Below are 132,335 nucleotides of genomic sequence, written 5' to 3' on the forward strand. Positions count from 1 at the left end.
ACCCTTTTAGCAATTTTCAACAATACATTGTTAGCAACTATAGTCCATGTTATACAATAAAACTCTTAAAATTATTCCTCCAATCAAATGAAATGTATCTTTTGAAATGTATCCTAAATGAAATGAAGTGGATGTATCCTTTGACCAACATCTCCCCAACCCAATGCAAACAGCTTGATTCCATTCATTAAAAAGGGTAATGAGAGAAGACAGCCTGACTGAGAGAAGACACTGAGTTCAGTGTGGGACTATTGCACTTAGAATATCTAAAAGTTATCTAAGGAAAAATAATATGTAAACATTTGTGTATGATGGGTGGTCTCAAGAGAGGAGTTTAAGCCAGAGAACTGAGAGTCATCAGGCATAGTTGCAGGTTAGATGAGCTTTTCCAGGAAGAGTGCCAAAAATCAGAAATGCAGGGATCTCAGGGTATGATGAGAGAACATGATAATTAAGAGGTGATTTCAAAGGAGGATTCCATAAATAGGAGAAAAATAAGGACAGAGTAGCTCATTAGAAAGAAGTGGATTACAGTGCAAATATTATCAGTAACTCCAGTCAGAGGCACTGAGAAGAACCCACTGGATTTGACCTTCTGCAGAGGTTCCTGATGGCCATGATGAGAGGATCCTCAGGGGTGTACTGGAGACAAAAGTCAGAAGCTTAGCTCCAAGTGTGAGGACACAGAGAAAGTGTCTCTAGGGTAGGATGCAGACTGAAGGCAAGGTTGTTTTTTTTATTAGTTGGTTCATGGTTATGCTGGTTTATTCCCCCGTAGGTTATAGTGGTACAGGTGGTATTTGGTTACATGAGTGAGTTCTTTAGTGATGATTTGTGAGATTTTGGTGCACTTATCACCTGAGCAGTATCCCTCGCCCCCTCCCACCTTTCCCCTCAGGTCCCCAAAGTCCATCGTATCATTCTTATGCCTTTTCATCCTCTTAGCTTAGCTCCCACATATCAGTGAGAACATATGTTTAGTTTTCCATTCCTGAGTTAGTTCACTTAGAATAATAGTCTCCAATCTCATCCAGGTTGCTGCAGATGCCATTAACTCATTCCTTTTTATGGCTGAGTAGTATTCCATCATATATATATTACAGTTTCTTTACCCACTCGTTGATTGATGAGCATTTGGGTTGGCTCCATGATTTGTGATTATGAATTGTGCTGCTATAAACACGTATGTGCAAATATCTTTTTCATATAATGACTTCTTTTCCTCTGGGTAGATACCTAGTAGTGGGATTGTTGGATCAAATTATAGTTCCACTTTTAGTTCTTCAAGGAATCTCCTCACTGTTTTCCACAGTGTCTGTACTAGTTTACATTCCCACCAGCAGGGTAGAAGCGTTCCGTGATCACCACATCCACACCAATATCTACGGTTTTTTTGTTTTTTTATTATGGCCATTCTTGCAGGAGTGAGGTGGCATCACATTGTGGTTTTGATTTGCATTTCCCTGATCATTAGTGATGTTGAGCATTTTCTTATATTTCTTGGCCATTTGTATATCTTCTTTTGAGAATTGTCTATGCATGTCCTTAGCCCACTTTTTGATGGGGTTGTTTGTTTTTTCTGACTGATTTGCTTGTGTTCGTTGTAGATTCTGGATATTAGTCCTTTGTCAGATGTATAGATTGTGACTACTCTGTGGGTTGTCTGTTTATTCTGCTGATGGTTCCTTTTGCCGTGCAAAAGCTCTTTAGTTTAATTAAGTCTCAACTATTTATCTTTGTTTTCATTGAATTTGCTTTTGGGTTCTTGGTCATGAAATCCCCGCCTAAACCAATGTCTAGAAGGGTGTTTCCGATGTTATCTTCTAGAGCTATATAGTCTCAGGTCTCAGGTTTAAGTCCTTAATCCATCTTGAGTTGATTTTTGTATAAGGTGAGAGATGACGACCCGGTTTCATTCTCCTACATGTGGATAGCCAAGTATCCCAGCACTATTTGTTGAAAAGAGTGTCCTTTCCCCACCATATGTTTTTGTTCGCTTTGTCGAAGATCAGTTGGCTGTAAGTATTTGGGTTTAGCCCTGGGTTCTCTATTCTGCTCCCTTTGTCTATGTGCCTATTTTTATACCAGTACCATGCTGTCTTGGTGACTATGGCAGGGAACGTGAGCTTTTTCCCCGCAATCCTATACTGGCTCCTTCTACTGCATAATTATTTTCTTCTCTTGAATTCTACATGCTAGTCTTCTATTTACATTTTAACATTTATATAAACAAATGATGCCACTTTTACATTTTCTTTATTAGATTAGGAGGTCATACAAGATCACATTTATTGGTCTTTAAATTAAGGAGTAATATTCTTTGAAAGTTTATGAAACTATTCAGTATAAACACCACAGAATCAGATGTTCTGGAAAATGTAGGGTCTTTTATGACATTTTTTCATTTCTTCCTCATTCACTGTATAATTTATAGTCTCATTTTTCCAAAGCTATTACAGATCTGTTGATCTAATTTGACCTTAAAAGCCCTGCTATAAAGGCAGGTCATATCATCCCCATATTGAAGACAAAGAACTGAAGTCCAAGAGAGGCAGTGTCCTTAAAGCTGCATACTTCCATGGTAGTGTAGGTGGTGTGTCCATGCTCCCGGGTGTAAGGCCCCTAGATTGAGCCCTGCTGACCCTGATGACAGTCCTATGGAAGGAGCCAGTATCCCCCGCACATCTCAGGACTCACAGACATGTGGGAGGAAGAAAATATGAATGTGCACTAATCTGAAGCACGGCCTTGAACAAAGGCAAAACAGTCTCCAGGCCTCATTTTCAGTTCTGGGATGGGTACTCTAACCTCTCTAAATCATGCCACTGAATGACCTTTTACACACTGAGATAGCATTTCTTCCACACCAGGCCATGTCCTGTGGGTGTGTGAGGTGTGGCAGAATTGGGGAAATGATAATCCCTGTAGATGGGCCAGCAGAATATCTGAGATCACCTTCAGAGCAAAGAAAACACATCATCTCCCCAAAACTCATGACTCTGACTGGTTAAAATGAGTGTCAGTGTTCTCCATCTGTCAGCTTAACAGCATCACTGGCTCTATACTGTCAGATCTTTAATACTAACTTTCTGCCCAGTGAGCAATGACTCATACAAAGCTCAGTGCCTATTGGTTCTTTTCTCAGAGTCTGTCCAATCCCAGGGTCACAGAAGACTACTTGGGTTCATGGTCTCTAATATTTCAGACAGGAGCTCCCTTTAATGAGTCCTTGTTTTCCTGACTGCAGCTCTCTTCATTCTGCCATCCTTTTCCAGCTCCTTGATGATCCTGCAGGTTTCAGGGGGTCCCTGGACAGTGGCTCTGACAGCACTACTGATAGTGCTGCTCATATCTGTGGTCCAGGGCAGGGCCACTCCAGGTAAGAGCAGAGCTGCTATTCCTGGAGGGTCTGGTTCAGGGAACAATTCCTACGGGACTTTCTCTTTATGGAACCAGACTCTGAGACAGCATGGGGCTCCTGCCACAGCCTAGTGTCCTTCTATCACAGCTGGAGAATCAAACTCACCTCCTATAGGATAGGTTGCTATCCACCAGGTCTATTCTCTCTCCAGGAACATGCGCACAGTAAATAAAGGGAGGTGCTCAGGGGTAGGGTTGCTTGTCTATGGGGAAATGGGGCCAAGAGGTTCAGGATAATCTTGGACAGACAAGGTTTCAGAGAGAGAGGTTGGCATGTGCAGACTCCTGGGTGTGCTCACATCTGCATCCAACCTGGAGGGGACTCAGGCAGAGAGCCCTCAGCTGGTGTGTCCAGACTACAAGGATCACTGAGGATTCAGTGCTCATGGAGAATGCCTCTCATTCTCCAGGGTGGAGCAGGAACCCATGCCCCTTGGACAATGAAGGCAAGATGGGAGGGAGGGGGACAGGTTCGAGCCCCTAAAGGCACTCTTGTTGAAGGTATTTCTCCCAGCCTCCCCAGAACTTGGTTAGAGTATTAGGGTGGGTTGAAACTTGTCAGAAGAATGAGATGAGGATGTGTGAGTACGTGAAAGAGATTGACTGTAAGTTATCAGACAGCCAAGGAAGCAGTAACCAAGGGAAAAACCTCTGTCTCCTGCTGTCTCCCTGTGGCTGGTGTAATATTATGGCTTCTATGACCCATTGTTTTTCTCTCAGAATGTTCTTACCTTTCTGGTCCAAATTTACATCAACACCCTGAGAGGAAGGACTGCAAAGTAGGTGCCTTACTTTTCCACTGACTTCCACCTTTCTGCATAGACCTTTCCTTTCAGACCCTTCCACATCCACCTAGGACACACCTAGAAAGTACTGTCCTCATGTCACCTCCTCATTTTCCAGGGTAACAGTATTCAAATCTCCTGAGGACAGCCCCTCAAACCTCAAAGCCCCTCACCTATTACCTCAGGTTCATTGTCTGGGAAGGGGAGGAGAACTTGCACTTGTAGTCACCGAGGGGTGCTGAGAACTAATCAGCAGGACAGCTCAGCCCTGGGAACTGCAGGGGAGTGAGGCTGGGGAGAGAAGAGGCTGGAGCAGCACTGGTGATACTGAACAGTGTCCAGCAGGAGGTCCATAGCAACAGTGTCCATAGGCAGAGTTGTTTGTAGGATGAGGGGTGCTGTTGGGAAACGCCATGGAAACCTCAAGGTGCGGGGTAGCAGAAAGCACAGGAGGGAGTCTGATGATGGTGGGCAGTGAACACGTGGAGGGGTAAAGACTGGGTTGAGGTTGGTAGGGGAAATGAGATGAGGCAGTGGAGCCATGTGACAAGGACAGAGGGTGGGTTACCAGAGCTCCCTGTGTAGAATGAATGTCCAATCAAAACCTGCTGGAGGGAGAGCTGGAGCCATAGGAGAGTGGGTAGAGTGGGCAGGGCCGATTCCACAATTCCCTGCATGCTCTTCCAACTCCACACACATCCCCAACCTCAAACAGAGCACAAGAGGAAAGGCACAAGGAGCCAGGCTGTGGCTGAAAGTGAGGGAGGGGAATGTGGAGAAAAGCTTGGCTGAGACAACACCTAGGCAGCAGGAGATGACACAGCAGGTGAAAAAAACAGACTCCTGGAGGCAACACCCTTTTGTCTCTGACAGGCTTTAAAATGGGCTTTTTACAGCTGAGTTTCTTACCTCACCCCACCCACTACCCCAAGCATTAGGGCCACACTCCCGAGTCCTCCTGTCACACCAGCTGGGCATTTGCAGAAGCTCATTGTGTATTTGAGTCTTTGGGTACTTACTCTTCCGTTAATCTAACTCCTCAAATAAAATCACTAGCACAAAAGAGAGGTGGGAAGATCCAGTCAGCAAACAGCCAACAAACACTTTTCAACCATTAAGATCTGGTGCCCATGGAATGTCTTCTTGAGGTTTTCCAGTAGCTCATAAGCTGATCCAGTTCTTCTTTCATATGCATTTATTTAGAATTTTGCTCCTATTCAGACAGGTCACACAGTGAAAAGAGGAAGGGAACTAACATAGATTGAGCAGTGACAGATACAATACTATGTATTTTACATATGTGAGCTCATTTGGTTCTCACAGCAGTTTTGCAAGGTAAATAGTATTATTACTATTTTGCCTTTCAAGAAATGGAGAGTTAGAAGGTTGTTTCTTGCCCAAGATAACCTAGTAATGAGTCGTAGTGCAAGAACTGGAATCCCTACCTGTGACATGTTCCTTTTCTTACCCATATGGCCTCCATTATCTTTCTGCAATTATATTTTAATATACCCTATTCTGAGTGAGAGATGAATTCACTCATATCATTGGTTTTCAAATTGTGCTGAGTAACTCAATTGTCAAAGATTCCACAAACAGGATAAAGTCTCCCATATACAAAAAAAAATGAAGGTTTCAAATTCCACCATATACTCATCACTTATGTCTGCTTTGAAGGTAAAATTCCACTTAAAAATTTAAATGTTGCAAAAGAAAATTTTGAAATTCTTACTCTTGACTAAAACATGTTCTCTTATTGGTGAATGAGGAAGAGAAACAAAGACTAACAAACTAAAATGAGAGGATACGCACTCAGAATGGGGCAGTTGAATATGGAGGGGCAGACTAAAGGGGCTGGGGGCGATGGGCCTGGGTATTTAGGGGGCTGGAGCCCAAGGCACCAGGAGAAGAGGCAGGTTAGAATATCTGAAGTCCTGGGATCTTGCCTTAGAGATGACACTGGAAACTACAGGCTAAGTCTATGGTGCCCCTGAGCCCAGCCCCACCCCTTCTCCACTGTCCTCTGCCACCAGCTGTGCATCTTCTGTGAGGGGTGAGGTTAATAAACATGAGTTCTTAATTTGTAGAACATGAAACAGGTGTCCAAAACAAACCTTAATTTGCTGTGTGCAAATCACAGCACCTTAATTTCCCCACTGTGACCAGGAACAGGTCAGGTCTGAAAAGGCTCAGACAGAAGCAAGCAGACATGTGCTGGGTCATTGCTACTTCTGTATACACATGCACCTGCCAGACACTGCCCGTGGTGCTCCCTAGGAAGAGCCGCAGGTGGAAAAGGCTGCCACACTTCTTTATGTAAAAATGACACCATCAATGTCTCTAAACCTAAAGGAGTCCAGTCACTTAGTTTTCTGGTTGTTGTGGTGATTTTCATTGATTAAGATATTTTCCAGGTGTTTTGAGATCAAGTCTTTCTACAACCATGTTTGAAAAGTGAAAATTAACTTTCAGGCTATATTGTCTTTCTTATGGCAAACTTGAAGAAGTTTTAAGAAATGCATTTTTGGCTAAGTGCGGTGGCTCACGCCTGTAATCTCAGCACTTTGCGCGGCCGAGGAAGGCAGATCTTGAGGTCAGGAGTTCGACACCAGCCTGGCCAACATGGTGAAACCCCGTCTCTACTAAAGATACAAAAATTATCCGAGTGTGGTGGCACATGCCTGTAATCCCAGCTACTCAGGAGGCTGAGGCAGGAAAACTGCTTGAACCCGGGAGGTGGAGGTTGTAGTGAGCTGAGATTGCACCACTGGACTCCAGCCTGGGAGAGAGAGTGATACTCTGTAGAAAGAAACGAAGAAAGGAAGAAAGGAAGAAAGGAAGGAAGGGAGGTAAGGAAGGATACTCCATAGAAAGAAGAAAGGAAGGAAGGAAGGAAGGAAGGAAGGAGGGAGGGAAGGAAGGAAGGAAGGAAGGGAGAAATGCATGGAGAAATGCATTTCTGCATTTCCAGCATGCAGACATTTCCAGCATGCAGAACAGCAAGAGCAACTTGAGGTATTCTTAAGAAACTGCAGAGAAGAGAGAGCACCTAGCTGTAGAAAGGGAAAGAAGGAAGGGAGGGCTTCCTGGAGTAGGTGGCATTTGAGCCAGGACTGACATCAGGATGGAAATGTCAGGCAGGGAGTTGGGTAGGGGGAGCAGCTCTGCCCTCCAGATCCCCAACTCCTCCCATCCCTACTGTTTCTCTGCCTGAAAGACCCTCCCCCTGATGAGATTCTGCTCCTCCCTGAGACTCCACGTGAAATGTTTCCCCCTCCTCCTCCAGCCGCCAGCAGAAGGGGCTGCTTTCCCTTCAGCGTGCGCCGCTCCCTAATGATCACTCAGCCACCCTGAGCAGTGAGTCTCATTCTTTTCAGTAAATCCTCTCGCTGCAGTGGTGAGAAAACTGAGGCCTGGAGAGGGTCTGTGACCTGCCCAGGACCACAGAACTCAGTAGTAGGAAAAGTCGTATTTTTAAATCCAGCCGTGAGTGGGAAGATTTGAGGAAATAGCTAATATTGAGGAGGGGGGTGTTGTTGGGGGTGCCACCACCCCTGTCTCTCCCCCCTCCTCACAGAGAATTACGCGTACCAGGAACCGCAGGAATGCTATGCGTTCAATGGGACTCAGAGCCTTGTGGACGGGCTCATCTACAACCGGGAGGAATACGTGCATTTTGACAGCGCAGTGGGGGAGTTCCTGACAGTGATGGAGCTGGGGCGGCCCATGGCCGAGTGCTTGAACAGCCAGAAGGACTTTATGGAACGGAAGCGAGCCGAGGTGGACACCGTGTGCAGACACAAGTACGAGCTGATGGAGCCACTCATCCGGCAGCGCCGAGGTGAGGGCTGTGGAGCAGGGCTCCTGGGGCAGCCGTGGGGGCCGGGCCCAGGGAGTAGGGGCAGCCGGGCTGGCCTAAAGGACCTTAGTGCCAGGAGGGAAGGGGGCTTTGGGCTGGGGATTGATGGGAGGGGCCCAACTGGAGCTTGTCAGGAGGGTGAGCACGGGGACTGGGCTGAGCATGGAGTGAGGAGGATGGAGGGAGAGGGACCCCTGGACTTCATCAGGCCTGGCAGCTGACTGCATGTGGGGTGAGGGGAAAGGAGGCCACAGGACAGCGTGCAGGGTTGCCGTGTGGAGATGGAGGTGGAGATGGCATAGCAGGCCACGCAGAGAAGAAGCCTGCAGGGAGATGGCTCGATTTGAGGTGCTTGAGGGGCCAGATGGATGGTCTGATGGGCAGGTGAGAGAAGAGTTTGCAGCCGGGGAGGGGCCTGGGCTACATGAGACCACCCAGGGAGACGGGACCCAGCGGGAGGAGCGTAGGGCTGGATCCTGGGAACTGGACATTGTGATTTTGAAATGGCTCCATTGTCTGAGGTATATACCCTGGTTCTTTGTCATGGCCGAGAAAATTCACGACAGACACACATGAGGAGTGGGTTTGGGAGTGGAACGTTTAACAGAAGAGAGGGAGAAAATCCTTCCTCATGCTGAGAAAGTGGGTTGCCCAAAAGAGGGTCTGCGGTCTGTGGTGGGACGCAATCGGCTTTGTACAGAGGCTTGAGGAGGCAGCGATTGATTTACACAGGGCTCAGGGGGTTGGTTTGACGAGTTGTGTCATTTACACAGCCCACGAAAAGACTGACTCTCCCACCCTAGTCTTTTATTATTCAAGTGCAGCCTCCAACTGGTGGTGGACAGGATACCTGTACATGTGGTTTTACCTGGAGGCTGCCATGACACCTGTAAACCTGGTGACAAGGAAAAGAGAGTGGGAACCGCCATATTGGATGTACCTGATTTCCAGGTACAGCTGCATTTACATGTAAAAGCTTCCAGTTTGCGTATCTATGCCTGAGTTTTCAGGCTGCTTTCTGTTAGAGAAGAAATGGTTTGGGGCTGCTTTTTATTAAAGGAAAATTCTACTGAGAACTTTTACCCTTTCTAGCTGCCTAAAAACAATTTCTTAATAACTCCTGTATTATTTCCTCCCTCAGGAGACGTAACCATAACTGCTGTTAGGGGGTGTTGGACGACGATTCTTTCTGGCTACTTCCTGCTGAAAAGGGGCGTCGTGTTGGGGGGCTGCAGTTGGGGCTCCTCCTGAGGTTGATCTAAGGTTTCTTGGAAGAACGGCATGTCCGTAAGTGGCTTTGTTTGCAGCACCATTTGAAGTTTGATTGCTTCTAGAAGAAAACAGGTAAATTTTACAAGAAGGTTTAAAATATAGGGTTACCATATGAGTATTAAGATTACCACCTGCAGACCATAATTATGACAGTAGAGTTTGATACCTGTTAGTTACACCAATGGATTGTAATACTGGCTTGTCTCCACTAGATGTCGCTGTACATCACCAGAAACGTTACTATAAAAGCAACATTTCCTTTGAGAAAAACATCTATTTCCCCCTTGACTTGCTATTAGGGCATAATTTTAGGTTTAGGCCATTCTTTATAACTTATGATATGATTGAGAGAAAAACGTTATTGGGTGGCTAAAATAACTTTGGTGTTAATCTTGGCAATTCCTTTTTAAACAACCAGTTTTTAAACAACCAGTCATTTCCTTTTAGGACAAGAATTTACTATACAAGATCCTTTCTTATATAAAATCTCTTTCTTTGTAACCTTCTTTCCATAGCTTAGAGTGCACCATATTACCAATCTTCAATAAAAGGTCCTATCAAACTTAGTGATAGTGAAATCACGCTTACTTCTTGTCTGTAACTATTACTCCTGCTATAAGCAAAACAAACTTGACCAAATCCTCCCTGCAATTATTAATTCTGTCATAAAGATAATTAGGCAAAATATTACAGCAATTAGAATTTTACAACCAGAATTCCACATTGTGGGTGCCACAGTATACAGTTCTATTGCAAATAATAGCATGACTATAACAATTCCCACAAAAGTGACGTAGTAAATAATTTCCGTTTAAAACTTTACTTGCCAAGATATAATGTTTCCCTTTGGAGATTTACAAAGTAAAAAATGCAGTCCCATGTATAATTAAAATCTCTCTGCAAATATGCATTAAAAATAATTTCTAATACTGAGCAGTGAATTTTGAGAGGGAAGGTATAAATGATAAAGAGTACCTGGTGAGGTAGGAATGGCACTAAGGTGAGTAGCCCTCACTCATTTACTTATCTTTTATGATTTTCAGCTTAAGATCTTCTATTTCTCCACATTGATATTCAGGATGTTCCTCTGGGCTGTCAAAGGTTGCTCCCTCAGCTTTTCACGCTTTGACTTGAGTGTGATATATTCAGAAGTTGATACCTGTAACTTTTACTGCTGAGGCGGTTGAAAGAAGAACTGTGTAGGGCTCTTCCCAGCTTGGCTTAGGGAAAGAGAAAGAGATGAGTTTTCACCAATACCAAATTTTCTGGCTAAGTAAAGGTGGTCCAGTTTCCTGGGGTTGGCCTTTTGCTAGTAGTGGCAATTCGTGTTGGAAGTGAGCTAGAGAGGTTACATTTTTAAACAACTTAGAGGTTTTCTGCCTGAAAACAATCTCTGAGCACATTCATAAGTTTTATCTTTTTCTATGTGAAAAAGCTTGGTGAAGGATTTTAAGGACTTTCCACTGACTGGAGGCCAGTAAATGGATTTTGTCATCCTCAGGGCTGGAATACCCTTGAGAAGTGGCTTATTTTATTTCTGCAAGGGAATACTGGGGTTTAATTTCTTTTATGGAGGCTTCCGAGATTAAAAGGGCTTGAAGTTTGTTAATGCCTTGAGGCTTCCCTGCCTCCTGCTTAGCTCCCTGGCCAGCTAACCTATTTCCTTTGGCTACTTCATCTGTTCCCTTTTGATGTTCCCTGTAATGCATTGCTGCTATTTTTCGTAAAAGGAAAACTGAGGGTAATAACCTGTTAATTTCCTGGTGATATTTTATAGGAGATGCTTTAGTCATAAGAGAATGTCTTCCCTTTTAAATAGCAGCATGAGCATGGAGAACTAAGAAAGCATACTTGGAGTCAGTGGAAATGTTAGCCCTATCTTTCCCCTGCTTAATTTAAGTGCTCTTTCGAGAACTATTAGTTCAGCTAATTGAGTGCTTGTGTCTGGGGAGAGACATTAGAGTGACTACTGCTTATCCTGCCTTATGTATTTCTTGCTTTACCTGCTGTTTGTTAGCTAAAGGCTCTCCTAGAGGACAGTAATCCTGCTACATTATATGGGGTGTAAACAGTTAAATTATTTCCTAGGGTTAATTTGGAGGCTTTTTTTGACTAGTAGAGCCATAGTGGCAATGGCTTGGAAGCGTGTGTAAACAATAGGTCCTCCTAACTGCAATTAGGAGGTGGAGAAAAATACTGGAATAGTTTTTCCTGAGACACCCCTTACGATCATGCTATGGGAAGAAGAGAGGCCTGGATTAAAGAGGAGAAAAGAGAGAGAGATTGGCTTTAGTGTTTAGAAGGAGGTCTACTTTCCTTCCTTCAATTTCCAGAATCACCTGGCGGCTCCTGTGCTGTAATGGCAGTTTGAGCCACTGGAGCTGGGGTTTGAGCCCCGGGACCCATCAGTCCTGCTGGACCATCCGTGAGACTGGTTCTGACCCCAGTGACCTCCGTCTCCGGGGGCAGTTTGATCTCCAGTGTCTCCACCACAGGCTGGACAGGGTTGAGGTGGCTTTCTCTTGCTGTTTGGGCACTCCTTTTTCAAATGCCCTGGCTTGCCACACCGATAGCAACTAGCGGATGCACTCGGGGATCCTGGACTTTGCAAGCCTGCAAAGCTGTTATTAGAGCTTCTTTCTCCTGAGATTTCTCTCTTTTTTCTGGGTCTCCTCCTGGTCCCTATTATAAGTGGCTACCCTCAGGAGGTTCTCCAAGGTGCTATCTGGTCCTATAGCTTGCTTCTACAGTTTCCTTCTAATATCAAGAACTGCCCGTGCAATAAACTTGTCCTTTAGAATGCGCCGTTCCTTGACTGAATTAGGGGCTCTATTAGTGCCTCTCTCAGCCCTTCCATAAAAGCTGCAGGATTCCCATCTGGCTTTTGGTCTATTATAGACAGTTGAGAGGAATTAAGAAGTCAGGCCTTAGTTCTTCATAGACCCTCTAATATGCATATTAAAAAATGCTTCCATTTCTATTCATTTGCAGAGCTATTGGGGTCCCAATTGGGGTTGTCGAGAGGAACTGTTTCCCTTCCTATTGGGAATGGTGTTTCTGCTATTTTTTTCACTTTCCCTATCTCTTTTCTTCCCTTTTGGTGTATTATAGGAGATATGTTGCTCATCTCCAAAATTATCTGCTGCCTGCACAGCTGCCTGCTTTTCAACTGCAGTTAGAGTTTGGTTTGGGAGCAGCATAACATCCTTCCAAGTGAGGTGAAACACCCAAGTTAAATTCTGGAAAGCTTCTACATACCTATTGGGGTTGTCAGAAAATTCGCATAAGTCTTTCTTTGTTTGCCTAAGGTCCTGTAATGAAAAGGGAGCTTGAGGTTGAAGGGGGCCAGCCCCTCCACACCTGTGGCTATTTCTTGTCAAGTGGGATAAGAGACTGAGAAAAAAAAATAAGACACAGAGACAAAGTATAGAGAAAGAACAGTGGCCCAGGGGACCGGCGCTTGGCATACGGAGGACCCGCAGCAGCTCTGGTCTCTGAGTTCCCTCAGTATTTATTGATCACTATCTCTACCATCTCGGTGAGGGGGATGTGGCAGGACTATAGGGTAATGGGTGGTGAGAGGGTCAGCAGGTGAGCAAAGGACTCTGTGTCATAAATAAGTTTAAGGAAAGGTGCTGGGCCTGGATGTGCACATAGGCCAGATTTATGTTTGACTTCACACAAGCATCTCAGTGCAGTAAAGAGCGGTATTGCCGCCAGCATGTCTCACCTCCAGCCATAAGGCGGTTTTCTCCTATCTCAGTAAATAGAATGTACGATCGAGTTTTACACCGAAACATTCCATTCCCAGGGACGAGCAGGAGACAGGCGCCTTCCTCTTACCTCAACTGCAAAGAGGCCTTCCTCTTTCACTAATCCTCCTCAGCACAGACCCTTTACAGGTGTCTGGCTGGGGGACGGTCAGGTCTTTCCCACCCCATGAGGCCATATCTCAGGCTGTCTCAGTGGGAGGAACCCTTGGACAATACCCAGGCTTTCCTGAGCAGAGGTCCTTGCAGCCTTCTGCAGTGCATTGTGTCCCTGGGTACACAAGACTGGAGAACGGAGATGACTTTACCAAGCATACTGCCTGCAAACACAGTTTTAACAAAGCACATCCTGCACTGCCCTAAATCCATTAAACCTTGAGTCAATACAGCACATGTTTCTGGCAGCACAGGACTGGGGCTAGGGTTACAGATTAGCAGCATCTCAGGCAGAAGAATTTTGCTTAGTACAGATCAAAATGGAGTTTCTTATGTCTTCTTTTTTCTACATAGACACAGCAACAGTCTGATTTCTCTTTATTTTTCCCACATTGGTGACCCCAAATAAAGGGAGTTCTCAGATGGTTCCCTTGGACATGGCCTTTCTAATTCTGGGGGATTATTTTCTATAGGCCTACCTGATATGCCTATTTAAAAAGCTGGGCTGATCTTACAATGCTTGCAAAGGTTTAGTAAAAATGCCATGCCCTTGTGCAAAAGAAAATGAGTCACTGTTCTCTTCAAATTCCTGAGGTTAAAGGAGTTCCAGTGTTTCAGAGTGCACTCCAGAGGGGTGCAAGCTGAAGCTGGTCTGTCACCCATCTAGAAAATAAGTGAGAATAAAAGTATCTTTTCAGTCCCCATTCTTTCATTGTGACCCAGGGTGGAGGAGAAGGCAGTGAAAGTGTCCTCCCTACTGTTTTCTCTCCTTGGTTCCTGGGTCCTGGCAACGTGTTAAATGTGCCACCCATGGTTGTAGGTGTGGTCCTCCAAGCCATGGAACTGGAAAAACTAAGTGATGGGATTAACCATGCTTTACCCACACAACCTTAGCTTATCCACCTTATGTAATCCCCTTTGACATCCTAAATTTGTGTGATCTGCCTGGCTCCCAGAAAAATGGATCTCGAGAGACTATGTCGTCTTCAGGTAGGCTCCTTTAATAGAGGCAATGTGCCAGATTACCTGCCATTATGGCCCATGCTAAAACATTTACCCTTAGCAAAATGGCTCTGGTTAACTTCCGAACCTAAAATCCCCTTGCTAATTAAGTACTGTCCTAATTGGAGACAGAAATGAACGTAGGAACCTAATGGCAGTTGTCCTGCTGATGGGACAGTATCAGAACTAAAATTTCACTACAGATGACATTTTACTCCTGTTGAAGACAGAGCTTTCCCGTTCACAGAAGAGGCTTTTCTAGTGGCACGAAAAGAAAGAATTTGGAAGCTGCAGTGTTACGGTAAAAAACCGACAGGGTGCCTGATGAAGAGGATTTCTATTTCCAGTAGGTGGTGCTGTTGGGCTAGAAATACCTTGGGCTCGCCAGAGACGGGATGGAGAGGAAGAGCCTGTAGCATTTGCCCATCTTCCCTAACAGGGCTGTTTCCCTGAACTGTAAAACTTCCCGCAAATTGCACACACAAAGAGGACAAGAGACATAGTGACCACGGATAGAAAGGAAAGGAAAATTTTGCACCAGGATAGCTGGAGATCCATTACCAACATCTGGACAGACTGTTGGAGGCTAGGTTCAGTCCAGAAGCCTTTGAATAACACCAGGGTGTGCCCTGGCCAGAAATTTTCAGTTGCCCCAAGACTTTTCCCAGCCTTATGCGAGATGGTGAAGTTCTACGTGAAAGGAAACTGGTATGAAGACAGCCTTGAGATTAAAGAACAGATTTGAGGTTTGCTCTATATTCATCACTCAGATGTTCCTATCTTCCATTCTGATTCAGATCCTGGATTAGCTCCCAAAATGAAACAGCTCCATTGTCTGAGATATATACCCTGGTTCTTTGCCATGGCTGAAAAAAAATTCACAGCACAGACACGCACAAGGAGTGGGTTTAGGAGCAGAAAGTTTAATAGACAGAAAAGAATAGTGACAGAAAAAGCTTCCTAATGCTGAGAAAGCAGGTTGCCCAAGAGAGGGTCTCCTGTTTGTGGTGGAACGCAACTGGTTTTGTACAGAGGCTTGAGGAGGCAGTGATTGATTTACATAGGGCTCAGGGGATTGGTTTGACCAGGTGTGCCATTTACATAACCTGCAAAAAGACTGGCCCTCCCACCCTAGTCTTTTATTATACGAACACGGCCTCCCCCTGGTGGCAGCCATGATACCTGTACACGTGCTTTAACCTGGAGGCTGCCATGACACCTGTAAAGGTAGAAGGAAAAGAGGGTGAGAACCACCATATTGAATTACCTGGCTTCCAGGTACAGCTGCAGGCATTTACATATAAAAGCTTCTAGTCTGCATATCTATGCCTGAGTTTTCAGGCTGCTTTCTGTTAGAGAAAAAGTGATTTGGGGCTGCTCTTTACTAAAGGAAAATTCCACCAAGAACTTTTACCCTTTCTAGCTGCCTAAAAATAATCTCTTAATTCCTGTATTTGGCCAAGAGAGAAATCCTGTGAAGGAGACCAAAAAGCACTAGTGATCCTTGCACTAAACAAGGACCTTTGTCCTAGAGAGAGAGGAAAGAATGAAGGGGGAGGAGGAGGAGGCTCAGGAGGTCACACCACTGATCCCTCTGTTCCCGGGAAAATGGAAGGAAGGTCATCCGATAAGAGGGAGAAGATGGACACATTGAGTAAGGATGAGGAGAGTGACACGGGTTTAGGAAAGTTGCTGAGGTAATTGGTTGAGAGAGGTGTCCAAATAAAAGTAATACAGTTTGCAAAAACTGTCACTAAGACTTCATAGAGGCCCAAATCAGCAACATGGCAGCATTTTCTCTCATAGTAATCAGCTGCCAGATTGCAGAGACCCCTGATGCCAGACTAAGGAGTGTGGGTTTCTCCTCTAGGCCAGCAGGTCCCCAACCTCACTGCTCAGAATACTCCTTGAGATCCTCTGTGAAGCAAAGATTCCCCCAGACTCACTGCCTAGAGATTCAGATTCCCTGGGTGGGGAGGTCTGGAGATCTCTGTTTTTAATCAGCTCCTAAGTGATTCCCATTAACCAGATAAGTGTCAGAACACTGAAGATTTTTGAAAATCTTCAGAAATCTTAAAATGACAAGGCTGGAAATCTGTTTTTGGAAGACTGTGAAGTCAGTTGGAGAGAGCAGGAACCAGAGGCAGGGAGATGAGATAAGAAACTGCTATTACTGTCCAGGGAAATCATAATAAGGGCATGAATTAGAATAGAGAAAAACACAGGGGTAGGGGAGACGGAGGAAGGAGGAGGATAGAAGTTCTGGATGCCCACCCAAATCTAGAAGTAACTGAGCAAAGGCAACTAGAACAAACAGGAATCCTTGCCTTGGTGAAATATATTTGAACTGGGTCAGAAATGAGGCCATTGGGTATCAAGCCTTAGCTGCAGCGCCCCCTGGAGGTCTCTGATGTGCTCCAGGCTGACCAACTCCTGTCAAAGAAGATGGAGCAAAGTGTTTCTCATGGAATGTTCTGGGACCTTAAAACAGACACCCGTATATCCCATGACTTTCATGCTTCCCAGGACATCTATGGGGAAGAAGTTCCACTTAATCCACAGTTGGGATTCAGACATGGGTTGACCAGTCTGATGGATGTTGAGTTTATGGAGGTGGTTGAAGTAGAAGGAGAGCCAAGTGCCTCTGAAATAAAATCACATCGAGGGAAGAGGCTGTGAATGTGGATAATTCTGCACACAAGGCAAAAATAGCATAAGAAGTAAGGGTTGTGGGTTAGTTCAAGACTGTTCATTTCCCTAGCCCAGGCCCATGTCAGGGTATTTGTGTTCTCAAGAACAGAGTAAATAAGGACCTAGAAGCTCTGATTTGGAATATTGCTGTAATTGGGCTGTTCTCTAGGGGCAGTTGGCCCTTTTCTGCTTTCTGTGGAGGAAAAGGATACTGGTGGCTGATGTCCAAAGGAAAAGCTGCAGGTGGTAGTGTGGAAATTGATCTGTAAGCAGCAGAAAAAGAGGGGGCAAAAATAGAGAGGTGCCAAGGCACAGCCAACACCTGGTTATCTGTGAGAACCTCAATGGATGTGATAACACAGTGCAGAGGAGGAACGTAGGGAAAAGGATGGGATTTCTATTATTTAAGCATGTGGGGGCTCAGGATATTATGTAAATAGGAGGATTTTGAGTGTTTGTAGGCGAGGCCAAAAAATCCATAGCTTACTTGCAGAATAAGTCATGCCAAGCTCACTTTATTTTCTTGATATATTTATGAAATATAGTTATTGGATTAATAGACCATGAGAATGTCATTGTTTGTATGTATATTAATTTCAAGAAATTATTTGAGCAAATTTTTCATCTTTTGCATCAGGATAGAGCACTCAAAAGATAAGGTCGTGTCACTGCTGATTAAATATTCTTTGTCCAAAGGCTGTTAATCAGTGGCTGATAGATTTCTTTTAAATGTGCTACAAACTGGTAAGTTTGTGTGCCTCCTATTCTTCTCAATACTATTTCTATAGTTTCAGTACTCCCCTTATCTGCTGACCTAATCACATCATTCCTACTTCTTTTTTTTTTTTTTTTTTCGAGAAAGAATTTCACTCTTGTTGTCCAGGCTGGAGTGCAATGGTGCGATCTTAGCTCACCGCAACCTCTGCCTCCGGGGTTCAAGCGATTCTCCCGCCTCAGCGTCCTGAGTAGCTGGGATTACAGGCATGCACCACCACACCCAGCTTATTTTGTATTTTTAGTAGAGATGGGGTTTCTCCATGTTAGTCAGGCTGGTCTCGAACTCCTGGCCTCAGGTGATCCACCTGCCTCGGCCTCCCAAAGTGCTGGGATTACAGGTGTGAGCCACTGTGCCTGGCCATCATTCCTATTTTCAACATCTAGAAATCAATTCCATAATGAGCATGTCTAAGAAATAATAATCTCGCATGCTATTCTGCTTTTCCACTTCCCCACTCCTAGTCCAGCCTAGGGTGAACATCCCCCCTCCAAGAAGGGGCCCCTGCAGCACCACGACCTGCATGTCTGCCACATGACAGATTTCTACCCAGGCAGCATTCAAGTCCAATGGTTCCTGAGTGGACAGGAGGAAACAGCTGGGGTCGTGTCCACCAACCTGATCTGTAATGGAGACTGGACCTTCCAGATCCTGGAGATGCTGGAAATGACCCCCAAGCAGGGAAACATCTACACCTGCCAAGTGGAGCACCCCAGCCTGGACAGTCCTGTCATGGTGGAGTGGAGTGAGGGTCTGATGACCCTCTAGACTCCACCTCTGAAGAGCAGGGGACTCTCTGGCTCTGGGGTCCACTCATCTAGTTTTACGTGTTTATACCCTGGGGCCATGTCCGACCCCATTTTTCTTCTATACAAGACCTTGAGTGTAGTTTTAATCTAGGGACAATGGGGACTTGCCTGCCCCCAGCCTAGGAGGTCCTAAGGATTCATAGCTCCTCTCCTTGTCCAAGAATCTAGGGATGCAGACACCTTCCTGAACTGATCTTACTCATGGGAACTATTGTCTTCCTTCAGCCTTTTAGCTTATTGTAAGTTATTTTGAGAGGGAACTAATTGAATCTGCATTTGTCTGTTGTTGAGGTCACACCCTCTGTTCCAGAACTGAGAGAGTGACTGTTTCTCAATTTCCTGTTATGCAAGGTGTATCCCCCTCGCTGTCCTCGTGCTGATATTCTGCATCAGGCTGCAGGATCTCAGACAGGACATGAGCAGGGGTGGAGCTGCTGGAGGTGACACTGAACCTGAGCCTGTTCTTCCTAGAGGCACAGTCTGATTCTGTGCAGAGCAAGGCGCTGTCAGGAGCCGGGGGCTTCGTGCTGGGGCTCATCATCTGTGGAGTGAGCATCTTCATGCACAGAAGGAGCAAGAAAGGTGAGAAAGCCTGTGAGCGATACCCGCCTTTCTCCTGACTTGCTCACCCTTCTTCCACGATGAGGGGCTGAGACAGAAAAGCAATGCCAGAGAGCTTGCTGAAATCACATAGTCAGGAAACAAAGACAGCTTCTAAGGAGAGAGGAATCCCAGCCTGGCATCTTAATGCAGCCAGATGCATGAGGTCCCAGTAACTCAGGCTCCTGCAGAGCGTCCATTGAGTGATGGGCAATGGAAGTGTGATGGAAACGTTTCTCTAATTGTCTGAGGTGGTTTCAATAGCTGAATTCATTCTCTTTCCTCCTTTCCTTTCAGTTCAACAAGGATCTGCATAAACAGGCAATATTCCTGCTTTGATTTCCTTGTTGGGGGAGTTACAGGAGGACATAAGTCCTTTCTGTGCATTGTGACACTGAGGCTCCTCTAGGAAGAGTCTCAGGCCTGAATCCCTGTTTCAACCTCAGCCCTGGGGAGAGTGGGGAAACAGCATTGCATGGCTCCATTGCTAAAGGAAGCTCGGATCAACTCTATTCTTTATCAGCCTGAGATTCAGCCTCTCACCATTATTTTTCTCTCCTGGGACTTAAAGGAAGGGGGCCAACAACCTGGGATTACTGTTTTTTTACCTCCACAGGGTTCCTGACCTTGCCTAAAAGATTAATGTGCCTTGGAACAAGTATTTTTTGTTTCTTTAGTATCCGCTTCGAGGACAGACCCCCAGCCTCCCAAGAGGATGCTGCTGCTGAGTAGTTGCACTGAAGCCAGTTTCTGTCATTCTGTTCGTGGATTCAATGCATGGTTTCTCTCATGGGGCCTCCAACCAAGTTCCTTTCTCCTTAGGGCCATAAATAATCAAAACCCAACTTGATTGTTTTCTGTTAAGAATAGACACCAAGTCATGTCTCATCACTTTTTTTTCTTGAGGGTTTTGGCAAACAGTAAGAGTTAATAAAGAAGTTCATTGTGGTTTACACATAGGAAAGAAGACAACCACGAAAAGAGGGCTATCCAAACTATTGTATAAGGTAACCCATTGGACATAGACCTCTCTTGGATTTACTATATTTCAGTGAGCTGCCCCATCATCATGTTTGGTGGCTTCATCCATTTAGGTCTGAAACCACTATTCTTAGCTATTCAATGGTGAGCAGGCTGCAAATCTGTGTTATAGGACCCATATTAACATAGCACTGATTCAACATATAACTTACTAAGAGCATGTTTTAGCATTACTGTTAAGAAATTAAATGAGCATCAGAATTTAAAATGATAAATATAATCTAACACACTTTCAACACTTTCTTTGCATGCCATCACAAATACTCCTTAACCAAATATTGCTTGGCCTTTTGAATGCATCAAGTAGATGACATTTATCCTCTAAGTCTGCATTCATTCACCAGCCTAGACCTCCTGAGCTAATAATTCATACAGACAGAAACGCCTCCCCATTGCTGAAAGTGCAAAGCAATAGGTGCGGCACTCTTTCAAACACTGATCTTTTTTTTACAATACAAAATTGTTATGTGTTTTGCATTTCATATTAAGTTACTGTAAATCAAGGTAGAAGACATGTTTGGTCTAAGCCTTCCTTTTCATGTAGAGGATGGATTCTTAACTCCTGATACACATAATGAGCACTCAGTGACTCTGATACATCCAGTTATTGGCCTCCTTCTCCCTGACTTCTCACAAGCAGCTTCTGGGCCCTGTGTGCCCCTGGGCACCTATCCCTGGTCAGTTTCCCAGAGCTACCCGTGTTCCTCTCACTATCCAATCAGAGTCATCCCCTTCCATTTTTGTCCCCTGGACACATGCTGTAGGTGTCAGTAGTACCCAGAATGGAGTGAACAATCTCCAGACTAACTCTTGCAGGATGCAAAACTGAGGTATCTGCACCCATAATGCACCTGTATCCTACAATTACAGGTCCAGGATATGCATTCCTAGGGAACTGAGCATATAAGGAGTCACAGAAAGGCATCAGATGTGTCTAGCTCTGACATACACAGGTATTTATTGAACTCTGGGATTTCTCAGGAAAAATGCAGTGCAGAGAAAGGTCCCTGATGAGACCACAGCATACAGACCATCCAGTGTGGGCACCACCTGTCACTACACTTTAAATTCTTCATATTGATTGAGTGCTATCTAAATGTCAGACCCTTTGCTGAGTGCTAGGTGCAGGAGGATCATAGGTAGCCAGGAGGTGGAGGGGTCTTGGGGTACATAAGTCATTGTGGTTGAAGAGCAGAGATTCAGAAGAAAGCTAGGCCTGGAGCTTTAAAGGAGACCTGAAGCTGGTGACTTTGTTATGTCAACTTCTGACTGAGAAAGTTTGACACCTGGAGTAGAACAAACACAGTGAGTTAGGACTGCCAGCTTAGTGTTTTGTCCCCCATCCTTGGTCCCTTCATTTTCCACCCCTCACAGCATGAATAAACTCTCACAGATGCCAGACCATCTCTTTCTTGTCCAGGTGCACAAAGAACTGTTCATCTTCATCAAATTCAAACATATACTCCCCAGAGGGTCTGTGTGTCTGCACAAACTCTGCATACGTTGACACATGGTCTGCTGCATGAAGGGGAAGAAGACTGCAGAATGGTGAACATGTAGGAAACTACACAGAACACAGGAAGCAAGCAGGTAACGGGAAAGTTTTTAGGAATGCAAGGGAATAACACAGAAAATGAGAAATGCAAAATGAATGAAAAGAAAAGGAATGGGGATAAACAATGATAGAAATGACTCAGAAGATTTCAGTTGTTTCCCTGGTCTCTGAAGACTTACACATCCCTCACACCATTCCAATAATGATAACACTGAGCACATGCCGGGCGCGGTGGCTCACGCTTGTAATCCCAGCACTTTGGGAGGCCGAGGCGGGCGGATCACGAGATCAGGAGATCGAGACCACGGTGAAACCCCGTCTCTACTAAAAATACAAAAAATTAGCCGGGCGTGGTGGCGGGCGCCTGTAGTCCCAGCTACTCGGAGAGGCTGAGGCAGGAGAATGGCGTGAACCCGGGAGGCGGAGCTTGCAGTGAGCCGAGATTGCCCCACTGCACTCCAGCCTGGGCGACAGAGCGAGACTCCGTCTCAAAAAAAAAAAAAACACAAAAAACAAAAAAACACTGAGCACGATCAGAAAATATTCACTGAACATGTACCATGTGCTCAACTTACTCATTGAATCCTCACGCTTCCACGTAGAAATGTTCAAAGAAAAACTTCCGGCCGGGCACGGTGGCTCACGCCTGTAATCCCAGCACTTTGGGAGGCCGAGGTGGGTGGTTCACTTGAGGTCAGGAATTTAAGATCAGCCTGGCCAACATGGTGAAACCCCTTTGTCTCTTCTAAACCTCTTTCTCTCTACTAAAGATACAAAAACCAGCCAGGCGTGGTGTCTGTAGTCCCAGCTACTTGGGAGGCTGAGTCAGGAGAATTACTTGAACCGGGAGGGGGAGGTTGCAGTGAGCTGAGATTGCACCACTGCACTCCAGACTGGGTGACGGAGTGAGACTCCGTCTCCAAAAAAAGAAAAAAGAGAAAAAGAAAAACTTCAGCTGAATTCAATTTAAAAGAGTCAAATTGAGCAATGAACGACTCGTGAATCAGGCAGCCTCCCGAGGCAGAGTAGGCTCGGAGACTCCATTGCAGGCATGTGGTGGAAGATTTATGGACAGAAAAAGGAAAGTGACATACAGAAAACAGAAGTGAGGTACAGAAACACCCAATTGGTTACAGCTGGGTGTATCCTTATTTGAACACAGTTTGAACAGTTGGCTACATATGATTGGCCGAAACTTGATGACTGACACAAGTGTAAGCTACAGTCTGTTTACACCTCCACTTGTTATAATTCACGATGTACAGAGAAACCTTTAGGCCAAACTTAAAATATGTAAGGAGGCTGTTTTAGGCTAAACTTGATTTAAAAATTTTCCTCTTTTGGTCATCTTCTCAATTTTGAGAGATCTACCAAAACTTTAGTCATTGATGCCACTGTCACCATTGTAAATGTACTTATTTGGTCTTGAAACCCCCTGGGAAATAGCAGAACAATGAGTTTTGTAAGGGGGAACAAGGACTTCAGGTTATTTTATTTTATTTTATTTTTGTAAGGATTAGAGGCTACCTCCTTTTGCTGGAACGTTCTGTTTATAGGAGAAAAAAACAAAACCTGGTCTGTTCTAGGATCTATGTGTTTCCTTAAAGTCTTAGTTTAATTATGTCACATTTAGCATGAATGACTCCATTTTGGTTTGGTCTGGTCTGTTGGGGCTTAGTACATTTGGACTTTCATTAAAGTCCAAAACAATGGCCTCCCATGATTTTGTTTAAAAATGTCCCCTTTTTGATCAGGTTCTCACTTAGGTGAGAATGTGACCAAAGCTTAGGGCCTTAGCGCCACTGTCAGTTACCATCATTTTTGGTTTCCAGTCTCGGCACATCATTCATAGGTTAAAGTGGTCATACATGGTCATACATTTCTATCACTCTTGTCATTCTAGTTGAAGAGAGACAATTTGACATTCTAGAGATGGCTGCACACAAACATTTAAAACTTTTGAGAGAATACAGTGCACCAGGTAGACTACTATTATGACTATCAGGAGGATAATACCAAGAGTTTGGAGTATGCTCCTTACCCAGGGTCCCCATAAACCAAACCACCTGAAATTAAATAGATCAAAGAATGAGCTAAATAAAGAGTTTACTCATTTAACTAAGCAGTCTCTTCATTAATTACCTACAACTGAATCTCTGTAATACCTGACGTGATGTATTTCTCCATAGGCCACAAGTGCCAGCAGCTGCACAGATACTTCTCTGTTTAGCCAGTAAGTAATCTACAACAATCCTATTATTAAGCATAACTTCCACAAAAGAATCTAAAATCTGTTGTGTAACCATAGCCCTTACAGTAGACTCTGTTTAGAGCCTATCATTAGGGATACATTTCTAATCATTGCCTCTTTTACTCCAAATCATGGTAAAAAGGACCTAACAAACAATGCCCTTCTAGAAGAGTGAAGTCCTCCTGGCAATGTTCTCTTTAACCCATGATGTGGAATAGGGGAGTGAATCAATGTTCTGTTTCTGACTGATTATGAGGCAACCTATGTACCATTAAAATTTCTCACCTTCACTGGACCTTCATCTTTCATCTATCAAGGTGTGAGGTTATCCATGTATAAGGCTGGCTGCAAAACCCTTCACCAATAAAAGTATACCTACCCCATGAGTGCACACAACAGACCCCCTTTTCACTTCTATTGTTCATAGAGGCATAAGCAAGGGAAAAAATACTCAAAGATAAGAGCCTCATTATAGCAGAGAAGTCTTGATCTGTGATCTTGGTAAAAGCTGTTCACATCAAGGATACCATCTTCTCCTAGGGAGAAACTTCCCTGGTTAGCTTTACCTTAAGGGTTCCAATGGGTGTATATTTCCGAGAATGTGGAGGCATCCTTCTCAGTTATGAGATTATGAACCCAAGGTTCATGGTTCTGATGTTTGCTGCAGTGTGGATGGCAAGGGCAGTCTTTCTCTGATGTTCTCAGAAGATCCAATCTTCAGGTTCTAGATTGTGAAGGGGTTGGTTGTCCTCAGTCAGTAAACCATAAAAAGCTTTCTTTACTTGGTGAAAATACACTGTGAAATAATAATCTACTGTTATAACATCAGTTCACTTGTATAGGAAAGCTTTTACACAACCAGAAAACATGCACTGAAAATGACAATTGACTGAAATCCCTTCATAAATGTTTAAATGGCTCATGAGGTAGCAGAAAGTACCTGAAGCTTTGACTGTCTTCCCAGGAATATGGGTTTGGCAAACCAGACATTGGTCATAAACTATTTTAGCAATTTAGAAGTCACCACACCAATATGCATTTAACTTGGATCATTTTAATCTTTTCCATGATGAGTCATGGAATGCAGAACTTTAAATTATAAAAGCTTTAAAAGCTCAGGAAGGATAAGGCAGCCATCCTTGGTTCTCCATGAGTCCATGCTTAACACGGTTGTTCCTCCAATTGAGGTGCATAGCACTGATAACTGATGGGTTATCACAGGTAATTTGAGTTAGACCACAGAGTTTATTCAAATTGTATATCTAAACAATTTCAGTATTGGCTGATTTAGCATGAAAGACTTGCAAAGTATTTTCTTGGTATTCAATTAATTGGTGTTCTAATTGGGATAGCAGTTTTATAAACCAGTCAGTCTTTTCATTAAAGCTCCAGGAAGCAGGAGAATGGCGTGAACCTGGGAGGCGGAGCTTGCAGTGAGCCAAGATCGTGCCACTGCACTCCAGCCTGGGTGACAGAGTGAGAGTCTGTCTCAAAGAAAAAAAAAAGCTCCAGAAATTCTTACCCAGTAAAAATGATATGATTCTAAAGTTATCAGAAACCTGTAATCAAGAATACTTTTTGGGGTCCTTTCCATCCTTTCAGGAACCTCCTAAAAGACACCATATTCTACAATTGTGCCTACTTGTGAAGTTTTCAGAAACTGCACCAGCATTGAGCAGTTAACTGTGGAAATGCCCTTCCTTCCTTCCTCTCTCTCTCTCTTTCTTTCTTTCCTTTATTTTGAGACAGAGAACCACTCTGTCACCCATGTTGGAGTGCAGTGGTGCAATCTCGGCTCACTGCAACTCCGCCTTCCAGGTTCAAGCAATTCTCATGCCTCAGACTCTCCAGTAGCTGGAACTACAGGTGTGCAGCACTGCACCAGGCTAATTTTTGTATTTTTAGTAGAGACTGGGTTTCGCCATGTTGGCCATCTCCAAAAGGATATTTAGCCTTAGATTTTGAGAGGGATCTATCTGCTTTTGATTCCTGGTGTTTCGTGAGGAAAACAGAGGTATATCCCAAAACGGGATCTGTAGTGCCTCCTCTGTTTTTCCCAAGGAGTCCCAGGCTATTAGAAGTTACCTTAGGTCCTCTCATGTGTGCAACAAAAGTGGCAAGAAGACAAAATGGAGAAAAACCATTCAGTTGGCTAAAAAGAAAAAAAAAAGATCCAAGAAGAGAAAAAACCAAAAGGCCTTTTAAATATACCTATAGCTTGGATATCCACTTTTAATTAAGCTGACTTTTTACTATAGTGCTCTTTCTAAAAAAAAAACAAAACATTTTGCTTGTTTGTTTTTTGAGATGTAGTCTTGCTCTGTTGCCCAGGCTGGAGTGCAGTGGCGCAATCTCAGCTCATTACAACCTCCGCCTCCCAGGTTAAAGCGATTATCCTGCCTCAGCCTCCTGAATAGGTGGGACTACCAGTGCAAGCCACCACATCCAGCTAATTTTTGTATTTTTAGTAGAGACGGGGTTTCTCCATGTTGGTCAGACTGGTCTCAAACTCCTGACCTCAGGTGATCCACCCTCCTTGGCCTCCCAAAGCGCTGGGATTACAGGCGTGAACCACCGTGCCCAGCCTAAACAAAATCATTTTAAATCTTTTATTACTCGACTTTAGCCAGGCCAAACAGCCAATATGTCTGGCTTTTGAACTTTACCAAAGGTAATCTCCCAGGTGAAACCAGTAAGCCTTAACAAGGTTATGACTTAACCACAAGTGTACAAGTTATTTTCAAAAAGGTAGCAAGCAATTTTTACAAACTCTAGAATTTCCAAACGTAGCTCAGAGAAAGGAAAATTCAAGACGAGGAGTCAGAAGTTGTTCATGAGGGTAAGAGAATCAGCAAATAGCAAAGATCACAAAGATATCAAATCAAACAGGTCTCATTCCCTGAGCTGGAATTGAACCCTGGCCGCCATCATAAGATGGCAAAGCCTTAGCCACTAAGCTACACCATTGGTGGTTTCCATTGTTCCTCCCAGAAGGAGGAGCCTAGAGCAGCCAATTTTCAGCTTGCAAAGGCTTTTAACTGCTCAAGATAATTTTTAGAGCTAACTGTGACATGAACTCCAAAATTCCTGTCCTCCAGATGGTGGAGACCAAAAGAAAGTACCATCATGTGGTTATAAGGTCAAGCTCCCAAGGACATAAAACAAGATGAGAGGGAAACCCTATCCAGTGTTTTTTGTTTCAGGGACCTGCAGTTTGTAACTGACCAGTTTGCCAGGCTGGCTTGAACAGCAGGCTTCTGGGAGTCCTAGGCCCACATTTTATCCTATTTAACCCCTTTTTATGACCAAATGACACAGAAAGACCAATTCATAGCACAAAGTACACCAGATTTGCTACAGCTTAAGATTGGCTCACAAATCCTTTTTATCATTAATTAAAACTTGGCAGAGGAGACAGTGATTTTTACCATTCCTACAACCATTTCCACACAGAGAGAGAGGCCAGAAGTCTGACTGCTAAGAAATTCTTACCCTTTTGCTAGCATGCCAGGCTTCTGGGTTCCCTCTTTCTGAGTGGCCCTAGCGACCCTGTTAGCTGCACCATAGCCTGGGGACCAAGCCGCCACACAAAGGAAAATCATCTTTTTTGATTTCATGGAACCATAGGCAAAAGCCTCTCAATTTTGTAAGATGCTGCTGAAGAGATTGCATGAGGGAACTGAATTAACATTTTCCCTTCCAGCCACAGCAAAATACATGTGACAAAACATAGACATTAGCCACTCTGCTTAGTGCCCAATATTGAACTGGTAAGGCTTAAACTTGCCCCTGGTGGGGCTCTGCTATTTTTAATCCATACAAAGTGGGGTGGAATGACCTCCAGCCAGGAGTTTCAACACGTGGTCTCTAGGCAAGATGTAATAGAAAGATAGGAAAAGGAGGCCAGGCACAGTGGATCACGCCTGTAATCCCAACACTTTGCGAGGCCGAGGCCAGCGGATCACAAGTTCAGGAGATCGAGACCATTCTGGCTAACACGATGAAACCCCGTCTCTACTAAAAATACAAAAAAAAAAAAAATTAGCCAGGGCTGCTGGCGGGCACCTGTAGTCCCAGCTACTCGGGAGGCTGAGGCAGGAGAATGGCATGAACCTGGGAGGCGGAGCTTGAAGTGAGCCGAGATCACACCACTGCACTCCAGCCTGGGCGACAGGGCAAGACTGCATCTCAAAAAAAAAAAAAAGAAAAAGGAAAGAAGAGAAAGAGAGAAAGAAAAGCATTGTCTGCAGCAGGGTGGGGAAGGCAGAGTTCAGGGGGGCCAGAGAAGGACCCACCTATTGCAGTGACACTAAATTAAAAGTTCAGGGCTGGGCGCAGTGGCTCATGCCTATAATCCCAGCCCTTTGGGAGGCCAAAGTGGGCGGATCACCTGAGGTCAGGAGTTCGAGACCAGCCTGACCAACATGGTGAAACCCTGTCTCTACTAAATACAAAAAATTAGCCAGGCATGGTGGTGGGTGCCCATAATCCCAGCTACTCGGGAGGCTGAGGCAGAAGAATCACTTGAACCTGGGAGGCAGAGGTTGCAGTGAGCTGAGATTGTGCCACTGCACTCCAGCCTGGGCGACAGAGAGAGACTCCGTTTCAAAAAAAAAAAAAAGTTCAGGCAGCTGATTGTCAGTCATGAAGGATCTTGTTCAGCCATCTCATCAGCTCTTAAGTTTCCCGCTTTGGGGAGAAAAAAGTTCCCCATGTCCCATGATCCTGTACATGCCTAATCCTGTCACCCACAGCCATCAGCAAAAAGTGCAAGGCAGATTTAATTTTTTTAATCAATTAGCTGTTTAAGCTTTTTAATTCTTTTTTGTAAAGTCTTTAAATGCAAATATTGAAATTTTTTAGAAGCTTCTGCATATCAATAGGCATCCCTACATGAGACTGTACATGAGACTAATGTACATGAGGGAGTCCTCATGTACATTAAATGAGGGAGCCCTCGTTTTCAAATGCACTTCAGTGCAGCGTTGTTCTTTTGGAATGTTCTACTGCAAGTTATCTTCAGTAAAAAAAAAAAAAATTTTTTTTTTTGAGACACAGTCTCTGTCACCCAGGCTGGAGTGCAGTATTATAATCTCAGCTCATGGCAGCCTCCACCTCCTGGGTTCAAGTGATTCTTGTGCCTCAGCCTCCCGAGTAGCTGGAATTACAGGCACATGCCACCATGCCTGGCTAATTTTTTTTAACTTTTAGTACAGACAGGGTTCCACAATGTTGGCCAGCCTGGTCTCAAACTCCTAGCCTCAAGCAATCTACCCACCTTGGCCTCCCAAAGTGCTGGGATTACAGGTGTGAGCCACCATGCCTGGACAATTTCTGTAAGACTTTGCTCCTTCCAGGGCCTAATACTTATGCACGTATAATCCAGAAGGAACTCAGTTCTTCAGAAATTAAGTATCACATTTTTTACCTCAAATATTGGCTTTGCTCTCAGGTTCCCTTGTTCAACTTAGCCAATGATTTTTTTTCCTATCTAAGTGCACAAGAAAAATAAAGGAGTAGAACACAAAAATCCCTGTGAATTTCCAAAAGCCAAATTTTACACCCCTGCAATATTGCCATTTAATACTGGTCTCTTTCTGATCCAGTTAGATGTAAGAGGCCTCTAACCGGATCAAAGCCAGTTAATTACTGGAGCCAATCCGATCCTGGACTCAGTTCAATTTCTTTCTCGACTTTCAAACCCAATCAGGATCAAAGAATTTTGATCCTGATTGGGTTTGAAATTTACTCAAAGAAACTCAGAGAGCTCAACACACAAATCCATGGAGCTTCAGAATCTGAGAGAGAACTTAACCACGATCCCCAGCTGCTCTGAGAGAGAAAGAGACACAGTGGGCCCAGAGGGTACCTCACTAGGTCACTCAGCACTGCTGGGGGTCATTTGAAGCTCTACTTCCAACCCCACTTCTGACACCACCTGATAAAAGAAAAACTTCAGCCGAATAAATTTTAAATGAGGTTAATTGGGCAATAAACAATTCACAAATTGGGCAGCCTCCCAAGCCAGGGTGTGCTCAGAGTCTCCAGCACAGCCACATGGAGGAAGAAAGTTTATGGACAGAAAAAGAAAAGTAACATACAGAAAACAGAAGTGAAGTACAGAAACAGCCAGATTGGTTACAGCTCAACGTTTGCCTAACTTGAACACGGTTCAGTTAGCTACATATGATTGGCCAAAACTCAGTGATTGGCACAAGTGTAGGCTACGGTCTGTTTACAACTCCACTTGCTATAGTTCGTGATGTACAGAGAAACCTTTAGGCCAAACTTAAAATATGTAAGGAGGCAGCTTTAGGCTAAACTTGATTTAACAGAGGAAATTATTTTACATATTGGGGAACTGATCATAGAGGTAAAGTAGCTCGCCCAAGTCACACAACTCCTGGTAGAAACAAAATTGCGTAGTCCCCCTACCCCATTCCCATAAGATCTCAGAACCCCTACAGGACCAGACATAAAAAATACTGATATAGCCACAGAGAAAGGCAGGGAAGTGGGATGATGAAATAAAAATCTTTCAGGGAAAAAAAATAATGAAGGACATGAAAAGACCTCCAGAGTCTTAGTGCTATTTATAGACTTCAAGTTATGTTCTTACTTTTAGAATAAAAATGGAACCTTATATAATTTTATCAAAACACTTTCATTTTAAGACATAGTAAATTTGAAAGTGTTGTCATTCACATAACATTCACAAAATGTTCTTGCTGAATGTATATTTTCAAGTGTAGTCCTACCTGGAAATAAAAGTTGTTGCATTTGAAACACCTGTGGGATAGTATCTTAGCTTTACCTGATGTATAAGAAGCAGCAAAAAGTTGACAACAAAAAAGTCTATTACTATTACAGTAAAAGAATAAAGATGAGAGAGCATGGGGTCCAGCCTGGAAGAGGAAGTGAAGCGAAATAACACTGCCTGGGTGTTGGTCCTAAGCAAGGATTTCCCCTCCAAGCCCAACACGGGGAAAACCAGTCGTCTCCTTGGATGCATCAAGTGACAGCAAGTTCAGTGTCACACACGGATGCTGAGGGTCCTCCACTGAGTTTATGGGCTAGAGAATTATGCACCTACAGAAACGAAGCCCAAAGGAAAAACAAATGAAAAACATGACATACAAGCTGTGCTACAGAGATGTAGTTTGTTCACCTTAGGTTACTTTGTTTTTATTATATTCACACAGCCTAAAACTAAAGGTCTGTGCATTTTAAAGCAAATTCCACCTTCAAATGTTAATTTTCATTCTGTTAAATAAACACTCATTGTGAATTTTCACTCTCTAGGCACTAAGGATGTAACTCAGAAGACCTGGGCCTTGTCCTCAAGCTGCTTGAAATCCAAAATCCAAAGAGATCAAGAAAAGAAGGTTGCTACATGTGTATTTTATTTTGTGTTTTTTAAATTTTTTATTTCCATATGTTATTTTGATCACCACTGAGTACCATAAGACATATGCTAGAGCCACTCAGGAGCATAAAGATGGCATTTTTAAAAAATGAGATTTAGGAAATAGGGATAGTGTTTACCTGAGGTTAGCAAAGCAGAGAAAGGGGAAATGGCATTTCCAGCAGGAGAAGCAGGCTCAGGAGCAGAGAGGCATGAAGTTGCAAGGAGAACTGCAGTTCTTCAGTGTGACTGAAGCCAGGGGAGATGTGGGCCGGGCTGCACTGTAACCTTTGTGTGCTGATGGCAGGTGTTTGCATTTTATCCCACAGGACACAGGAAGTTGTGAAGCATCTCAAGCAGGACAGTAACATGATGAGATTTGTGTTTTGAGGGGGCAGCAGTAGGGAGGATGGGTTGAAGGAGGCTGGTTTGAAAGCAAGACCAATAGGACTCTTCAGCCATCAGGTGGGAAGTCATGAGGGTGTAGGCAGGGGCAGGAACATGGGGTGAAGCGGACAGCAGATGGGTTTGAATGGCAATAATGAAATGAGAAGCCACAGGAATCACTAAATCATGTGCCAGAAGTAGGGATATGAAGAAGTCCAGAATACCCAGGCAGTGTGGAGAACTGTGGCATCAGTGACTGCAAAGGTGATGAAAAATGAAATAATCGAGAGAAGGTAAGATGTTCTGTTTGGAGCATGCTTAGTTTGAATTTCTGTGGGAACAAATGGAGTTAATCTGAGGATAGTGAGCTAAATGGTAGTGACATAGACTGGAAGGAAGCTCATTATAAGTGAAGTTCTGAATTTGGATCGGGTCACTCAAGAAAAGTACATAGAATAGCAAGGGTCTGCGTGTGTGCTCCTGCAACCAGACAAACACAGACATGAAAAAAGAGGCTGAAAAGGAGAAGACTAGAAAGCAGGAGGAAAACAAATAGGAAGTGGGTTCGTAAAAGACAACAGACAGGAGAAAAAGTCCAGGAAAGAGGAGCCGATGCATCACAAACACACTAATGACACACAAGAGATAGAGACAGAGAAGTGACCACTGGTTTGAGTTGTATAAAGGTCACCCTGAGAGCAGCATCAGAGATGTGGGGAAGAAAAAGGGAGAATGCAGTGGGTTGAGGACTGAATGAAATGGGAGAGAGTCACTAACGGGCTGGGTGTGGTGCCCCACACCTGTAATCTCAGTGCTGCGAAAGGCTGAGACAGGAGGATCACTTGAGGCCAGGAGTTTGAGACCAGCCTAGGAAATATAGTGAGACTCCATCTCTAAGGAAAAAAAAAAAAAATATATATATATATATATATATATACGTATGTATATATATGTGTGTGCGTGTGTGTGTGTATGTATATATATATAATTATCCAGGTGTAGTGACAGACACCTGTAGTCCCAGTTACCCAGGAGGCTGAGGTGTGAGGATCCCTTGAGCCTGGGAGTTCAAGGTTGCAGTGAACTGTGATCACTTGATTGCACTCCAGCCTGGGCAACAGAGCAGGACCCTGTTGAGAGAGAGAGAGAGGAGAAAGAGAGAGAAAAGAAGAAGAAGAGGAGGAGGAGGAGGGAGAAAAGGAAGGAAGAAAGGAAGGAAGGAAGGAAGGAAGGAAGGAAGGAAGGAAGGAAGGAAGGAAGAAAGAAAGGAAGGAAGGGAGGGAAAAAACCCACATTGCAGACTCCTATTTGAGGAAGCTGACCTCTACAATTTCTGAGAGAATCTCCAGAGGAGGTTGCCAAGCCCTGGCTCTTCTCTCTTCAGCGCGAGGACATGGGGGAAAGGAGACATTTATGAATCTCTTTGAGTCTCAGTCTTTTCATTTCTAAAATTGTGTTAATAAAAGCCTTTCTGAAAATAGTGTTGTGAGGAAGGACGTGAGGTTTGGCACTTAGGAGGTGTTCAGTAAATGGTGGTTATTATTGTTGTTAGAATGAGAGAAAAAAAAGAGAGAGCCTCATGCAAAACAGTAAAGAACAGAGAAAAGAAACAGGAAATAAAACAGCATCTGTGGGCTCCAGAAGCGCCCAGAGCCCCCACCCTCCCTCGCCCACCTGCGCACTCACCCCTGATGGCCCAGGTTCCGAGAGGCTCAGCAGGGCAGCCAAGGCCATAGCTCGCAGGAGGATCCTGGCTCTGCGCTGGCTCCTTCAGTCTTCAGGGTGTATTGGCAATGGCCACTGTGCACCAGACCCCGAGGAGAAAATGAGGCGGTGCAGAGAAAATGAGGCGGTGCAGGGAAGGAGGAGCTCCGAATCCAGCACTCCTTTCCCTACCCCTGTCCAGGGAGAAAGGCTGGAGATGAAGCAGCCTGATGGGGCTCAACCAACCAGAAGACATCAGAAGGGACGCCTCTGTGGCTGGGAAAGGAAGATGCTAGAGCTGCTGGGAGGAAGTGGGAGAATTGTCAGGCACCAGCATGGCCCAGGAAGCCCCTGCCTACTGCAGAGTGTGGGGGTAAGTGAAGAAAACGAAAATTAGGACATCATAATCACCTTCCTCTTAATGAGGAAATACATTATGGAAGTTGGGATTTTTTATTTGTAGTTTCGTAAATGGATGATATTTCTTCATAATTTTACATTGATTCTTTGCATCATAGAGGAATTCATTTATTACCAGGTGATATTATATTGACCCTTTTATAGCTTTGATAATTTTGGAGAAAATCTTTGATGTTTTCAAACATATAAGGAGAAGGAAATAATATTTAATTATTTAATTAGTAATTATTATTTTATTTCTGCTTCCTATAAAAATGTGGTGAGGCTGGGCACACAGCTGAATGAAATTTAAGAGTCAGCTGGGTGCGGTGGCTCATGCCTGTAATCCCAGCACTTTGGGAGGCTGAGGCGGGTGGATCACCTGAGGTCAGTAGTTCGAGACCAGCCTAGCCAACATGGTGAAACCACGTCTCTACTAAAAATACAAAAATTAGCTGGGCATGGTGGCACGTGCCTGTAATCCCAGATACTCGGAGGGCTGAGGCAGGAGAATCACTTGAACCCAAGAGGCGGAGGTTGCAGTGAGCCGAGATCACACCATTGCAGTCAAGCCTGGGCAACAAGAGCGAAACTCTGTCTCAAAAAAAAAAAAAAAAATGTGGTGATACAAAGAACCCCACTCTAAATTTTTATGTTTAAGAAGAATTTCTTTTTCTCCTTTATTTTCTGTGTGTGTGTGTGTGTGTGTGTGTGTGTGTGTGAGAGAGAGAGAGAGAGAGAGAGAGAAAGAGAGAAAGAGAGACAGGGTCTCATTCTGTTAACCAGGCTGGAGTGCAGTGGTACGATCTCAGTTCACCGTAGCCTCCACCTCCTGGGCTCAAACAGTGCTCCCACTCAGCCTCCCCAGTAGCTGGCACCACAGGCACATGCCACCATGTGCCTGCATTTTAATTCATGTACTTCCTCTTTCCCAGGTTCTCTAGTTTATAGCATGTCCCTTCCTGAGGAACATAAATCACGTGTTATTGTCTGCCTTTCATCCCGAGAGGAAGGAGATAGTCACATGGCCATTTTATGGTTGAAGGATTTGGTGATCACTGGGTCAAATGAAGAACCTCAGGATGAGTCAGTATGGTTTTACCCAGGCATGGAGAAATTAACTTCTTGATGATGATCAAGTCTCCTTATTAAATAGGAGTGCAACCGATAGAGGATCTCCTCACATTTGCTTTATTTCGTGGTGCCGCCCAAATTCATGCTGTACCCTCAGCAGCAAGGAGTGGGACCATCACTCCTGGCGTTCCCAGATGGAACAGACACCAAGCCTGGCTTTGCCACGAACACAATACAGGACTGATAAAGGTCAGTTCTTAGGAATATGCTTCCCAAATGTAGAAATCAACATAAGATCCCAATTTTAAATAACACGTATAATAGCATAATATATTATTTTATTTATTTACAGATGGAGTCTCACTCTATCACCCAGGCTGAAATGCAGTGGCATGAGCTCAGCTTACTGTAACCTCTGCCTCCAGGGTTCAAGCTATCCTCCCATCTCAGTCTCTAGAGTACCTGAGGGCTAATTTTTTGTTTTTGTTAGAGCTGAGGTTTTACCATGTTGGCCAGGCTGGTCTTGGACTCCTGAGCTCAAGTAATCCACCCACCTCAGCCTCCCAAAATGCTGGGATTGCAGAAGTGAGCCACCATGCCCAGCCGCATAATACATTATCATTCTCTTTGTATATTATTTGTACCAAGTTATAGATACACAGTTATTCCATAACTCTATGTTCACCAGATCACCTCTTGCAGGTTGTACAGTGAAAACACATCCTTAGTTTCAAAAGATACGTGTATACCAGATTTTTCAGACATAGGCTTGCTTTTAGAATACAGTTTACTATGATTTTTGTAACTTATCTTAATTGATGTTTAATACCAAGACAGAAGTCATATTTTCTCCAGTCATTTCATGGTATGATGCGCCACTAAGTCCAAATCTTATATAATAGTAATCAGGAGGCCAGGCACAGTGGCTCATGCCTGTAATCCCAGCACTTTGGGAGGCCGAGGTGGGCAGATCACCTGAGGTCGGGAGTTCAAGACCAGCCTGACCAATATGGTGAAATCCTGTCTCTACTAAAAATACAAAAATTAGCTGAGTGTGGTGGTGGGCGCCTGTAATCCCAACTACTTGGGACGCTGAGGCAGGAGAATTGCTTGAACCCAGGAGGCGGAGGTTGCAGTGAGCCGAGACCACGCCATTGCATTCCAGCCTGGACAACAAGAGCGAAACTCCATCCCCCTGCCAAAAAAAAAAAAAAAAAAAAAGTAATCAGGAAAACTCACAGTTGCTACAATATTATTAGATTAATATGAATTTTCAAAAATGGCAGAGCCTTAACCAAGCTTAAAGAGTTTTTCTTTCTTAACTGACCTTCTTGGATGTGACTACACAAAATTTTGATGAAATATGGTGATAAATTATGATGACAAGTTAGTTTTGGGGGATTTTATATATTACCAGATACCAATGCCAAAGGAAGAGCTATGTTAGGGGTCCTCAGAGCCACCTCAGGTGAGATGATGCCCCAGGAGGACTCACAGGGCTCATCATGCAGTCCTACTCAGGGCTCTGATTAATTACAGTAAAAGGATGCAAAGCAAACTCAGCAGAGGGAAAGACACACAGGGCAAAGCCCAGGGGAAACCAGGCGTAGGCTTCCAAGGATCCTGTCCCCCTGGAGCCACACAGGACACACTTAATTCCTCCCACAAGGAGCTGGGATGCCATGTGTAAAATATCGTCTACCAGGAAGCTCGTAACAGACCAGCACTAGGGCCTTTGGGGGCTTTTATTAGTCAGACTTCTACAGAGAAACAGAATTTATTGGATATATATAGGTAGATAGATGAGAGGGGATTTATGCTGGGGATTCACTCCCTCAACTATGGAGGCTGAGGAGTTCCACGTTAGGCCATTTGCAAGCTGCTGAGACAGGGGAGCCTGTAGCATGGCTCAGTTCAAGTCTGAAGGGCTGAGAACTAGGGAGCTGGTGGAGTAACTCTGAGTCCAAGACCAAAAACCTGGGGGGCTGCTGGTGCAAGTCCCTGAGTGTGAAGGCCAGAGAACCTGGAGATCTGATGTCCAAGGGGAGGAGAATATAGGACTCCCTACTCCAAAACAGAGAGAGTGAATTCACCTTTTTTCTGCCTTTTTGTTCTAGCCAGGCCTTCAGCCGACTGAATGGTGCAGTGAGCCGAAATCACACCACTGCACTCCAGCCTGGGCAACAGAGTGAGACTCTGTCTCAAAAAAAAAAAAAGAAAAGAAAAGAAGAAAAAGAAAGTCATATATTGGTACAGAAGATACTCTTAAATCCTACTTTTCTGGAAATATTGGTTATTATAGAAGATAGAGGACTAAATTCATTTTTAAATTTTTATTCTGAAATTATTATTACAAATGTTTTATGAATCATTTTGGCATATAGGCAAGTTTTGGAAAATCAAAGTTACAAACCAGGGATGCAGATGAGTGTTCTGTGAAATTTTTAATTTTTGCAGAATACCATGAGAAATTACACATTTTCTATTTTATATTTCTTGTAGGAAATAGAGGCCGCCCATCTCTCAGTGCCACACATGAGAAAGGGAAGTTGTCATTTTATATACCCACTGTCAAGCATCTTGGTAAAACAAAAGAAAGCAGGCTGGGCCTGGTGGCTCATGCCTATAATCCCAGCACTTTGGGAGGCCAAGGAGGGCAGATAGCTTGACCAGCATGGGCAACATGGCAAAACCCCGTCTCTACAAAAAAATTAAAAAAATAAAAAATAAATGTAGTCCCAGGTACTCAGAAAGCTGAGGCAAGAGGATCACTTGAGCCAGGGAGGTAAAGGCTTCAGTGAGCCGTGATAATGCCACTGCACTCCAGCCTAGACAACAGAGTGAGACCCTGTCTCAAGAAAAAGAAAAACAAGAGGGAGGCAATCTACTTTGTACCCAAAGAATTTTACATGCAAGGAATTTGACTATGAATGAGCCTCCATTGCTTAAGAGAGACTTCACTATTTGGGATTTTAAGAAAGAAATATACAAACGAGCAAATCTCATTAGCAGAGGACTGAGAAACCAGTGTTTATAATACTCAGTGATTAATTTAATATTGTCTTCAGTCATCATTAAAAGGGACTTGGTTTAAAAGTCATTTCGATTGATCGCTGACTCAGAGTCCTCAACATTTCACCTTTTGCTTTATGAAAAGAACTAGTAGATTAATTTAGAGTTTAACAAGGAGAAGCAGGTCTCCCTTGATTTTCTGTTTGGCCAAGAATTTATCCTAACATGGTACCATCAGAGTACTGTCAGAAAGCTGTGAGTCAACTCAGATTTCTCACCATTGAGTCAAGCTGTGAAGCCAGCCATCTTGGGGGTAAGGATTTCCATACAGAAACACTGTAAGTAAATAATTTAGCACTTGTTTCCTATTCCTTTTTATTGGATAACTACAGAGAATTAAAACTGTGGGTTGTTTTGAATTCACAAAAGAAATGTTTTAAAGCCTTCGAGGAAAAAGCCAGATTATCCATTGCAAAGCATCGAAATTCAAAATCATGCTAAGGCTATAGAGAAATAGGATCCTATCCCCACCTAGTGGCCAACACTGAAATCTAGGCTTAGAACAGGAAACAAGCGAATTTGTCAACAATTTCGGAATACTCCAGCATTCTTTACAAAAAAAAGTTAGAGAAAAGGTTAAGCACACAAAAAAACACAAGTCAAAATAAATACGACCAAATACATAGGTTTTGGCAGCACATAGATTTCTGTGGTTTTGCGATGCTTTTAGCAGCAGCTGTAAAAAGCATTGCACACTAAGCATTGCTAGATTGCCAAACAAACCTAATTATATTTTTTGTTTGGTTTTTTGTTTTTTTGAAAACCTCCTAACCTCTGTGACCTAATTATGTTTTTAATGAGTTGAATGTAAAAACAAACTAACATCAACGAATGCAAAATTTCAGCTAGACAGGAGGAATAAATTCAAGATATGTACTGTACAACATGGTGACTCTAGTTAATAACAATGCACTGTGTACTTGAATATTGCTAAGTGAATAATTTTAAGTGTTCTCACCAAATACAAAAAATATGTAAGGTAATGCACATATTAATTAGCTTGATTTAGCCATTAAACAATGTGTGTGTATATATATATATCAAAACATCATATTGTATACCATAAATAGATTCAATTTTTGTCAATTAAAAAAGAATTAAATGAATACATATATTTTTGTTGCACAGATGTATGAGAGATTGATCAATAAAGATTCTAAAATATTTGTTAAAAGTTACAAACTGAGGGAAAGCCTTCGACATCATATTTGGAAGAAAGAAAGTGTACATAGTTAGACAGTCCTAGGATCTGTAAAGTGGGTGTGATCATCAGAGAGCAATACCTTGAGCAGTGCTGTCCCAAACAACGTTCTGCTGTTAGGGAAATGTTCTATGTCTATCCAACCGAGCCGCCACCAGCCACAGGTGGCTCTTGAGCACTTAAAATGCTAGCAGCTGGTGAGACGAAGAGGCCGAAGTTTTCATTTAATTTTAAATTAAAGCAAAACCACCTATAAGAGAAAGTGCTAGAGAATTGGAAAAATGAAAAAGAATTTGAGAAGCCAGTGGGAATGGAGCTAAAGTGTATGGTCATGGCTCATTAGATTTGGGGATATCAGAATCCCAACAGCACAATGGGCTCATTAGAAAATTAATAAGATTGCAAAACAGGTTAAAGGAAGCATCAAAAATAGTCCAATTTTAGCAGATACAGAAGCTACAAATTTAGCAATAGTTTTGGCAGACCCTCAACTCATGCAATTTAACAGTGCTAAGAACCGAACCAAAGGGGAATGCCAAGACAAAAAGCTTATAAACGTTAAGAGCACATTTCTCTTAGAACATACAGAAACAGGGCACTTCCACACCTTCGATTCATTCTCCAAGCTTAAAGAGTTTTGCCCTAAAACCAGATCCTCTCCTACGATGGGACAAACAGCCCCAATGTTCTTCCCTCCAGATCTGTTCCAGCCTGTGTCTGGAGACACTCTGCACTCAAGTTAAAAGTTTAGACAAAAGACAACGTTTAGGAATTCCAGAAACTTTGGGATTTAACATCAATGGCAACTTTTAATTAGGAAAACCGAATCTAATAAGAAGGGCTATTTTGAATACCCGGTATGTGGAGGGGAAAGTATCAAGGTGGAAGGTTATGAAACATTAATGGGAGATACAGAGAACAAGAAAGTTTCTGTGGTGATTTCTCCTGCTCCGGGCATGTTATCTGAACTTACGATTCAACTCTGGGAGCTGGAAAAGCTCTTAAGAACCTCTAGGATTCCACTTCCCCACAAAACAATGTAATATGAAATAGTGACAAATCCCTAGGAGAATATGTAAAATAACAATTATGATAACATTGTTGGAGAAATCTGACATAATCCCACTAGTAGGACTCTTTAACAACTCATTTTGGCCAGCCAAAAGGTAGGTGGAGCTTGGAAGTGAATTGTGAATTACACCAATATTAAGAAAAGCAGCTAATTCTGAAGTAGTATTAAGTGGCAGTGACTATTCTAATCACTTTAAATATTTAACTCAATTATGAAAAATAAAATGTGATTAGCACTGTACATGATATTATTTCCTTAGCAGAAGATCTTGCTAAATCAACCGTTGATTAGCATTCCTGCATCAATCTGGCTTATGTATCCTTTTCAATCCCAATAAATTATATTCACCAACAGTCTGCTTTCACTTGGCAGCCCCAACCTTTACTAAGTGGCCAGAGTAAATTCTCCCACCCCCGAGGTACAATCCATTGAGCAAAATTTAAACAGCCTAAATCCAATTCAAGAATTAACATTGTTTTATTACCCTAATGACACATTAACCAGGAGTGACTTGTAAAAAACTGTGCCCGTGAGGAAACTTTTTGGGGTAATAGAAATATTATCTTCATTGTAGTAGTAGTTACACGATGAATATGTTTGTCAAAACTCATAAACAACTGTACAGCTATGGTTTCACTGCATTTAAGTTATATCTCAGTAAACGTGATTTTATTTTATTTATTTATTTATTTTTGAGATGGAGTCTCACTCTGTTACCCAGGCTAGAGTGCAGTGGCGCAATCTTAGCTCACTGCAACCTCCACCTCCCAGGTTCAAGCAATTCTCCTGCCTCAGCCCCAAGTAGCTGGGATTACAGACACGCACCACCGTGCCCAGCTAATTTTTGTGTTTTTAGTAGAGACAGGGTTTCACCATGCTGGCCAGGCTGGTCTCAAACTCCTGACCTCAGAAGATCTGCCCGCCTCAGCCTCCCAAAGTGCTGGGATTACAAGTGTGAGCCACTGCACCTGGCCTGAACCTGATTTTTTTTAAAGCAACTGCATCCAAAAACCTCTGTCTTCCATTATTAATTTTATGAGTTAAAAGGAACAGACTATAAAAGAGCACAAATTTCAGTAAAATTTTGGGGAGAAAAATTCTGCCCAAGACCAGACAAAAGCCTTTGTGCTTGAAACCCCTTACTTGAAAAAGAGGAACAGAAATTAATTGGCGTGTTTGAATTCTGAAGACTGCATATCCCACATCTGTATCAAACTTGGGTCTCTTCATTTGAATTACGTGGGTCCTTAAAAGAGCCTCAGAGCTGTGCTGTCTAACATGGTAGCACTAGCTAGCTACCTGTGGCCATTTAAATTAATTAAAATTAAATTTCAAATTGAGTTTCTTAGTGCACTAGCCATGTTTCAAGTGCTCAATAGCCATATGTGAATAGTGGCCACCACATTAAATTGCATAAATGTAAATATTTCCATCATCACAGAAAGTGCTATCAGACTTAGAGGCCAAACTGTCTTAGAGGCCAAACAGGTATATAGACCACTGGAGTTTAATGACTTAAGTATTGAATACAAAATTAGGTGGCATATGCCTCTGAAAATTCAATTGGCTGCTATTTCTAACCATTGAAACCATCTTGAGATGGCCAGGAGCAGTGGCTAATGCCTGTAATCCCAGCATTTGGGGAGGCTGAGGCGGGTGGATCACCTGAGGTCAGGAATTAGAGACCAGCCTGGCCAATGTGGCAAAACCCTGTCTCTACTAAAAATACAAAAAATTAGCCAGCATGTATCGGGGGAACCCACCCCCAATATTTCAATGTAGATTCTTTCTATTTTCCCTAAGTGTCAGCCAGTCTGGGAAATAAAGAGAAAGAGTACAAAAAGAGGAATTTTACAGCTGGGCCGCCAGGAGTGACATCACATATCTAAGTCCATGATGTCCACCTGAGCCACAAAACCAGCAGGTTTTTATTAAAGACTTCAAAAGGGGAGGGGGTGTACGAACAGGGAGTAGGTCACAAACATCACATGCTTCAAAGGGCAATAAAGAGCACAAGGCAAAGGGCAAAATTAGAATTACTGATGGGGGTCTATGTTCAGCTGTGCACGTATTGTCTTGATAAACATCTTAAACAATAGAAAACAGGGTTCCAGAGCAGAGAACCGGTCTGACCTCAAATTCACCAGGGTGGGGTTTTTCCCCACCCTAGTGAGCCTGAGGGTACTGCAGGAGACCAGGGCGTATTTCAGTCCTTACCTCAACTACATAAGACAGACACTCCCAGAGCGGCCGTTTATAGACCTCCCCCAGGAATGCAGTTATTCTCCCAGAGTATTAATTATCAATATTCCTTGCTAGGAAAAGAATTTAGCGATATCTCTCCTACTTGCATGTCTGTTTATAGGCTCTCTGCAAGAAGAAAATATGGCTCTTTTAGCCCAACCCCACAGGCAGTCAGACCTTATGGTTGTCTTTCCTTGTTCCCTAAAATCACTGTTATTCTGTTCATTTTCAAGGTGCACTGATTTCATATTGTTCAAACACACATGTTTTCCAATAAATTTGTACAATAGTGGCCCTCAGGTGATGTACATCCTCAGCTTATGAAGATAACAGGATTAAGAGATTAAAGTAAGACAGGCGTAAGAAATTATAAGAGTATTATTAGGGAAGTGATAAATGTCCATATTAAAATGAAATCTTCACAATTTATGTTCCTCTGCCTCAGCTCCAGCTGGTCCCTCCATTTGGGGTCCCTGACTTCCCACAACAGGCATGGTGGCGGGCACCTGTAATCCTAGCTACTTGGGAGGCTGAGGCAGAAGAATGGCTTGAACCTGGGAGACAGAGTTTGCAGTGAACTGAGATTGTGCCACTGCACTCCAACCTGGGCGACAGAGAGAGACTCTGTCTCAAAAAACTAAAATAACATAAAATAAAAAAGTCTTGATCCACGTTGCAAATATCCTAGTGGTGTACTAACAAAGCCAGAGGCCTCCTCAGACAGCCAGACACCTCAGAGGCAGACATATATGGAGAGGTAACTACTGGTGGCCTCACGAGGAAAGGGGGCAGCTACTCCATGAGCACAGCCTTCAAATACTTCAAAAAACAAAACAATCCCTCGGGGAGAGATTTCCGAGCAAAACAAAACAGCCCATTTGTTTTTAGACTCCTGCTATAATGCTTTGCCTAAAGGTATTGGCCAAGGCAGGTGGATCACTTGAGGTCAGGAGTTTGAGACCAGCCTGACCAACATGGTGAAACCCCATCTCTACTAAAAATACAAAAATTAGCCAGGTATGGTGGCATGTGCCTGTAATCCCAGCTACTCAGGAGGCTGAGGCAGGAGAATCACTAGAACCTGGGGAGTGGAGGTTGCAGTGAGCTGAAATCCACTACTGCACTCCAGCCTGGGTGACAGAGCAAGACTCCCTCTCAAAAAAAAAAAAAAAGGGGGGGGGTGTTGTCCGTTGTCCTTATTTCCCCTTTCTCCTTCAGCTGACTGGAACACAAACATGAAAGCTAGAATTCAAGCAGTCATGTTGGACCTGAGAGAGAAGAGCTATGTTGAGGCTGGTGGAAGAAAAAGATAGAAGGAACCTGAGTCTCTGACACTTAAACACTACACCAGCCCTAGGGTTGTGTGTGAGAGAGAAATGAATTTCTATCTTGGTGGAGACACTGTTGTTTTCAGGGTTTTCTGTTTCTCACAGCTGAAGCTAATCCTAACCAAGCAGAACAAGCACAAAGTCATCAAAACATAAAATGGAATTTGCAAAGTGCGTGTCACTTCCAAGCATCAGATACAGTAAAATGATGAGATGTTTGTCCCAAGCCCTGGCTCAGGACCCTCCCTAACAGCTCCCCGACAAGCCCTTTGTCTTCTTAGTGATCATGCCTTGCACAGTGCCTTTTCCAACATCATGCCCCTCCGTGGAGCTCATTAGTAAGGAGCAAGTGAGATTCTTTTTATTTATGTAATCAGTGAATTCCAAAAACTGACAAACAGGATAAAGAAGGAATATCAGCCACTGTTATGCATGTTGATAAGATGTTTGTTCAGTTCAGGACCATCTCAATTTCAGAAGGGACCTGCATAGATTTATTTGCAGCAATAAATCAATAACACAATTCAGTGGCAATTATACTTCTCAGTTTCCCACACTGCATCTATAGCTGCCAGGTACAAGTCTTAGTATCTTCAAAGCATTTGCAATAGCCATAAAATGGCTCTTTCAAGACAGCAAAGTGGTGGCAGGCATTTCTACAGCTCAAGGGTGCCGAACACGTCTAATGCATCTTTTCTTTATTGGTGAATGTCATGTTTGACAGTGATGTAAATGGAACAGCTATTATGAAAAACGTGCTTATAGTTTAGCCAAAGAAAATATGTAAGGCTAACATTGTGGGAGGGTAGAGTATAAAGATATGAAGAGTCTGGGACCCTGATGGCATCATTAAATGGTCAAACCAACGCTGGAAGCTGTCATGCTCAGATTTCTTGTGAGAAAAATGAATTCCTGTTTATTTTAGCCCCTGTTTTTGGGGTTGTCTGGGCCTGCACTTGCAAGCATTTCTGCCGAATGCAGCAGATCCCAGGAGGCCCTTTCAGACCTAGGGTATTTGGTTGCCTTTCCCACTCTGTGCCTTTGCTTATTCCTTTTTTTTTTTTTTTTTTGAGACAGAGTTTCACACTTGTTGCCCAGGCTGGAGTGCAATGGCGTGATCTCAGCTCACCACAACCTCCACCTCCCAAGTTCAAGCGATTCTCCTGCCTCAGCCTCCTAAGTAGCTGGGATTACAGGCATGTGCCACCATGCCCGATTAACTTTGTATTTTTAGTAGAGACGGGGCTTCTCCGTGTTGGTCAGGCTGGTCTCAAACTCCCGACCTCAGGTGATCTGCCTGCCTCAGCCTTTCAAAGTGCTGGTATTACAGGTGTGAGCCACCACACCCAGTCGTCTTTGCTTATTTCTTTTTTTTTTTTTTCTTTTTTCTTTTTTTGAGAGAGGGTCTCATTCTGTCTATCAGGCTAGAGTGCAGTGGCATGATCTCGGCTCACTGCAACCTCTGCTTCCCTGGTTCAAGTGATTCTCCTACCTCAGCATCCCTGGTAGCTGGGATTACAGACTCGTGCCACCACACCTGGCTAATTTTTTGTATTTTTAATAGAGACGAGGTTTCACCATGTTGAACAGGCTGGTCTCGAACTCCTGACCTCAAGTGATCCACCTGCCTTGGTCTCCCAAAGTGCTGGGATTACAGGCATGAGCCACTGCGCCTGGCTGCTTATTTCTTACTGGGATCTCTCCAGTTTAGAGCAGAGGTTCTCAACTCAGCCTGCACTTTGGAATTGCCTGGGGAAATTTTACACAAGTCCCTTTGCTCACGCCCCAGATGGATTGAATCCAGAGCTCTAAGGGTGAGCACAGGTGGGCATGACTATTTTTAACAGTTCTTCTAGATTAGTGATTCCCAATTTTTTTAAATCTCAATTTGAAAAAAATCTCTCAATTTTTTAAGAATATAAGCCCCTTATACTCTTAAAAATTACTGAAAACACTGAAAAGCTTTACTTATGATATTGTTATTGATATTTACTGTATTCAAAATTAGAACTGGAAAAGAGTTTTAATATGTATTAATTCTTTTTAAAATAGCAATAACAGGCAAGACTCAGTGGGTCACGCCTGTAATTCCAACACTTTGGGAGGCCAAGATGAGCAGATGGCTTGAACTCAGGAGTTGGAGACCAGCCTGGACAAGATGGCAAAACTCTGTCTCTACAAAAAATACAAAAATTATCCGGGCATGGTGGCTGGCGCCTGTAGTCCCAGCTACTTGGGAGGCTGAGGCTGGAGCATCACTTGAGCCTGGGAAGCGGATGTTGCTGCAGTGAGTTGAGATTGTGCCACTGCGCTCCAGCCTGGGAGACAGAGCGAGACCATCTCAAAAAAGAAAAGAAAAAGAAAAAAAGCAATAATAAACCACTTTTGTATAGGCTTAAATTTGTCCATAATAAAAGTAAACAAAAAGTACTTTAAATAAATAACGGAAAATGTAGATCTTTAAAAAATTAGAAGACCATCAACTTTATTTGGATTGTGAGTCAAACACACACACACACACACACACACGCAAAACCTACAAAACAGTCTTGGAAATCTGAACACTGACTGGATATTTGATGACAACAGGAATGATTATTAAAATTGTGGTAATAGAATTGTGATTACATTTTAAGAGTAAAACAGTAAAATCTTTAACAAAGACACATGGAGGGCCCATGGATCCATCATGTAGAGTAGCCACAGTGCCTAGGGCTCACAAGATTCCCAGGGGCCCGTGGCAATGTTTACATTTCTTTTAAAATAGAAAAAAAATTATTTTAAGGCTGAAGAAAATATTTTAATATATAATATTAATATACTTGCCTGTATGTCAACACAATCATAAGTATGATTTTGAATTTATTGTTTAGAAAAGTGCATAGGGCCTGCAGAAGTCACAATGCAGCCCTGGATATAACAGCCACGAAAGTTTATGTGCTGAATCACAAAGTGGCAAAATATGAGCTGGCAGAGATGTCGGCCTCTGAGGTTAGAGAGGTCATGGCCACAGCCGCTGAATGTGACTTTGGGTTGGCCATCCAGGAGATTGAGTGGCAGGGGGAGCAAATGTGATCATGAAGGGGCTGGTTGTATCATGCTGGTCAAATGCATACAAAGGAGTCTGTTTAGACAGAAGTGAAGAAGGGAAAGAGAGCGGACATCTCCCGGGGGCCTCAGGATGCCACATTATCTGGGAACAGTGCCCCCAACACCCCTCCACCTCCACCAAAAGGCGTCCTACATACCTGTTTGTTGGTACACTGGGCCCTCAGCCACAGAAAATTGGTTCTCAGGGACAGAGATGACCCAAGCTAAGCCAATCAGATTGTCTCTCCATGACTCTGAACCATGGAGCCCAGAGACACAGAGGTCAAGAGCAGCTCTGCTGAGTGGTGGGTATCCACACTCCAGGGACAAAGTCCATGAGCCCCTGAGGTTCCCAGAACTGCTCTCACTCTTCCCTACTGAGTCAACTCTGTCTTCAAATCCTGAGAAACCCAATATGTTTACAATCAATTCCTTTTGGAGCTTAAGCTATTCTGAATCAGATTTTGCTATTTGTAACAAAAAATAATAATAGTAAGTAGGGAGTTTTAACAGCACTAAAATCAAAAGTGTAAAAGGGACAGCAGCATGCCCCAGACACCCGCGTGTCAGCAATAACCAAGACGTGGAAATGGAACCAAGACAGCTTGTCAGGTCCCTCCCCTCCCTTTCCATTGCAAAGGCTGTCACTAACGGGGGAATTATTCCTTTACAGAGCAAGTATTATCCCACTTTGCAGGTGAAGAAACTGATGCTGAGGTTAAATGTGCAACTCAGAAGCAAAGCATCCCTGACAAGCTAAAGGAAGGAGAAGTCTCAGTAGGAAATATAGAGAGCCCTGCTGCCAGCTAGAATCAGTGCCACCTTTGGCCCTAAGTCTGCTCAACCCACCCAAAACTAGACCACCTGCCACTCAAACTCTTTTGTCTGAGTCCCTCTCTCCCCAGGGCCCCAATCTAACAGGGTGCTATTTCTCATCTTCTCCCTAATCCTAATGTCGGAAACATGTTTCTTGGGTTTGGGGTTTGTTTGTTTCTATAGATTTGCAGTTCTAAAAGTAAGGAAAACCTGCAGGTATTAATACAAATAACCACAACTGGAAAGTGATGGAATTATAAGAAATCTCTCCCAGCATTAGTAATACCGGTATGCCTTATTTCATGAGGAGAGCAGGCCAATTACCTGACCCAACAATATAGCCCAGGCCCGGGGCAGATGTGAACACAACGAGGAAGATATCTCTATGACCCACATTCTTTGGCCTGAGGCTCTGCTGGAGTCCAAGCCTGTTATAGGTGAAGTGGCCAAGACCTGGAACATGACCTTTACATGAGCTGCGGTACAGCCAGTGTGGCTTTTATCTGTTGTACTTTGGGAAACCATCCATGTCTCAGGAACCAAAAGTCCTTCAACCTAGAGTAAGGCGTTTTTAATAGAAAGAGAGGCCAGTGCTGGGCGCGGTGGCTCACGCCTGTAATCCCAGCACTTTGGGAGGCCGAGGCGGGTGGATCACGAGGTCAGGAGATCGAGACCATCCTGGCTAGCACAGTGAAACCCCGTCTCTACTAAAAATACAAAAAATTAGCCGGGTGCAGCGGAGGGCGCCTGTAGTCCCAGCTACTCGGGAGGCTGAGGCAGGAGAATGGCGTGAACCCGGGAGGCGGAGCTTGCAGTGAGCCGAGATCACGCCACTGCACTCCAGCCTGGGGGACAGAAGGTTCTTTGTAATTATCCCTGCCCCTGAGAATGTACTTTGAGAGATCCACCCCCTGCCCCCAAAACATTGCTCCTAACTCCACCGCCTATCCCAAAATCTATAAGAACTAATGATAATCCACCACCCTTTGCTGACTCTCTTTTCGGACTCAGCGCACCTGCACCCAGGTGAAATAAACAGCCTTGTTGCTCACACAAAGCCTGTTTGGTGGTCTCTTCACACGGACGCACAGGAAAGAAACCATCCTGGCTAACACAGTGAAACCCCGTCTCTACTAAAAATAAAAAAAATTAGCCGGGCATGGTGGCGGGCACCTGTAGTCCCAGCTTCTCAGGAGTCTGAGGCAGGAGAATCGCTTGAACCTGGGAGGCGGAGGTTGCAGTGAGCCGAGATTGTGCCACTGCACTCCAGCCTGGGCGACACAGCAAGACTCCATCTCGGAAAAAAAAAAAAAAAAAAAAGAGATGCCAGATAATCCCAGCACTTTAGGAGGCTGAGGCAGGGGGATCTCTTGAGCCCAGGAGTTTGAGACCAGCCTCGGCAACATGGAGAAACCACATCTCTACTAAAACTACAAAAAATTAGCTGGGCATGGTGGCACTCGCTTGTAGTCCCAGCTACTCAGGAGGCTGAGGGGGAAGAATCACCTGAGCATAAGAAGTCAAGGCTATAGGGAGCCATGATTGCACCACTGCATGCTAGCCTAGGCAAGGGGAGTGAGACCCTATCTCAAAAACAAAAAAAATTAAAAAAAAGAGGCCAGAGCAAAGTACACAAAATGGATTGACCTGCGCCTGCCCACTGAGGGAAAGCCAGACAGGGTGATATGCTGGCTCTCGCTGAAGCTGAGAGCTGTGTTCATTCTATCATGCTGGCCGTGTGGGGAGAGCCCTAAAGGAGAAGCCCATGTAGATATCCTTGGTCTTTATTCAAGGACTAGCAGGACGGGTCTTCCCTACTGAGATGGCAGTCTGCTGTCAGTGCCAGTCCCCATGAAACTACTCTGAAGATGAGAGAAAAGATAACAGAAGGCCAATTGTAAGCACTCAAAGTGACTTCTGCTTACTCTAGTTTGAGTTGAGAAACATAACTATGGCCTACACATGTACAGTCTCTGTGAACTGCACAGCTCAACAGAAAGAAGCTCCAGTGTGGCCCTGATGCTCCCTGCTGACCACACCACACTTGCAGGAAAAGGGGCTAAACAACCACAAAACAAGGTGGCCACCAGCTACTACACAGAAACTTTTTTCTGAGGCAGCTGGAGCCCTTTGTTTGTTTGTTTGTTTGTGATGGGGTCTCTCCCTGTCACCCAGGCTGGAGTGCAGTGGCAGGAGCATAGCTCACGGCAACCTCAAACTCCTGGGCTCAAGCGATCCTCCTGCCTGAGTCTCCTGAGTAGCTACAACTCCAGGCACATGCCACCATGCCCAAATAATTTTTAAATTATTTTTTTGTAGAGAAAAAGGGCTGTGCGTGATGGCTCATACCTGTAATCTCAGCACTTTGGGAGGCCGAGATGGGCAGATCGCTTGAGCCCAGGAGTTCTAGACCAGCCTGGGAAACAGGGCAAAATCCCATCTCTACAAAAAATACAAAAACTAGTGGTACATGCCTGGAGACCCAGCTACTCGGGAGGCTAAGGTGGGAGGATTGCTGGAACCCACGGAGGTCGAGGCTGCAGTGAACCATGATCTTGCCACTCCACTCCAGCCTGAGTGACAGAGACCCTGTCTCCAAGAGAGAGAGAGAGAGAGAGAGAAGGGGTTTTGCTTTGTTGCCCAGGCTGAGAGCCTTGTTTTGATTTACTCCCTCCTCTGTCTTATCTCCACCCCCACCTGCCCTGGTCCATTCAAAACTATGAACTTCAGCATGCAAGACAGCCAAGGGAGGGCAAGAACAGCTCCGTGTAGCCCATGGCCTTCTAGGATATGTGGTGCTCCCGCCCAGGTACAGTGATGTAAGTGGTCTGTAAGTTTTTTTTTTTTTTTATTTCACAAGTTATTTTTTAACTATAAGTTACAGATGCTAAAAATATAAGCCCAAAGCTGAAAAGCAGCTCCAAGTGTGTGACAAGCCAGAGGGCCCACCCTACAGCCCTCCCTCTCTATACATGATCTCCCACGCGGTGGCTCACGCCTGTAATCCCAGCACTTGGGAGGCTGAGGCAGGAGGATCACAAGGTCAAGAGATCAAGACCATACTGGCCAACATGAGGAAACCCCGTCTCTACTAAAAATACAAAAATTAGCCAGGCATGGCAGTGCGCACCTGTAGTCCCAGCTATTCAGGAGGCTGAGGCAGGGGAATTGCTTGAACCTGGGAGGCAGAGGCTGCAGTGAGCTAAGATGGCGCCACTGTACTCTAGCCTGGGCGACAGAGCGAGACTCTGTCTGAAAAAACAAAAACAAAGCATGATCTGTCTGTGCGCCCCATCCCAAACCCTCCTCTCCTCCGCCACCATGCCAGCGCACAATTCCATCATATCACTCGCCTTTTCAAACACCATCAATGACTCTCTCTTACTTTTTGGGTTCAAGTTCAACTCCTTCCATAGGCAGTCAATACTTTTCAGAACTTGGCCCCTCCAACAAGAGTTTATGTTCTGCCCCAGTCAAACCCAAAGTAGTTTCCTAAAGCCTCTGCCTTTCTCTTCCCTATCTTCTCCTACCCCATCCAGAAGCCTCCATTGCCCACTAGCCAATGGAGACACTGCCAATACCCACAGGCCCAGAGGCCCAGGCACTTGCCCTATTCACACCCAGCCCCACCCCAAAACCCCACCTCTACAGCCCTGCCCTTAAACCCCTCCCACCTTTCCTTAGAGCCTGGCCCTAGCTTTCTGGAGGGGAGGAAGAAGTTAGCTGCCAAGAGAAGGCTGTGGGCCTGGCCTCCTCAACAGCAACTTGGCACAGACTCTCTCATGAAACTGTTAGATGGGGTTGGTTGGCAGCACTGTGTAATTAAATAGGCTTTTGTGAATTGGCCTGGGGACTTAGCCACCGTATATAAATGTTATTTGAGTGACTGTACAGCATTGTTTCCATGCAGAAAAGCCCTTGGAACTCAGAGCATCTGACCAAACGTGACCTTTGGGAAAGTCCTCTTGCTGTTCGGGGGGCGACCTCTGTGGGTTTGGCTCCAGCTGCAGAAAGAGCGCCAAAGAAACCTCAGCTCCAGCTCGGCTATGCTGGGAGTGGGTGCGGGCGAAACAGATGGGGGGCACCTATTTAGATCTGATCTTCTCTTGATCTGACTCTGAGAGGGAGGGAAGGGGTGTCTGAAGCCCCTGGGCCTTGGATATTGAGATGGAGGGCATGGGTGATCCCAGAAAACCTATCCACCACCGGACCCCTGACAGATGAGATCAGGGGCTTCTTCCATTCGGCCTTCTGGGTCAGGGGGTTCAGCGGGTGACAAGGGAGAGGCATCTGAGGGACCGGGATTATTCAGCTCACCCGGCGCGGGGCCGCGGTCTCAGCGCGGGCACTAGGGGGCGGCAGAGGCGGAGGCGCCCGCGCCGAGGAGCGGCTTCCACCCTCGAGAGGTTTTTCCGCTCACCCGCCCGGGCCAGGGTGGCCCTCCAGAGGCCCACGTGGGGCTTCCTGCGATCGAGAATGAGTTGGGACCGGAACGGCCAAGCCGATGCTGTTGGGGACACGCTGGGAAGAAGAAGTACGGGGAGGAGGGGCGGGGCGCAGCCTACCCGGGCTCGGGCTCGGGGTGAAGGGCAGCCCAGCCAGGCCCGCCCCGAGGCTGCGGATGCGAAACCGGGACACAAAGGCGCGCACTCTTGAGTCTGGCGCCCGCGAGGAAGAGGGTTGAGGAAGAGGAAGTTGGGATGAGGCCCTGGAACACTTTTTAATGCAGCGCCCTGACAGGCAATGCTGCTTGGGAATGTGAAGCCCCATGGGCACCAGCTAGGGGGTCCCGGCTGCGCGGCCAGCCTTGGAAGAGAGGACTTCTTGGACACCTAACCCGGAGGGACCAGAGCTTCTGAGTTCCCAGGAGAGGTAGGCTAGGGAAGTGGGGGACAGTCAACAGTGGGGGGACACAGGCAGGGACTGTGCGACTCCACCCAACACAAAGACTCAAAGAGTATGCACATGACTACATGCGAGTGTGGAGGACCTGGCCACAGCCCTGTCTTCATGACAGCACAGCACAAGGCTGATGGGGAGGGATAAGGTGACCAGAGGTACAGATGCAGTAAATGTCTTGGAAGTGGGCCTCAGCCTCCCCATTTACAGAGATTAGACTGGGCTATGTAGCACCGTCCCACCCACACCCAGAAGCAATCGCACACCGGTGTCAGAACCTGGAGCCATAGGGACCCCAAACCCCTACCTGGTGTCCCTGGGGCATCGTTTGTAATTTTATGCTAGTCACCCAGGCTTTGTAAACTCTGGGCCCTGACACCCCAGCTGGACAGGGCTTGCAGGGTATCTGGATTAAGCCATACAATTCTGGTAACCACTTAGCTGGGAAGAGGAAGCATCAGATGGTTGTCAGGGGAGACTGAAATAACAACACAAGCAGTGACACAGACACCTGGGAGGAGACAATCACATTATTTAACCATCAGTCAGCATGGAAGCTGGGCACAGGGGTCCTGGGAGTCCCTTCCATATGCCACATATTAACCCTTTAATTGCAGGATCAGGGAAAGTGAGGGGTGCCCAGGGGAGGGACGGGGTGGCAACGAACATACTCGGTGGCTCAGGGCCATGGCAATTTACCAGCCAATATAGAAGAATTTTAATATTCCAGCCATCTGCTGGATGCAGCCCTGCACACACCCCACACTATTCCGTTTCTTCCGTGGGGGCATCCTGGCCCTCAAGTAGCAGGCAGTGCCTGCCAGACCCAGATCAAGTGGAAGAGACAGTGGGCATATGGGCCAGGCAGCCAACACCTGCGGGTTAGAGAGCCCCACCCTGGCAGAGTCAGAGCCCTGAGGCCAGAGAGACCACATATTCCAACTTTCACAGTGGGTGCGACAGGTGAGGTGGGAGGAAGGTGGGAGGAAGGTGGGAGGGAGGTGGGGTTCAGCCCTGAAACCCCCCCCACACACAGTCACTGAGGAAAGTCCTGATGCCAGGATGTGGGTGCCAGAGCCCACCCCCGAGAGCCCTGTCTCCACCGTCTGCTGATTTTTGTTGGTGGTTCTCTTTTTTGTTATTTTGCTTTCCACACTTTAAATAATTAATATAATTACTTTTAAATACAAAATACACCATGTCCTTTCTCTTCTCTTCGATTTGTTTGGGGTGATTGGGAGGTGAGTTTTAAATAAGGGTCTCAGCTCTCTAACGGGTCACAGGCTCCGGGTGGGAGGGCCAAGAGCCCCAGATGCCACTCCTCCCGTAGGGTGTCCAGGCAACCACTTCACCCCTCCCCTGGCCTGCCCGACTGAGGGCTCTCCGTGCCCTGGCCCAAGGCTCCCTAGATAGTGAGGAGCCCTCTTGGGAGGTGGCACAGAGCTGATGTTGTGGGATTCCAGGTGGGCCTGGTTCCGATGGACAGGATCAGACAGAGATGGTCCTATCCCATGAAGCAAACAGGCCCCAGCAGCACCCCTCCCCGCCTCGGTGGGGCTCCCAGGTCTGAGAAGGAGGCATCCAGCACTGGCAGCTGCTCCAGCACAGGCGTTCGCACCTCCAGCACCGTCCGGCCTTGCTGTGTCTTCAGGGGGAGACAAGGAAGACAGTGTGAGCAGGGTGGAGGCACCCCCCACCCCCTAACCTCAGGCCCAGGCTCACCTCTCCTCTGAGCACCCTGGCCCCATCAGGGTGACTCAGGATGTACAGATTGGGAGTGTCTGTGTGCCCGTGTGTGTGTGTTTGCTTCTCCCTCACCGTGTGCCTCTGCTGGGCAGCCATGTGCCAGTCTGTGTACACGTCTGCATTACCCTGTGTGACGCTGGTGTTTGTACCCAAGTGAACCTCACCCGATGGCTTCCATCCTTTCCACCCTCCTCACCGGCTTTTGAGCTCCCTCAGGCATCCCTGACAATCCAGCAGGATGGACTCCTCCCTGCTCCCCCGGGGTGCCCAGCCCAAGGGGTCTTCCCACCTCCTTCCTCCAGCCTGAGTCTGAGATCAGCCCCCCACCCAGCTCTTCCTGTTCCCACCTGGCAGCCATCTCTGAATTCTTTGACATAGGGGCTGGTCTCCGGGCTCAGCTCATCCTCATTGGCCCCGCGGAGTCTCAGGGGACCATCCCAGGCTGCTCCAGAGCAGGGGTAGGAGACGTCCTGGTGGGCTGAGACGCTGAGCAGCCGCAGGAAGGTGAGCTGGACCACACCCACCGGGGAGCCCTCTGAGTCCACGTAAGAGAACTGGAAGGAGAGAGAGGGCTGGCCTCAGGGGGAGACAGTGATGGGCTTCAGGAGCATCTACAGCACCAGGACAGCTGAGCCAGAGTCATGAGCAGGGAATGGCTGGAAGGCAAGGGCTGGGAAAGAAGTGAGGGGCTGAGTGGGAGCCAGGAGACTGGGGGTACACGAAAGGCAAAGTGAGCATCAGAGGACCGGTGAGAAGGAAAGGAAGAAAGAGCTAAGAAGTGGAGAAGGGGTGGCAGGCTCCAGGGAGGGCAACAGCTAGGGGACTGTCACCAAAACCCAGAAACCACTAAGCCCTGAGGGGGTGCACTAGGGGGCAGGGGAGGGGCAGCCAGGGGCCAGCTCTCACCTGAGTGACATCATCCCTAGGCGTCACACAAGTCTCACCCCCTGCTGTGAAGTTGCAGAAAACTCGGAAGGCATCCCGAGCACAGCCCTGGTTGGGGTCGACCCAGTACTCTCCTGTTGGGTGAGGGAGAGGGGAGGTCAGGGCCACCTAGGTCCAGGCTCCAAGATGCTCTTTGCCCCCACGTTCCTTCTTCCCTCCCAGCCCTCCCCATCATGCTCTTAGTCTCCTGGTCCTCCTCCCTCCCAGAGCCCTAGAATCCAGCCCATCCTACTGCTGCAGCCCACTTTCATCACGTGATACCTCTGCCCCCAACAGTAACCCCAGGCCCTCTGACTGGAGGAGGTCCGAGTATGGACAGCCTCATACTGGGACAACATGTGGTTGCAGGCGCTAACACAGATTCATCTGTTCAGGTGCAAACAGGTGTGTGCATGTATGTATGTTTATCTGCTCCTGCAGACACTGGGCTGATAACCAACTGGTACACACTGACCCAGATCAGTTGCTAAAGTATTGGGATACTTCTGACCTGGTTGGTAAATAGCTGCAGTTCCCAGCCCCTCAGCCCTCACCCTCAACTCAACACCTTCTCCAAGACTGCCCCAGCATCCATTCTGCTTGTTCAGTACCCATGCTGTTGGGGAGATGTTTGTGCGCCCTGAGACTGGCACTGACCATCGGGAAGCTCTGGGTGGCACAGCTTCAGGTCCTGGCAGGTGCGAGCAGGGCTGTCCTGGGTCCCCGTCGGCCGCCTCATCTGCTCAATCTCCTCCCGCAGGGAGTCGAGTGAGCCAAAGATCTCCTCCAGCCCCCCAGGACTGCCGGGGGCTCCCCCGGTCGGTATGGCCTCATCTTCCTGCATCAGGCGGCTTCCATCCACCGAGCGCCGAGTCTTCTTGGGCATCTGAATGGGCAGTGGCTGGATCACCTCGCCCGGGGGACCCTGGGTACAGGGACAGATGGAGAGGGCAAGAGACAAGGTTGGTGTGAGGGTGAAGTATGGCAGCAATGGAGCAGAGGGGGATGGCCCTGGGAGCAGCCCTGACTCCTCACTCACCGGGTGTCCTGGAGGGCCCTGCACACCTTTCTCTCCCTTGGGTCCGGCTGGGCCCTGACAAGGAATAAATTAAGTCATGGAGGGGTCAAGAGGTCAAGCATGGATCAAGGTCACAGAAGGATCAAATCAGCCTCATGGCTGGAATAAGGGGCTCCTTGGGGGGAGTCTATTTGCCCTGGAGAGACATCATCAAGTCCAGAGGGGCTGGGGCAAAGGTCAGAGCTGAAGGGGGTCACTCACTGTGGCTCCTTTGGCTCCTTTGGGGCCAGTAGGTCCCTGTGAAATGAGGAACAAGAAAAAGACGGTCACTGCAGGGGAAGGACAGGACTCAGAGGAGCGGGGAGGCAAGGTCCCAAGTCCACAGGGTCCCCTCCCACGGCAGGGGCAGTCCTGTGGGAATACCAGGACATTCAGAGCCCTGGAAGTATGGGGAGGAGGGACTGGTGGTGACAGGACAAATGGGGGACCCTGAGGACTATGCTTGTTAGGCTGGTAGTTCGTGGAAGTCATTGGGAGGCCATGGGCGGGCAGCAGAGGGGTTTAGGGGATTTAGTGGAGGAACAGATGCAGTACTCACGGGGAGGCCGGGGGGTCCTCCAGGACCAATGGGGCCGGATGCTCCTGGGATACCCTAGGAAGGGTAGGGGCTGGTTCAACTGGGTCCTCCTCCCACACCCTCCTGAGCATCTGCTCGCTCACCCACAGCTAAGTCCCAACTCCAACTCCACCCCTCTCCACCCCACTCTCAACCACCACAACTTCCGGGACCATGCCCTCTACTCACCGTTTCGCCCTTCTGCCCAGGGGAGCCCTGAGGCCCAGGAAGTCCCCGATCTCCCTTCTCTCCCTGCTCACCCGGGGGCCCAATCAGTCCAATGAGACCTGGGTGGCCCTAGAGAAGGGTGTAGGCAGTCAAGACAATGCAAAGAGGAGTCATGTGGATGGGGGAGAAGTGCCAAGAGGACACGGAGAGGGAGCCGGGCACAGGGTCTGTGAGTGGCCCTCACTGAGCAGGGACCCCCTGGGACTGGCTGCTAGAGGCCTGCAGCAGAGCAGTGGGCACTCGGGTCTCACAGGTTTCAGGGGCGAGGGTGGTGGGAGAGACACCTGGCCGCATGTCTGTCTGTCACTCACCTTCTCTCCCTTGGCTCCAGCATCGCCCCGGAGACCAGGCAGCCCTGGGGGTCCCTGTTAAGAGATGGGAAGTCACTCTCTTGAGGGAGAGGTGGGACCAAGTTCTCCCCAACAGCCTCCACTTCCTCCAGGGCTTCAGCTCAGTCCCAGGGCACTGCCCTCACCCCTCACCCAGCCCAATCCCAGTCACTCACCACAGGACCTGGGGGCCCAGCCTGGCCTGTAGCTCCAGGTCGGCCTTGCTGACCCTGAAGATTCAAGGGGACCACAGGGGTCAGGAGGAGCATCCCCACACTGTACCCCTCCCATGGCCCCTCACTCCCACCCCAGCCCAGCCCAGCCCTTCCCTGCAGTGACTCACCACTGAGCCTGGGAGCCCCCTCAGACCATCAGGGCCAGGTTTCCCTGCTGGGCCTGCAGGACCCACCGGGCCTGTCTTCCCCGGGGCCCCTATAGCACCGGGATCTCCCTGAAACACACACAAGGAATGTGTCCTGAAGGGCAGAGGAGTGGGGTATGGGCAGGGGGCAGAGGGTCCAAGGTGGAAGGTGTGAGGCAGGGAGGAAGGGCCAAACTCTAGGAGCCCCTAGTGCAGGAACAAGTATAGGGAATGCTTGTCCCCAAAAGGACCCAACATGGGAGAGGTGGACATGGGGTAGGCACTGGAGACGGAGGCATCTGAGGGGTGGGAGGCAGAGGGGATGCTCCAGCAGCAGGGCGGCCTTTCCCTCACCTTGGCTCCCTTCCCTCCTTGTCGCCCCTCGGGACCAGGCGAGCCGGCAGGACCCTGTAAATGGAGCGGGAAGGAAGAGCACATGAGGCCATGGGCAGCCAGGCTCAACTCTTCCCCCTTCCTGTCCTAGACACACACATACACATGCACACACACACGTGCATACACAGGGACACATGCAGAGGGCCGATTCACAGATGTGCAGAACAGATACAGCTGTGACAGTTGTGAAAATACTGGGTAATCTGTACATTTGGTTAAGGGCCACTTGTCCACACCCTACCTGGTGGCCCGTCTCCTGCCCCAGCAACTAAAAAGGTTCACCCCTGGCCCAGAGAAAAGCCGGCCAGCCCCTCCTCCAGTTTCCATTCTGCTTTGTCAGTAACCACCACTACCCCTGGTGAAAACGTACCCACCAGAACCCAGGAACAAACATGCCTGAGATACCGCACACCCATCAACCCACCAGCTCCTGCACACACACTCACCCAGGGCAGTGAGACACCGCATACCTTTAAACCCACCAGCTCCTGCACACACACCCTGCCCCGGGCAATGAGATACCACACACCCTTAAACCCACCAGCTCCTGCACACACACCCACCCAGGGCAATGCAGACACCAGGCACCTCCCCGCCCGTCCCACCTGCCATTGCCCAGCCTCCATCCACACAGCCCAGGGACCGCCTCCCAAGGTCTCAGGGGTCCACCTCACTTACCCGCTTTCCAAGTGGCCCTGGAGGTCCATTCTCCCCAGTGGGACCAGGGGATCCCTAGGGAGAGAGGAATTGGTGTGGCTGAGTGTTTATCCTCCAGCCAAGGGACCCCTCAGGAGTGGGGCACAGAAGAGGGGTAAAGGGGATGAGGCTTGGGCTCAGGGAGGTGTTGGGGTCACCAGGCACTCACAGGCTGTCCTGCCTCACCATCCTCGCCTCGGTCACCCTTAGCACCATCCTGGCCCTGCAGAAGTGAAGCAAGGTCAGAGGTGGGCCCCCAACCTGGCTGGCATCACCCCCAAAACTGTCAATACCCCATCCCCTTGCCCACCCTGCCATACCCCCAGCTTCCCAATACCCAAGCCCAGCGGCCACACAGAGGCCCCCCCATAGAAGCCCCACCCTTTTTGCCCCTTCCCCTCTCTGAGTAAGACTCACCCGAGGGCCACCTTCTCCAGGGGGGCCAGGGTCACCAGGAAAACCAACAGGACCCTGATCCAGATGGAGAATAAGAGTCAGAGTCACAGCTCCCTAAGCCCACCCAGCACAGACACCCACAGGCACACGTCACTGCCTCTCTAGAGGCAGTGCCCACCAGTACCCCCCAGGAAGAGGTCTCCTGCACCCCTTTCCCTACCATGTGCACTGTGTGTTGTCTAATGCCTCAGGGTATTAACTGCAGGGCATCTCTCACTTTCTCTCTGGATCCTGGACCCCATGCATCCCTCTGGATGCCCCATTCCCAGAGCATCCCCCCAACTCCTGGGCTCCTCACACTCCAAGATCCTCCCTCACACACACCCATATTCCCAGGTCTGTCATTCACAAGGCCTGAGAGGACTTAGCCCCCACCGCCCCAAACTCACAGGGTTCCCTTTGGGGCCATCATCGCCTGTGGGGCCTTTAGGCCCTGGTGGTCCTGGCTCTCCTGGCTGCCCTGACTCTCCTTTCTCTCCACGTTCCCCACGTGGACCCTGCAGAACAAGCGGAGGACATAGATGGCCCAGGGAGTCTTGAAGATCATGGATTCAGCCTCTGCTTCCGAGACACCTTCAGCCATCCCCTACTCCCCTCAGTGACAATGGGACATACACAGAAAGTCAAGCCTATAAGGGGAGTCCCCTAGTCCCCTTCCCTTCAAGGAAGGGGAAGAAGGGCTCACTCAGACCAGGGATCAGGCCTCACAGAGGATGGCAGGGAGCAGAGACTCTTGCTGCAGACGAGTTCCAGCTCAAGGAGGTCACAGGAAAAGTGGAGGCAGGGTTGAGGCGGGTGATGGGAATTGGGGAGTAAAGCCTTGGAGCTGTCACTCACCTTGACACCTGGCTCGCCCTGGATCCCTGGAGATCCTGACTCTCCTGGTTCCCCCTGCAAAGAGATTAGAGTCAAATCCTCCTCTCCTTCCCCAGCCAAAAAATTCTGATATTCCCCACATCTCATTCTCTTTTGTCTCCCTACCCAAAATTGGCAGAAATCCAACTCCCATCCCCCACTTCCATGACTGGTCCATTCACCCCCTTTCCAGTTACCTTCTCTCCAGGGGGACCCAGGTTCCCAACACCTCCCGGGGGACCTTGTGGGCCCTGGAAGAGGAACAGAAATAGGTGTCATTGCTTAGGAAGGAGGTGCCATTTCGGGGCAAAGTCCCAGATGAGCAGCCCAAGGTCACAGCAGTGAGGCAGTGGAGGCCTCCTGGGAGTAAGGGCTTCTCTTGGCCCCTGAGAGAGTACTACAGTTTATGGTCTGGGAAAGGGAGGCAGAAGACCAGACACATTGGTCTCAAGGGACAGGGGCTGAGATGACTCACATCAGCGCCATTGGGTCCAGCTGGACCTCGAGGTCCTGGGGGGCCAGGTGGTCCCTGAGGGGAAACAGATACACCACAGATGAGGAAGGGATGTGAGATGGCTGAGCATGAATGGTGGAGAGAGGAGGAGGAGCAGCCAGGCCAGGGAGTTGGCAGTGGGGTGTGGGGTGGGGGCTGGCCAGGGAGGGGGGTGACTAGTACGGGGGCTAGGGTCAGTAGGGGTCACACTCACCATAGGACCCACATCTCCTGTTTCTCCCTTCTCCCCAGAGGGGCCTGGCAAACCCTGTGCAGGTATACAAAACATGGGCGCAGGTGACCACCCCACCCAAAGCACAGCCCTAGGCAGATAGGCCCCACAGTCCCCTCCCCTCAGACCCCGCAGGCCCTCCAGTCCTCATCGGCAGGCTGCTGGCAGGGTCTGGGACAAACATCACCCCATCCTGACCCCACCTCTCAGCCCCTGTCCTATCCCCCAACACACCTGTAGGCCAATGGGTCCTGGAGGCCCATTGAATCCTCTTGTTCCTTCATCACCTTTGGCTCCAAAATGTCCCTGGGGTCCCCGAGCTCCGGGCTCCCCATCTGCTCCCTGCAGGGTTGAGGGAAAGCAGAGACAAGGACACAGGGATGGGTCATGGGTCAGGTGTTCTCTATCCACAAATACCACACAGAGCTGGGTGCCAGGCCCAGACCTCCTGCTCCCACTCCCAGCCACAAGGGCAGAGGGGAGCTGAGGGAGGACCAGAGGCTGCTGGGTCTTCAGTGGGGGCAGAGGGGTCACTCACCGCTGCTCCAGGCTGCCCCACAGGACCAATGGGTCCAGGGGGTCCAGGAGGGCCCTGGGTGAGAGAAGAGAGTCAGAAACACCAAAATAGGGAGAGAGATCAGGTAGGAATGAGGTTAAAGGCCAGGAGGTCAGAAGTTAAGGTCATGGACACTTACATGTTCGCCCTTGTTCCCTTTGGTGCCCTTCTGTCCGGGGTCCCCTACCTCACCCTGGGAGGAGAAGGCAGACAAGATATTAGAGAAAGGTGATGGGTAGAGTGGGAAGGATGACATGACAGGGGTCAGGGGTCATGCCCAGGTCAGCCATCTCATCTGGATAGAAGATTGGTCGGGGTCTGTGGGGTCCCTCACCTTGTCTCCATCCTCTCCAGCCACACCTGGAGGCCCAGCAGGACCAGGAAGCCCCACAGGACCCTGCACCCCATCTCGTCCAGTCGGGCCAATGGGGCCCTTCTCACCCTGTGGGACAGGAGGAAGGAGTCATGGCCTGGAGGTGACCCTCACCCTCAAACACCCCACAGGAAACTTGTCATAGCCCATCAACACTAGGTTCACAGACCCCCCCCCAGGACCCCTCCCCAGGACCCCTCCCCAGGACCCCCACACTCACCGGGACGCCTTTCTCTCCTGCTGCTCCAGGGGGACCCTGCGGGCCTGGGCGCCCTGGTGGACCAATGGGTCCTCCTGATCCTGCTGCACCTCGTTCCCCAGGGGAGCCCTGAGAGAGCAGATGGTCAGACCCCCAGGAAGGAGACCCCAGCCCACCCATACCAGAGAACTTCAGATCACAATTTCCAGAAGCTCCCAAAATCAGATGCATTCTGGCTGTCCCTGGACAGCCTCTGCCCAGCCCCACAGCCCCTGGTGGTATCGGGATGCCACTCCCACCCTTCCTCACCCACCCCTTTCCCAGGTTCTTTCTACCACGCCCCGCCGGAACCCCAGACTCACTGCGGGGCCAGGGGGGCCAGACGGACCTTCATTCCCCTTCAAACCAGGTCCACCCTATGAACCAGACATTTGGGGAAGATGAGACTTCACAGAAAGAGAAGGGTGAGAGCTGGAGGGGGAAGACAGGCTCCAAAAGATGGAAGTGGGGAGTGATATGGAGGGGGTCAGGGACAGGGTCAGGGAGGGGGCTCAGGATGCTTGGTGCTTATGACAGGTAGGGGTCTGGGAGTCACACTTACAGCAGTGCCTGGGAGGCCTCTCTCTCCTGGGAATCCCCTCAGACCAGCAGGTCCATCCTTCCCTGGGGCCCCAGGGGGACCAGGGTCACCCTAAAAGGAAAGAAGAGGTGATGAGCCACAGCCATGCTCCCAAATTAAACAGAGAGCTCTCCAGCCCCCCTCAAATCGCCAATTACCTGTTCCTTTCAGCACCCCAATCCCCAGTTCCCCAACTTCCCCTCTGCCTGGACTCTCACTGACCTTTGTTCCTTCTTTTCCAGCCGTCCCAGGTAGTCCCTGCTCTCCAGGGGGCCCCGGGGGGCCTGGGTGACCTCTCTCCCCCATAGGGCCGGTTTCTCCTGCTGCTCCCTAGACAAAAGCACAGAGAGTTTCCGCTCTCAGGCCCTTCATCCCACTGTCTGCCAAAAGAGCCCACCCTGGCCACCCTAAAACACTCCTCCAGAACCCCTTTATCCCTGCCCCAAAGCTCCTAGGAAATTCCCCGGCATTCTTGGGCCACTGCTGGGTTTTCTCCTGCCCCATGTGAAGTAACTACACCACCTTGTGTCTCTGTTGGGGAACTGCCTCTCCTTGGGGACAAGACGATGAGAATGTGCCCCAAAACAGACTGAAGTTCAGGACCCCTGCCTGAAATCCCAGCCCCCACCATTGACCCCAGCCCCAGGAGTCTGGGTCAGGCGGATCAGGGGCAGGGGTGTGTGACTGAGAGAAGAGGGGCAGACAGACTAATGCTAGGGTCTGGGGTCCACTCTCTCCTAGGGACAAACCTACCTGAGGTCCCACCACTCCTGGAGGACCAGGGGGGCCGGTCTTCCCTTGGAAACCCTAGGCAAGGAAGAGAGGAGAATGCAGTGAAAGCAGGTGTGGGCGCTGTGGGGCAGATTCCCAGGAGGAGGGATCCCAGGCAGGATCACACCGAGCCCTGGGCCCTGGGTCTGAGCAGCACCAGGGCAGGCTCCACTCTGCCAGGAGAACGTCCCTGTGGGCTTTCCCGACAGCTCTGGGGTTAAAGGGTCTGATGGAACCCCCCGAGAATGGGTAGCCAGGAGCATCACTCACCACTTCTCCTCTCTGGCCTGGGTGTCCCGGCAGCCCGTCCTTCCCAGGGGGGCCCTGGAAGGGGTTCAGGTGTCAGGTGAACTCTCGGCTGGAAAGGGGGTAGGGAAGAAGGACTCAGAGAAGCGAGGTGGGTCAGAGCTTGGGGTCAACTTACCGGGGGTCCTTTGGGTCCAGGAAACCCGTTGGGACCCTGAGGTCCAGGGAGGCCCTAGAGACAGAGGTGGGGGGAGTCAGGAGAATGGGGGCAGGGGCTGAGTGGGGGAACTCCGCTTCCTTCCTGGGGTGAGGAGGGAGCTGGCTCACCCAGTCTCCCTGGGGAGCTCAGGGGAAGGGGATTCTCGATCCACACTCACCCTCTCTCCGGGGGGCCCATGGGGGCCATCACCACCAGATGTTCCCTGTGGGGGGAAACAGAGTCAGGGAGTGGGAAGAGCTGCTTTCCAGCTGTCCCCGAGGTCAGAGTGTTGAGGGAGAGCTGGGGCTGAGTGGGCAGGGGGCAGATGGAGCCTTGTAGAGACCACTCACCTTAGCTCCAGACTTCCCAGTGGCACCTCGGGGTCCCCGCTGACCCCGTGGACCCTACAGAGGGAAGAGGAGTTGTCAGAGAAACCCAAATGCCCCCCTCTGGACTTTGAGCCACCTGTTTCTCTCCCCTGCACTCACCGTGGGGCCCCGTTCTCCCCGAGGCCCTGACTTCCCCGATAGGCCCTGGTGGGAATGAAGCAGAGAGAACATTACCCAGGGTGAGACTCCCCACAGACCCCCTCTACACCTCTCCAGCCCTTCCCTTCTCACCCCCTCCCACCCCTCAGCTTACCCGGGCTCCCTTCTCTCCACTGGCGCCAGGAAAGCCAGGAAATCCTAGGGACCCCTGGTGAAAATGGGCAAATTGAGAAGTTATGAAAGGTAGGGTTCAGGAAGGGGCAAAGGGGGTCAGGAGAGGCCACAAAGGCAGTGGCCAGGGAGATCTGAGCTCTGCCAAGAACTAAGTGGCCTTGGACAAACCCCTGCTGCTCTCTGGGCCTCTTTCGTCATCCATAAAATGGGGGTCAGCTAAATTCCCTCTGGGGTCCCCCACTGCCCTGCATCTGTGCTTTCTGGAATCAGGGATCAGGGAAGGGAAGAGGAGGAGGGAAGAGGAGGAGGGGCACGTATGTGGCATGGCATCACCTTGGGTCCCTGACGTCCAGGATAGCCAGGCAGACCAGGAACACCCAGCTTGCCCTGTGGTGGGACAGGGAGCAGTTAGGAGTGAGAGGAGGCCCAGATGCTGCTCCACCCCTGGAGACCTCAACCCTCACATATAATGGCCAGCCCCCACCCAGCAACACACCCCACACACCCTAGCCTCTAGCCCCTCATTGCTTGCCCCACAGCTGCCTGACTTTTGTTGTCTCTCCTTCCCATGAGTGGATTTTCCCCAATTCTAGTGCTGGGATCCCACCTCCCCTGCGCCCTGCAGAGGTATCAGGTCCTTCAGGGTCACTGTGATCTAGCTGCTTCCCACCTGTCAACCTCAGCTCCATCTACCCTATGAGGGAGGTGGGATCTACCCCAGCACCCACTCCTGCTTCACCAAGACCAATCCCCCTGCAGGCCCTTTGCCCACCACACTGACTCCTGTGCATGCCCCCTTCCCCAGAGGCTCCAGGGCTCATCCTGCCCAGGCAGCTGCAGAGCAGGGCTTAGGAGCAGAGATTCTGAAGCCAGACTGCCTGGGCATAACCCCTGGCTCTGCCCTTCACTGGCCATGTAATTAACAAGCATCCCTGTGCCTCTGTAAAACTTCAGCAAAACAGTACGTCACATGCCTACCTCATAGGATAGATAGGACGCATCAGCACAGCACCTGGCATAGGGCAAGCGCTGGGGAGAGTCAGCCCTGGAGACCACAGACCTCACTGCTATTAGACTGTCTCATCTCAGAACTCCTGCTGCTTGGAGTCCAAATGCATGTTTGCTCTGCCTTGAAGCAACAGCTGCTCTCTAAGTCTCGTCTCCATCCAACTCTTCATGACAGGGACTTTTCCCTGACTTCTTATATATCCCCTCTGCCCATCAGCAGCTGGGAGATGCCATTTACACAGTATAACTGATGCATGGCCGTCTTCAAATGACTGGCTGACTTCAGCGGCGGGCACCCCCCATGCCCATCCTGACCCCAGTGCCCATACCCCCAGAGGACCCAGGCACAGAACCCTCATCCCATCACCTTCTCGCCCATGAGCCCTGGGGGCCCAGGGTCTCCAGTTGGTCCAGTGCGTCCCTTTGGCCCCTCAGGCCCATCCTCTCCCCTGGAACCAGGGACTCCAACCTCGCCCTGTGTGAGAGGGAAGGACAGGTGAGTGTTGGGGACTGGAGGTGGGGTCTGGGCCCAGAGGAGAAACGGGCATCAGTGAGGCTGAGGAGGGCTAGAGGGGTCCCAGGAGCCACTGCAGGACAGGAAGCCCACAGGGTAGGGATAGTGTAGTGATATGAGGGCAGGCATGACACAGACCATGGGGTTATCAACCTGTAGGGGTCAGGATCCCAAGGGAACACAGCACTGGAACTACAGAGTCTGGAGACTCGGAAGAATAAACTGGTGCTTGGGGTCTCCAGAGTGGAGGCTCAGTAGGACACGGAATTGGGGCCAGTGTGGGGTCTCTACTCACCCTGTCACCTTTCACGCCTATGTCACCTTTGAACCCAGGAAAGCCATCCTCGCCCTGAGAAAGATAGAGGTGAGAGGACACCACAGATGACAGAGGGCTGGGGTTCTAATGGGGATTCCGAGAACATAGGTGGAAGCAGGGGCTTGGGAGCTGGAGGGCAGTGCGGGGCAGGCTTGAGGGAAGGCAGTGAAGAGAGGAGATGGCAGGACTGAGGTGCTGGGAAGCTGGGGGCATGGTGCTCACCTTCTCACCCTTATGACCCTTCAGACCCCGAATTCCGTCCACACCCTAGAATTAGAGAGGGGATAGAAGTAGAGTGACCAGGGATGGAAGTGGGTTGGAAGGACCAAGCTCCTAAGACCCCATATAGCTCCCCTGACCACAGCCCTTTGTCTCCCAGCCTGGTGGTCAGTTACCTTGACCCCTCGAGGTCCTGGGTATCCTAGAGGACCCTGAGGTCCAGAAGGACCCTGGAAGAAAAAAGAGAGGCATTTATAAAGGGGCTTCAGAGTGTCACTGTGGGGGCCTCCAGGGGTGGGAGAAATGGAAGTAACAACATTGCTGTCTGGGTAGGGTTACAGGGCACAGGAATTGAGAATGTGGCAGAGCCATATGAATAACGAGACAAGGAAATCCCAAGGACTTTGAGGCTCTAGAGTCTGGATGGAGACTCCCTCAGGGGATAAAGACATGGAAGATCTCACCTGGTTTCCTTTGGTTCCAGGGGGACCTTCCTTCCCCGGGTGACCCTGGGAGTAAGGGATAGAAAATGTGACCGGTGGCCCCTGTCACCCTCTCTGCACCCCTCCCTACACTCCTTCCAACCCAAATTTCCTGTGACCTAGTGAAGCCAACTGTTCACAGACAAGCACCACCAGTGACCTTTCAGTGCAAGGGTCACTGAAGGAGCTTTGAGGTCATGCACTGGGGTGGAAGGCCAAGGGGAACTGGGTTCGGAAGTGGGGTCCCACTCACCGGGGGTCCGTCTGAGCCAGGCATGCCGGGGAGCCCTGGCTTCCCTTGAGGACCCTGCAGGAAGACAAAGAGGCTCAGGGTCAATAGAGGGGTCATGTCTGGACACAGACAAAATCCCAGCAGACATTTAGGGTTCTCCCTACATCCCCACTCTAAACCCCCTGTCCTCCAAATCACTTAGTCACTTACCTTCTCTCCATGAGGGCCGATGGCACCCTGGGGCCCGGGGAGACCCTACATACAGGGAAAGAGAAGTCACAGGGGACTCCCAGGGTCTCTTCTAGCCAGCCTCCCCATTCAGAGCATGAGCAACAAGGGCCTGAAACCCTTAATTTCCTGTATCCTTCCACGGTCTGACCCATTGTGGAAGCCCAAGGGAAGTCACGAAAATTGGGGAACGGAGTAGGGGCACTGCTCACCTGGGTCCCAGGGGTGCCCTGTTGTCCAGGAGGCCCTGGCTCTCCCTGGGGTCCCTAGAAACAGGTGACCAGGCACAAGTCAGAAGGAGATGGTGATAGAACAAATTTAGAACATGGAGCTGAGTCCCAGCAGCGATAGCCAAGAGGGCAAGAGCAGGAAGCAGGCAGGGGTCAAAAGGTGGCCAACAGGATGCTGGCAGGGACCTCACGGGATAAGAATGGGGGTGGGATCTCCTATCCATCACTCACCAAGCTCCCTTTGGGGCCCTGGGGACCATCCATGCCTCGGACGCCCTGAAACACAAGATGGGTGTGAGCAGCCTGAAGGTGGCCCGGAGGGACCTGTGGTTTTCAGAGGCCCCGCCATTCCCAGGGTGGGATAGTCAGACCTCCAGTCCATCCCGAACCCAAGCAAACACAGCTGGCCCAGGCCTGCAGGGTGTGGGACTGTGGATCTGTGGGCTTGTGGGCTTTGGCTTTGTTTTTCTTGAGGATTTATTTCCTATGCCCAGAGCCCTCGGGGCACCACACCACATGGCCCTCCCTGTGCACGGGGAGTGAAGGCTGAGGAAGGGCAGGATGGGGCCAGAGCAGGGGGAGCTCACAGGGAATGGGAAGCATGCTGAGAGAGGAGAGGGAGCAGGAAGGCAGCTAGAAAGGTGGACAGTTGGAGAGGTCAAGGGGTCACCTCGTCAGAAGTCAGGGAGTCACTTACAGGGGGTCCAGGAATACCAGGTGGGCCTTTGGGGCCAAGGAGACCTCGAGGTCCCTGCATTCAGGGTGAGGGGAGGAGACGGCATGAATGGATAAAACTGTTTCCCATTAGTGCCCATGTCCCCCTCCTGGCTTCCCCAGAGCCCCCTCCCCCAGCACCAGCCCTTGGACACTCACCGACTCTCCAGGCAGCCCTCGAGGCCCAATCTCCCCATCATCTCCCTGGAGGAGGAGGATATGGTGAAGCTGCTATGCCTTCTAGACCTCCCCTGCACCCAGCCCCTACACTTGCCACTACACTTACCCTCTCTCCATCCTCACCAGGGGGACCAGGAAGGCCCTGGGCACCAGTATCACCCTGCAAAATGGGGGAACTCATAAGAGGGGCCTCAGAGCCCCCAACACAGGCAGACACCGAACCTTTGCACTTAGCCCATCCATTACTTTCACCGAGCTCCTGCCAAGCCTCCAGCCTCCCTTCCCTACCTATCCTCACTGCCATAGAAGATCTATCCCTGATTACAACACACACCCACTAATGTACTCACCCTATGGCCCTTCTCTCCAGGGAGCCCTGGGAGTCCATCAAAACCTCGGTCACCCTAGGAGGAGGAGGGGCAGCCAGAGTGAGGACATGGCCCTGTCCAAGCCCACCCCTCCCTACTGCACCCTGAGTTGGGGGGGCGCTGATCCTGGGGGAGCCTGGGGAACTAGGTCATCCCCAAGAAATAATTAAGCCCAGCGTGGGCTGAAGGCTACAGGCTTCAGGGAGGGGCCCAAGCCTGTTACCTTCACTCCAGGTTCTCCAGGCATCCCTCGGGCTCCATCAGCACCTGCCCGGCCCTGGGAGAACAAGGGAAGTGTCAGAACAAGCAGGGGCGCAGTTCCCCACACTGCAGGCCCTGTCTCCCCACAACACCCATTCACTCCTGGGGCACTCACCCTTCGCCCAGCCTTGCCAGGAGGGCCTGTGAGGCCCTGAGGTCCTCTGGGACCCTGGTGAGAGGAGAGATGGGGTGGGGTTAGGAGGCATAGGGAGGGGAGTGAGGGAGACTGAGCTGGGGAACAGATATGGGGGTGCAGTGGAGGAAGGTGGTCACCTGAGGTCCTAAGTCTCCAGACTCTCCTTTCAGGCCAGGGCTCCCAGGTTGGCCCTGGGAGAGAGAAGAGAGGACAGCCATAATGAAGGATACACCCAACAGTGGCCTCAGAGTGTTCCCCAAAAGAAGCCCCTTTCCAGAACAAAGCATCCTCCACCCAAGCACCCTACTCACTCACCAAGGGTCCAGGGCGTCCTGTGTATCCCATGGGGCCAGGGGGTCCACGAAGTGCCAGCTAGGGGAGCAGGGGGACAGCAGAGCTGAGGGAGAGGCAGTGGGAACCCCCAGCCCCAGCACCCTCCAAATTCACCCTTCCTCTCCTGAAGCTCATCCACTGTCCAGGATTCTCCCCAGCCTCCCTGTTAACCCCAAACCAACCCAGGCCTCCCCTGCCGCACATTCACTCCAGCCAACTCTTCCAGTGCTCCCCAGAGCCTTCCCTTTCCAGGGAAGCAGCCCCACTCACCCTCGCCTGCTGCAGGATCGCCTGGGCCTGAGCCTCCTGGGCCGCCACCACAGGGCCCTTGTCACCCCCACCACTGCCAAACCGGAACTGAGGGCAAGGAGAGAAGGTCCAGGTTCCCTTCCAAGAAAGCCATGGGACCCTCACAGCCAGAGGCTTTCTCCAGCGTTTCTGCCCCTTGCCCCAGGTTCTGCCCATCCAGCATTTCCCATGGCTTCCAGATAATCACTTAGAGGATTCCAGAAACTCAACTCCTGCCCTCCTCCTCCACTGTCCAGCCTCTGCCTCCAGAAAGACTCTCTTTTGGTTCTAGAGCCCCTGAAATATAGGCTGTTCTGCCCAGTCCTAGAAGACTGGTGTTTGGTTCTAGGTCATCTAATGAGGCCCCATCTCCCCAACCCCAAAGATGAATCCCTTTGGAGTGATGATCTTTAGAGACTCCTCCATAGCTTTCCTGCCCATCTGGTTTTTGGTAACGTGACACAATTCCTTGTCTCCCCCATCAGCATGTTCCAAAACCCAAGAGACAACTCACTGGGAGCATGAGAGATGTGCCAGGAGGACCAGGAGCCCCATCTGATCCAGGGAGACCTGCTCGGCCAGGGGGTCCCTGGAGTGGGAAGAGAATGCAAAAGATGGAGTGAAAGATAAGGCACATCAAGATCTTAGCATGATTTTGAAATATCCTCTTCAACAGAATAAGTGTAGACTCCTCTAGCTCTTTCCTGAGTCTCCCACCCCCATGGGGAAAATTGAGGGTGAGAAACCAGATCGGTACCCTCCCCAGCCAGAGTCTGCCCTATTTTCTGGTTGCTGGGAAGCACGACCATCCCCTCATTCATTAACAAGCCACCTAACAAGAAATTACTGGGCATGGCAGCCCCCTCTTGGATAGCACTAGCTCCCCCGAAGCTCCCCCCTCACATAGAGGACACCCCCTTACCCTCTCTCCAGGGTCTCCAACTGGGCCTGGGTTCCCCTGGATGCCAGGGGGACCAATCAATCCCTGAGGAACAAAAGAGTAGGGGTCAGGTGGGGGCATTCAGACAGGTGGGGACACTCAGCCTGTGGCTGAGGAGTGGTCTGTGCAGAAGAGATCTGGGAATCTGGGAAGCGTGGAGGGATGCTCCCGAGTTCTGAGGAGGAGGCCTGGGCATATGTGGGGAAGGCTCAGATGAGCACATAGAAGGGGTTTCTAAGAAAAGAATGGCCACCAGGCCACTGCTAGACTTACTGCAGGGCCTTCTGGGCCAGGGGGCCCCTCCACGAGCATACCCTGTGGAGTCAAAGGTTAAAAATCAGAGGCAACAGGACCAGCACACTCAACCCCACTTGCTTCTCTTATTTCCACTGCCTCAGCCCTGTGACCAGCATAACTTACAGGTTCCAACACCGCAGGCTCTCCTTTCTCTCCCTTCAGCCCTCGGGGTCCATGGGCAGCCTGAGGGAGACACACATGTAACCCCCAGTGGGGCCCGTGAGCAGCGAGGACACTAGGCCTGTCCCCATCTCAACTCCAACCTTGATTCTTAGATCCTCTCGAGACCACTTCAGCCCTACCTCAAAGCCCTACAGCCCTCCCCTAAAACTCCCTCTCACAAACCTTTCAAGCCTGCCAAGGAGACCTCAGGGTTCCCTGCCCCCACTCCAGTTCCCACCCCAACCTCAGCAAACACAACCTCTCCATCTCCCTGAGAGCCTCTTTCAGGAAGATCCCCAGAACGTTCCAGTGTTTTTGTTTGTTTGTTTGTTTTTCTTTTTTTCTGAGATGAAGTCTTGCTCTGTCACCCAGGCTGAAATACAGTGGCGCAATCTCGGCTCACTACAGTCTCTGCCTTCCGGGTTCAAGCGATTCTCCTGCCTCAGCCTCCGAAGTAGCTGGGATTACACTGGGATTACAGATGTGCACCACCATGCCCGGCTAATTTTTGTATTTTTATTAGAGATGGGGTTTCACCATGTTGGCCAGGCTGGTCTCAAACTCCTGACCTCAGGAGATCCACCTGCCTTGGCCTCCCAAAGTGCTGGAATTACAGGCGTGAGCCACCACACCTGGCCCCTTTCAGGGATTTTAAACCACCCACCTTCCCAAACCCTCCTCTAGAGGACCCTATCCCATCTCCCAAATTCCCTCCCTAGAACCTTAAGAAACCTTCCACAGATTTACCCCAATACATCATAAAATAATCTCTCTAAGATTGTGGGTAGATTTTTATTTGGGGTAAGAGGAGGGCATGGACCCCTGTGAGAACCTGACAAAAGCTAGACTGGGGGAGGTGGTTTACGCCCATAATCCCAGCACTTTGGGAGGCGGAGGCAGGCAGATCACCTGAGGTCAGGAGTTTGAGACCAGCCTGGCCAACATGGTGAAACCCTGTCTCTAATAAAAATACAAAATTAGCCAGGCGTGGTGGCACATGCCTGTAATCCCAGCTACTTGGGAGGCTGAGGCAGGAGAATCTCTTGAACCTAGGAGGTGGAGGTTGAAGTGAACCAAGATCGTGCCATTGTACTCCAGCCTAGGCAACAAGAGCAAAACTCCACCTCAAAGAAAAAAAAGAATCTGATGAAAGCTGTGAGTCTTTCTCCAGAAATGAAAAAGTATATGCTATTATGCACAGGATTTTATTTAGGATTTCAAAGGGTTCACAAGTTTAAATATGCCCCAAAGGTTAAGCATCCATACTCTAAGTAAATTTGGAGGCCAGGCACGGTGGCGCACACCTGTAATCCCAGCACTTTGCGGGGCCGAAACAGGCAGATAATTTGAGTTCAGTAGCTTGAGACCAGCCTGGCCAACATGTGAAACCCCGTCTCTACTGAAAATACAAAAACTAGCCAGGCACAGTGGCACATGCCTGTAACCCCAGCTACTCGGGAGGCTGAGGCAGGAGGATCGCTTGAACCCGGGAGGCAGAGGTTGCAGTGAGCCAAGATCCTGCCACTGCACTCCAACCTGGGTGACAGAGTGAGACCCTGCCTCAAAAAAAAAAAAAAATTGGAGAGCAGTCCCCACTGAATGCATTGCCCTTCCTCTGGCCCTCAAGTACATTCCAAGCCCATCAGTTCCCTCCCTTGCACACCTCCACTCAGATACCTGTTCCCAACTCTAGGGCTAGAAACAAAATAAGAACATGAAGAATGGGAGACATTCACCACCACCCCAACTCCCCCCAACAAAGATCTTCAGAATGTCCCTCTCCACCTTCATTCTGACCAAACAGCAATGATCAGTTTCAAAACTCTCTGAAATCCCATATCGACCCCAAATACCCAGAGAGCAGCATAAAGGAAAGGCAGTAGAAGCTCAAGGGAGGCAAGAGAGGGGAGGTATGGGATGCCACAGCAGGGTAGAGGAGGCAGCCAGAAATGCAAGGCAGGCAGAAGATGGAGCAGAGTAGACAGGAAGCAGTCCCACTGACAGGGAATACTGGAAGATATGAGAACAACTAAGGGACACAGAACAAAATGACAAACACTTGGAAGCAAGAATGATGCCAGGGCCGAGGAAAATTAAACATGGCCAACATGGCTAGAAAACAAACTGGACAAACAGGAAGTGGCTGAACAGACAGGAAGCAGCAAAGGAAAGAGGATCCAGGAGGTGAACCTTCAACAACATGGCTACCGTGACCCAGAGAGAAAAGAAAGGCACAAAACAGGTAGAATGTGACTCCTGCAAAGGGAATCACGACAGTGAAGGGTAATTCTTCCAGAAAACACAAACATCAAGGCTAGGACACACAGGAAGTAGCCATGAGAAATATCAAGCCCCACAATGGAAACTTTATGATTTAAATGACCTGAGGCATACAGGAAGCAGCTTATTGTCAAAGGAAATTGTCACAAGATAGTATGGAAAAACTAGAGCCAGAACAGAAATAATTCCCTTGCAGTCCAACCTGACACAGTTACCAAGATGGATGCCACAGCTAGAGAAGGCAGGAAGGGACAGATAATAAGTGGCCTGTAGGTTAAAAAAAAGGTGACATAGGAAGTTAGATCGTTTGGTAGAAACATGAACAAAAAATTGTTTCACCAAAAAGAAATGATAGAGAAACACTGAAAATGGACACAAGGTAGTAGTTTATTGACCAAAAGCTTTATGAGATCCAGCTTCAGTTAGACAGGAAGTGATCAAGAAAGACAGGAAGTGGTTACATAATTTTTTTTTAATTCCCAATTGCCCTGAGCAGAAGTATCCACAAGAGTCACAAGGTAAGACATTTGGCAAGGGAAGGCAGGTAGTAATCTTTTCAAGCAACATATACATCATATGTGAACAGAAAATGACAAGTCACAGATGGGAAGTAGCTCACAGCCAACAGCCAAGGATCGAAACCAACAAGAAGCAATTCTTGTAGCTCCCACTGGTGGTCAAGAATGAAAGAGAAGCTCCTTTCACTTACGGCTCCTGAGTGGGCTGTCTCCGCAGAGAGGGCAGGGCCAAGCTCTGTCTCCTCACGATAATCATCCCCATAGCCATAGGTGTAATCGTAGGGCCCTTCAGGGGGGTCTGTGCCACCCTCCCCATATTCCTCTGCCTGGAACCTGTCAGCTGTGGGGGGGACCTGGAGATCTGTCTGCTCCTTCCCAGGGATGGGGAGGGAGAGGGGTAGATGGGGATGTTAGGGCTGAGAGGAGGCTTACCCTGGACCCCAGGGTGTGACAACTTCTAGCCCAAAGGATTCTGAGGTTAATCAGAACTGGAGTTTTTCTCCCAAGAAGAGCCATGGGAGTGGTTGTATATAAATGGAAGGGCCATCAAAGGCCAAAAATGGGGAGAGATGTCCAGAAAGTGGGTCCAGTGGGAAGAAGTGGTGGATAAAATGAAGGGTGGCCGGAGGGCTGGATGCAGAGTGGACAGTCCATGGACACAATGACAAAAGAGTCTAGGAATGACCAAAGAGATAGAGAAGACAAAAGATGACAACATTGGACAGAAAGTGGCTCCTGGGAACAGAAATAGGACATAGAAAGTAAGACCATTAGACACCAACATGGAAACGAAGTCACTCAGGAATCAAAGAATCATGGAAGGAGGCCTGGATACTGAAGGGAACTGGCTGGACTTAAACAGTCAAGCAGGTCCATAGTTCTAGAGTGACCCAAAGACAGAGGCCATCGATGGAAATGAGGAAGAACCCTCCGGCCAGAGGAAGGGCTGGTCCATCAAGACGTCATGGGCTGAGGGGAGTGAGTCACAGGTGCCCATTGCCCCCCGCTGGGGTGAGGGTGGGGCATAGAGTTACCTCCTCGAGGGGTGGCAAGAGGCTCGACTCCAGGATTTCTTCCTCTTCACCTGGGGTGGGGTCCTGACCCCAAGGAGAGAAGGAGAAGAGTAGCACAGGGTGGGAAGGAAGGAGAAAGGTTAGCGGAAGGGAGGCAAAGCAGCACCTGTCCCCCGAGGGCAGGGTCTGTCTGTGCTGGGGGATGGGGGAAATCTCAGATCTTGCAGCCCCTTTGGAGGGGGATAGTTGGGGAGAGTGAACCTCCAAGGTCATAGAGGTTTGGGGGCAGAGATCTGGATGCCCCAGCTCTACCTGCTGGTAACTGCTGCCTCTGGTCCTGGGGGTGGGCCAGGCAGTGGGGGAAGCTGCCCTCCGAGCTGGGCGTCGGGAAAGGGGAGGCTGGTCCCATGCTGGGCCAAAGCCTGCAGTTGGAGAGGGCCTCCAGCCTGGTGAGGGGGACGCCTGCCGGGCCGCTGACCTCTTGGCAGGTGGGGTAGGCTTTCGGGGAGGGGTCCGATGCCCCCTAGGGGAAGGGGGAGGCCTGTGGTGGGGGCTCCCAGGGTGCTGCAGCAGAGAGACAGGGAGGGGGCAGGGAGTAAGTAAATCCCCATAATCTAAATACACTGTGCCTCTCCCCACAGCATGGGGAGGGGAGGAAGGTGTCCTAGGAGATGATTGCTGAGGGTGCTGGGAGAAAGGGAAGAAATGAAGGGGTCCCTTGAGTTTACCTGATAATCAGGGGTTGTCCCCGTAGTCATCACATCATAATAGGGGGGCTCGTAGTCATAGTAGAGAGACTCAGTGGGCTGGGATTCGGGGGTGGGCATAGAAGGAAGGGGATGGGTAATTGGAAGGTGTGGGGTGAAGGGTGGGAGAGGGAGATACAAAGGTGGTGTGGGAGTTGGGAAACAGGGGAGGTGTGGAGTTCGGAAACAGAGAGTTGAAGATGCAAGGAGAGGTTGAGGGTCAGGAGGGAGGTGGGGAGAGGTGGAACAGAGGGAAGAGGTTCCACATGTGGGGCAGAAGCAGACATGATTAAGAGATTGACCCTCTGATCTTTAGACCACTGACCCCAGAGCCTATCTGTATTCCAACTGTCCAGACCCCACCCAACCCAGGCTCCCTTCCCTTCCCTTCCCTTCCCCCCACTACCTCCCCTTTTCCTGCCCCTCCAGGTAGGTGGGGGCCAAAGACTGGGCTCCCCACCCCCACACTTCTGCAGACCCACCCCTCCTTTGATATTCCCTCCATCCCCACTCCTTCCCATTCCTCCTCCTTGGTCTCACCATCCCGACTGCTTTCTCCTGGCTTCAGTCCCCTCTCCTACCTGCCTCCCCAGCTCTCACTCCTCCCCCACTGTCTCCCAATCTCTTAATTCAAGGAAGGAAGGGAAAACCCAGGGACACAGTTCCAGGAAGACTGGAAGAGGAGACGCAGAGCAGGGAACACAGCTCCCAGCCACGAATTCTTCATAACAACTCTTTTTATTTTTAGATGAAAATAAAAAGGCTGATGAATGAGGACTAGGAGGAGGGGGTGATGGGAATAGGGAGATGAGGGTGGGGAGGACAACTAAGGAGGAGAGATGCCTGGGTGTCTTTCCTCTCTGGGGTGTGCTGCACTTGGGGGTTCTCCCAGCTCCCTCACCTGGCTCTGGGGTTCCTGATTTTGTGGCCTATGAAGTCTTGACGGTTGCTGCTCTGGAGATCTCTGGGCTCTGTGAGGCTGTTGGTTTTGGGGTCTTTCCCTCTGGCCCCTCTCACATTCCAGCTCCCTCTTTTCACACAATTCATAGGCTGCCTGGACCCCTGGGACAATGGCCAGCTCCTGGACATCACCCTGCAAAGACATGAGAGAGATGGAGCAGAGAGATTCAGAGAGAGACAGAGGGTATCACCCGGGAGAAAGAGTAGGAGGCCAATCCTAGGTAAAACCCTATGATGGGAGAAGGTCACTGTCAGTCCTCCATATGCATAGCCCTTTTCAGTTTTCAAGGGATCTCATAGGACCTTCATAACAACCAGGAAAGTTGGCAGAATGAGGATATTTCTTTCTACCCATTTTTCAGATACATTCCATTCAGAAAAGCCCAAAAAGGCAATGACTGCCCCAAGGTCACCCAGAGTGGCAGAATCAGGACCAGATCCCAGGCCTTCCAGAATTCTTTGCCTCCCCTCTGCGCTTTGTGGCAATGCATGAGCCTTTCCACAGTGGCTTCCAGAGACAGGGCTCAGCTTTAGATGCCTTGGCCTTCCAATGGCAGTGATGATGAGAATTCTCTGGACCTCTAGAAATGGAGTGGGGAGAATCCATTCCTGAGTTCCAATGGCATTTACTTTTGCCCACACATAGTGCTTAGTATACTCTCCATTGCACCGTAATTTAGGGATGTTGTCTCATTTCCAGAGCCCACCTGGGAGCTATTGGGGGTGCTAGAGACTTTATATTCTTCTTCTTTGTTTTCCTTGTCCAGCAGGTATTCAGAAAATGTTGACTGGCTTGGAGGGTGAATGGAGGGATGGATGAATGGATAGATGAGTGGATGGGTGGCTGGGGGCTTACATGCATTAATGAATGGGAGCATTGATAAATAGTGAATGAATATATGTATGTATGGGAGGGTGGACTGGTGGGCAGATGAACAGGGGTTACAGAGTAGATGGAAGCAAATGGGTGAATAGGTAGATGGGTGAACTTATGTGGGTGAATGAATGGTCAGATGGGAAGTAAGTGGGTAAGGAGATGGGTGCATGAGTATATTGAAGGAGGGAGTGGTTGAGTTGGTGGAAGTTATAATGGATAGATGGTGGCCGAATGGATGCATGCATCCTTGTGTGCATGGGTAGATGGGGAGGGTGGGTGGGTGAGTGAATAGCTGGATGAAGGAGTTGAAGAGGATAGATGGGTGGAAGCATAGATAGGTGGTTTGAAGGGGAGAGTGGTTAAGCAGGGGGAGGATGGACAGGTGGGTGGATATAAGCCTTCATGCATGAGTAGGTGGGTGTGTGATGCACAGATGAGTAAATAGATGGGGGAGTGGGTGGTGGATGTGTGCATAGGTTGGCTGAGGAGTGAGTGAATTGATGGGTGGGTGAGGAGAGAGAGGGGTTGAAAGGATGGATGGATGAGGGAACTGATGAAGACTGAAGGACAAAGTAAGTGGCTGTGGACAGTCCTGCCATATAGGTAGGCATCTAGTTCTCCTGAAGAGAACAGTAGCCCTGAAGATAGAAAATAGAAATGAAAATTCATAAGAAAAAAAAATGAAGGCCTAGGGAATAGGAAGATGACATGCTGGGGCCAGAAGGGGAGTGGGCACAAGATAGGGGACCAGAAGTCAATCCTGCCTCTGATTGCTCTGGTTACCTCAAAGACTTCTTCATCCAGAATACGGGCACCAAAGATGATCACTCCATGGGTGTCCAATACTGGACGAGCACTTCGGGGGAGAGGCCGGGTGACTCGCTTCTTGCAGTCAACAATGAGGGTGACAGATTGGCCCTTCACAGCCACAGCCACACGGTGCCACCTGGACATGGTAGGAGAGGTTCAAGTGAACTCTTGGCTGACTGAAGTGGGGGAGTCAACACGGCTGGAGAGCAGTGATGAGAGTTGAAGCCAATGGTGATAAGAGCAGTAATAACAATGGCTACCATTTATCGAGTGTTTACAGTGCACCAGGCACCATGCCGTCACTTTCTTATTTGTGCCAATTCTATTTAATGTCCATTTTACAGATGTAGAAACTGAGGCTCAAAAACTTCAAGTAACTTGCCCAAGGTACAAGCTAGTTCAACATGCAGAGAAGGCTGTACACTCTAAAGCCCAAACTCTGGACTAGAAGTGACTGAAGTTTGGGCAGTGGGTAGGTGTGGTGTGGCCCAAAGGTCTGAAGGGTTTCACAGTTTAGAGTGTAGGGGTTCGGGGGCACTTCCTCCTGAAAGTGTGGGCCAGGCAGACCAGAGGAGCAAACAAACTTACTTGCCATCTGCTAGGCTGAGGCCTCGGAAGACTGGCTGAGAGGGAGGTTGAGGCCGCCCAGTCTGGTCTTCATATAGGAAGCGGACAGGTCGGCCCAGCTCCAGGCCCAGCTGTCGGACACCCTGGGCACTGTAGAGAGTCAGGAGGGGAGCTTGGAGACCAGGGCGGGTCCGGACAACAGTCAGCAGAGAGAAATCTTTGGGAAATCCTCCTAGTATCCGAGAGACATACACACAGAGTGAGAGGCAAAGGGAGCTGCCACAACCCCTTTCCTCCTGGTGTCTGATCCTAGGCCCCATCCCATTACCTCCCCCAGGCCTCCCTACTCCACCATGTCACCCATACCTGGGAAAAGCTGGCGAGTGGGTGCACTGAGCTGGGCAGGTCGTGCCACTCGGTAGGCCACATCAGCTGGACAGATGCCTTTCGCTCTCCGGACACCATCAGGGAGGGAGGGGAACCTCAGGGCCCGGAGCACATCCACAGGGGGTGCACCTGGGGGAGTCCATGACTATCAGGAGAAGGGACATGCCCTCAGGAGGCCATAAATAGGGGACATTTGGGATCTAGAACTCAGCTTTCCAGGGCTCAAACTCCCTGCAAGGGAAAGGTCACCTCACCCTCATTTGCTTCTGAACAGTGCCTGAATGGATGGGAAACGCAAAGGTACCTGGAGGCAGGGCAGCATCAGCTGGCATTCAACCCCATGACACTCCTGCCCCTCTCTCTCCTAGCATCTGCCTGTCTTACGCTCTCCCTTTGTCTTTTAGCTTATGAATCTGTCTCTCTCTGTGCTCTCTGAATATCTCTCAACTCTTCATCTGCCTCCTGTCTCTCTCACTCTCTTACTCTCTCTGTCTCTTTATGTTGGTCTTTCTGTCTCTGTCTCTTCTGTCTTCCTCCATTTCTCTCACATTCTGTCCATCTTTTTCTCTCCCTTGCTCTCACTCTCTTTCCATATCTCTCACTCTCTGGGTCTCTGGCATCTGTCCCGTCTCCAGCACAAACAACATCTGGGCAATCGATCATCCTGGGCACAGGAGGTGCAGGGGGGCCAAGAGGAAGAGATCAGAGAGGCAGCTCTATGAGAGGGGCTTTAAGCAGCTACAGATCCCAGGTTTGGGGGATGGGGTGGGAACAACCCTGACCATGCTGAGGAAAAATATATAAGAAAGCTCTCCCAGGAGTCTGTGCCTCCTGGTTTAGGAGATGAGTTGGGGAGGGGTGGAGGAATGGGGGGCGGGGGCTGAAGCTGCCACGCAGAGCCGGAACAGGTCCAGGGCCCCGAGCCACACATCTGTGGATCCCATCAGAGTGCTTGCCCAGAACCCAGGCAAGCTCCCCACACCTGGAACCTCAATCCTGTCTCACCACCCCCACCAACCCCATCACCTGGGACCCAAAGATTCAAGACCCAGCCCACCAGCCCTGTCTACCTAGAACTCAGCTTCCTAGGGCTCAAACTCCGTGGAAAACAAAAGATCACCTCACCCTCACTTGCTCCCCTGTATACATACTCTTCACACCATCAGCTCCAGATTGGAAAAATCCCAAAGAGAGTTCCAGCAAAACTTTCATAGAAGTGTGGGGCAGGGCAGAGGCCACAGCAATCAGGAGAGTGGAGCTGGGTGGGGTGGGTGAGGTGGGGCGGGCAGGCAGAGAAAAGGCCCTTTGAGTCCAGGAGCCGGGAAACCACGGCCTTCCCCCCCAACCCCCACCTAAGCCTGGCCCCCGAGCGTGTGGCAGCTCCGCAAACACCAACACACAAGGGCCGCTTTGAGAGACGAAGGGTGAGTGAGACAGAGACACACAGACTCACAGAGACCCCAGGCCAAGGAGACCTCAGAGGCCCCCACCCTCCACCAAATCCCAAGGGAGTACAATTCGATCATATGGACGACCTACCCACATGTCCGCCCACCATCTTCCCACACCAGGCCACATACTTGCCCCACTGTCTCTAGCCTCATCTGCCCCACAGGCTCTCCACTAGTAGCCCCATCACCCTCCACCACTCTACCTCTGGCCCCCCAAATGCCTTATTCTCTAACCTTAGGAATTCTACAGTAACTCATTTCCCTAAAGTCCCATCTCTACCCACTCAGCCCCTGAAATAAGAAACAGTCATTTAGCCATTCCCCTGCCTCCACGCCAGAGGATCCCTCTTCCCCCTAAGAAAGACTCCTAGAGTCTACAGGCACCATACGCCTCAATTTCCTGGCCCTGGACCTCACTGTCCTCACATCTTGGAAGTTCTTCCTTCTGTAATCTAATCTAAATTTTTTATGCTGCCATCTGACCATTCTCTCTCTAAAGCAGAGAAGAATTGAATAGTCAAGTTAAATACAAATCAGCCCTCAGTGTCTCCAGAAATGGTAGGCTTTTTCCAGCCTGCTGAGGGCTTGGTGCTCACAGCCCCCTCCTCCCTGACATCAAATCCCTTTTCCTAGAAGCCAGGAATTCTGGGTCCTGGGAAAAAGAAGGAAAAGATCAGGGTTGTGGACACCAGGGTCCCAGGGGAGCCTGGCTGCTCAGAGGGAGGAAGGGCTAGGCAGGAATGCAAAGAGTTGGCTCTGGCCTCAGACACCTGATCCTGGCCTGTCCAGCGGGCCGTCCTGTTGGCAGCCAGCCCCAGTGCTCCCCAGAGCCAGCTGCGTGGCAGCATCCAGGGCACAGGGAGGGGGAGGGGGACCCTGTCCAGGAGGCCAATGAGACAGGTAGTCAAGGCATCCTTTCTTTCTAGGCTTACTGGGCTCTGCTCTGAATCACAGGTGCTCACCCTTAACCCAGAGATACCGACAGAAAGGCCAGAAGACACACATGCCTCACCCATCAACATTGGCATCTACCATCCCCACAACCAGCAATGACTGGACCGGGCTGGCCCTGGCCATCTTCAGTTCTTCCCAAGGACCCAAGACAAGCATCCATCCCCATTGAGGGTCTCTAAAGTGGTCCTCCACCTTTCAGCCTTATCTGCCCTCCCCCAGTCACTTCAAGGACAAAGAGATCCCTACCCTGATGCCAAGGAACACAGGTGTCCTGCCCTCCAGCCTGGACCCTCGAAGCCCCAGATCTCCTTGTTAGGCTCAGAAGCTGCTGCCCCAGGCATCAGCTGTCCCCTTCCCAGAGACACTCAGAGCTCCAGCCTGACTCCGAGGACCCAGGCATCAGGACTCCTCTTACCTGCCCAGCCTGGGGCCGCGCTCAGCCCCAGCACCAGAGGTAGGAGGAGGAGGAGGTGATGGCAGTGGCTGCACCGCTCCATGGCTGAGAAGCCGGAACGCCGGGTCCCAGGGACCCAGGTCGGCCTGAAACGCTGGATGCCCTGAGGCTGACAGAAGACAGGGAGCAGACTATGAGCCTCAGACGCCGGGGTCCCAGGGAGGTCAGAGGCTGCGGGCAGCGACAGCTGTCAGCGGCCCAGCTCCATGCAGCAAGGCGCCGTCGGGGCTCCCGGCACTGCTCCCTCCTCGGTGGCTGCCGCTTCTGTGTGTCCCCGGCCACCCTGGCGCCCAGAGCCCCCACCTCGCTCCCGCCCCCGGCCCGGCCCCCGCCTCCAGCCGCCCGCCCACAACCACCGAAGGGAAACTCCACCCTCAGTCTCCACCTGGGGAGGGAGGCGGGAACCCTCCCTCTATCGCTCGCTCTCTCCTGCTCCTTGTAGGTCTCAACGGCCTGTACCCTAAGATTCTCTTTTCGGGAACCCCAATATCTTCCCTAGCCTCTTCCTTTTCTAGGACCCAAACGTCCAGTCACACACACCCCCTCCCATTCCCTTCCTCTTGGGGGCCCAGAGCCCCCTTTCAGCAGAGGCCTGGGCGGGATTTAGGGCACAGTGGGAGGGGGAGAGGCGGGCCTGGGGGGTCTCAGTCCCCACCCCACCCATAATCAGGTCTCCATAATTACTTCCCTCACCCCGCCCCGTGTAATTACAGAGCCGGGCCGGGGAGGGGGTATTTATAGACAAGGCTATAGATAGCGACGAACTGGGGCGGGGAATGTGGGGGAAGGTGTTCTACGGGGAGCAAGAGGCCAGAGACTGGGACCCACCGACAAACACAGGATAGTCAAGTCCAAGGAGATGCAAATGAGGGACGCGGTAAGGGAGTCCCAGAGCCCAGGTAGAGGGGGAGCAGTGTAAGATGAGCGAGCAGTCGACTCTGGTTGGAAGGGTCCAGGGAAATGGGGTCACTCAGGGACGTGTGCCGCCTCCGGGCGGGCAACGCCTGAGAAGCCCGCAGCGCTCGGCGCCCAGTGCGCCTCCACGAGCGGGCACCGCGCCGGGTCTGCCCGGAGCCCGCAGCGCGGCCGGAGGGAAGGCCGCAGCGAGCCGAGGCGCCGCCGCCCGCTGGCGCGGAGAGGGCACGAGCAAACAAGGCGCCTTTGAGAATCCACCGCCCCCCTTCCTCCTCCGGCCGGCCCCGCCCCCAGCCTGGCACACCCTCTTCCCCCCTCCCCGACAAAGCTTGCCTTGTGTCCCCCACCCTGCGTGCACCTCTTGGGCCCCAGGGAACCTCGGCGGCGGCGTCCAGGGATCGCGTCCGGAGCTCCCAACCGGATACCCCCCCAAGGCTGAAACGGCGCTGCCCATCCTCATAGTCACCTCAGTCCAGAAAACAGCGATTTTAATTTGAAAGCGATTTTATGTATGAGTGAGAGGGGAAAGGAGCCCCAAAGAGAAAGGACGCAGGGCAAAAATCATGCAGCCCCAGCACCCCACCTCTGCGGGCTGGCCACCTCCCCTCAATTCTCAGGCCAGGATCCTGTGTCCCCAGCCTATGCTATGTGCCCAGGGCTGGAGAAGAGCTGTGAAGGGAAGGCCGCGGGACTACACTCGTGAAACCATCCCCTGTGGGGGCCCTGTCCTCACAGTCCAGGCCCCTTCCCCAAGTTAGACAGGAAGAGATTGGGGTGGGGGGGAGCTGGGAAGGCTAGTGCTTGGAGAGCCCTAGGGACAGGCCATTTCAGGGCCCTGCCTTTCCCAAACACCCACCTCCACCACTGGCATTTCTTAGTCAACCTGGGAAAGTACAGTACTTCTTTGAGTCTAACTGCAAGTCTCTATCCTCACAGGAAATTAAAAATAGCAGATCGGTTCCTACATCTCCACCAGCCCCTTCACCACCACCACCACCTTTTTTATATTTCAGTCTGACTGCAGAAGGAGGTGAAGTGTAAAAAGAGACTCTGGACAGTGACAGGGCCCCTCCCTCTTCCAGAGAGGCCCCCATCTGCCAGGTTTGAGAGGAGGAAGGCCTGTCAGGGCCCTACTCTCATGTCCATCAGTTTGGGGGGCCTGCCCCCCAATATCTACCTCTGGGGGAGTTCCCCATTTCCACTCTTCAGATGGGAAGCAAAATGAGGCAAGATGAGAAGGAAGCAAGGTCCTGGAGGCAGGGCCAGTGCTTTGTGCTCGGGGAAGGACAGAGGGTGAGAAATCACCCCAAATCATGGGAGACCCCGACAAATTCAGAGACTCAAGGCCACTGAAGGGAGACAACCAGTCCTCACAGGGATCTGGGGTCCCTTCCAACTTGGGATATCAAGCAGATCCCTTGGAGGGTTTATGTTCTTGGTTCTGCCCTGTACTTCTCACCCCATCAAGGTTCTGGGAACATGGCCCCCCCACCCTGCCCCAGGGCTTGGAATCCCTCTTGGATGTGTGCTCCTCCAGTGTGAGAAGCACCACATCTGGGTCTGAGCTCAGGCCAGTTGATGGGGAGCCTCAAGCATCTCCATGAGGAAGGTATCGATGGGGGTGTCACCAATGAGCTTGAAGAAAAACAGATGCTCTAGACACTTAAGGCCAATGGACCGGAGGGCAGGAAGACGTAGCAGCAGCTTGGCAAACCTGGGGTGGAGGTGGGAGAAGGGGATTGAGAGCTGGAACACACAGGCCCTGAACACATCCTCATAGCACTCCCCACCCTCAAGGGAGCCTCAGTGCCCCCCAGCCCCATCTCACCGTCCCTGCTGCTCAGGGTACTTCTGTTTGCAGTACGTCTCCAGTGATGCATACACTTTCTCCCGCAGGACCTCCACCTCACTAGGGTTGGAGAGGCCCTTGGCATCTGGGATGGCAGGGAAGAGAGGAGGAAGAGAAATGAAGACAAACCAAATCAGGATGGCCATGCAGATGTGAGCCACAAGATGCCCCTTTTGGGCTGCACTTGCTTGCCCTTTACCAGAGGCCTGGCAAGGGAAGCAGGGCCCACTGGGTTTGTGGGATGGATCCGTGGATATGGGTTTTTCCTCGGCCAGTTGGGAGATTTCCAGGTTGAGGGTCTTACTGAGGGGGATAGCTGGGTAACTTAGGAGTCTCGGAGAAGAGGAGGCTCCAAGGTTGCCTTGGCCTTGAGAGACAAAGGTAATCCTCCTCTTACCTGGATTAAACAGAATGATTGCCCTCAGGCAGCCAAGCTCTGTCTTGTCCATCCTCATGTCACGCATTTTGGACACTAGCTCTGTCAGCACCCTGGAGAGGGACCTGCAGGTCACTCAAAGGTCACAGCTCAGCCAGCCTTGGACACGGACCAGCCTATAGCCCCACCCCCTCTATCTACATGCCAGCCTAGCCGAGGGCCACTGACCGATCAAAGATGGCTCCTACTCCTGCTGAATGGGCTGAGTTGCGGTGCACGTGAAGACCTGTGGCAAGGAGGATGCCATCTCGAACATCAATGGATCGGTGTGAGAAGGAGGCAATGAGGAGTTCATTCCAGCCTGGGTGGGGCAGCAAGGGTCAGGAGCCAGAAATCAGGCAAAGGGATTCAAAGCACATCAGTGGAAGAGAAGGAGAAAAGAGGTGGCGAGGTCAGCAAGTTTGGCTCCCTGAGTACGCAAGGTAAGGCCACTGGGGTCACTAAAGGTCGGGAAGTCAAAGAGGGGTCAAATGTCAAGAGGTCAAAGGGATCCAAGGTCACTGACCTGCCCGCAGCAGTATGACCTGATCATCCAGAGGCAAGGAGGAAAAGTGTGGGATCCTCTTCGCCCACTCAACAAGCGTGAATAGCTGTTTGTCAGCTGCCTGACAGATGTTAGTCACGGGGTCATTTGGCTGCAGGGGACGGGGGTAAGAGTTATGGAAGATTTTGAGATATGCTGGGAGCCCCCTTGTAAGAGGCTTTTGACACCCCCTCCTTACATAGTCTTCCTGTGAGCCCCATCCAAACCAATCCCTGTAAGTGAGTCTTCTCTTCTGGCATTCGTGCAAACAATTATTTATTTGGGACATGCCTGTGGTTCTGCCAGTGGGTTGTTTGGGGAGTGGAGACAGAAGGAGCTATCACTTCCACCTCAGATGTTTGAAAGACCTTGTTTGGCAGCACTTCCAGTCCCAAGTAGTGCTAGGAAGGTTATGAGGGGAAAGGAGGGGGAGGGGATATAGAACAGACCTAGACTGCCTCCCCCAACCCCCATCACGAAGGAGAGTGGATTGACCCCAACACTCACGCTGCTGCCGCTACCCCCGGTTCCCCCAGGACCCTCAACGCCCTGGTCACTCTTCTGTTCCACAGCAAGCTCTGCCTCCAGGATCCTGTCCACAGGCATCTCCTCGGGGGCTCCCCCAGCCCCCTCCCCATCCCCATCCTTGTCCTTTCCCCGCTGACGCTCCTCCTGTACCGCTGCAGGGGGAAGGGGGAGAGAAAAAATGGAAAGTCAGCAGCCAGCCATGAAGGGGTTCCACAAATATCCTTACGGCCTCATCAGGATCTCATGGCCCTTGGGAGATATTTATAGGAATTGGGGAAGTCACTGGAAAGGGTGGACTGGGGGCAGCCCTGAAGCAAGGGTTATAAAAGGGCAGGTAAGTCAGTCGGGAAGGGTGAGGTAGGTAAAAGAATTAGGGGGGAATTTAAATGGAGAGCCTACTACATGGTTAAAAAAACATGCCAAGATTCAACCTGAGAAAGCTGATTGAAAAAAAAAATTTTTTTTAATAAAATATGCCAAGAAACATGCTAAGCACATTTTAACATTCACTCAATTATCATAATGATGCTGGAAGCATTTATTCTCATTTTTAAGATGAAGAACTCGGGGTTCAAAGAGATTAATTTGCTTAAATTCATATAATACATGGCAGGTCATACAACTGACTCTAAGTGTGTCTGAGTGCAAATCTTGTGCTCTTCTGACTCAACAAATAGGCTGTGAAAGGAGCACTGGCCTAGGTCTTCGGAGATGTGGGTTCTGATCCCAAACCTGCCTGTCACTCCTTTGTTGCACGACCTTGGGAAAGCCAAGCCTCAGGCTCATCTTCTCTAAAGTGGGTGTCTTGACCAAGATACGCTCTAAAGTGTCTCTCAGAATCCTAGGAATCTGACTTAAGAAGATAAGATGGAGACACGGAAGAAGGAAGGGAAGCCCTGAGGTCTTCAGTAAAGTCTGTAAGCTTAAGAGTGCCCAGTCCCAGGAGTTAGAGGAAAGACCACAGATAACAAGAGACAGAGACCAGAGAAGGTCCATGGAATCAGAGGAGGAACCACTCAGGTTAGAAATGGGGAGACAGCCCATCATGGGTAAGGAAAAGTTATCCTACCCTAGGACCAGTCTAGGGAGGGGTCATATGTGCAGGCCACAGAGGCCTAACCATTAAGAAGGAAACTCAAGGGCCAGAACAGGGTAACAGGGAGGAGAGCTGCCAAGGGAGAGAGAAATCAAATATTGCCCTCTAGAGGAGAGAGAGCAGTCCAGCCTTCCAGAGAGATACACAGTCTGAGTGGGATAGGGGAGAAGGGCATGTGGTCTAAGACGCCTGGGCAGGGCAGGTCCTTACCCTCCCTCTTCATGCCAGTGGCCAGGCACTTCTGATATCGGCAGTACTGACAGCGGTTCCGCTGGCGCTTGTCCACTGTGCAGTCTTTGTTGTCCCGGCAAGAGTATGTAAGGTCCTTGCGGATGGTGCGTTTGAAGAAGCCCTTGCAACCCTCACAGCTGTAAACCCCGTAGTGTTTGCCTACAGGGAAAGGGGAGGAGCAATAAGAAGGTTGCATGGAGACACCTTCACCATTTAGTCCCTTTCCAATCTCCCCCTAGCAAAACTTAAAGTCCTCTCTGTTTGCCAAATACAGAGATAGGGAACCAGGAGCTGAGTGATGATCCACTCCCAGTCTCCTCACTGTTCAGAAACCCTACACGCGCTTCCTTTTCCCTCTGACCTTCCCCCCAGTCGCGTCCTACATCTCGGCTTCAGCTTCTTTACTCTCATCAGGCCCCAGGTCACTTGCTCTGACCAAACCCCATAAGCCCTGGGAATCCCACAGGTGATGCATGGCCCAGACTCTCCCTCTCTGTTCATCCTCTGAGCCCCATACCTGAGCTTCTGTCCCCGCAGATTGCACATAGCCGTTTGCCAGCCCCAGGGCCACCTGGAGGGGGTGGACAGTGCAGGCCCCGGACCCCTAAGACTGGTGGCTTCACATCTTCAGGGGGGCCAGACCCACCCCCAGGGAGTGACACTGTTGAGTTAATCTGGGATGGGGGAAATAGGGAAGTCACAGGAAGACTTATTGGGAAGGAGAATCTCACAGAAGTGATGGAAATCATTCCCTACCACTAAGCAAGGCCCTGCAATGCACATTCCAGAGGGTGTCATTTACACTGCAGTCTATGTGAAAGGCCATCCCTGGAGCACAACCCCAAAGAGAATAAACAGGCCCCCCTGAAATTGTGCAACACAGTGACCCTGAAGGGCAGGTGTCTTGGGAAAGCAGATGGGATCAAAAGGGCAGAAAATCAGATAGATGAAAAGGACATCAAGAATATCAGAATTAGCCGGGCGTGGTGGTAGGCACCTGTAATCCCAGCTACTCAGGAGGCTGAGGCAGAATCGCTTGAACCCAGGAGGCAGAGGTTGCAGTAAGCCGAGATCGTGCCACTGCACTCCAGCCTGGGCAACAGAGCAAGACTCCATCTCAAAAAAAAAAAACACACACACGCACACAAAAAAACAAAGAATATTAGGGTTCTTTTAGGGGAGGAAGCATGCACTGAAAGATCAGTCACCTCAGGAAAGGCAAGGGGTCTCACAAAGACCACAGGCCTGACAAGATGAGAGGATTGGAAGGTCAATGGGCCATGGGGAAGTTCACACAAGGATCTGGGGTTACAAGGAAAACAAGAAAACGAAAGTGGCCAGGCAGTAAGTTGGTCACAACCTCTCACCTGGGGGCTGCTGACAGGCCCGGAGAATCCTGGGGGAGCTGGAGGGGGCAGACCAGGGGACCCCATGGAAGAACTGATGACTGGAAAGGGAGAGCCCAGTGGGGGTGGTGGCATCGGGGGTGGGGGTGGGGCCCCAGAGCCTCCAAGGGATGGAGCTGTTGAAGGGGGTAGGGGTGGCCCAGGAGGAGAAGGGGGAGGGACTCCCTGGGGAAGGGGATTTGGGGAGGAGCTGTCTGGGCTTCGGGAGTCTGAGGAAGGGGTATGTACAGGCACACAGACACACAAGAGACAGAAGAGACAAAAAAAGAAAATGAGTCTTCAAACATCCAACTAGAGACTTTAATTCTCTAATACCCCACCGTGTGGGACCCAGCCCACTCCACCCATCCTCAAGTCCAGGGACACCCTGCTGTCAAAACAACAGTGTAACTCCGGCTGGTCCGATGGTAGTGGGTTATCAGAACTTATTAACATTAGTGTCACTAAAATTGGTATACAACCTCCCACTGCTATATTTGACTGGCTAAAAAAACAAAAAACAGCGTAACTCCTCATTGTGGTGAGAGGAGGGAGTTGACAAGGAGAGGAGGATAGTTCAGGTGAGGAAAATTTTCCAACCAACCAATCTGAATGAATACCAGGTCATCCCAAAGCCACACCTGTCTCGTGGATGGGGCAACACGTGGGGTAGACCATCGAGCCCCTCTATTCCCAGCGTAAAGCCAGGTAGCCAGAGCGTGCAAGGGAAAGAGACAGGCGGGAGAGACCCCTCCTACGACGCAGGATCTGCCTGTAAACGCCCCAAATCCTGAGGTTTAAGAGGAATCGTGCCCTTCCCACGCCCGCGACCTCCGGTGCCCAAGGCCTCAAGCGGTCACAGCTGGGAGGGCGGAAGCTCCCCTTCCCCGCCCCGCCCCGGGGGGGAGGGTGCTAAGGCCCTCGGGAGGGAGGGGACGCGTGTTTACAAACAAGGGGGCGGGAGCGCCAGAAAAAGAGTACCGGGGGAGGCTGTGGGGGAGGGGTTGCAGATAACGCGGTCACTGGCTCGCCTGCCCTTCTGCTGGGACACTCACCCCGCCCGCTGTCGCCCATCCCGTCCCGTCCAGCCTCCCCCGGCTCCGGCTCCGGGGTTTGTTGTTCTCCGCCTGCCGCCGCCGCCGCCGCCGCCGCCGCGGGATCCAGCCAGGGCCGTCGCCGCCGCCACCGGGACGCGACCCCACAATGCATTTCTTTTCGCACCCCCACCGGCCCACACTGCCCTGCGGCATGCCGCTGAGGGAGGAAGGGCGGGCGAGCGGCCCAAGACATGATCCCTGGCTGAAAGTAGGGATACCGAAGAGGTCCCAGGGATTCCCAGGGATTGATCGGAGGATTAGCTGAGCACGAGGAAGCCCCTGAGAGAAAGACTCTGGCCTGGATTGGGTCGAATTAAGCCCGTCGCTCTGCTCTGTACCAAAATGACAGCGCCAATGTGGCAGCCATCTTTGTACAGACGGGAAGTCTCGGCGCGAGTTCCCGCCCCCTCGTCTAGTTGGAAACCGAGGAGGCGGTCTCCTCCGGCCTGTTAGCCCGCCTCGCCCACCCTCCCCTCAAATAACCTCCACACTCGCGCTTGCGCGTCAGTGCGGGATGGATTCGTCGCTACCGGAGTGCCACCATATTGGTAAAGGCATTAGGGCGAAGGCGGAACGGAACTTCCTGTTCTCGCGGGATCTAAAGGAGGGACTGCCACGTCCAAGCAAACCGGGAAAGGAGAGGATCCTGGAGCCGGTGAGAATTCTCTGTTTTTTCTCTACCATCCTTTCCAGGCCTTTTCCTCACCTAATGAGTCATAGAGACGAGGGCCCAGAGAGTCTGTAAAGTGGCTGGTGAAAGATTAGTGTCCCGGGGCCCCACATCCGGGAGGTGGTTCGGGATAAAGAGAACTAGTCTTGGGAACAATGTAGGTGGGAACTTAAGGGAATGGGAGAGCGGCCCATAGAGGTGGACAGAGGGCGCGATTGGAGTAAAGCGGACCCTGTGTAGGTATAGAGTTGAGTCAAGTGGAGTCACTGCCTCTGTCCCTCTGGTCAGCGTGATGGCCAGAGGCCTGGGGGCCCCCCACTGGGTGGCCGTGGGACTGCTGACCTGGGCGACCTTGGGGCTTCTGGTGGCTGGACTCGGGGGTCATGACGACCTGCACGACGATCTGCAAGAGGACTTCCATGGCCACAGCCACAGGCACTCACATGAAGATTTCCACCATGGCCACAGCCATGCCCATGGCCATGGCCACACTCACGAGAGCATCTGGCATGGACATACCCACGGTCACGACCATGGACATTCACATGAGGATTTACACCATGGCCATAGCCATGGCCACTCCCATGAGAGCCTCTACCACAGAGGACATGGACATGACCATGAGCATAGCCATGGAGGCTATGGGGAGTCTGGGGCTCCAGGCATCAAGCAGGACCTGGATGCTGTCACTCTCTGGGCTTATGTGAGTCTCCAGGGGATGGGAGAGAGAAGGGCTGGTTCTGGATTGTTGGGAAACTCCACAGTACTTGACCCTGACTCTCCCTCACCAGGCACTGGGGGCCACAGTGCTGATCTCAGCAGCTCCATTTTTTGTCCTCTTCCTTATCCCCGTGGAGTCAAACTCTCCCCGGCATCGCTCTCTACTTCAGATCTTGCTCAGTTTTGCTTCCGGTGGGCTCCTGGGAGATGCCTTCCTGCACCTCATTCCTCATGCTCTTGGTAAGTAACCTCTGACTTCTACCTCAAATCTAATCTATGTTGTTCTTTGGGGGAAAAGGGTTGTTTCTCCTTTATGATCCCTGATCTTTCGATAGTCCCCCAAATTCACACCCTTTGTGTCAGATATTCCTCATCTGGTTTTCCCCCCTTCTTCCAGAACCTCATTCTCACCACACTCTGGAGCAACCCGGACATGGACACTCCCACAGTGGTGAGGAAGAGACAGATGGGGATGGGAGTTGGGGTGCTGGGGAAGGTCCGTCTCTCCCTATTCCTCACTTCCCACACTTGACGAGGAGGAGTCTGGAATGCACATCTCCCTTAATGTCTCAATGCCTCCATTCCCAGGCCAGGGTCCCATTCTGTCTGTGGGACTGTGGGTTCTCAGTGGAATTGTTGCCTTTCTTGTCGTGGAGAAATTTGTGAGACATGTGAAAGGAGGACATGGTCACGGTCATGGACATGGACACCCTTACAGTCACACACGTGGAAGTCATGGACATGGAAGACAAGGTGAGCTGAGGAACAACTTTCCTGAAAGCTGACTTGCCTGCCTTAGAATCTCCTCATCTTATGGCCCTCAGGAGGGAGAGGACATGTTGGAAGATCTGTTCTCCACTCTGACCAACTCTTTTCTTCCCTCAGAGCGTTCTACCAAGGAGAAGCAGAGCTCAGAGGAAGAAGAAAAGGAAACAAGGGGAGTTCAGAAGAGGCGAGGAGGGAGCACAGTACCCAAAGATGGGCCAGTGAGACCTCAGAAAGCTGAAGAAGAAAAAAGAGGCTTAGGTAAGGGCCAGAGTTGGTGATAAATTTGGGCAAGGGACATCATCACAAATCACATGGAATATGTGCTGTGGGTAATGGCAGGTATCTGAGAAACACTAAAGGACTGGGTGTGAAATGGTCTCTGAGGGGAGGCGTAAGAATAGCTGACCAAGACTGGAACAAGTGGTGATGGAAGCCTCTGATCATTTTCTCTTGTCCTGTACAAGACCTGCGTGTGTCGGGGTACCTGAATCTGGCTGCTGACTTGGCACACAACTTCACTGATGGTCTGGCCATTGGGGCTTCCTTTCGAGGGGGCCGGGGACTAGGGATCCTGACCACAATGACTGTCCTGCTACATGAAGTGCCCCATGAGGTCGGAGACTTTGCCATCTTGGTCCAGTCTGGCTGCAGCAAAAAGCAGGTTGGTGATGTCTGCCAAACACAGCTGCCTCAAACCCTTTATTTCTCCTCACTCACCCTAAACCCAAACAGCCTCTTATTAGTTCCAAACAATTCATACTGTCATTGACAAGTCCTCTAGAAATGACGGGGGAGAAGTTCTGGTTACTTTGTCCTTTAGCTCAGTATTTCTTAAACTGTGGTCTATAAACCATCTGAATGGTTTAGTTGAGTCTTACACACACACGCCTACTCAATCAGAAAGTCTGTGGAAAGGAACTCTGATCTCTAAGATTTTTCAGAAATTGTATTCTAGACCGCTCCCTCTTCTCTTTTTACTTTGATGTTTAGTTTCCAAATCCATGTCCCCTCTACCTATACTCCACCAGCCACTTCTAAACCACTGATAATCTTTAGCTATTGGTGAGTGCCTTTTTCTCTTTTCTGCCCATCAGGCGATGCGTCTGCAACTACTGACAGCAGTAGGGGCACTGGCAGGCACAGCCTGTGCCCTTCTCACTGAAGGAGGAGCAGTGGGCAGTGAAATTGCAGGTGGTGCAGGTCCTGGCTGGGTCCTGCCATTTACTGCAGGTGGCTTTATCTACGTAGCAACAGTGTCTGTGTTGCCCGAGCTGCTGAGGGAGGCATCACCATTGCAATCACTTCTGGAGGTGCTAGGGCTGCTGGGGGGAGTTGTCATGATGGTGCTGATTGCCCACCTGGAGTGAGGGGTGGATTAAACTACCCCTGCCCCAAACCTCTACCCCTAACTCCAGGTCAGGGGTGCGTAGAGGTTGGGGGCCCTGGCCAGGGACATCTGCCAAAGGAAGGAACTGTAGCCTGGGAGAATGGTTACTTTGGCATTAGGGCCTTCAAGGGCTGGCAGTCTTACAGAGGCTGGAGCAGTGAGAATGAGAGGCCAGAGGGACCATAGTTTTGGGCACGGTCTGACCATGTTGCGTTTGGAAGGCTAAATGGGGCCATGAAGAAGGCTGGAAGGGACAGGGGGTGATGGCAGCCTACCTGGTGTCCCCTACCCCACCTGTTCTCGGAGAACCAAGTTGCTACACATAAAGTTCTCCAAGGTCCAGTTCCCTTTCTCCCACCAGTTGGTGGAGGCTTCAGGGAAGACCAGAGTCCTGGACAGAGAGGGTAACAGGAGGAGTCGGGGATAAACATCAAACATCAATCGTGTGTCCTGATTTGGGAGTGATTAGGGGGGATGGGGGTGGGAGAGGGTTAGTTGGTAATCTCATGGCCTGTTTTTTTTTTGTTTCTATTCCTTTTATATCACTGTGTTTGAATCGAGGGGGAGGGGTGGTAACCGGAAATAAAGTCCTCCGATCTTCCGCCCCACATGCAGTCTTTGTCTTTTTGGGGGGAATGGGGCCCCTTGTCTTCTCCACACCCGGGGCCCCTAAGCAGCAGTGTCTGGCCGCGCCCGCCCCCGCGGTGGGAGGTCGGCCTGCGCTGGTGGCCGCAGATGGCTTAAGGCTGGCGGGGCTTTGATTGGCCCGGGCTTTGCCCTTGCCACGCCCCCTCTGCGCTGGGATTGGCTTAGTGCTGGGGTTCCCACCCACCCACAGCACGCCATGGCGTCTCAGCTCCAGAACCGGCTCCGCTCCGCACTGGCCTTGGTCACAGGTTGAGGGGGTGCTCTCCCGGGGCGGTTTGGGGTGTTGGAGTGAGGTCAGGGGCGTGCTCCTGGAGTCCGCGGCCGCTGTGACCTCTGGCCCCTTACCCACATTTTACTAACTTTCTGCCCTGTGACCTCTGATCCCTGCCCCCTCCTCCCCTTGCGCGGTCCGGCGTGTTCTGTCCTACCTCAGGTGCGGGGAGCGGCATCGGCCGAGCGGTCAGTGTACGCCTGGCCGGAGAAGGGGCCACCGTAGCTGCCTGCGACCTGGACGGGGCAGCGGCACAGGAGACGGTGCGGCTGCTGGGCGGGCCAGGGAGCAAGGAGGGGCCGCCCCGAGGGAACCACGCTGCCTTCCAGGCTGACGTGTCTGAGGCCACGGCCGCCAGGGGCCTGCTGGAAAAAGTGCAGGTGAACGCCAGGCCACCTTCCCCCTCTAAAGCTCTAATATTGTCTCCACTGCCCCGGCTTTTTGTGGGGGGTTTTTGATGCGTAACCTCCCCCTCCCATAGGCCTGTTTTTCTCGCCCACCATCTGTCGTTGTGTCCTGTGCGGGCATCACCCAGGATGAGTTTCTGCTGCACATGTCTGAGGATGACTGGGACAAAGTCATAGCTGTCAACCTCAAGGTGGCGATCTCTGAACCTGCGACTTTTGGCCCTCTTAGCCTGGGGAGGGAGTTGGAGGAGGGCTGTCACCCCAGCTGATCTTTTCTCCCTTGTTACCCTTTCCCGCCAGGGCACCTTCCTAGTCACTCAGGCTGCAGCACAAGCCCTGGTGTCCAGTGGTTGTCGTGGTTCCATCATCAACATCAGTAGCATCATAGGAAAGGTCAGGTTGAGTTGGACGAGGTCAGCCAGCCAAGTGGCATAGAGAGGAGAACCCCTCCTTGAGACTCCTGACTCATTCCACATCTCTGACTCACCTATAGGTGGGGAACATGGGGCAGACAAACTATGCAGCATCCAAGGCTGGAGTGATTGGGCTGACCCAGACAGCAGCCCGGGAGCTTGGACGGTTGGTCAGATGCTTGAGGGTGCTGGGGAGCACCTTGGGGGTCTGAGGGAGGGGCCAGCATTCAGCCCTCTCCAGAATCAGCAGCCACTCTCCTTCCCACAGACATGGGATCCGCTGTAACTCTGTCCTCCCAGGGTTTATTGCAACACCCATGACACAGAAAGTGCCACAGAAAGTGGTGGACAAGGTAGGAGGCTGTGGGTGGGGGGCAGAATCATTCAGAGACTCAATCTCTCTGGGCTTCACAGAGAGAGAGAATACTGGGCACAGTTCCTGGCAAACATTAAATATTCAATGAATGTATGAGGAATGAAGACGAAAAAGGGTCACAGACTCAGTCTTCAAAAAAATCCATAAAAGCAGCTTTCACCCACATGAGTATTTCCTTACAGATTACTGAAATGATCCCGATGGGACACTTGGGGGACCCTGAGGGTGAGCACTGAATGGAGTGGGGTCCCTGGGAAGGGGGCCTGAATGAAGAGATCCCCAAGGTTTTGGGATTTTCTAGGGGACTGGTGGTTGGTGTCTGGAGAGGTTTGTGGGGAGGGATGTCTTTGGTGGGAGATTATGGCTGTTTTGGGTCTATGGGAGTGAGCAGGATTCTGCCCTCTCCCCACCATTCTCATAGATGTGGCAGATGTGGTCGCATTCTTGGCATCTGAAGATAGTGGATACATCACAGGGACCTCAGTGGAAGTCACTGGTATGAGGCCAGCATGGGGAGGGAGAGGGCAGAGAAGTAGAACCCAGACTATCTGAGAAAGCAAGTAAGGGGAGTCGAGCCACTGGGAAGGGCAGAGGTTCCCAAGGCCAGGGACAGAAGTGGGTACCCCCTAGCCCATTTGTCTCTCCACCCATGCATCTGTCCAAATGTTTCTGCCCCTCCCAGGAGGTCTTTTCATGTAACTGCCTCAAGGACCCTGGACTCTGCTCACCCCCCACCACTCTGCCTGGCCTCCTGCTGATGAGGACTCTAAGTTCCCAGGCTACAAAAGGGGCGGCAGTGTATGGCTCAGGAATGCTGAATATGGGAAGCAGGGGTGCTCGTGACCCTAATAAATTCCAAGTCCTCTTCCCTGCCACCTCCGGCTCTTCTTGTGTCCAAGCCCTCAGACCCTTCCCCACCTCCCCCTCCTTTCCCTTTCCCGAAGGATTGTTCCCTTTCTCTGCCTGGTCTCCCAGGGCAACCCCCGCCGCCGGGTGTGAGAGGAAAGAGTGTGTGTCACTGTGTATGCGTGACACTCCGAGTCTTTTTGGAGGGAGGGGTTCGTGCGTCACCCCTTTCCACTGGTTCTGCAGCACCAGTCCCCTCCCCCCAACTCCCTGGGTTCTTATGGTCCCCAAGGGTGATTTGTTCATGGCCCCATCTTGGTGTCCAGTCTGGCCTTGAAAGGGGGTCTTGGAACAGGTGGCCCTCCCCCACCCCTCTCCTTTCTCTGAGTCCCCCCCTCCCCTTTCTTTCCACCTTACAATAGCTGCAGCCGGCCTGGGGTCGGATGGGGGGGATTAGGGGAGGGGGCCAGGATTAGGGGAATGAACCAGCCGATGAAAGGGGCTGGAGAGAGCAGGAGGGAGGGGGCTGGGAAGAGGAGGAAGAAGGGGAGGGGGGTCTGCGCTAATCGACTCTGGCGCCCACATAAGGACTGGCCACGGACTGAAGGAGAGGACAGGGAAGTAGGGGGGAACTGGGGTGGGGGGCGAGGGCACCCACTGCTGCCTTGTCCCAGAGACAGGTCACCCCCTGGCAGCCGCAGCCCAAGTCCGGGAGCCTCAGCTCGGGCGGGGACAAGATGCCCATCAGGGTCTCTAACTGCCCCCCACCCCCTTGCCCCGTATCCCTCTCATTCCCTACACTCAATGGGGATCGCTCTGCCCTTTCCTCTTCTCTTTCCTCCCCATCCCCTTCGTTTACTCTAGAGTCCTGGAAGAGGCTTCTGCCCACTTCCCACCCCAGACATTCTGCCCCTGTGTACCCCACCCACACGCGCACCCCCCCTTCCCAATGGGAGCCCCATCTTGTGTGTGTCCTTGTTTCCGCGTGGTGTCTCCATTCCCCCCGTTCCTCCCGGGCGCCTCCCTCCCTTCCCCGCCCCGGGCCGCGGCTCCTGATTGTCCAAACGCAATTCTCGAGTCTATGGCTCTGGCCGAGAGTTGAGTCTGGACGTCCCGAGCCGCCGCCCCCAAACCTCGAGCGGGAGAGCGGGTCGGAGGGTCTAGGGAGAGCCAAAGCGGAGGGTGAAAGGAGTCCCCAGGGTGGTAAGGGGAATCCCGGGCACATCGGGACCTAGGTGTGTTCTCAGGACTAGAAGGCTAAAGCGGCAGAAGATCTTGTGCAGCCTTTTTTCCCCGGGATCCTGGAATGGGGATTACGGAGAAGTGAGGGGGGTTGATCCCTAGAGTCGCCAGGGTACGCAGAGTGGAGGAGGTAGCCCTTTTCACGAGCCCTCTGTCCCCTCCTGGGGTCCCAGATATTCCAGGCCCCGCCCCCCGGAGCTGAGGCCCCGGGTGGGGGCCTCTGGAAGGGAACCGAGGCTAAGGTTGTTGGCCGCGCGACGGTGCTGGGCCGGGGGCGGAGACCGTGGTTCCCTAAGTGGCGCAGAATTCCCGGGACGCAGGATCCTCACGCGGGACGAGCCCGTCCCGTGGGCGGGAGAACCTCGGCGTCCACGTCCCGTTCCACCCGCGCCGCGAATGGTGGGTGACGTCTCCGCCGGCGGGGGGGAGCGGGTGTAGCGGAGGAGCAGGCGGAAGTGACGTAGGGCCCCAGCGCCCGGGCCATGGCGGCGGCGGTGGCGGGAGCTGCTGTCTGAGCAGCGGTTGCGGACAGAGCGAACTTGGCCCAGGAGCCCGGGCCTAGGGAGAGGCGCGGCAGCGGCGGGAGCGCGAACGGCTGGAGCTGGGTGAGGGGCAGTGCCGGCGCGGGGGCGGGAGCGGGGGCGGAGAGGGGCGCTTCTGGAGGGGCGGGGTCTGCGCGAGGGGCGGCCCCCCTAACGCCCTCCTCCCCTTCCCCCCACCCCCAGCCTTCCTCGCCTCCTCCTCGGCTGTGGAGCCCTGGTGGGGGGGTCTGCGCCCGGTCACCATGACGACGCCGGCGAATGCCCAGAATGCCAGCAAAACGTGGGAACTGAGTCTGTATGAGCTGCACCGGACCCCGCAGGTGACAGGCATTCTCCCTTTCAGGCTTACCCCCTCCCCCAAACCCTTATATCCACAGACCCCATCACACAGCTTCTTTTCCGTAATTTGCTCTGTTCTGCCCTGCCTGGCCCTTAATCTTTCCAAAGCACTTTCGCATTTGTCTCATTTAATTCTCAAAACAGCCCTGCCAGAGAGGTGGAGCAAGTATTATTATCTTCATTTGAAAGATCGCGAACACAAAAATTACCTTCCCTGTTCCTCATTCAGTGTCATAAGTCAGTGCATATAAGACTCACTTTGGGAGTTTATTAAAAGCAGAGCTTCATGCCCCCCAACATTCTGATTCAGTAGTGAATTGGGTTCTCAGAATCTCAGTTTTTAACAGGCACCCTATGGGGTTCTAATACGGGTAGCACCAGGACTTTAAAAAATTTTGTTGAATAGTTTTTCCTAACCACAGATTTGTGTCATCTTCACTCCTAGGCCACTTAGCCACCTCAGATCCTCCTATTCCAAAGCTCCTACTCTTAGTTAATGGACACTAAAGTCTGTCTTTTCTCCATTTGCTCCAAGTCATCAGTCCTTCTCTTTCTCAGAATTCTTGTCTCCTGTAGAGACCAACATGGGTCTTCTGACTGTATTTATCAAAACTCTTATTTTATGGGCTGCTGTTTCTAAAACCCCTTTCCCTGTAACCCACACCACCTTTCTACCCACTGATGCCTTCAGGAAGCCATAATGGATGGCACAGAGATTGCTGTTTCCCCTCGGTCACTGCATTCAGAACTCATGTGCCCTATCTGCCTGGACATGCTGAAGAATACGATGACCACCAAGGAGTGCCTCCACAGATTCTGCTCTGACTGCATTGTCACAGCCCTACGGAGCGGGTAATAGGAGAGACATGTTTGAGATGAGATGAAGGGGTACAAAGTTAGGGCCCTCTCACTGGTCTTGGTTCAGCCTAGGCTTCAGTTCCCTTGACCGACCACTGAGGGCTTCCCTTCTCCTACCCCAGGAACAAGGAGTGTCCTACCTGCCGAAAGAAGCTGGTGTCCAAGCGATCCCTACGGCCAGACCCCAACTTCGATGCCCTGATCTCTAAGATCTATCCTAGCCGGGAGGAATATGAGGCCCATCAAGACCGAGTGCTTATCCGCCTGAGCCGCCTGCACAACCAGCAGGCATTGAGCTCCAGCATTGAGGAGGGGCTACGCATGCAGGCCATGCACAGGTGTGAGGGTCAGGAGAGAAGCAGGACTGGTGGGATGGGTCCGTGGGTCAGTCCTTGTTGCTTGCTAGCTTCTAAGCCTTGGCATCCTAGGAGCTGACCACAAACTTATCATTAGGGCTGGAAATCATGGGTGTAAATTGCAGTTTCTTAGTAAACAACTGGCCCTGCTATTCTTAAGAAAAATATAGGGCTGGGCACAGTGACTCACATCTGTAATACCAGCACTTTGGGAGGTGAGGATGGGAGGATCACTTGAGCCCAGGAGTTTGAGACCACCTTGAATAACATAGGGAAACCTCATCTCTACAACAAATTAAACATTTAGCTGGGCATGGTAGTACATGCCTGTAGTCCTACCTACTTGGGAGGCTGAGGTAAGAGGATCACTTGAGCCTAGAAAGGAAGTGGATGCTGCAGTGAACCATGATCACACCACTGCACACTGCACTCCAGCCTGGGCGACAGAACAAGGCCCTGTCTCAAAAAAAAAAAAAAAAAAGAAGGAAAAATGTAGTTTACCCCGTGACTTTCTAAAAGTTAGAACAGTAGAGCGATTTTGAGAATAAGCTCCGGATTCATACTGCTGGAAGTTAAATCACCTCCTAGGCCAGCATCTCCCAGTCTTTCATGTGTATCCAGATTCCCTGTAGATCTTCAGATGCAAACTCTGACTCAGTGGGTCTAGAGTTGGGCCCGAGAGTCTGCATTTCACAAGCTCCCAGGGGATGTCTGTGCTGCTACCGCACTTTGAGAGGTGACAGCCTATGATCACTATCAAGTTACTTAACCTCTCTAAGCTTCAGTTTCCTCAGCCATAAAATAGAGGTAATGTAATTACCTGTGTCATAGGATTCATTGTATTAGGTGAGGGGATTGGTGCAAAACACTTAGTAGAGTGCTTAGCACATTGTTCTTAATAAATATTAGGTATCATCATTAGGATTTTTCTTATCTCTCAATTCTCTGAAGTTTAAAGTCTAAGCCCTTTATCCTGGATGCTTTCTAACCTTAACCACTTGCTTCTACAGGGCCCAGCGTGTGAGGCGGCCGATACCTGGGTCAGATCAGACCACAACGATGAGTGGGGGGGAAGGAGAGCCCGGGGAGGGAGAAGGGGATGGAGAAGATGTGAGCTCAGACTCCGCCCCCGACTCTGCCCCAGGCCCTGCTCCCAAGCGACCCCGTGGAGGGGGCGCAGGGGGGAGCAGTGTAGGGACAGGGGGAGGTGGCACTGGTGGGGTGGGTGGGGGTGCCGGTTCGGAAGACTCTGGTGACCGGGGAGGGACTCTGGGAGGGGGAACGCTGGGCCCCCCAAGCCCTCCTGGGGCCCCCAGCCCCCCGGAGCCAGGTGGAGAAATTGAGCTCGTGTTCCGGCCCCACCCCCTGCTCGTGGAGAAGGGAGAATACTGCCAGACTAGGTGAGGAGCCCTGTCTTTCTCCAGCCACTGAGAAACCAAAGATCACATAGATTTCCATCAGAAGTGGGCTTTGCCCAAACCCAAAATACCACCCCAACCCAGAATTCATTTTGGAAAGCCCCTACCTCCAGTCCCCATCTGAGGTGCCCTGGCTCTAAGCCTGTCCTCCCTCCCATTCCAGGTATGTGAAGACAACAGGGAATGCCACAGTGGACCATCTCTCCAAGTACTTGGCTCTGCGCATTGCCCTCGAGCGGAGGCAACAGCAGGAAGCAGGGGAGCCAGGAGGGCCTGGAGGGGGCGCCTCTGACACCGGAGGACCTGATGGGGGTGGCGGGGAGGGTGGGGGTGCCGGAGGAGGTGACGGTCCTGAGGAGCCTGCTTTGCCCAGCCTAGAGGGCGTCAGTGAAAAGCAGTACACCATCTACATTGCACCTGGAGGCGGGGCGTTCACGGTGAGAGCTTCTGAGGGCAGTGGTAGAGGAGGGGAGAGGAGGGAGGGTGGTCTGGGCCACATAGAACCATGAGCCTGGTCTAACTCATCAGCACTCTTCCCCTATACATCCTCCATCTCTTTCTATGTCCCCTCTCCTTTCCCATCATCCATGTCCTTTTTTGCCCTATCCCTTTTATTATTCCTTTTTTCTTTCCTCCTCCCTTGGTCACCTTTTGCCTCTCATTCATTTCCTTTTCCATCTTCTCCAACTTTCTTCTCTCCTTTCCCCCCTCTCCCTTTTACCCCCTCCTCAGACGTTGAATGGCTCGCTGACCCTGGAGCTGGTGAATGAGAAATTCTGGAAGGTGTCCCGGCCACTGGAGCTGTGCTATGCTCCCACCAAGGATCCAAAGTGACCCCACCAGGGGACAGCCAGAGGAAGGGGACCATGGGGTATCCCTGTGTCCTGATCTATCACCCCAGCTTCTTTGTCCCCCAGTACCCCCAGCCCAGCCAGCCAACAAGAGGACACAAATGAGGACACGTGGCTTTTATACAAAGTATCTATATGAGATTATTCTATATTGTACAGAGTGGGGCAAAACACGTCCCCATCTGCTGCCTTTTCTATTGCCCTGCAACCTCCCATCTATACAAGGTGTTGGAGAAGGCGAAGAACCCCCCCCCTTCACGCCCACCTACCAACAACAAACGTGCTTTTTTCCTCTTTGAAACCTGCAGTTCTGTGTGTCTGTTTATCGGGGGTGTACAAGAAAAAGAAAGGAAAATAGATTGGGGAGGGAGGCCTAGAAATAATGTAAAATCAGCCTTGGAAATGGGGAGAAAATGTCAGGTTATTCGAGATATGTCGTCGGAAACTCCAAATTAGCAAATATGTATGAAAATAGGAATCATCTATGAAGCTGGAAGAGAGGATAAAAAACAAGAGGTGCCAAGTTGGACCCCAAACTTTCCCCCTAAAACCTGAGTCTCCCAGGCTGAAATCCAGGGTTTCAACACCAAAGGGAAAGCAGGAAAATGGCTCAAAAGAGAAAGGGATGTTTGTAGATGTGGGAAGGACCGTGATGTTTGGAAGTCACTGCGAGCAGCCGGTTTCAATAGCTGGAAAGAGGGAGGGAGGTGGGGAGGGCTGCGGAGAAGCTCCCTGTTCGACATCCCGGTCCCCCGCCACCTCCCAAAAAAGGGCAGGCTGGGCTGCAGACTCTGAGTGTGAGTGCACAGCCTTTGCCCGCCGGGCGGCGGGGCTGAGCAGAGGGAGGGCCGCCCGGGAACCCTAGTTCTGTGTTCGTCCAGGCAGCGGCTGAGAGCAGGGGAGCGGGGGCATCAAGGAAAGCCGCGGCTGCCTTACTGGCCTCGAGTTCCGCGAGCGGGGCTGGGCACCAAGCCTGAAGCTGGGGGGACGGGGGCGCACGACTGCACTCCCGGTCCGGGGCAGTGCAGGTATTCGGGGAAGATGAATCGCTTCTCCAGAACCGACTGCTGTTCCTTCCACCACCGGCAACCTCTGCCCCTCACTTCCTGTTTCCTCTGCTCTGGGTACCCCCAGCCCCTCCGGCCCCAAATTCCTCCCCCTTGCTCAGTTCTCTGTCTCACTGGCAGAGGAGCCGGCTGTGTTTCCCCGTAAAGCCCGCTTGGCCCTCCCAGTTCCGCAGCTGCGCGGCCTGCTCGCCGATCCAATGGCTCCCTTCTCCACCCTTGGCATTTCTCGTTTGTTCGCCTCCTCTCCGGTATCCTCGATCCCGCAGATGCAGGTGGGCATCCTCCAGCCCTAGCAAGTACTGCGCACCAGTTGGGCTGGCTAGCCCTTTTCCTGCAGAAGCAGACAACAGCCACTTCTACCCTCGTAGGAGCCCCTTTCTACACCCACTTCCCTGGAACCCGTGATCCTTACTCCCCTCCTCCCGGACCCCAAGCATCCAGGAGGTGTACGATATAAGGGAAAGTTGTAGTGGGAGGCAGGTAGGCGTTGTTCCTGGAGTTTCAGGGTAGAGAAGCAGGTGGGGAGGAGGCGGGTGAGATAGAGGTGGAAGCCAAAAGTCTGGAGTTAACCTGACTTCTCTTCTGGCTCCAAGGGCTGCCGGGATCGTCTGTCCTCACCCTCCTTGTCCTCCCCAGCCCTAACCACCCGGCAACCTCTTCTCTCTCTCTGCTGCCCGCCCTGCCTTCACTCTGAAACAGCCTGCCCCCTCCCGGGTCCCCAGTCCTCACCTTCGCCCCACACGCCCCCCTCTCTATCACATTTCCTTTCGTGCCCCCCTCACCCCCATCGCTTGGTGCGAGTGCTCTCTCGCCCTCCTCTCCCCGTGACCGAACCTCACAGACATGGCTGTTTATTTAGGTGACACCATGTGGGAGGCACAGAGGAACCGTTTCCATCCTGGCTCACTGGGGCATTTCCTTTCCAGTCCTTCAGTCCGTCCCAATCAAGCCTATGTTACCGGGTCAGGCAAGGTGAGAGACACAAAGTATGCAAACGAAAACGTTACTATTTTGTTGAGGAACAAGATACATGTGGAATAGTTGACAATGCAGAGGAACAGGGTAGAGGAAGGAGGGTTGATACAGTATTAGAGTCAGACAAACCTGGGTTCAAATCAGCTCTGCCACTTACAAACTGAGCCACCTTGCACAAGGCACTGGGTCTTCCCTCTGTTTCTTCACCTGCAAAATGAGGGAGAGTAACAAGTTGCCCTGAGAATTTAGAGATAATACAAGTAAAGTTACATGCCTAACAGATCAGTGGCTCTCCCAGTGTGGATCCCAGACTAGCAGCATCAGCATCGCCTGGGAACTTGTTAGAAATGCAAATTCTTGGGCCCCACCCCAGATCTGCTGTTTAATAAACTGGAGGTGGGGCCAGCAATTGCATTTTCCCAAGCCCTCCATGTGCTTCTGATGTTCACACAAGGCTGAGGACACTGCAGAAGATGCCCCACAAAATGTTACGGCCTTGCCTTATACTGCAAAGAATGGCAAAGGGCCCGTGCGGGGGTGCTCTGTGACTCCCAAGCAGGAGGATCACTGTGGGCCAGTAGGGAGGTCAGGAGCGGCCTCACAGAGGAGGTGGGACTGGGCTGGGGAAGGAAACAGAGAAGCCTTTCTGCAGTGGGTGAGGGAGATGGGGGGAAGCTCCCTCTCCCTTACCCTACCTACCACCCAGCACGATTTTACCTCTCAGGCTTCTCAGTCTCCAAAGCAGAGCAGACCATGTATCTGAAGGCGGAAGCTGAGCTCTGCAGCCTGGAGCCTCAGGGCCCTGAGGGAAGGTTCCCCCAGGAGACCCCTGCCCAGGCAAGGCCTAACTCTGAGGGCCCTGTCCTTGCCTGGCAGCCCTCAACACCCTGGGAAGCTGCTCACAGGAGGCTGTGCTCTGGGCTTCTCCACCTTCACAGTCCACCTCAGTGAGGAGGGAGGCGCCGCTGAAACCGCCAACCACTTCTTCAGCTGGGTGTGGGGCTTAGCCTCTCCTCTCCCACCTCTGTCTCCTCTGCTTCCTCCTCCCCCATGCTGCTCTCACCTCTCTCCCCTCTCCCTGCAGGCTGGGAGCAAAAGAAGAGGAGGAGGAGAAGAGAGGACAGACCCAGCCCTCTACCTACTATGGCACTCCTTTACCTGCCAGCTGTCACAACCAACCCTTCCCCAACTCCCCTACCTGGGACCCCCATCTCCACCCACAAATCCACTCAAATTTCCTGCCTGGAATGTGGAGTCTCTTCCCACTGCTCTCACCTCTCTCAGCACAGCCTGGGCAAGGGGCCCTTCTCCTCCCCCTAATATAGGAAGTGCTTCAGCCAAGGGGCCCACCTGGCCCTGTACGAACACTTTCACACAGGTGATAGGCCCTACTCCTGCAGAAAGTGTGGCCACAGCTCTTGCCACAGCTCACACCTGGCCCAGCACTGTGGCACACACCTGCCTGAACCCAATCACTGCCACCAGCATGGCAAGGGCTTCTCCCCAGAGCTCCAGCCCGCTGCAGCCTGCCACTCTACACACAGGCAAGCAGCCTTACGTCTGTGCCACCTAAGCCTTCTTGTGGTAGATGAGGGTGCTGGCCCCCACTCCAACGTGCAACACCAGCAGCAGAACCATACCTGGGGGCGTCCCCATCACAGTGACCAGTGAGGCAAGGGCTTTGGACATTGCTCAGGGCTGGTGCAGCACCAGCAAGTCTGCAGAAGCAAAGGCTGCAGGCATGGTTTCTGATACAGCCCCAGGCTGGTGCAGCATCACTAGGGCCACATCAGGGACAGGCTCTACTGCATGCCTCTGTGGCTGTGGTTTCACTTGGAACACCCACCTGCAGTAACACCAGGCCTCATATGTGGGGAGGAATGAGATGAACACAGTGGGGAGGCAGGGAATCAGAGCCCCCAACCTGCAGCGCTCTGTGAGGGTGGCAGGGCAGCCTCAGAGACAGACTTCCTCCACCTGTGGGAGGCATAACAGAGCAGAGCTCCACCCACTCCCAGCCAGGGTGACCTTCAGAGCAACCATAAGGGGTAGCTCGAGTGTCTGGCCTGAACCCACTCAAAGCTGGAATGGCCAGGTCCACTTCACTCTAGACCAAAGTTCCAAGTCCTGAGGGAGCTCCCAGGCCAGGAAAAGTTTTCTCTGGAGAAGAATCCATACTTCTCAGTGTCTTAAAAAATTTTGTTTTTTATATAAATAAGAGGTCCTGGGCACTTTTCCATCTCCTGTCCTCCATTGGAGAAATTTCACCAGGCTGTCTCAGACCTGCTGTTGTCATGGATGGATTAGACTCCTTGGGACTTTCTTGAAGGGTCATTTTAAAGAAATAGCTTAGGCTGGGCATGATGGCTCATGGCTGTAATTCCAACACTTTGGGAGGCCAAGGTAGGTGGATTGCTTGAGGCCAGGAGTTCAAGACCAGCCTGACCAACATGGCAAAACCCTGGCTATACAAAAAACACAAAAATTAGCAAAGCGTGGTGGCCCATGCCTGTAATCCCACCTACTCAGGAGGTTGAGGCATGAGAATCACTTGAACCTGGGAGGCGGAGTTTGCAGTGGCCGAGATCACGCCACTGCACTCCAGCCTGGGCGACAGAGTGAACCTCTATCTCAAAACAGAACAAAGAAAAAAAAATGCCCTTAAGTGTTCTTTTATAAAAATAAAAATAGAAAAAAAAATAGATAACTTAATTTCCAGAGATCTCCATGACAACCCCCTACCATCAAATCCTAGTCCCCCAACTAATCCTACCCAACCCCCAGAGGCTGCTGGGTTCTTCCTGCCTCAGTTGCTCACACTACACCCGGCACCCCTGTTTGATGAGCCATCTTCCTGTGCCTAATGCTTGATTCACCAGGCCCTGTTCTTACAAGTTTACTGTTACTCTTCATGTTATAGGATAAGTGAGACCTTATTCTTGTATTAACTTGCCCCAGAGTATACTCTTTGGAACTCGGCAATATTTCTCCCTATAATGTACCAAGGAGGTTGATTATTGACACATGCTAGAAGAAATTAAATACCCTTAGAGGTCAAAGGATTACTTCAGAGTCTGCTAATCATTTCCACCCTTTCAGGAAATGTGTATTGAGTCTACCATGTGTCAGGAGTTGTTCTGGGACCTGGGTATCATAGTCATGTGGCATGGCTCCTGCCTTCGAAGGATTTGAGGTAGGGGCGGTTTAGAATGAGCATCTCAATATTGAATCCAGCACCTGGTCCTATCCATTTTATCTGCTCTAATATATCTCAAGTCTGTCCACTCATTTTCATCCCTCCATATCCCTGAGCCAGCCAACATGTGGACCATGTGGTCTTCTCTGAGTCATTGCAGTAGCTGAAGAGGCTGGGAATGGCCTTCTCTACAATATGACGCACACCTAAGAGGGATCCTTTAAAAATGCAAATCTGATTCTTTCAGTCAACCTCCTTAAACCTCTTCAGTAGTTTTCCATTGATCTTAGGTTAAAGACCCAAATCCTTAACCTGACCTCTAAGGCCCTGTGAGGGGTGGCCCCTCCTCTCCAGCCTCATCTCCCACCACTCCCCCGCACTCGCTCCAGTTCCTGTCCACCTTGCGCTTCCTCCTGCTCAGAGCCTCCAGGGAGGCTGGACCCTCTGCTGGAAAGGCTCCTTCCTCTGTTCCTCTCCTCTTAGCTTCTCTTCATTCTTCGGGCCTCACCTTCTCAACAGCCTCAGGGAAGGCTTCCTGACCTTCTTTTCAGGGTCAAATTCCCCTCTCATGAGCGCTCACACTAAAGTGTACCTTTCCTCAGAGGCACTTGGCCCTGTTGGAGTTCTACATTTGTTGATGATTATGTACAGATTGATGTCTGTCTGCCCCATTGAATGTAAGCTCCCTGATGGCAGGGACTATGACTGCAGATGCTCACTCTTGCCACTCCCTGGACCTAGCACTGGATACTTTATAAATAGTGGTTGAATAGATGCATTCATGCCAGGATCTGGGCAGGAGACTAGATATTTCAGGATTTCAGAGGTGATAAATTAAGGCCATGATTCTTCCTCCTGTAGCTGCAGCCCAAGAATTCCATGTGCTATTACCTAACACTGTTACTTCCTCCTTAATTCCTGGCATCATTCAGCTCCACAGCCCTGCCTTCATCCCAGGCTCCCTCCATCTTGCCTGTGAGACACTCTCCCCCTTTAACGTTTTAGTTCCCCTTTCTGGTTTTGCCTCATTGGCTTCAGAAGCCAGCATGGAATAATGTGGCAAGATGTAGGATCCAGAACTGGAGGCCAGGTGCACTGGCTCACTGCTAAAATCCCAGAACTTATAGGAAGCCAAGGAAAGAGGATTGTTTGAGCTCAGAAGTTCAAGACCAGCTTGGGCAACATAGTGAGACTTCATCTCTACAAAATATTTTTTCAACTTTTATTTTACGTTCTGGAGTACAAGTGCAGGATGCGCAGGTTTGTTACACAGGTGAACATGTGCTATGATGGTTTGCTGCACCTGTCAACCCATCACCTAGGTATTAAGCCCGGTATCCATTAGCTATTCTTCCTGATGCTCTCCCTCCTGCCACTCCCCCTTCTGACAGACTTCAGTGGGTTATTGTCCCCCCCTACCACATGTGTCCAGGTGTTTTCATCGTTCAGCTCCCACTTATAAGTGAGAACGTGTGGTGTTTGGTTTTCTGTTCCTGTGTTAGTTTGCTGAAGATAGTGGCTTCCAGTTCCATCCACGTCCCTGTAAAGGACATCATCTCATTCCCTTTTACAGCTACATAGTATTCCATGGTGTACACATACTACATTTTCTTTTCTTTTTTTTTTTTTTTTTTTTTTAAGATGATGTCTTGCTCTGTCACCCAGGCTGGAGTGCAATGGCACAATCTTAGCTCACTGCAACCTCTGCCTCCTGGGTTCAAGTGGTTCTTCTGCCTCAGCCTCCCAAGTAGCTGGGACTATAGGCGAGTGCCACCATGCCCTGTTAATTTTTGTATTTTTAGTAGAGACAGGGTTTCACCATGTTGGCCAGGCTGGTCGTAAACTCCTGACCTCGTGATCTGCCCACCTCGGCCTCCCAAAGTTCTGGGATTACAGGTGTGAGCCACCATGCCCGACCTTTTTTTTTTTTTTTCTTTTGAGATAGAGTCTCACTCTGTCACCCAGGCTGGACTGCACTGGCACAATCTCAGCCCACTGCAACCTCTGCCTCCTGGGTTCAAGAGATTCTCCTGCCTCAGCCTCCCGAGTAGCTAGGATTACAGGCATTTACCACCACGCCTGGCTAATTTTTTTGCATTTTTAGTAGATACGGGGTTTCACTATGTCAGTCAGGCTGGTCTCAAACTCCTGATCCACCCGTCTCAGCCTCCCAAAGTGCTGGGATTACAAGTGTGAGCCAGCACGCCTGGCTGCATACTACATTTTCTTTATCTAGTCTTTCATTGATGGGCATTTGGGTTGACTCCATGTCTTTGCTATTGTGAATAGTGCTGCAGTGAACTACAAAATATTTAAAAATTAGCTGGGTGTGGTGGCTTGTGCCTGTAGTCCCAGCTATTTGGGAGGCTAAGGTGGTAAGGTCCATTGAGCCTGGGAGTTTGAGGCTGTAGTGCTTTATGATTGAGGCTGTGAATAACCACTGTATAGTGAGAACCCGTCTATTTCTTTTTAATGTTTTTAATCTAGCTAACTAGGAATAGAAAGTAACTTCCAAAGTCAAGACAAGGATACCAGTTTTTACTGTTTCTATTCACCTTTCTGCTGAGAAGTCTGAACTAACACAAGAAGAAAAAGAAATAAAGCCATCACTATACATAGACAATTACTATACATAGATTGCTTACTATACAAAGAAAATTCACAAGAACCTACAAACTATTAGAAATAAAAATTTCTTTGCTGGGGGCAAGGAGAATACACAAACATCAATATCCCTATGCCACAGCAATAAACAGATAAAAGATTTCATTTTAGGCCGGGCGTGGTGGCTCACACCTGTAATCCCAGCTCTTTGGGAGGCCAAGGCAGGTGGATCACGAGGTCAGGAGACCGAGACCATCCTGGCTAATACGGGGAAACTCCGTCTCTACTAAAAATACAAAAAATTAGCTGGGCGAGGTGACAGGTGCCTGTAGTCCCAGCTACTTGGGAGGTTGAGGCAGGGGAATGGTGTGAACCTGGGAGGCGGAGCTTGCAGTGAGCCGAGATCGTGCCACTGCACTCCAGCCTGGGCGACAGAGCGAGACTCTGTCTGAAAAAGAAAAAAAAAGAAAATACCATTTGTCATAACAAAAATCATAAGATACTTAGGCATAAATATAACAAAGTCTGTGTATGATATTTGTGGAGAAAATTATAAAGTTTTATAGAGAACATGAAGAAGATATAAAAGAATAGGAAGAGATCCCCTACTCATAAAGATGGAAGTTTGATATAAAGCTGATAACTTTTCTCAAATCTAAAAATTCAGTACAATTCTAAACAAAACTCCAATCAGATATCTTATGGAACTTGACAGACTGTTCTTAAAATTCTTTTTTTCTTTTTTTTTTTTTAACAGAGTCTCACTCTGTTGCCCAGGCTGGAATGCAATGGCGTGATCTGGGCTCACTGCAAGCTCCGCCTCCCAGGTTCAAGTGATCCTCTTGGCTCAGCCTCCTGAGTAGCTGGGATTACAGGCACGCACCACCACATCCAGCTAATTTTTTTGTATTTTTGGTAGAGACAGAGTTTCACCATGTTGGTCAGGCTGGTCTCGAACTCCTGACCTTGTGATCTGCCCGCCTTGGCCTCCTAAAGTGCTGGGATTACAGGCGTGAGCCACTGCACCCGGCCTTAAAATTCTTATGGAAGGGTAAATGGCCAAGAAAAAACAAAACTTGAAGCAGAAGAATATGAGATCCCTTGCGCAACCATATGTCACATGTTTACTGGTTGAAACCTAGAGTGATTAAAACAGTCTAGTCCTGGTGTATGCACACATAAATAGACCATAGTACAGAACAAAACTTTTTTGAATCAGATCCTAATAGGGTTTGGATCTGTGTCCCTCCCACCCCCAAATCTCATGTCGAATTGTAATCCCCTTTGTTGGAGGTGGGGTCTGGTGGGAGGTGACTGGATCATGGAGATAGATTTCCCACTGGGTGCTGTTCTCATGATAGTAAGTTATCATGAGACCTGATTGTTTAAAAGTGTGTGGAGGCCAGGTGCAGTGGCTCTTGCCTATAATCCCAGCACTTTGGGAGGCTGAGGCAGGAGGATCACTTGAACTCAGGAGGTCAAGACCAGCCTGGACAACACAATGAGACATCATCTCTACAAAAATACAAAAAAAAAAATAGCCGGGTATGGTGATGCATGCCTGTGGTCCCAGCTACTCAGGAGGCTGAGGTGGGAGGATCGCTTGAGCCCAGAGGGTGGAGGTTACAGTAAACTGAGATCGTGCCACTGCATTCCAGCCTGGGTAACAGAGCAAGACTCTGTCTCAAAAAAAAAAAAAAAGAAAAGTATGTGGCACCTCTTCCCTCTCTTCCTCCTGCTCCAGCCACGTAAGACATGCCTGCTTCCCTTTCACCTTCCACCATGATTGTAAGTTTCCTAAGGCCTCCCCAGCCATGCTTCCTATACAGCCTGTGGAACTATGAGCCAATTAAACTTTATAAATTACCTAATCTCAGGTATTTATCTATAGCAGTGCAAGAATGGACTAATACAGACCCTCAAAGATATGAGACTTGGCATATAATGAAAGTGACATAAATCAGTGGGAAAGTTCAATGGTTTTGAGTTAACTGGCTATCCAAACAAACACACACAAAATAAATTCTGCATTACATCCTACCCAGAAGTAAATTTCAGATAGCTAGAGTGAAAAGCAAAACTGAAAACTGTTCAAAGAAAATATAAGATCATATATTGATGATATCAGAATAGGGAAGGATTTCTTATACAAAATTTTAAAAGTACAAGCAGTTAACAAAATGAAGAACAGTATATGATTATATCAATAGATGGAAGAAAAGCGCTTGACAAAATTTAACATCCTTTCATAATACAAATTCTTAGCAAATTAGGTATAGAAAAAATGTATCTCAACACAGTAAAGCCCATATATGACAAACTCACAGCTAACATCATACATAATCATGAAAAGTTAGAAGATTTTCCTCTAAGATCAGGAACAAGACAAGGATCACCATTCTCACCATTTCTCTTCAATATAGTACTAGACGTTCTAGTCAGAACAGATAGGCAAGAGAAAGAAATACAAGACATCCAAATTGGTCAATGTTGACCAGATTGGCCTCAAACGCATAGCCTCGCCTCCCTGTGCGCCAGGACAGCCGGCTTGAGCCACTGAGGCTCCCTAGGCATCCAAATTGGAAAGAAAGAAGTTAAATTGTCACTTTGTAGATGACATGATCTTATATAGAGAAATCCCTAAAGATACCACCAAAAAAACTATTAGAACTAATAAATTCAGTAAAGTTGCAGGATACAAAATCAATATTCAAAAGTCAGTAGCATTACTGTATACTAATAATGCACCAACCAAAAAAGAAATCAAGAAAGCAATCTCATTTATAATAGCATCAAAAATATATACTTAGGAATAAATTTAATCAAAGAGGTGAGAAATCTGTACACTGAAAACCGTAAAGCATTGAAGAAAGAAATTAAAGACACAAATAAATGGGAAGATATTCCATGTTAATGGATTGGAAAGATTAATATTGTTAAAATGTCCACACTACCCCAAACTGTAGATTCCATCCAACCCCTATCAAAATTCCAATGACATTTTCACAGAAATAGAAAAAAAATCCTAAGATTCATATGGAACCCCAAAAGACAAGGACCAAAATGGCCAAAGCAATCTTGAGCAAAAGGAGCAAAGCTGGAGGCACCACACTACCTAATTTCAGAAGCTGCCACAAAGCTATACTAATAAAAAAAAGCATGGCTCTGGAATAAAAACAGACGTATAAGACCAGAATAGAGACCAAAAATAAATCCACACATTTTATGGCCAACTGATCCTTTACAAATATGCTAAGAACATGCAATGGGGAAAGGACAGTCTCCTCAATAAACAGTCCTGGGAAAACTGGATATCCACATGTAGAAGAATAAAATTTGACCGTATCTCACCTCATATACAAAAATCAACTCAGGCCAGGCACAGTGGCTCACATCTGTAATCCCAGCACTCTGGGAGGCTAAAGCCAGTGGGTTACTTGAGGCCAGGAGTTCGAGACCTGCCTGGCCAACATGGTGAAACCTACCAAAAACACAAAAATTAGCCAGGGGTGATGGCACACACCTGTAGTCCCAGCTACTTGGGAGGCTAAGGCACAAGAATTACTTGAACCTGGGAGGCAGAGGTTGCCAAGACCATGCCACTGCACTCCAGCCTGAAGGACAAAGAGAGACTGTCTCAAAAAAAAAAAGTTCTACTTAAAATGAATTAAAGACTTAAACATAAGATCTGAAATGGCCGAGCGCAGTGTCTCACACCTGTAATCCCAGCACTTTGGGAGGCCAAGGCAGGTGGATCATGAGGTCAAGAGATTGAGACCATCCTGGCCAACATGGTGAAACCCCATCTCTACTAAAAATACAAAAATTAACTGGGTGTGGTGGTGCACACCTGTAGTCCCAGCCACTCAGGAGGCTGATGCAGGAGAATTTCTTTTCTCCTATATTTTCTTCTAGTATTTTTAAAATTTCATATCTCTTTTTTTGTTTGTTTGTTTGTTTTTGAGATGGAGTCTCGCTCTGTTGCCAGGCTGGAGTGCAGTGGCGCAATCTCGACTTCTTGACATTGGTCTGGGCAATGATTTTTTTGAACAAATGAGATTGCATCAAATGAAAGCTTCTGAACAGCAAAAGAAACAATCAACAGACAACCTACGGAAAGGGACAAAATATTTGTAAGCCATACATCTGATAAGGGGTGAATATTTTAAATATATAAGAAATTTAATAGCAAGAGTTGTTGAAAACCAAAACCTGATTTTCTTCTTTAAGGTGGGGTCTCACCCTGTTGCTCAGGCTGGAATACAGTGCCGCAATAATAACTCACTGTGGCCTTCAACTCCCAGGCTCAAGCAATCCTCCCACCTCAGCTTCCCAAGTAGCTGGGACCACAGGCACACCCCACCATGCCCTGCTAATTTTTAAAATTTTTTTGTAGAGACAAGGTCTCCCTGTGTTGCCCAGATTTATCTTGAATTCCTAGGCTCAAGTGATCCTCCTGCCTTGGCCTCCCAAAGTGCTGGGATTACAGATATGAGCCACTGCATCCAGCCAAAAATCTGATTTTAAAATGGGCAAATGATCTGAAAAAACATTCCTCAAAAGAAGACACACAAATGGCCAACGGGTATATGAAAAACAAATGCTCAATATTACTAATTATCAGGGAAATGCAAATTTAAACCACAGTGAGATATCATCTCATACCTGCTAAGATGGCTCTGATAAAAAAAAAATAAAAAAAACCAAGAGATTACAAGTGGTGGCAAGGATGTGGAGAAAAAGGAATCCTCACAAACTGTTGGTAGGAACATAAATTTGTACACCTATTTTGGAAAACAGAATGGAGCTTCCTCAAAAAATTAAAGATAAAACTACCATGTGATCGAGTAGTTCCATTATCAGGTATATATTGAAAGAAATGAACTCAGTATGTTGAAGAGATATCTGTATTCCCATGTTCATTGAATCATTATTCACAATAGCCAAGACATGGAATCAACCTAAGTGTCCATCAATGAATAAATAAAGAGATTATGGTACATATATACAGTGGAATACTATTCAGTCTTTAAAAAGAAGGAAATTCTGTCATCTGTGACAACATGGATAAACCTAGAGGATATTATGCTAAATGAAATAAACCAGGCACAGAAAGACAAATACCATGATTTCATTTATATGTGGAACCTAAAGAGTCAAACTCAGCCAGGCATGGTGGCATGCACCTGTAGTCCCAACTACTTGGGAGGCTGAGGCAGGAGGATCTCTTGAATACAACAGTTTGAGGCTGCAGTGAGCTGTGATCACACCACTGCACTCCAACCCAGACAACAGAGTGAGACGCTATCTCAAAATAAATAAAAAATAATAATAAGTAAAATAAAATTTATTGCAGAAGCAGAGAATAGAATGGTGGTTGCACAGGGGCTAGGGGGCAGGGGAGGGTGGGTGGGCAGGGACTGGAGAGCTTTAGTCAAAGGATACAAAATTTCAGTTAGGTAGAATAAATTCAGGAGATCTATTGTATAACATGATGACTAGAGTTAATAACAATGTATTGTATACTTAAAAGTTGCTGGCCAGCTGCAGTGGCTCATGTCTGTAATCCCAGCACTTTGGGAGGCTAAGGTGTGTGGATCGCTTGAGACTAGTTCGAGACCAGCTTGGGCAACATGGTGAGACCCCATCTATAAAAAAAATACAAAAATTAGCTGGGCGCAGTGGCTCATGCCTGTAATCCTAGCATTTCGGGATGCCGATTGCTTGATTGCTTGACCCCAAGAATTCGAGACTAGCCTAGGCAACATAGTGAGACCCTGTCTCTACAAAAAATAGAAAAAATTAGCAGGATGTGGTGGCACGTGCCAGTAGTCCCAGCTACTTGGGAGACTGAGAAGAGAGAATCACTTGAGCCTGGGAGGTCCAGGCTGCAGTGAGCTGTAATCTTGCCACTGCACTCTAGCCTGGGTGACAGCAAGATCCTGTCTCAAAAAAATAAAAATAAAAATAATTGCCAGGAGAGTACATTTCAAATATCACGTTTAAAATGATAATGTGTGAGATAACAGATACAGTAATTACTCTAGCCATTACACACACACACACACACATATATACACACATCACGTTGTTACACCATAGATACAATTTTTATTTGTCAACTATAAACAAATGCACAAGCAATAAAGGAAAATATTGACACATATGACCGCGTTAAAACATTTTTAAGCTTTTATAAGAAATCATGTAAAGTAAAAGACAAGCCACAGACTTGGAGAATATTCATAATCTACATAAACAACAAAGGATTATATCCAGGATTCATAAAGAAATTGCAGATCCATATGAAAAGGACAACGCAAGAGAATATGAGCAAAAGCTGCAAATAGGCAAGTCACAAAAGAGAAACCTAAATGGTCAATAAACATAAGAAAAGATGCTCAATTTAACCAGTAATGTAGAAATGCAGATCACAGCATGAGATACCATTTTACACACACAAAATCACCAAAATTAAAATTACTCTAACACTGTTGACAAAAATGTGGGACAATAGGAATGCATATATTTTGTGTTGAAGTGTAAACAGATACAACAAATTTGAAGAGAATTTTGGCAACAGTTAATGCTGAAAATGAACATTCCCTATGAGCCAGCAACCTTGCTTCTAGATCTATTCCTTAGAAAAACATTTCTACACATACACAAAAAGGCGAGGATAAAAATGGTCATTGCAGTATCAGTTAATTGTCAAGAAGAAGTGGAAATAAGCTAACTGTTGTTAAGTAAAATGGATAAATAAAGTATGGTTTGTTCTTATAATGGGATACTATACGGCAGTTAAATGAATTATAGACATATTTAGCAATGTAATGAATAAGAAACTTGCAAAAATGGATGTTGTATGATATTATTTGTGTGAATTTTAAAATACACAAAACAGTGGTATATGTTTAGGAAAGCAAACATGTTTTTTAAAAGTACAAAGTATGCATAGGAGTAATTCCCAACAACTTTAGAATGATAATTACTACAAGAAAGGAGAGAAATGGGATGGGTGTTAGCCGAATTTGTAATCCATTTTTTTTATTTTTAATTTTAAAGAAAAAGTGATACAAAGGCAATGCAAAGGTGAGGATTTGCTTAACTGGGTTGCTGTGATCATGAAATGAGCCAATAAATGGGACAGTGCTGAATGAAAGTTGTTGCCAGTCTCTTTAGAAGGGTACAATGATGGTGGCTGTTCAGGTGGAGAGATGTGATTTCCTGACCTATTCTCTCCTCCGCCCCGTGTTGAGTCTCACGCCTCCTATTGGATGGTATAAATTGGTATAAAATTTTTTTTTTTTTTTTTTTGAGACAGAATCTCACTCTGTCACCCAGACTGGAGTGCAGTGGCATGAACTCAGCTCACTGCAACCTGCAACCTCCGCCTCCCAGATTAAAGCGATTCTCCTGCCTCAGCCTCCTGAATAGCTGGGATCACAGGCAGCCGCCACCGCGTCCAGTTAATTTTTGTATTTTTAGTAGAGACGGGTTTTCACCATGTTGGTCAGGCTGGTCTCAAACTCCTGACCTCGTGATCCGCCCGCCTTGGCCTCCCAAAGTGCTGGGAACAGGCGTGAGCGACCACACCCGGCTGATATAAATCTTAACAGCTACATGCCCCAATTTCCTCACCTACAAAGTGTGTATATTCAAAGTGCTACCTAATAGCATTGTCATGAGAGTAAATAAGTTGTGTAAAGTGCTTTAGAACACTACCTGGTTTAGAGTAACTGCTCTAGGCTATTGTTTTTGCTGTTGTTGATGCTGTTATTATGGTTGTTGTTAGGTATCACCTCCAGCTGCATATAAACTCTTTTTTAATCTCAATTTCTAAAAATCTCATAAGAACCTTACTTGGCAATGAAAGTGCCCCAAAACTGAGAAGACCCAGACTCTTCCTTCAACGATCTAGATCAATTTGCAACTCAAATTCCTGTAAGGGCCAGGCAGGTAATGTGCCAAGTGCCAAGGGAAGGCTATAACAGGCTGGAGGGCACCCTCACCTCCTGGAGGGGCAACAGCTCCTGGTCCAGCGTTGCCACATAGGAATTCAGAGCTGGCACTGCCGTGAGAAATTGAAAATTTCAATTTTTCTGTAAAATCACTGTTTTTATTTTTCCTTTTTTTTTTGGCAGGATCTCACATTGTCACCCAGGCTGGAGTACAGTGCCATGATCCCGGTTCACTGCAGCCTTGACCTCCCAGGTCCAAGCAATTCTCCCATCTCAGCCTCCCAAATAGCTGGGACTACAGGTGTGTGCTGCCACACCTGGCTAATTTTGTATCATATACATATATATATATAAACATACACACACACACACATATATATATATATACATGTATACATACGGGTTCAAGCATTCTTCTGCTGATTTTTTGTATTTTTAGTAGACATGGGGTTTCACCATGTTGGCCAGGCTGGTCTCGAACTCCTGACCTCAAGTGATCCACCTGCCTTGGCCTCCCAAAGTGCTGGGATTACAGGCATGAGCCACCGCACCCAGCTAATTTTTTTAGTTTTTGTAGAGAGATGGTCTCACTGTATTGTCCAGGCTGGTCTCAAATTTCTGAGCTCCAGTGATCCTCCCACCTCAGCCTCCCAAAGTGCTGGGATCTCAGCCATGAGACACAGCATCTGGACAAAATATAAATGATAATTAATACACGTCAATATTTTAAATCAAACACATTTAGATAAAGCTGACTTTTTGCTTGCTTTTTTTTGAAATTTTGGACTGGGCACAGTGGCTCACACCTGAAATCTCAGTGTTTTCGGAGGTCAAGGTGGGCAGATCGCTTCAGCCCAGTGGTTTGAGACCCCCTGGGCAACATGGTGAAATGCCATCTCTACAAAAAATAGAAAACGTAGCCGGGCATGGTGGCACACATCTGTGGCCTCAGCTACTCTGGAGGCTGAGGTAGAAGGATTGCCTGAGCCTGGGAGGTCGAGGCTGTAGTGAGCCATGATTGCGCCACTGCACTCCAGCCTGGGTGACAGAGTGAGACCCTGTCTCAAAAAAAAAAATTGTTAATTTTTATTATGTATTGCTATGGCATAAATGTTTATGCCCCCCCTAAAATTCATAAATTGAAACCTAATCCCCAATGTGGTGATATTAAGAGATGGGGCCTTTAGAAGGTGATTAGGTCATGAGGGGCCTGTCCTCATGAATGGGATTAATGCTGTTATAAAAGAAGCCCAGGCTGGGTGCGGTGGCTCATGCCTGTAATCCTAGCACTTTGGGAGGCTCAGGCGGGCTAATCATTTGAGGTCAGTAGTTCAAGACAAGCCTGGTCAACATGGAGAAACCCCGTCTCTACTAAAAACACAAAAACTAGCCGGTCATGGTGGCAGGTATCTGTAATCCTAGCTATTCAGGAGGCTGAGGCAAGAGAATCACTTGAACCCTGGAGGCGGAGCTTGCAGTAAGCCGAGATCACACCACAGTACTCTAGCGTAGGTGACACAGCAAGACCCTGTCTTAAAAAAAAAGAGGCCCAAAGGAGCTTGTTTGCGCCTTCCACCCATGAAGATGCAGCAAGAAGCCGCCATCTATGAAGCAAAGTGTGCCCTCAATGGCTACCAAATCCACTGGCACCTTGATCTTGGACCTTCTAGCCTCCAGAACTGTAAGCAGTTTTTATTGTTTATAAATTGCTCAGTGTAAGGTATTTTGTTATAGCAGCCTGAATGGACTAAGACAGATAGTTTTATAAAAATTGAACTACAGTTGGTGTTTTGTATTTGCAGTTCCACACCTGTGGATTCAACCAACTGAAGAATAAAAATATTTTAAAAATATATATGGCCAGGCCAGGCGCAGTGGCTCACGCCTGTAATCCCAGCACTTTGGGAGGCCGAGGCGGGTGGATCATGAGATCAGGAGATCGAGACCATCCTGGCTAACACAGTGAAACCCCGTCTGTACTAAAAATACAAAAAATTAGCCAGGCGTGGTGGCGGGCGCCTGTAGTCCCAGCTACTCGGGAGGCTGAGGCAGGAGAATGGCGTGAACCCGGGAGGCAGAGCTTGCAGTGAGCTGAGATCACGCCACTGCACTCCAGCCTGGGTGACAGAGTAAGACAGAAAGAAGGAAGGAAGGAAGGAAGGAAGGAAGGAAGGAAGGAAAGAAAGAAAGAAGAAAGAGAGAGAGAGAGAGAAAGAAAGAAAGAAAGAAAAAGAAAGAGAGAGAGAGAGAAAGAAGGAAGGAAGAAAGGAAGGAAGGAAGGAAGGAAGGAAGGAAGGAAGGAAAGGAAGGAAGGAAGGAGGGAAGAAAGAGAGGGAAAGAAAGAAAGAGAGGGAAAGAAAGAATAAAAATAATACAAATAAAAAATACAGTATAACAACTATTTATACAGCATTTACATTGCGATAGGTACCATAGATAACCTAGAGATGATTTAAAGTATATGGAAGAATGTGCATAGGGTATATGCAAATACTATGCCATTTTATACAAGGGGTTTGAGCATCAGTGGGGGTTTTGGAATCAGTCCCTGGTGAATACTGAGGATGACTGTATTCATAATCTTGCATTCAATGTCCATCTATTACAACATAGAGAATCAATATCGTACTTCACATGAGTTATATCTAGACCTACATGTATTAAATTTTTTTTTCAGTAAGCTTTTGGGGAACAGGTGGTGTTCAGTTACATGAATAAGTTATTTAGTGGTGATTTCTAAGATCTTGGTGCCCCCATCACTGGAGGAGTGTACACTGTAAATATGTAGTTTTTTATCCTTCACCACCCCTCCCAGTGTATGCATATAAATTTAACAGTAATAAGGATTGTTTAATACAGCAACACGTTCCTCAGCTATCCTTTGCAACTGTTGTAAATGCAGCACAACATACATCGATACCTCTAAAACAAAGAGAAACAAGAAAAACTGCACTCAACACTATTGGGAAATGACACTTTATCATGCTATTTGAGAGGTAATATTTAATAAGCTGGTTAAAGTGATTTCACCTACGTGTTTCCACTGCTTAAATCCTCCCTACACTCCAAAGCAGTACATGCTTCAGAATCCAGGCAGAGGCACAACCTCAGACTTTCACAGAATTGGGCTATAGTCATCTTTTGTTTCCAGGATACAGGGCAAGAGATTGCAGAAGCCACCATTCCCCAGGGCTTGAATGGCGTTAATTACAACAGCAGATGTGTAAGATTTCAGGTTGTGCTGTGCCAGCACTGAGAGCAGATCAGTGACAGAGGTGACCCGGTGTCATGTAATAAATGTGTGTGATAGGTTGTTTGTGATAGGTGAATCCCCCTAAAGTATGTGGGCCAGGGCAGGGCCCCTGTGGTTCAGAACTGAGGATGATACTGCTTCTGCGGGAAGATCATGACTTCTGTTTCAAATATGCTAAGTTAAGCCGGGCACTGTGGCTCACGCCTGTAATCCCAGCACTTTGGGAAGCTGAGGCAGGTGGATCACCTGAGGTCAGGAGTCTGAGACCAGCCTGGCCAACATGATGAAACCCTGTCTCTACTAAAAATACAAAAAAATAGCTGGGTGTGGTAGCGGGTGCCTGTAATCCCAGCTACTCCGGAGGCTGAGGCAGGAGAATCACTTGAACCCAGGAGGCAGAGGTTGCAGTGAGCCAAGGTCTTGCCACTGCACTCCAGCCTGGCCAACAAGAGCGAAACTCTGTCTCAAAAAAAAAAACAAAAAACAACAAAAAAGCTAAGTTAGTAGTACCTTTGGGACATCCAAGTAGGGATGCCAGGCAGGAAGGTGGTCAAATCTGGAGATCTGAGGCAAGAGATAAATTTGAGAGTAACCAGCTGATAAGAACTGAAGCCATAGGATGGGTGTGATCCCCTGGAAGGAAAGGGTAGCATGAGAAGAGGAGGGTCCAGGACCAACCTCTCTTGATGAACTCCAGTGTGACCAGGTGATTTCAGTCAAAGGCAGAGTGAGCCAGCTGAGGGGTGGAAGAGCAGCCAAGGGAGGGATAGGAGGAAGCCAGAAGAGGCCAAGTTCTGGAGGCCAAAAAACGACAATGTTTCAAGAAAGAACTGGCCAGCAACGTCAGCTACTAGTGGCAGTTCAAGCAAGAAGAAAACGAAACAATGGAGTTAATGACATAAAGTTCATTGCAAAAAAAAATTTGAGTAGCAGCAAGGTAGAGATAAACACCAGCCTAAGGGTCAAGCAGTGAGTGGAAGTGAGAGAATTTTGCCCAGTTTTTTTATTATGAAAAATTTCAAACATACAGAAAACTTGAAAATATAATACAATATTGTTTGTATGTCCATCATTTTACTTAGATTTAACAATTCTTATTTATACATATATACAAATATTTATATATTATATATATACAAATACGTATATATACACACACACACACACACATATATATATACATGGTTCTTTTTTTTTTTTCCAAGAGAGGGTCTCACTTCATTGCACAGGGTGGAGTGCAGTGACCTGACCATAGCTCATCTCAGCTTCAAACTCTTGGGCTCAAGCAGTCCTCCCACCTCAGCCTCTCGAGTAGCTGGGGCCACAGGTGCATGGCACCATGTCCGGCTAATTTTTAAATTTTTTGTAGAGACAGGGTCTCGCCTTGTTGCCCAGCTGATCTCGAACTGGACTCATGATCCTCTTGCTTTGGCCTCCCAAAGTTCTGGGATTACAGACATGAACCACAGTGCCAAGGCCTATATACGTCTTTCTGGGCTTGTTTTTAGTTTTTTGTTTTGAGATGGAGTTTCACTCTTGTTGCCCAAGCTGGAGTGCAATGGCGCGATCTTGGCTCACTGCAACCTCCGTCTCCTGGGTTCAAGAGATTCTCCTGCCTCAGACTCCCAAGTAGCTGTGATTACAGGCATGCGCCACCACGCCCAGCTAATTTTGTATTTTTACTATAGATGGGGTTTCTCCATGTTGGTCAGGCTGGTCTTGAACTCCCGACCTCAGGTGATCCACCTGCCTCAGCCTCCCAAGTGCTTGGATGGATTACAGGCGTGAGCCACTGTGCCCAGCCCTTTTTTTTTTTTAAAACATAGAAACTGTTAAGTGACTACTAAAACATTCTCGGACCATGTGAAAATATAGGAAAGCATGTGCTTCACACCTACCTCAGCATGCATCTCCCAAAAATAAGGAGATTCCATAACCACAATACAGAATCACAGCTAAGAAAATAATGATCACAGCCAGGCACGGTGGCTGACACCTGTAATCCCAGCACTTTGGGAGGCCGAGGCAGGAGGATCACAAGGTCAAGAGATCGAGACCATCCTGGCCAACATGGTGAAACCCCGTCTCTACTAAAAATACAAAAATTAGCCAGGCGTGGTGGTGCGTACCTATAATCCCAGCTACTTGGGAGGCTGAGGCAGGAGAATTGCTTGAACCCAGGAGGCAGAGGTTGCAGTGAGCTGAGATTGCGCCACTGACCTCCAGCCTGGTGATAGAGCAAGACTCAGTCTCAAAAAAAAAAAAAATTAGAAAATAACGATCATTCTTTCACTTCATCTGATAGCAGAATATACTCAAATATTCCCCAGTCAGCTTCAAAATGTCTTCTATATATATATATATATATATATATATTTCTTTTTTATTCCTTTCCTTCCTTTCTTCTCTTTTTCCTTCCTTCCTTCCTTCCTTCCTTCCTTCCTTCCTTCCTTCCTTCCTTCCTCTCTCTCTCTCTCCTCTCTTTCCTTCCTTCCTTTCCTTCTCTCTTTTTTGACTGGGTCTCACTGTCACCCAGGCTAGAGTGCAGCAGTGCAATCACAGCTCACTACAACCTCCACCTCCCAGGCTCAAGTGATCCTCCCACCTCAGCCTCCTAAGTAGCTGGAACTACTATTTAGGTGTGACCCACCACACCTGACTAATTTTTGTATTTTTTTTTTGTAGAGACAGGGTTTTTCTCTGTTGCCCAGGTGGGTCTTGAACTCCTGAGCTTAAGTAATCCACCCACCTTGAACTCCTGAGCTCAAGCAAAGTGCTGGAATTACAGGTGTGAGCCACTGCATCCAGCCTATACATATATTTCAAATCAGGATCAAATCAAGGTACATGCGCTGCACGCATTGTGTTCCTCTTGGAGGGGTGTGGATCTGGTGACAGATGGTTGAGGGAGCTCACCTTTGATGACTTTGGTTTTCTCTGTGACATAAGAGGGAGGTCATCAAGTAAGCGTGAGGTGAGAGACAGAAGAGCCTCAGAGGTTCAAGGACTGGTACGAGAGTGTGTCTGGTAGTGAAGCTATTGAGAGAACTGAGAGACACAGGTAGTAGTCAGAGAAGGAAGTGAGGTAGAAGAGGGATTTATTTTTGTTTTAAATCGAGAGGGAGAGGTTGAAGATCCAAGATGAATAAAAGAGGTGATGAATCAAATGGGATGCAGGGAGACTGGCCATGGAGAAGAGGACAGTTCCTGCTTTAGTCTGCTCTCACTCCGCTAATAAAGACATACCTGAGACTGGGTAATTTATACAGGAAAGAGGTTTGATGGACTCACAGTTCTACATGGCTGCAGAGGCCTCACAATCATGGCGGAAGGCAAAGGAGAAGTAAAGGCATGTCTTACATGGCAGCAGGCAAGAGAGAGCATGTGCAGGGGAACTCCCCTTTATAAAACCATCAGATCTCATGAGACTTATTCACTACCATGAGAACAACACCAGAAAGACTCGCCCTCATGATTCAATTACCTCCCATCAGGTCCCTCCCATGACTTATGGAAATTATGGGAGTATAATTGGAGTTTGGGGTGGGGACACAGCCAAACCATATCAGTTCCTCTACTCCAGTAGGTGTTCAAAGTGGGGTCCTCAGATAAGCAGCATCAAGCATCACCTGGAAACTAGTTGGAAATGAAAATTCTTGCCCCCAACCCTGACCTACTGAATCCAACAGACACTAATGTTGGAAAACCAGGGTTGTCTCCTAACACTAAGGAACATGGAGAGGATGGGCACAGGTGCAGGAGGGGTGTGGATCTGGTGACAGATAGTTGAGGGAGCTCACCTCTGATGACTTTGGTTTTCTCTGTGACATAGGGAGGTTGCTGGGCGCGGTGGCTCACGCTTGTAATCCCAGCACTTTGGGAGGCCGAGGAGGGCAGATCATGAGGTCAGGAGATTGAGACCATGGTGAAACCCCGTCTCTACTAAAAATACAAAAAATTAGCCGGGCGTGGTGGTGGGCGCCTGTAGTCCCAGCTACTCGGGAGGCTGAGGCAGGAGGCTGAGGCAGGAGAACCCAGGAGGCGGAGCTTGCAGTGAGCCGAGATTGCACCACCGCACTCCAGCCTGGGCGACAGAGAGAGACTCCGTCTCAAAAAAAAAAAAAAAAAAAAGAGGGACGTCATCAGGTGAACATGAGGTGAGAGACAGAAGAGCCTCAGAGGTTCAAGGACCAGGGAGGTTTAACATAGCCATTTACCAGAGTGATGTGCTTGGGCCACTCAACAATTCTGGGAGCCTCCTTAGGGTTGGTGATCCTGAGTGAGGAGTGGGAACCATTTCCTGGTTGTGTGATTTCCCCCACCACCACCACCAGTTCTTGGCTATCAGAGTAAAATCCTGAAGAAAACAGATCACTGGGCTCATCCAGGGTTGGGGTTTTGCCACTTGGGTACAAAGGATGAAAATACAGAGGGGAAGGGGAGTTGGCAATATTGTCCAGAGAGGTATTGAAATGAAGGGTCCTGAAGTTGAGCTGAATAGGGAGGGGCTCATACGCTGGAAGAAGGAAGGCATCATTGATCCGAAGGTCCTAGGAGACTGAAAATTGGTTGCAAGGAGGGCAGACAGACTGATGGACAGACGGTTAGGAGGTGGGGGCTAAGAGCAGGCTGCTTGACTGATTCTCAAAGAGGGGCTCTTTCAGGTGATAAGGTCCAGGGTGTGACAATGAGAATGTGTGGCCGAGCTGGAGAGGAGAAGGTTCTTGGGGATCAAGTGGCCAGGTTATTGAGAGGTCAGGTAGGGAATGGATCATCCAGGTGGACAATGAAGTCTCTCAGAGGGAGGACTCAATGCAAAGACTTAGACGGTCAGCTGGCCAGCGTTCCCCTGAGTGAGGTGGAGGGGTCTGGCAGACAGTAGCAGTGAGAAAGGAAGAGGAAAGTTCAGCCTAATTGCTGAGCCTGGAAGCCAGAGGGTTATTTTAAGCTAGAGTTGGGGGCTGGGGGAGTAGTAGTCTGGAGGCAGCAATCTGAAGCCAGGAGAGCACCCTCAGCTGTAAGAAAATCAATAGCTCTCGTTTCAGAAGCCTGCAGAGGAGGTAGTGCCCTCAACGGAGAGTTAAATTTCACTTAACGCCAGGAAGGGGAGGGAATGCTCCAAGGAGAAGCTAAGGGTATAAGGGGGGCTGCAGTTTATTAGAGGGCACAGGCAGGTTAGGGAGGGGGCAAGTGGAGGGCTGAGTCAGAGCCAGAAAGTACAGGGTCATGGAGACACAGTGCAATAGAGTAGGTGGGCTTGGGAGTTCATGTTTTCACTATGAAATGATAAAAACAAGGACAGGAGGCAGGCTGGATTTCACTCAGTTTCTTGGAAGCTGTAAAAAAGTGGCGTTTAAGAATGTAGCCTTGGCCGGGTGCGGTGGCTCATGCCTGTATCCCAGCACTTTGGAAGGCCAAGGCAGGCGGATCACTTGAGGTCAGGAGTTTGAGACCAGCCTGGCCAATACGGTGAAGCCCTATCTGTACTAAAAATAGAAAAAACAGCCAGGAGTGGTGGCAGGTGCCTGTAATTCCAGCTACTCGAGAGGCTGAGGCAGGATAATTGCTTGAACCCGGTAGGCGGAGGTTGCAGTGAGCCAAGATTACGCCACTGCACCACTCCAGCCTGGGGGGCAGAGCAAGACTCGTCTCATTAAAAAAAAAAAAAAAAAAAAAAAAAAAAGAACGTAGCTTCAGGCGAGGTGCAATAGCTCACACCTATAATCCCAGCACTTTGGGAGGCCAGGAGTACAAGACCAGCCTGGCCAACATAGCGAAACCCCATCTCTACTAAAAAAATACAAACATTAGCCAGGTGTGGTGGTGTGCACCTGTAATCCTAGCTACTTGGGAAGCTTAGGTGGGAGGATGGCTTGAGCCCAGAAGGTGGAGGTTGCAGTGAGCCAAGATGGTGCCATCGTACTCCAGCCTGAGCAACAGAGCCAAACCCTGTCTCAAAAAAAGAAAAAAAGAAAAGAAAAGAAAAAGGACGGAAGGAGAGAGAGAGAGAGAAAGAAAGAAAGAAAAGATAAAGAAATAAAGAATGAAAGAAAGGCAGGCAAGAAAGTGGCTTCTAAAGCAGAACTGGCTGCATTCCAATTCCAGCTTTGTCATGCACTAGCTGTCCTGTCTATAACCTTGGCAAGGTCTCTGGGCATCAATTTCCTCTCTGTAAAATGGGGATAACACTAGTACCCACCTCACAGGGTTGCTGTGACAATTCAAAGATGCGATGTGTTAAACGTTGATATGGTTTGGATCTGTGTCCCCATCAAATCTCGTGTAGTCCCAGTATTGGAGGTGGGGCCTGGTGAGAGGTGGTTGGATTATGGGAGTAGATTCTCACGAATGGTTTAGCACCATCCCTCTGGTGCTGTTCTCATAATAGTGAGTTCTGGCGAGCTCTGGTTGTTTAAAAGTGTGCCGCACCTCCTCCCTCTCTCTCTTGCTCCTGCCATGTGAGAAGCTTCGCTCCCCCTTTGCCTTCTGCCACAATTGTAAGTTTCTGGAGAACTCTCCAGAAGCCAAGCAGATGCCAGCATCATGCTTCCTGTACAGCCTGCAGAACCATGAGCCAATTAAACCTCTTTTTTTTGAGATAGGGTCTTGCTCTGTTGCCCAGGCAGTGGCACAGTCACAGCTCACTGTAGCCTCTACCTTCTGGTCTGAAGCAATTCTCCCACCTCAGCTCCCCAAGTAGCTAGAACCACAAGCACATGCCACCATACCCAGCTAAGTTTTGTATTTTTTATAGAGACGGGTTTTTGCCATGTTGCCCAGGCTAGTCTCAAACGTTTGAGCTCAAGTGATTGATCCTCCTGCCTCGGCCTCCCAAAGTGCTGCTAGGATTACAAGCATGAGCCACTGTGCCCAGCAAACATCTTTTCTTTCTTTTTTTTTTTTTCCTCCAAGATGGAGTCTTGCTCTGTCACCCAGGCTGGAGTGCAGTGGCATAATCTTGGCCCACTGCAACCTCTGCCTCCCTGGTTCAAGTGATTGTCCTGCTTCAACCTCCAAAGTAGCTGGGATTACAGGCGCCGGCCACCATGCCCGGCTAATTTTTGTATTCTTAGTAGAGACGGGATTTCACCATATTGGCCAGGCTGGTCTCAAACTCCTGACCTCAAGTGATCCACCCGCCTCAGCCACCCAAAGTGCTGGGATTACAGGCATGAGCCACCGCGCCCGGCAACTTCTTTTCTTTATAAATTACCCAGTTTCAGATATTTCTTTATAGCAGTGTGAGAAGGGACTAATGCAAATGTTTACAACAGTGCGCAAATGTTTATAACAGTGCTTGGGCTGTCACCTCAGACACACTTGGTGCAGCCTTGCAGGCCCAGCAGAGTAGCCTCTTTGATTACCTGAACCCTGCCCCTGGCTAGGTAGGAAACATGACGTGGATGACAATGATGACTTGATGAGCGGTTGTGAATGCATAAATTATATGGAGACACTAAGGACTGCAACAGACAAGTGACAAACAGTGACAAACAGGTTATTTAGGGCAGCAGCCAACTGACTCCCACAATGAGTGGGATCTGGACAAGAAGGCATGGTTTCCCAAGGCCACTGAAGGTTTCATTGCGACATACCCAGCCAAGTGTGGCTTTTCTAATGGTGGGGCATCTAGCTCTCCTGCAAATGTACAAGATGTCAATGCTAGGAATGCAGAACTTCTGCAAAGAAAACCCCCCAAACCCACTGATCCTAAAAAAAGGGGAGATAAAAGAAAAATGGAATGAGGATAATTTCATGTTGAAGAAGACAGAAATACAAATGTCTATATATCTGGTTTGCCTCCAGGAGAAATCCTCAGAAGACTTTAAGGTCAAGCTTTACGAAGATGATCAAAGAAATCTTAAAGGAGATGGGCTTTGCTGTTACTTGAAGAGGGAATCTGTGGGTCTTCCATTAAAGTTTTTGGATGAAAATGAAATTAGAGGCTGTAGGCCGGGTGCAGTGGCTCACGCCTGTAATCCAGCACTTTGGGAAGCTGAGGCAGGTGGATCACCTGAGGCCAGGAGTTCGAGACCAGCCTGGCCAACATGGCAAAACACCATCCCTACTAAAAATACAAAAAGTAGATGGGCGTGGTGGTGCACACCTGTAGTTCCAGCTACTCAGGAGGCTGAGGCAGGAGAATCGCTTGAACCCTGGAGGCAGAGGCTGCAGTGAGCCGAGATCAGGTCATTGCACTCCAGCCTGGGCAGTAACAGTGAAATTCCATCTCAAAAAGAAAGAAAAAGAAAAAAGAGGTTACAAGAAGAAGCTGTCTCTGCAACAAAAGCAGTTGGTCTGGGGATCTGCAAGGAAGCTGGGCTATCCAGAAGGTGCCATGAGCAAGTTGTCATAATCAAACATATGTTTCATCCTAGGGATATTTTGGGGGTTTTTTTTTGTTTTGTTTTCTGAGATAAGATCTCACTGTTGCTCAGGCTGGAGTGCAGTGGCGTGATCACAGCTCACTGTGCAGCCTCAACCTCCTGTGCTCAAGGAATCCTCCTACCTCAGCTTCCCAAGTAGCTGGGACCACAGGTGTACACCACCATTCCTGGCTAATTTTTTTTTTTAATTTTGTAGGCCGGGCACGGTGGCTTACACCTGTAATCACAGCACTTTGGGAGGCTGAGGCGGGTGGATCACGAGGTCAGGAGTTCGAGACCAGCCTGGCCAACACGGTGAAACCCTGTCTCTACTAAAAATACTCTACTGGGCATGGTGGTGGATGCCTGCAATCCCAGCTACTCAGGAGGCTGAGGCAGAGAATCGCTTGAACCCTGGAGGCAGAGGTTGCAGCGAGCTGAGATCGCGCCACTGCACTCCAGCCTGGGCCACAGAGTGAGACTCTGTCTCAAAAAAAAAAAAATTTTTTTTTTTGTAGAGATGGTATCTCACCATATTGCCCAGGCTGGTCTTGAACTCCTGGTCTCAAGAAATCTGCCCCTTGGCCTCCCAAGGTGTTGTAATCATAGGCGTGGGTCACTGCACCCGGCCCATCCTGTGGATTTTAAGGATGATGGGTTGGTGCTAAATGCACTCAGAGAACTTTGAGTGCTCAAAATTGAGACCAATGAGGAAGCTTTTGTTTGATAGACTCATGGATGGTGTGGACTCTGTGTTCTGGAGGAATGCAGAGGAAACTGAATTATATTCAAATCCTCCATGGAAGGTGGTTTGTTGGCCCAGACATGGAATAAGATTACAGACTATCAGGTTCAGGGGACCTCAGGAAAAAGGAGGAAAATCTGAGAGGATGGGAGGCTTTCCTCAGTGCCTGTGAGACCAACAGACACTTTCAACTCCAATATGTCTATGCTTCAGAAACAGCAAGATGTTGGCTGTCCTTTCACTCTCCACCAGCTGAAATGTGGTCTCTTCCCATTACCTGCCATTCTGACCTCTCTTCCCAAGTCACAGACACTTCTCAGATGCCAAACCCAAAAGGCATGGCTGAATTCATTTGCATCAACTCAGGCAATGAATTTGGGAGGAGAGTTCATTTGTCAGAATGTAACAACGTCACATTTTGCAGTTGGTAATGTGGAGTCTAGGGACCCTTGGAATCACTTCCCTAGCTGATCGCCAGCACACCCTCTTTCACTCATTCAATCACACTTTAGCTTAGGTGCTGCTGGGAAGGGACTTTGCAGATGTAATTAAAGTCACAAATTGGTTTATCTTGAGGTAATCCAAAGGGAGACTGTGGAGGAGAGGTCTGACTCAATCACATCCAAGGCCTTCCATGGTGGCTGGAGAGGAGAAAACACATTTCTGCACTTAGGAACCTCCTTTCTCACCTCAATTCTAGCAGCTCAGATGAGGTGTCAGCTCCCTGCAGGCCCTGGATGAGTCCCTGGGGCTACAGAAAAAAGAACTGCAGAAAACTCAGGAATAAAAATGGAGACAGTGACACTTCCAAGTAAAACTACCAGAAGTCTTCAGAAAGTAAGGCAAGAAAAGGAAACTTGAGGACCAGACAAGCTGCCAGGCCATTTCATTAAGCCTTGGCTTGACCAGGAAATCCAGTGTTTTCTTGAAGGATGGAAAATCTGGAGATGAAGAATGGGAATCATGTACTGTCAGACACAGTCCCCAAGGGGTTCAAGCCCAAGGGCGTGAAGAAGAGCTGAGACCTGCCTACAGACGCCAAGATTGCAGGGCTCATCCTGGACTATTAATGAAACCATCCAGAGGCCAAGGAGCTTACAGGGCTGGACACTCACCTTTGGGGATACTGGCCCAGCAGCGCTGCAGATCCCACCCTGAGTAGAGTGACATGAGAACTGGGCTGGGGGAGTTGAGGAGGAGAAAAGGAAGTCTCAAAGGCTGTGTGTGTGTGTCTGTGTGTGTGTGTGTGTGTGTGTGTGTGTGTGTATGTAAACTGGAAATGGTTAAACTCCCCTGTGTGCAGTGGCATACAAAGCAGGGTGGAGTTGGGGGAGGAGGCTACACTGCAAGGGGTATTTTGTCACTAACGTTGTTTTATAATTGCTGGTGTGCTGTATCAATAAAAAGTTGGCTTTAGGC

General features: G+C 49.2%; 5 protein-coding genes, 3 long non-coding RNA genes and 1 pseudogene across 13 annotated transcripts; 6 read left to right on the top strand and 3 right to left on the bottom strand.

The window, feature by feature from the left end:
- Positions 1-3,255: 3,255 nt before the first annotated feature.
- On the top strand, positions 3,256-19,456 carry LOC100582515 (annotated as a pseudogene).
- A 1,663-nt stretch (positions 19,457-21,119) lies between these two features.
- On the bottom strand, positions 21,120-33,689 carry LOC115832358. Of its 3 annotated transcripts, none has more exons than XR_004027835.1 (4): positions 33,453-33,689; positions 29,802-29,924; positions 24,553-24,782; positions 21,120-21,466 (listed from the first exon to the last, which is right to left on the bottom strand). It is a non-coding gene; the product is annotated as an uncharacterized LOC115832358 (long non-coding RNA). The 3 variants fall into 3 exon arrangements; XR_004027834.1 differs by lacking the exon at positions 33,453-33,689 and adding an exon at positions 31,532-31,616; XR_004027833.1 differs by lacking the exon at positions 33,453-33,689 and having other exon boundaries at positions 29,802-31,071.
- LOC115832359 lies at positions 21,460-31,504 on the top strand. Its single transcript, XR_004027836.1, has 3 exons — positions 21,460-21,770; positions 23,925-23,968; positions 31,289-31,504. It is a non-coding gene; the product is annotated as an uncharacterized LOC115832359 (long non-coding RNA).
- Positions 31,984-39,056, top strand: LOC115832360. The gene is made up of 4 exons (XR_004027837.1): positions 31,984-32,071; positions 33,685-33,855; positions 34,817-35,204; positions 37,458-39,056. It is a non-coding gene; the product is annotated as an uncharacterized LOC115832360 (long non-coding RNA).
- A 14,131-nt stretch (positions 39,057-53,187) lies between these two features.
- On the bottom strand, positions 53,188-82,847 carry COL11A2 (collagen type XI alpha 2 chain). 2 transcript variants are annotated; one of them, XM_030802887.1, is made up of 66 exons: positions 82,539-82,847; positions 79,698-79,847; positions 79,353-79,563; positions 78,738-78,900; positions 77,019-77,210; positions 76,100-76,177; positions 75,393-75,455; positions 74,550-74,729; positions 71,522-71,581; positions 71,375-71,416; positions 71,084-71,146; positions 70,676-70,750; positions 70,144-70,230; positions 69,856-69,912; positions 69,678-69,731; positions 69,520-69,573; positions 69,367-69,420; positions 69,126-69,179; positions 68,882-68,935; positions 68,755-68,799; positions 68,579-68,632; positions 68,113-68,157; positions 67,864-67,917; positions 67,634-67,678; positions 67,445-67,498; positions 67,174-67,218; positions 66,886-66,939; positions 66,713-66,757; positions 66,470-66,523; positions 66,028-66,135; positions 64,986-65,039; positions 64,633-64,686; positions 64,479-64,523; positions 64,341-64,394; positions 64,169-64,213; positions 63,970-64,023; positions 63,816-63,869; positions 63,528-63,581; positions 62,997-63,104; positions 62,757-62,846; positions 62,518-62,571; positions 62,177-62,284; positions 61,918-62,025; positions 61,723-61,776; positions 61,566-61,619; positions 61,262-61,369; positions 61,010-61,063; positions 60,778-60,831; positions 60,500-60,553; positions 60,285-60,338; positions 59,837-59,944; positions 59,409-59,462; positions 59,161-59,214; positions 58,974-59,027; positions 58,254-58,307; positions 57,882-57,989; positions 57,715-57,768; positions 57,521-57,574; positions 57,171-57,278; positions 56,964-57,017; positions 56,627-56,662; positions 56,387-56,440; positions 56,005-56,272; positions 55,330-55,442; positions 54,771-54,977; positions 53,188-54,322 (listed from the first exon to the last, which is right to left on the bottom strand). In XM_030802887.1, the coding sequence occupies exons 1-66, from the start codon at positions 82,618-82,620 to the stop codon at positions 54,182-54,184; spliced, it is 5,211 nt and encodes a 1,736-aa protein (XP_030658747.1). In that variant the 5' UTR covers positions 82,621-82,847; the 3' UTR covers positions 53,188-54,181. The 2 variants fall into 2 exon arrangements, with proteins under 2 accessions (XP_030658747.1, XP_030658748.1); XM_030802888.1 differs by lacking the exon at positions 74,550-74,729.
- A 1,116-nt stretch (positions 82,848-83,963) lies between these two features.
- RXRB (retinoid X receptor beta) lies at positions 83,964-91,028 on the bottom strand. 2 transcript variants are annotated; one of them, XM_003272167.4, is made up of 10 exons: positions 90,596-91,028; positions 89,523-89,770; positions 88,673-88,829; positions 88,135-88,314; positions 86,808-86,980; positions 86,283-86,412; positions 85,946-86,078; positions 85,739-85,830; positions 85,321-85,426; positions 83,964-85,206 (listed from the first exon to the last, which is right to left on the bottom strand). In XM_003272167.4, exons 1-10 carry the CDS (start codon positions 90,828-90,830, stop codon positions 85,059-85,061), a joined length of 1,602 nt encoding a protein of 533 aa, XP_003272215.1. In that variant the 5' UTR covers positions 90,831-91,028; the 3' UTR covers positions 83,964-85,058. The 2 variants fall into 2 exon arrangements, with proteins under 2 accessions (XP_003272215.1, XP_012358568.1); XM_012503114.2 differs by having other exon boundaries at positions 85,739-85,842.
- Positions 90,799-94,790, top strand: SLC39A7 (solute carrier family 39 member 7). Of its 2 annotated transcripts, XM_003271889.2 has the most exons (8): positions 91,180-91,292; positions 91,596-92,010; positions 92,099-92,267; positions 92,425-92,478; positions 92,616-92,780; positions 92,913-93,053; positions 93,260-93,456; positions 93,890-94,790. In XM_003271889.2, the coding sequence occupies exons 2-8, from the start codon at positions 91,600-91,602 to the stop codon at positions 94,160-94,162; spliced, it is 1,410 nt and encodes a 469-aa protein (XP_003271937.1). In that variant the 5' UTR covers positions 91,180-91,292; positions 91,596-91,599; the 3' UTR covers positions 94,163-94,790. The 2 variants fall into 2 exon arrangements, with proteins under 2 accessions (XP_030658786.1, XP_003271937.1); XM_030802926.1 differs by lacking the exon at positions 91,596-92,010 and having other exon boundaries at positions 90,799-91,292.
- Positions 94,791-95,005: 215 nt separating this feature from the next.
- Positions 95,006-97,172, top strand: HSD17B8 (hydroxysteroid 17-beta dehydrogenase 8). The gene is made up of 9 exons (XM_003271890.3): positions 95,006-95,078; positions 95,264-95,481; positions 95,583-95,699; positions 95,809-95,901; positions 96,002-96,087; positions 96,190-96,274; positions 96,480-96,522; positions 96,719-96,793; positions 96,980-97,172. Exons 1-9 carry the CDS (start codon positions 95,027-95,029, stop codon positions 96,994-96,996), a joined length of 786 nt encoding a protein of 261 aa, XP_003271938.1. The 5' UTR covers positions 95,006-95,026; the 3' UTR covers positions 96,997-97,172.
- Positions 97,173-98,181: 1,009 nt separating this feature from the next.
- On the top strand, positions 98,182-103,050 carry RING1 (ring finger protein 1). The gene is made up of 7 exons (XM_003271891.3): positions 98,182-98,990; positions 99,111-99,247; positions 99,958-100,118; positions 100,247-100,462; positions 101,491-101,880; positions 102,062-102,335; positions 102,631-103,050. The coding sequence occupies exons 2-7, from the start codon at positions 99,170-99,172 to the stop codon at positions 102,730-102,732; spliced, it is 1,221 nt and encodes a 406-aa protein (XP_003271939.1). The 5' UTR covers positions 98,182-98,990; positions 99,111-99,169; the 3' UTR covers positions 102,733-103,050.
- Positions 103,051-132,335: the final 29,285 nt, after the last annotated feature.

Source organism: Nomascus leucogenys, chromosome 22a (genome assembly GCF_006542625.1).
Source record: "Nomascus leucogenys isolate Asia chromosome 22a, Asia_NLE_v1, whole genome shotgun sequence".
Taxonomy (NCBI): Eukaryota; Metazoa; Chordata; class Mammalia; order Primates; family Hylobatidae; genus Nomascus; species Nomascus leucogenys.

Coding starts and splice junctions, on each gene's coding strand:
- RING1 (XM_003271891.3), top strand. CDS start 99,170: ATGACGACGCCGGCGAATGCCCAGAATGCCAGCAAAACGTGGGAACTG. Junction 99,248..99,957: donor AGCTGCACCGGACCCCGCAG/GTGACAGGCATT, acceptor TGATGCCTTCAG/GAAGCCATAATGGATGGCAC. Junction 101,881..102,061: donor GGAGAATACTGCCAGACTAG/GTGAGGAGCCCT, acceptor CTCCCATTCCAG/GTATGTGAAGACAACAGGGA.
- RXRB (XM_012503114.2), bottom strand. CDS start 90,830: ATGTCTTGGGCCGCTCGCCCGCCCTTCCTCCCTCAGCGGCATGCCGCA. Junction 86,981..88,134: donor CACTGGCATGAAGAGGGAGG/GTAAGGACCTGC, acceptor TTCCCCCTGCAG/CGGTACAGGAGGAGCGTCAG. Junction 85,843..85,945: donor GTAGGAGCCATCTTTGATCG/GTCAGTGGCCCT, acceptor AGTGACCTGCAG/GTCCCTCTCCAGGGTGCTGA.
- HSD17B8 (XM_003271890.3), top strand. CDS start 95,027: ATGGCGTCTCAGCTCCAGAACCGGCTCCGCTCCGCACTGGCCTTGGTC. Junction 95,700..95,808: donor TCATAGCTGTCAACCTCAAG/GTGGCGATCTCT, acceptor CTTTCCCGCCAG/GGCACCTTCCTAGTCACTCA. Junction 96,088..96,189: donor GCAGCCCGGGAGCTTGGACG/GTTGGTCAGATG, acceptor TCCTTCCCACAG/ACATGGGATCCGCTGTAACT.
- SLC39A7 (XM_003271889.2), top strand. CDS start 91,600: ATGGCCAGAGGCCTGGGGGCCCCCCACTGGGTGGCCGTGGGACTGCTG. Junction 92,011..92,098: donor CTGTCACTCTCTGGGCTTAT/GTGAGTCTCCAG, acceptor CTCCCTCACCAG/GCACTGGGGGCCACAGTGCT. Junction 93,054..93,259: donor AGAAGAAAAAAGAGGCTTAG/GTAAGGGCCAGA, acceptor GTCCTGTACAAG/ACCTGCGTGTGTCGGGGTAC.
- COL11A2 (XM_030802887.1), bottom strand. CDS start 82,620: ATGGAGCGGTGCAGCCACTGCCATCACCTCCTCCTCCTCCTACCTCTG. Junction 69,421..69,519: donor CTGGCAAGGCTGGGCGAAGG/GTGAGTGCCCCA, acceptor TTGTTCTCCCAG/GGCCGGGCAGGTGCTGATGG. Junction 66,524..66,712: donor AGGGTCATAAGGGTGAGAAG/GTGAGCACCATG, acceptor TATCTTTCTCAG/GGCGAGGATGGCTTTCCTGG.